General features: G+C 43.0%; 4 protein-coding genes and 1 pseudogene across 5 annotated transcripts; 2 read left to right on the top strand and 3 right to left on the bottom strand.

Annotated features, from left to right (window-relative positions):
• Positions 1–18,803: 18,803 nt before the first annotated feature.
• LOC121539822 lies at positions 18,804–27,169 on the bottom strand (annotated as a pseudogene).
• Positions 27,170–53,808: 26,639 nt separating this feature from the next.
• On the top strand, positions 53,809–108,474 carry LOC121540218 (phospholipid-transporting ATPase IF). 2 transcript variants are annotated; one of them, XM_041848904.2, is made up of 30 exons: positions 53,809–54,040; positions 64,836–64,952; positions 65,086–65,175; positions 65,565–65,645; positions 65,809–65,916; positions 67,807–67,935; positions 69,156–69,259; positions 69,484–69,531; positions 69,673–69,737; positions 69,868–69,949; positions 70,087–70,237; positions 78,228–78,425; positions 78,537–78,695; positions 80,535–80,713; positions 81,020–81,088; positions 81,195–81,268; positions 81,472–81,575; positions 82,071–82,252; positions 87,873–88,076; positions 88,605–88,758; positions 89,878–89,980; positions 90,084–90,229; positions 90,337–90,396; positions 90,742–90,869; positions 91,010–91,148; positions 92,026–92,091; positions 92,276–92,379; positions 92,675–92,840; positions 104,622–104,758; positions 107,260–108,474. In XM_041848904.2, exons 1-30 carry the CDS (start codon positions 54,011–54,013, stop codon positions 107,339–107,341), a joined length of 3,459 nt encoding a protein of 1,152 aa, XP_041704838.1. In that variant the 5' UTR covers positions 53,809–54,010; the 3' UTR covers positions 107,342–108,474. The 2 variants fall into 2 exon arrangements, with proteins under 2 accessions (XP_041704838.1, XP_041704839.1); XM_041848905.1 differs by lacking the exon at positions 107,260–108,474 and adding an exon at positions 93,574–93,659 and having other exon boundaries at positions 104,622–104,752.
• A 1,971-nt stretch (positions 108,475–110,445) lies between these two features.
• On the bottom strand, positions 110,446–132,241 carry LOC121540219 (methylcrotonoyl-CoA carboxylase subunit alpha, mitochondrial). Its single transcript, XM_041848906.2, has 19 exons — positions 132,104–132,241; positions 131,393–131,436; positions 131,087–131,226; positions 130,904–130,999; positions 130,657–130,778; positions 128,616–128,763; positions 128,398–128,519; positions 128,194–128,305; positions 124,464–124,545; positions 124,154–124,281; positions 122,203–122,386; positions 121,982–122,091; positions 121,661–121,877; positions 115,941–116,027; positions 112,734–112,783; positions 112,494–112,631; positions 112,159–112,263; positions 111,707–111,778; positions 110,446–111,547 (listed from the first exon to the last, which is right to left on the bottom strand). The coding sequence occupies exons 1-19, from the start codon at positions 132,154–132,156 to the stop codon at positions 111,431–111,433; spliced, it is 2,127 nt and encodes a 708-aa protein (XP_041704840.1). The 5' UTR covers positions 132,157–132,241; the 3' UTR covers positions 110,446–111,430.
• Positions 132,242–132,526: 285 nt separating this feature from the next.
• Positions 132,527–136,320, bottom strand: LOC121540220 (lysosome-associated membrane glycoprotein 3-like). The gene is made up of 6 exons (XM_041848907.2): positions 136,158–136,320; positions 134,702–134,922; positions 134,280–134,405; positions 133,946–134,000; positions 133,643–133,816; positions 132,527–133,430 (listed from the first exon to the last, which is right to left on the bottom strand). The coding sequence occupies exons 1-6, from the start codon at positions 136,225–136,227 to the stop codon at positions 133,288–133,290; spliced, it is 789 nt and encodes a 262-aa protein (XP_041704841.2). The 5' UTR covers positions 136,228–136,320; the 3' UTR covers positions 132,527–133,287.
• Positions 136,321–137,697: 1,377 nt separating this feature from the next.
• On the top strand, positions 137,698–141,091 carry LOC121540221 (kininogen-1). The gene is made up of 7 exons (XM_041848908.2): positions 137,698–138,044; positions 138,203–138,319; positions 138,423–138,498; positions 138,809–138,981; positions 139,601–139,708; positions 139,923–140,021; positions 140,173–141,091. Exons 1-7 carry the CDS (start codon positions 137,832–137,834, stop codon positions 140,515–140,517), a joined length of 1,131 nt encoding a protein of 376 aa, XP_041704842.1. The 5' UTR covers positions 137,698–137,831; the 3' UTR covers positions 140,518–141,091.
• The last annotated feature ends 3,088 nt before the right edge of the window (positions 141,092–144,179 follow it).

Raw genomic sequence — 144,179 nt, 5'->3', positions numbered from 1 at the left:
TGGTGCTAGTTGTAACGTTATCCCTGCAAACCTCATAAAAGCCAGTCACCTAGAGCCCTGCAGTCAGGTATTGGTGATGTATAACAAGAGTACTCTGACGCCACTGGGGAAGTGCACACTTAAAGTGATCAATCCACGCAATAAGAAACCTACCGAGTTGAGTTCATCGTAGTCAACAAGAATGTGCACAGGCCTATTCTAGGCAGTAAGGCTAGTATTTGCATTGTATAATGCTCTGTCCCTCTGTAGGGTCTCCTCTCCCTCTCGGTCTATCTTTCTGTGTGACTGCATGCACTGCTACAGGGCCCTGCACATTTATGACTTTAGCTCTCTGTCTGGACAGTTCTGCAGCTCTTCCAATCTATACGCATTTCTCTAAACTGAGATCAGTCTCTCTGAGTAAGCGCTCTCTTAAGTGTGGGCAGGTTTTTCTCTCATTGTAAGAGCCATGTACAAATTGAATTCCTCTTTCCATCTTATATATATACACTGCTCAAAAAAATAAAGGGAACACTTAAACAACACAATGTAACTCCAAGTCAATCACACTTCTGTGAAATCAAACTGTCCACTTAGGAAGCAACAATGATTGACAATAAATGTCACATGCTGTTGTGCAAATGGAATAGACAACAGGTGGAAATTATAGGCAATTAGCAAAACACCCCCAATAAAGAAGTGATTCTGCAGGTGGTGACCACAGACCACTTCTCAGTTCCTATGCTTCCTGGCTGATGTTTTGGTCACTTTTGAATGCTGGCGGTGCTTTCACTCTAGTGGTAGCATGAGACGGAGTCTACAACCCACACAAGTGGCTCAGGTAGTGCAGCTCATCCAGGATGGCACATCAATGTGAGCTGCGGCAAGAAGGTTTGCTGTGTCTGTCAGCGTAGTGTCCAGAGCATGGAGGCGCTACCAGGAGACAGGCCAGAGAACACCAAGATCGGCAAATTCGCCACTGGCGCCCTGTGCTCTTCACAGATGAAAGCAGGTTCACACTGAGCACATGTGAGAGACGTGACAGAGTCTGGAGACGGCGTGGAGAACGTTCTGCTGCCTGCAACATCCTCCAGCATGACCGGTTTGGCAGTGGGTCAGTCATGGTGTGGGGTGGCATTTCTTTGGGGGGCTGCACAGCCCTCCATGTGCTCGCCAGAGGTAGCCTGACTGCCATTAGGTACCGAGATGAGATCCTCAGACCCCTTGTGAGACCATATGCTGGTGCGGTTGGCCCTGGGTTCCTCCTAATGCAAGACAATGTTAGACCTCATGTGGCTGGAGTGTGTCAGCAGTTCCTGCAAGAGGAAGGCATTGATGCTATGGACTGGCCCGCCCGTTCCCCAGACCTGAATCCAATTGAGCACATCTGGGACATCATGTCTCGCTCCATCCACCAACGCCACGTTGCACCACAGACTGTCCAGGAGTTGGCGGATGCTTTAGTCCAGGTCTGGGAGGAGATCCCTCAGGAGACCATCCGCCACCTCATCAGGAGCATGCCCAGGCATTGTAGGGAGGTCATACAGGCACGTGGAGGCCACACACACTACTGAGCCTCATTTTGACTTGTTTTTAGGACATTACATCAAAGTTGGATCAGCCTGTAGTGTGGTTTTCCACTTTAATTTTGAGGGTGACTCCAAATCCAGACCTCCATGCGTTGATAAATTTGATTTCCATTGATGATTTTTGTGTGATTTTGTTGTCAGCACATTCAACTATGTAAAGAAAAAAGTATTTAATAAGATTATTTAATTCATTCAGATCTAGGATGTGTTGTTTAAGTGTTCCCTTTATTTTTTTGACACACACAGTGGGGAGAACAAGTATTTGATACACTGCCGATTTTGCAGGTTTTCCTACTTACAAAGCATGTAAAGGTCTGTAATTTTTATCATAGGTACACTTCAACTGTGAGAGACGGAATCTAAAACAAAAATCCATAAAATCACATTGTATGATTTTTAAGTAACTAATTTGCATTTTATTGCATGACATAAGTATTTGATACATCAGAAAAGCAGAACTTAATATTTGGTACAGAAACCTTTGTTTGCAATTACAGAGATCATATGCTTCCTGTAGGTCTTGACCAGGTTTGCACACACTGCAGCAGGGATTTTGGCCCACTCCTCCATACAGACCTTCTCCAGATCCTTCAGGTTTCGGGGCTGTCGCTGGGCAAAACCGACTTTCAGCTCCCTCCAAAGATTTGCTATTGGGCTCAGGTCTGGAGACTGGCTAGGCCACTCCAGGACCTTGAGATGCTTCTTACGGAGCCACTCCTTAGTTGCCCTGGCTGTGTGTTTCGGGTCGTTGTCATGCTGGAAGACCTAGCCACGACCCATCTTCAATGCTCTTACTGAGGGAAGGGGGTTGTTGGCCAAGATCTCACGATACATGGCCCCATCCATCCTCCCCTCAATACGGTGCAGTCGTCCTGTCCCCTTTGCAGAAAAGCATCCCCAAAGAATTATGTTTCCACAACAGTTGTTGCCTTCTCACCAAGCTGCTTGCCTATTGTCCTGTAGCCCATCCTAGCCTTGTGCAGGTCTACAATTTTATCCCTGATGTTCTTACACATCTCTCTGGTCTTGGCCATTGTGGAGAGGTTGGAGTCTGTTTGATTGAGTGTGTGGACAGGTGTCTTTTATACAGGTAACGAGTTCAAAGAGGTACAGTTAATACAGGTAATGAGTGGAGAACAGGAGGGCTTCTTAACGAAAAACTAACAGGTCTGTGAGAGCCGGAATTCTTACTGGTTGGTAGGTGATCAAATACTTATGTCATGCAATAAAATGCAAATTAATTACTTAAAAATCATACAATGTGATTTTCTGGATTTTTGTTTTAGATTCCGTCTCTCACAGTTGAAGTGTACCTATGATAAAAATTACAGACCTCCACATGCTTTTTAAGTAGGAAAACCTGCAAAATCGGCAGTGTATCAAATACTTGTTCTCCCCACTGTAGATTCAATGGTTGTAAAGATGGGGAGAGGTCTGTTCGTAATAAAGAGATGCTATGCTTTTTTGACACCACACTCCACAAAGCAAGTCCTGCAGGTTCTAGCTTTATCTTACCTTGATTATTGTCCAGTCTTATGGTCAAGTGCTGCAAAGAAAGACCTAGTTAAGCTGCAGCTGGCCCAGAACAGAACGGCACTTCTTGCTCTTCATTGTAATCAGAGGGCTAATACTATGCATGCCAGTCTCTCTTGGCTAAGAGTTTAGGAAAGACTGACTGCGTCACTTCTTGTTTTTATAAGAAGCATTAATGTATTGGAAATTCCTAATTGTTTGCATAGTCAACTTTCACACAGCACGAGGGGTCTTTTCACAGTCCCCAGGTCCAGACCAAATTCAAGGACACGTACAGAGCCATGAGTGCATGGAACTCCCTTCCATCATACATATCCACGGGAAAGTATAATTACATCAACTTTTCAATGCGCTGGTAGTGCATTCAGATTTCTATCACCTGAAGCATGCTTAGAATCAAATAAACACATGCACGAGCTCAGCAAGTATACAAGCGTCTTTTTCTTTAGGAAGATATATTTTGAGCACAACAGCGTTTGGGTTTCGTCCCACTTTGATCTATGGTGCTTAAATAAATTCAGTAGTTCTAAACCTGCGACTGCCTCCTGCCTACTCCTCTCTACACCAGTGACAGAATGAACGACCCAAGAAAACAGAAAGCAGCAGGACCTCCCGACCTCTCCGGCACACACACCACGACTCGTGCCTGGAGCGCCTCGGGACTGCCATGGACGAGGTGCTCCGGGCCGTACGCCAACTGCAAGCTACACTACCACCTTCCCAGCTCCCTGCAGTCATTCCAGCCACCCCACCACCATCTACATCACCCGGTCCGATCAGCAACGTCCACCTGCTCCTCCCGAAGCAGTTTGACGGCACTCCTGCTCACTGTAGGGGGTTTCTCCTGAAGTGTGACCTCCACATTGCCCGTCATGCCGGGACAGCCTCTGAGAGGTACAAGGTGGCCTTGGTGATCTCGGTGCTGACAGGCCGGGATCTGGAGTGGGAGCACGCCGTCTGGGAGAGGGACGGTCCAGATGGCAGTCCCATGAGCTCTTCACCCAACTCCTCCGTGCCGTCTTCGACCACCCAATAGAGGGCCGAGAGGGAGGTGAGCACCTCCTCCATCTACGCCAGGGGTCCAGGACAGCGTCGGAGTACGCTCTGGATTTCCGGACTATGGCTGCGTCCACTGGCTGGAACGACCAGGCCTTGTTGACGGTTTTCCGCAGCGGCTACAGGCGGACGTCCAGACCGAGCTGGCCTGTCGTGATGAGGACCTCACGCTGGACCAGCTCATTGTCATGGCCATCCGCCTGGATAATCTCCTGCGTGCCCGTCGTCGCCCATCTCAGTGGTTCGGGTCTCTCCCAGGAACCTCCAGCGAGACTGAGCCCATGGAGGTGGGCACGACGCACCTTCCCCCTGTGTGTCACGTTCCTCCCGTTGCTCCCCTCCGGCGCTCTGATTCGCCGGTCTACTGAGCCACCGGTCTGAGTGCACCACCTTGGCAACACCGGAATGGAAACCCAACGCACCCTAATCACCTCCAGCGCACCTGCACCTCATCTCATCACCACCCCTATTTAGCCCTGGACTGTTCCTTATGATGTTGTGTGTGATTGGTTTGCTTCGTGTCGTGTACTCCATCTTTGTTATTTCTCTTTGTCATTGTTTAAGTAAACCTTGACCTTGTTAATTCCTGCGTCCTGCCTCTTTGTATACTCAGTACTCGTCACACTGCGGAACGTTTATGCTGCCGTCAACAGGGTCTCTGCTTCTACTGCGGGGAGTCGGACCACCTCTGCTACACCTGTCCCAGAAGGAGAACCAGGCGAGGAAGCGAGAGGCGAGGAGCGCTCCTGCACCTTCCCAGGAAGGCGTGGACGTGCCTTGCTCCTCTCTGTCCACCCAGCCCGTCCTCCTCCCTGTCACCTTCCCTGACTATCCTGGTCCCCCACTGAGTCCTGCCCTAGTGGACTCAGGTGCTGCATGCAATTTCCTAGACCGGTCAGTGGCCTTGTCATTACGCATTCTTATAGTCCCTTCACAACCCCCTATCCCAGTCCATGCCCTAGACAACCGTCCCTTAGGAACAGGACTGGTGCGCCAGACCACGATTCCCATTTTCCTCAAACTACCATGAACACATCACTTTCCTCATCTTAGACTCTCCTGCACTCCCCGTAGTTTTAGCTTTCCCCTGGCTAGAATTGCATAACCCCAGTATATCGTAGACAGAGAGGAGGTTGTTGGGTTGGTCGCAGGAGTGTCAGGGAAGGTGTCTTTCTGTGTCAATCTGTGCCACCTCCATGTAAAGTCCGGTCCAGGCCACTCACGGTCCTATCCTGGAGGAATACCGGGAACTACAGGTGGCCTTTTAGAAGACTCGTGCCACGTGCCTGCCACCTCATCGCCCATGGGACTGCACTATCGACCTACTGCCTGGTTCTACCCTCTCCTACCGGCCGGGATCAAAGAACGTTAAGGCCGATGCTTTGTCCCGGGTGCATGAAACAGAGGATCGGAGGGAGAAAGTGACACCTATTATTCCCCTGTCCCGCATTGTGGCTCCTGTCGTGTGGAATGTGGACGTTGACACCCGTCGAGCCCTGCGACAGGAGCCCTCACCTGCCCACTGTCCCGAGGGACGTATCTATGTGCCCTCTGATGTGCGGGACCGTCTCCTCGCCTGGGCACACACAGCACCTGTGTCGGGGCACCCGGGTATAGCCCGTACTATCGACTGTCTCTCCGCCAAGTACTGGTGGCCCACCTTGGCCCGGGACATCCGGGTTTATGTCTCTTCCTGCTCCACCTGCGCACAGAGCAGCCTTCGCTTTGGCTCTCCCTCCTGTCCAGCTCAGGCTTTCGGCGTCGCCGGCCTTCTAGCTGCTGCTGAACCTACTGCTGGCAAACGCCCTTCACTCATCAACCCCGGACTTGTCCCGTCATCATTACACACACCTGGTTCCAATCCCCACTCTATCACTGTAAATATATACACCCTCTGCCATTTGTCTTTGTCGGTCATTGTAAATGTTACTTGTTTTCCTGAGAGGTATCTCTCCTACTATTTCCTGAGTGCTTTATATTTTGCACTTTGGGTATGCCCTTTTGCTTTTTTGTTTAGGAAGATATATTTTGAGCACAACAGCGTTTGGGTTTTGTCCCGCTTTGTTCTATGATGCTTAAATAAATTCAGCAGTTCTAAACCTGTGACTGCCTCCTGCCTACTCCTCTCTACACCAGTGACAGTGGCTATATTGTCTCACATTCCTACCACCAAAAGAACAACCGCACGGACAACCAGTAAAGTACGTTAAAGTATAATTTTATTCAACATTCTGGCTTGTAGAGGTCTTGAGAGGAAACTTTCCTGATTCAAACGCTAATTTCTGCCCAACGAAGAATTCAATGCAATTCAATGTTGGGTTTTCAGGCAAGTTTAAGCACGTGTTCTGACAGAGCTGACTAAAACATCTTGAAAGGGAATTAATCAGTGTTTCAAATCTGTTCAGGCCCAGAAATGTGTTTCCTGAAATAACAACATACTGCTAAAAAAGTGAAGAGGACATGCCTTCCATGACCATGCTCTGAAGACATTTTACATTTTAGCAGACGCTCTTATCCAGAGCAACTTACAGTTAGTGAATACATATATATATTTTTTTTATACTGGCCCCCCGTGGGAATCGAACCCACAACCCTGGCGTTGCAAACGCCATGTTCTATCAACTGAGCTACATCCCTGCCGGCCATTCCCTCCCCTACCCTGGACGACGCTGGGCCAATTGCGCGCCGCCCATTAGTCTCCCGGTCGCAGCCGGCTGCGACAGAGCCTGGATTCGAACCAGGATCTCTAGTGGCACAGTTAGCACTGCGATGCAGTGCCTTAGACCACTGTGCCACTCAGGAGTAAAGAAGAGAGATGGGTGTTTCGGTAGTGAGAGAACCAAAACCAGTGACCAGTGGTCGTTCTGCCCTTGAGCAAGGCAGTTAACCCCCAATAACAACTGCTCCCCGGGCGCCGATGCCGTGGATGTTGATTAAAGCAGCCCCCCGCACCTCTCTGATTCAGAGGGGTTGGGTTAAATGCGGAAGACACATTTTGGTTGAATGACTAGGTATCCCTTTTCCCCTTTTCCCCAATGTGCTCTTCTTGTGGAATAATGAATGCAACATAGTGGTTACACATCTCATTTCCAGATTCAGATCAGTGAAATATACATAGTAATGTGAAACGTGGATAGCCATTTGCTATGCAACTACACTGAAATCATAGAAATCTGATATACTGACAATAGGGTGTACAACTCACTGGTTGTGGATGAATACTATATGTTTTCCAGCTTTGTAATGAAGTGGTGCTCTTTGTCTCTTCTATTTTCCCTCATTTATTCAATGTTCTTTCCTTTGTTTTGCAGGATGAGGCATCCAAAGCAGGGGAGAAGAACAAAAAGTCAGAAAGCAAGAAGACAAAGTAAAAGTGATATCCTCTAAATGATAGTCAGTGGCAATGCTCTATGTAATATTGTTGAAAGGGTTACAGAAAGGAACAGACATTTCTGACATTTTCCTCTATGGTGCCATAAACAGAAAATGGGACTTTATTTCTTGTAATCATCTGTCAATGGAAACTATGTAATCTTAGTGTCAAAACATTAATCACCATAATGGAAAATGAGTGTGTGTGAGCCATTTATATTCATAAAAAGGGCTGCATACATCATTAGGAAAATGCATTAACTACTTGTAAATCAGATTTTCCTTCTCAGAACATTGCTGTAATTTTTGGGAATGTCTGACACATTTTTATTTTATTTACTATTATATACAAAATGTCTTAATTTCCTAAAAGTCTCTCTTTCTGTATCCCTCCCCCCTCCCTCCTCTCACCAATGTGAGATTATGTTTTGATATTTGAGGACCTCTGTAGTTGACTCCCCACAACCTCTGTCAACAGAACTGCTGATGAATCAGCCACATACTGTTAAAAAGACACGTCATCTGGGTTTCACAGACAATAAAATCACATTTCCAAATGCCCTGTACATTATGCTGAAACGTAGACAGTTATGCTTTAGTCCCCTTAATGTCCATTACCATGCTAACTGTATGAGGGATTCAATCTTCTTTTGTATCTCAATGTGTCAGTCCAGGTTTATTAGTAGAGATTTGTTATGTTTTCAGTCAGATTTTAAACCTGAAAACTAGGGGTGGTTCAGGCAGTTTGGAGGCATAAAAACATGTTTTGAAATCCTCTGTTACAATGGTTTCTCTGTTAGGTGTTGGGCAGGCTTGCCAACACTCTTTTGATACTGAGTATGTTTCTTTTTCAACATAGTCCTAAGTGAATTATCATTCCACACCACTTATTCATCATTTACATGTCAGATTACACCAATACTTTATGCAATGTTTCTCAATTAATGCTGCTCTTTCTTGCTCATTCTTGCTGTCAAAACGGTTTTAAAATATATATACTGAACAAAAATAGAAATGCAACATGCAACAATTTCAAAGATTTTACTGAGTTACAGTTCATATAAGGAAATCAGTCAATTGAAAAAATGCATTATGCCCTAATCTATGGATTTCACATGACTGGGAATACAGAAATGCATTTGTTGGTCACAGATACCTTTTTTAAAATGGTAGGGGCGTGGATCGGAAAACCAGTTAGTATCTGGTGTGGCCACCATTTGCCTCATGCAGTGCTACACATCTCCTTCGAATAGAGTTGATCAGGCTGTTGATTGTGGCCTGTGGAATGTTGTCCCACTCCTCTTCAATGGATGTGTGAAGTTGCTGGATATTGGCGGGAACTTGAACACGCTGTCATACACATCGACCCAGAGCATCCCAAACATGCTCAATGGGTGACATGTCTGGTGACTATACAGGCTATGGAAGAACTGGGACATTTTCAGCTTCCAGGAATTGTGTACCGATCATTGCGACATGGGGCTGTGCTTTATCATGCTGAAACATGAGGTGATTGCGGCAGATGAATGGCACAACAATGGTCCTCAGGATCTCGTAATCTCTGTGCATTCAAATTGTCATCGATAAAATGCAATTGTGTTCGTTGTCCGTATCTTATGCCTACCCATACCATTCACAACATTGACATCAGCAAACCGGTCACTCACATGATGCTATACACGCTGTTTGCAATCTGCACGGTACAGTTGAAACCGGGATTCATCCATGAAGAGCACACTTCTCCAGCGTGCCAGTGGTCATCAAAGGTAAGCATTTGCCCACTGAAGTCGGTTACGACACCGAACTGCAGTCAGGTCAAGACCCCGGTGAGGACGACAAGCATTAAGATGAGCTTCCCTGAGACGATTTCTGACCGTTTGTGCAGAAATTCTTCGGTTGTGCAATCCCACAGTTTCATCAGCTGTCCAGGTGGCTGGTCTCAGACGATCCCACTGGTGAAGAAGCCAGATGTGGAGGCCCTGGGCTAGCGTGGTTAGACATGGTATGCAGTTGTGAGGCCGGTTGGACGTATTGCCAAATACTCTAAAACCACGTTGGCGGCGGCTTATGGTAGAGAAATTAACATTCAATTATCTGGCAACAGGTCTGATGGGACATTCCTGCAATCAGCATGCCAATTGCACTTTTCCTCAAAACTTGAGACATCTGTGGCATTGTGTTGTGTGACAAAACTGCAACTTTTTATGTTTCCTTTTATTGTCCCCAGCACAAGGTGCATCTGTGTAATGGTAATGCTGTTTAATCAGCTTCTTGATATGCCTCACCTGTCAGGGGGATGGATTATCTTGGCAAAGGAGAAATGCTCACTAACAGGGATGTTAACAAATTTGTGCAAAACATTTGAGAGATAAAAGTGTTTTGTGCGTATGGAAAATTGCTGGGAACTTTTATTTCATCTCATGAAACATGGGACCAACACTTTACATGTTGCGTTTACATTTTTTAGTTCAGTGTATATATAATAAAAAAATTATTATAAAAAAAAAACACTTTGCATGTTGCATTTATGTTTTTGTTTTGTAAGCTGTCTCTCACACACACACAAACACCCCTCTCTCCCTCTGCATGGGCCCTCAGATCCTCAAGAAGTTCTAAAGCTGTACCATTGAGAGCATCTTGACTGGCTGCATAACCGCCTGGTATGGCAACTGCACCGCCCTCGACCACAAAGCTCTAAAGAGGGTGGTGCTCCCTGCCATCCAGGACCTCCCTGCCATCTAAGGAAAGGCCAGCAATTTGCCAAAGACTCCAGACACCCAAGACACGGACTGTTCTCTGTGCTACTGTCATGCAAGTGGAACCGGAGCATCAGGTCTCGGACAAACAGGCTCCGAGACAGCTGCTATCTCCAAGCAATTAGACTGCTGAATAGCTAACCAATGGCTACCCAGACAATCTGTATGGACTATCTGCAGTGACTCTACCTGCACTGGCTGAATATACAGTGCATTCGGAAAGTATTCAGACTCCTTGACTTTTCAAAATTGTGTTAGGTTACAGCCTTATTCTAAAATTGATTTAAAAAAGAAAAATCCTCATCAATCTACACACAATAACCTATAATGACAAAGCAAAAATGTGATTTTAGAAAAATTTGCAAATGTTTTAAAAATAAAAATTTACATTTACATAAGCATTCAGACCCTTTGCTATGAGACTAAGCTAAGGTGCCTCCTGTTTCCATTGATCACCGTTGAGATGTTTCTACAACTTGATTGGAGGTAAATTCAATTGGATGGACATTATTTGGCAAGGCACACACCTGTCTATATAAGGTCCCGAAGTTGACAGTGCATGTCAGAGCAAAAACCAAGCCATGAGGTCAAAGGAATTGTCCGTAGATCTCCGAGACAGGAGTGTGTCGAGGCACAGATCTGGGAAAGGGTACCAAAAAATGTCTGCAGCATTGAAGGTCCCCAAGAACACAGTGGCCTCCATCATTCTTAAATGGAAGAAGTTTGGAACCACCAAGACTCTTCCTAGAGCTGGCCGCCCGGCCAAACTGAGCAATCGGGGGAGAAGGGCCTTGGTCAAGAACCCTATGGTCACTCTGACAGAGTTCCAGAGTTCCTCTGTGGAGATGGGAGAACCTTCCAGAAGGACAACCATCTCTGCAGCACTCCACTAATCAGGCCTTTATGGTACAGTGGCCAGACGGAAGCCACTCCTCAGTAAAAGGCACATGACAGCCCGCTTGGAGTTAGCCAAAAGGCACCTAAAGACTCTCAGACCATGAGAAAAAAGATTCTCTGGTCTGATGAAACCAAGATTGAACTCTTTGGCCTGAATGCCAAGCTTCATGTCTGGAGCAAACCTGGTACCATCCCTACGGTGAAGCATGGTGTTGGCAGCATCATGCTGTGTGGATGTTTTTCAGCGGCAGGGACTGGGAGACTAGTTAAGATGGACGGAAAGATGAACGGAGCAAAGTACAGAGAGATCCTTGATGAAAACCTGCTCCAAAGCGTTCAGGACCTCAGACTGGTGCGAAGGTTCACCTTCAACTCTGTCAGGAGGCCTACCTTCAAACTCAGTGCCTCTTTGCTTGACATCATGGGAAAATCTAAAGAAATCAGCCAAGACCTCAGAAAATAAATTGTAGACCTCCACAAGTCTGGTTCATCCTTGGGAGCAATTTCCAAATGCCTGAAGGTACCACGTTCATCTGTACAAACAATACTACGCAAGTATAAACACCATGGGACCACGCAGCCATCATACCGCTCAGGAAGGAGACGCGTTCTGTCTCCTAGAGATGAACGTACTTTGGTGCGAAAAGTGCAAATCAATCCAAGAACAACAGCAAAGGACCTTGTGAAGATGCTGGAGGGAAAAGGTACAAAATTATCTATATCTACAGTAAAACAAATCCTATATCGACATAACCTGAAAGGCCGCTCAGCAAGGAAGAAGCCACTGCTCCAAAACCGCCATAAAAAAGCCAGACTACGGTTTGCAACTGCACATGGGGACAAAGATCTTAGTTTTTGGAGAAATGTCCTCTGGTCTGATGAAACAAAAATAGAACTGTTTGGCCATAATGACCATTGTTATGTTTGGAGGAAAAAGGGGATGCTTGCAAGCCGAAGAACACCATCCCAACCATGAAGCACGGGGTGGCAGCATCATGCTGTGGGGGTGCTTTGCTGCAGGAGGGACTGGTGCACTTCACAAAATAGATGGCATCATGAGGAAGTAAAATGATGTGGATATATTGAAGCATCATCTCAAGACATCAGTCAGGAAGTTAAAGCTTGGTCGCAAATGGGTCTTCCAACTGGACAATGACTCCAAGCATACTTCCAAAGTTGTGGCAAAATGGCTTAAGGACAACAAAGTCAAGGCATTGGAGTGGCCATCACAAAGCCCTCACCTCAATCCTATTGAAAATTTGTGGGCAGAACTGAAAAAGCGTGTGCGAACAAGGAGACCTACAAACCTGACTCAGTTACACCAGCTCTGTGTCACACCCTGGCTCTGGGGACTCTATATGTTGAGCCAGGTTGTGTAGTTTCTATGTGTTTTGTTCTATGTTTTTCAGTCTAGTTCTTTTATTTCTATGTTGGCCAGAGTGGTTCCCAATCAGAGGCAACGAGTGTCAGCTGTTGCTGGTTGTCTCTGATTGGGAGCCATATTTAAACAGTCTGTTTTCCCTTAGTGTTTGTGGGATCTTGTTCCTTTTGGTTTGTTAGTACTGTTGGACTTCACGTATCGTTTGTTGTTTTGTTTATTGTGTGTACACTTAATTAAATAAGATGTACGAATCTCACGCTGCGCCTTGGTCCACTCACTCTAACGAACGTGACAGAAGATCCCACCATACCAGGACCAAGTAGCGTGTCCAGGAGCAGGCAGCCTGGACGTGGGAGCAGATAATGGACGGGCAGGGGTCCTGGACCTGGGAGGAAATCCAGGCCGGGATGGATCGCCGTCCATGGAAGGAGACGGTAGAGGCGCGACGGAGAGAGGAGCAACGGCGTCAACAGGGTCGTCGTCGGACGGACGAGAGGCAACCCCAAAACATTTTTAGGGGGGGGCACACGGCATGGGCGACGGGGCAGCAGGAGGCAGCTACAGGGCGTATTAGGAGGTTAGGTGAGGAGGCCACCAGGTTAAGGGGGCTATTGGTGCAGAGGGAGCAGGAGTTAGTGGTGCAGAGGGTGGAGCTACTGGAGGCGATAAGGGAGAAAGTGAGAGTAGAGGCACGGCGAGAGGATCTGTGTAGGCAGCTGAGGGAGCGGAGGGTTATGACGAAACCCAGTCCCGCTCCTCACACCAAGCAAGTGGTGTGCGTCACCAGTCCGGCCGGCCCCTGCCTGCTCCCCGCACTAAGTTGATGGTGCGCGTCGCCAGCCCGGCCCGGCCTGTTCCTGCCCCTCGCACCAAGCCTACGGTGCGCGTCGCCAGCCCGGCCCGGCCTGTTCCTGCTCCCCGCACCAAGCCTACGGTGCGCGTCGCCAGCCCGGCCCGGCCTGTTCCTGCCACTCGCACCAAGCCTACGGTGCGCGTCGCCAGCCCGGCCCGGCCTGTTCCTGCCACTCGCATCAAGCCTACGGTGCGCGTCGCCAGCCCGGCCCGGCCTGTTCCTGCCACTCGCGCCAAGCCTACGGTGCGCGTCGCCAGCCCGGCCCGGCCTGTTCCTGCCACTCGCGCCAAGCCTACGGTGCGCGTCGCCAGCCCGGCCCGGCCTGTTCCTGCCACTCGCGCCAAGCCTACGGTGCGCGTCGCCAGCCCGGCCCGGCCTGTTCCTGCCACTCGCGCCAAGCCTACGGTGCGCGTCGCCAGCCCGGCCCGGCCTGTTCCTGCCACTCGCGCCAAGCCTACGGTGCGCGTCGCCAGCCCGGCCCCTACTGTTCCTGCCACTCGCACCAAGCCTACGGTGCGCGTCGCCAGCCCGGCCCGCTCCTGCTCCACGCACAAGCCAGGGTGCGGCGCGGCGCCCGTTCGGCTCACGCACCAAGCCAGGGGTGCGCGCCGTCAGCCCGGTCCGGCCCGTTTCTGCTCCACGCACCAAGCCAGGGGTGTGCGTCGTCAGTCCGGCACAACCCGTGCCTGGGTCACCGGTGCCTGGTCAGGTACCGGTCAGCTGCTCCACACCGGAGCTGAAGCAATCCGCTCCTACGATGTCCAGTCCAGCTCCAGCCAGCGGGGCCAGACCGGACCAAGGGCGCTACGGGGGGATTATTGGAAGGTGGTGGGCAAGCCCGGAGCCGGAACCGCCTCCGAGGAGGAATGCCCACCCAGCCCTCCCCTGTTTGGTTTATGTGGAGGCGCGGTCGCAGTCCGCGCCTTTGGGGGGGGGGGTACTGTCACACCCTGGCTCTGGGGACTCTATATGTTGAGCCAGGGTGTGTAGTTTCTATGTGTTTTGTTCTATGTTTTTCAGTCTAGTTCTTGTATTTCTATGTTGGCCAGAGTGGTTCCCAATCAGAGGCAACGAGTGTCAGCTGTTGCTGGTTGTCTCTGATTGGGAGCCATATTTAAACAGTCTGTTTTCCCTTAGTGTTTGTGGGATCTTGTTCCTTTTGGTTTGTTAGTACTGTTGGACTTCACGTATCGTTTGTTGTTTTGTTTATTGTGTGTACACTTAATTAAATAAGATGTACGAATCTCACGCTGCACCTTGGTCCACTCACTCTAACGAACGTGACACTCTGTCAGGAGGAATGGGCCAAAATTCACCCAACTTATTGTGGGAAGCCTGTGGAAGGCTACCCGAAACGTTTCACCCAAGTTAAACAATTTAAAGGCAATGCTACCAAATAAATAAACTTCTGACCCACTGGGAAGGTGATGAAAGAAATAAAAGCAGAAATAAATCATTATCTCTACTATTATTCTGACATTTCACATTCTTAAAATAAAGTTGTGATCCTAACTGACCTAAGACAGACCCTTTTTATTAGCATTAAATGTCAGGAATTGTGAAAAACTGAGTTTAAATGTATTTGGCTAAGGTGTATGTAAACTTCCGACTTCAACTGTACACTATCAAGCATTTCACACATTTTATTTAGATACTGACTGTTAGCACTTGGTGGCCTAGAGCACCACCCCAAAAGAAAAGGCTTTAGATGTGCCAGGTGAACCTGTAACCACAACACTTCAATAACACTTGACATACAGTGCATTTGGAAAGTATTCAGACCCCTTTACTTTTTCCACATTTTCGTACATTACAGCCTTATTCTAAAATTGATTCAATTGTTTTTTCCCCTCATCAATCTACACACGATACCCCATAATGACAAAGCAAAAACAGGTTTTTAGACATTTTTGCAAATTTATTAAAAATAAAAAGTATTCAGACCCTTTACTCAGTACTTTGTCAAAGCACCTTTGGCAGCGATTACAGCCTTGAGTATTCTTGGGTATGACGCTACAAGCTTGCCACACCTGTATCCTCTCAAGCGCTGTCAGGTTGGATGGGGAGCGTTGCTGCACAGCTATTGTCAGGTCTCTCCAGAGATGTTTGATCGGGTTCAAGTCCGGGCTCTGGCTGGGCCACTCAAGGACATTCAGAGACTTGTCCCAAAGCCACTCCTGCGTTGTGTTGGCTGTGTGCTTAGGGTCGTTGTCCTGTTGGAATGTGAACCTTCGCCCCAGTCTGAGGTCCTGAGCGCTCTGGAGAAGATTTTCATCAATGATCTCTCTGTACTTTGCTCCATTCATCTTTCCCTCGATCCTGACTAGCCTCCCAGTCCCTGCCGCTGAAACACATCCCCACAGCATGATGCTGCCAACACCATGCTTCACCGTAGGGATGGTGCCAAGTTTCCTCCAGACGTGACACTTGGCATTCAGGTCAAACTGTTCAATCTTGGTTTCATCAGACCAGAGCATCTTGTTTCCCATGGTCTTTAGGTGCCTTTTGGCAAACTCCAAGCGGGCTGTCATGTGCCTTTTACTGAGGAGTGGCTTCCGTCAGGCCACTCTACCATAAAGGCCTGCTTGGTGGAGTGCTGCAGAGATGGTTGTCCTTCTGGAAGGTTCTCCCATCTCCACAGAGGAAATCTGGAGCTCTGTCAGAGTGACCATCGGATTCTTGGTCACCTCCCTGACCAAGGCCCTTCTCCCCCGATTGCTCAGTTTGGCCGGGCAGCCAGCTCTAGGAAGAGTCTTAGTGGTTCCAAACTTCTTCCATTTAAGAATGATGGAGCTCTGAGACAGGATTGTGTCGAGGCACATATCTGGGGAAGGGTACCAAAACATTTCTGCAGCATTGTGTTCTTGGGGACCTTCAATGCTGCAGAAATGTTTTGGTACCCTTCCCCAGATCTGTGCCTTGACACAATCCTGTCTCAGAGCTCTACGGACAATTCCTTTGAACTCATGGCTTGGGTTTTGCTCTGACATGCAACTGTAGGACCTTATATATGTGCCTTTCCAAGTCATGTCCAATCAATTGAATTTACCACATGTGGAATCCAATCAAGTTCTAGAAACATCTCAAGGATGATCAATGGAAACAGGATGCACCTGAGCTCAATTTCGAGTCTCATAGTAAAAGGTCTGAATACTTATGTAAATAAGGTATCTGTTTATTTATTTTTTTATACATTTGCAAACATTTCTAAAAACCTGTTTTCGCTTTGTCATTATGGGGTATTGTGTGTAGATTGATGAGGATTTTTTTTTATTTAATCAATTTTATAATAAGGCTGTAACGTAACAAAATGTGGAAAAAGGGAAGTGGTCTGAATACTTTCCGAATGCATTGTAAGATCTTCTCTAAGCATTACAGGGCTATGGCTCCATCGAGGCTCTGTCGTAGCCGGCCGCGACCGGGAGACCCATGGGGCGGCGCACAATTGGCCCAGCGTCGTACAGGGTAGGGGAGGGAATGGCTGGCAGGGATGTAGCTCAGTTGGTAGAGCATGGTGTTTGCAACGCCAGGGTTGTGGGTTCGATTCCCACGGGGGGCCAGTATGAAAAAAACGTATGTATGCACTCACTAACTGTAAGTCGCTCTGGATAAGAGCGTCTGCTAAATGACTAAAAAAAAAAATTATAATAATATGGCTCTGAACATATAAAGCAACACCTCCCCCATAAGCATTCCTGTTTCTTCTATAGATGTTATATCCTTGTAATCCTATTGCTGTATCATCAAATGAATTATCTAAGTGAGTCTCAGAATGTCATCTATGCACTTAAATAGCGGATGGTGGATGTTTTTCCCATAATTCATTTTCATGCCAGCCAGGTAGGCTATACTCCTGTTGTAAAGATAAGCAATATGCTTAATATTAGGAAAGTTGATAAATAAATATAGTAGGCCTAGCCTATAGAAAGCTGAGGGATACTCTGTTTTCTAATGCAATTGCATAGCCTATAGAAATGTTGCGCAACATGAGCTCATGGGTTCTCATGAAGTGTTTGATTTGATTTTCGATAACATTTGTATTGATGTCAGAGTGATTAGACGGACAATAGAGTGCTGAGTACCAGGCAGTTAGCAAGTTTGGTAGGCTACTAATGACCATCAGCAGCATCAGAGCTTGGAGAAGCCTAGTTATGCGGCTAAACGGTCACGTGGAATTTAACTGCGGTCACAACTCGTGACCGCCTGTGTGGCGGTAAGACAGTCACAGTAACAGCCCTAGCTGTTGGCACTGCAAACCATTTGTGTGCAGTGCTGCACATTCCGCACCAATGTGTGCACGTTCTGGCACGAAGCCCAGCGCGCCATCAATTGTGCCACAAAAGCATGCTCCTGTGACAGAGTTGATATCCGCGCTTATAAACCCAGGGCCGTTACACAACTCCCTCCTTTCAAAGAGCGAGTCCTCGCGCTAGCCTACGAGAGACGATATTGGATGCTGTTTCATCTCATGGCAGCATTGTCTGGGCTGGGATTTGGGTCTAGTGTGTAGTGAATGGTAAATGGTAAATGCTTCCACTCCCCTACTTATACTTAAGATTTTCAGTGGCATTCTGCCACTACTCTATAGTACTGTACATGACCTCTAGTTTGCGATTGAATGGTTCCCATCGTGCTGCACTCTAAAACAATAACAGAGAAGCAGTCATAAAGGCAGATAAACACACTGTGATCTGGAGGATCTGAAGGGGTTATTCATAAATAACTTGTTGTGACTAAGGGCTTTACATATTAATAACAACAATAATGACTACAAAGTGTAAAGTTGGACACCATCTTCAATTGGTTATTTGCCCAACTGAATGAACAGTTTTTTATTTAAAGAGATAATTACATCAAAACCAAACAACGAGAGTATTTTCCCCAGCTCTTTCTGATGCGCCTTTGAAGTACATACTACAGACCAGAGGAACAATAGAGTGCCAGCATCTTCAAATCTGAGCGTAAACTATGATGACAATCCTGACACCTGTTTCAAAGTCCTAATTTGCACAAAATTAGGGGAAACAGAACAACAAACAGTTTATCTGAGAGTAGAAAATCTAATACTCTCTGAGCTGGTCTCATCCCAATTTCCCATAAATAACATTTGTTTCAGATACGGAGAGGGGAAAGTTTCCATTCAACTTTCAGATTAGTGTCTATGTATATGCCTCTTTAATACTGCTTTTCTCAAAAGCTTCCAACAACAAGGAACTCTAAAACAATTCCCCATCAAGCTTGATATTAGAAACAAACATTTAAACTTTCCCATGAAACTCAAACAGCTTCCAAGGCCTTGTTAAACATTCAGACTGAAGTCACTGAACTTATACTTTAGTGTGGACTTGTGCCAAACTTGGACACATTACTAATAGGGAGAGAGAGTCTCACCACAGAGGAGGTGTATCCCTCCTGGCAGAGTTGTTGATGTGTTTGAAACAGTCTGGACCCAGCAGAATCTCTCCATACCGGTGAGACACAACCACCAGCACGTTCCTTCCGCACATCCAGGATCTGAGGTGGGACAACAGAGTGGTGTTGGCACAGTGGGAATGGCAGTGGCACATGATATACAGTGCATTCTGAAAGTATTCAGACCCCTTGACTTTTTCCACATTTTGTTAAGTTAGAGCCTTATTCTAAAATTGATTAAATTGTTTTTTCCCTTCATCAATCTACATACAATACCACATAATGACAAAGCTAAAACAGGTTTTTAGAAGAAAAACGTTTTTTTTGCAAACATTTCTAAAAAACTGTTTTCACTTTGTCATTATGGGGTATTGTGTGTAGATTGATGAGGAAAATATTTTATTTAATCCATTTTAGAATATGGCTGTAACATAACAAAATGTGAAAAAAGTGAAGGGGTCTGAATACTTTACGAATGCACTGTATATGTGTGGATGTTGATGATTGTGTGTGCTTGTGCTCTGTTAGGGCAATATAGGTTTGACATAGACCCAACGAGGACTGGAAAAAAATCACATAATCAAATGACAGATATTAATCACATATAATGGTTGTTTGGGGAATGATTAGAAAACTGATGTTAAGCAATAAACAGAAGAATACAGACATGTTTTCCTCTCCCATGATAAAGATATCAGCATACAGAGAGAATCGTTGTGCAAAACCACTTGTGGTCGGAGTAGGATTGTTCCCATGGCGAAATATAGATAGACTTAATAACTGACATCATCTTCCCTTGACAGATGATTTATGTCAACTCTCTAAGTGGTCCAACAACAGTGTGCTTGGCGATTTAGATAAGCAACATTGTGGTCACTGGTCCATGTACCCAAGCACCTCCTCATCTGTCATACCAAAGACGATGTGATGATTAGCAAGATGATTGACAGGTCACATGTGACAGGGGATGACTAGTGAACACCCCCTGGATGTCTGGTTTCAGCTCTGCAGCTGACACAAGATGCATCGCAAAGAATAAGCCTTTATCCAGGAGAATATCTGCCTCAGCCCCTCCGCTGTCAATCAAGAACCCTCCACGCAGCATGGGAGACAGTGCCAATGCCATCTGCCTATTTACTGTATTAAAAAACGTGTCCCTTTATTCTCCGCTCCTCACTTCACATCCGTACCCCCGAGTTGAAGAAACACTAAATTCTAAATGAGGAAATGGAGAAGGGGGCTGAGAGGAAAAGAGATTAGAAAAGAACAGATTAAGAATGAGCCCTCGAAGTAAATTGCCTGTCACTGTTGAGAGGCGTGAGTAGAACATTAATCAGAATATTACCCAAAAGCACCTGGGTATGAGGGGGAGCATTAGACGGAAGGCACTTCTCTTCACTCGTTGGGTCAAATTCAGGATGATGACATATGACCAGATCTTGACCATCCCTCATTGACACACACATCATATCCCTTGTAGGAGGGAAGCACATTTGATATTCAATATTGCATACACACCTCACTAAGTAGACCTCCATTGAACAGACTCAGTGCGACCTATATTCCAAAATCAGATTGTCCAGAGCATAGATAAAGCAAAGTCCTGTGGGATTCAGCACAGTACAACTTCCTCTCAAGATGTCTCCTCCCACTCAGACATGGTCCATTGCTTTTGTTTTTGGCAAAGGGCTACAATCAAAGGCAGATTCATCTGAGAAATGTGTAAACAAGGCTCTGGACTCCAGCAGAGAAATCCAAAGAGGCATTTCACAGTGGTGCACTCCCACTGTCAAATTCTGACATTTGGCATTCATGCCTGCTGATGATGTGCGTGAATACGAATGCATGGAACAGAGGGAATGAAAACGATTAGGAAATTATTTAATTGTTGGAGCCTCAGTCTGTACCCACTGGTATTGACTGGGGCAGGACTGAATGCTTGCTTGAATGCAACATTAAGTTTGGATTACAGCATCTTATTTTGTTTCCACTGACACCAATTACAGCACAGATTGGTCTTCAAACAGTGACAGGTTAAAGTTAGTAGACGTGTATAGGTGAGTGTGTATATGTTTGTGTGTGTGTGTATGCCATGGTGCCAACACACAAGCCACTGTGTGAGTTCTCTCTGTCTATTCTGAAGGCCCTTTTGCTTGAAGCATGTTTATAATAGCATATTTCTGGTTTGTATAGGACGAATGTCTCTCAAGGGTTTTCCTGGACTTTGGATTCTTCAAACCATTTCACACTCTTTTGCTGGATTTGATTTTACCTGTTTGCCTATCAATGTTTGTTTGGTCATAGTTTGTGGAGAGAATGTACGCTTTTGACTGTCATTGGCCAATGCCCAGTTGAATATGGAGAATAGAAGGATGTAGGCTAGGGATAATGATGATTTTGAGGATGACAATGGTAATATGTTGTTGATGATGATGAAGCTGATGTTGATTATGTTTTTTTGTTTTTGTCAGCACTTGTTGATATGTTGTTGACCAGATGATCTAAGAATACACAGAGCACATTACTTATTAGGCAGATTTGGCTTGCTATATATTTGTGCTGCTGCTAATGTTGATCACTAGTAGGCCTACTGTATATATTAGTATTAACAGCTGCCTTGACTTGATGTACTAGCTCAGTGTATTCACTAGAACTGTGTGTCATTGTGATCCATGTGGATTTTATGTTCATTTATGTTTTTATGCTCCTTTGCTGCAAAACTAAACTTCTTTGTTCCTCGCCTCAAGTCATTGTTTTGGAGTGAAAGTTTACATAAAGTCACCTTGCAGGTTTTAATTTGTTTCTGGTGGAAGGGTTGCTAAGGAACAGACAGGAGCCCCCTTCTATATCCCAGTCAGTTTAAAGGGCATCTCATCATCACTGCACCCTGGGAATAAGCATGCTTGGAGATAACAAGGACACATTAAGAATGCAGTATCCAAGTGAAATATTAAATAGGAGATAATGTATATTACCTTGGACTTGACATAATATTCAAGTATAAATATATATATATATATATATATATATAAATATAAATAATTGAGGGTCAGTGAACCTCAAGACCACAGAGGGTTAGGTTGAAAACTTAAAATGGGTCCCTGAGCGTGCGGGATAGCATGAGGCAACCGTGTGAATACTGAATAGAGCACCAAAGGGAATGAAGCAAAGTGGACACAGAGTAAAGCACATGTAGTAAGTGAAGCGATTGTCCTCCCGCTGCCGTCTCTCCATCATCCTCACGGTCTTGCAGGAAACTCTGCTTGTCCTCACAGTATATCCTACAATAGAGACAATAAAGGGAGACTGGTTGTAGGTGGTTGACTTTTAGTTTGAGAATGTCAGTACTGTAAACTGCATGTCTCCTCGAAGGAAAGATTTTTTAATGCTCTAAATGTCACCATATCCTGCCAGGTTAATGGCTACCTATAGAGCATATCAAGCATCTCATAAAGGCTCTTGATCTAATTAATTAAACCTAGCAGAGCCCCGTTCTGCCTACTTACAGCAAGCACACGCGCACACAAACGCACGCACGCACGCACACAAACATCTGCTAGCATGCACGCAAGCACACAAGGACACACACACACCTGTCATACCCCTAATTTTCTTCTATGAAAGGCTGTTATTTTCAGCCCTGTTTGTACTTTACCTCTAAGAGCTGTAATGAACTCTGTTGATAGAAATTACATGCCTGTCTTTCTTTTTATATTAGCCTTAATCTCAGTTACCCTGAAGTAAAATGATTGCGAAAGTTTGTCACTTCCTCTTTTACACGCAGAATCTGTCCACGAGAGATTATATTATCATCAAATAACAATATAATATAATAATATGCCATTTAGCAGACGCTTTTATCCAAAGCGACTTACAGTCATGCGTGCATACATTTTTGTGTATGGGTGGTCCCGGGGATCGAACCCACTACCTTGGCGTTACAAGCGCCGTGCTCTACCAGCTGAGCTACAGAGGAACAAGTGATCAACCGTGTGATTAGATTGATTTACAGCAACTGTGAATATTACAACCTGTTATGTACTGCATATGATCTACCTGTATGTATAAATGTTGTGAGTGGCGCAAGCAATCTTCTTGTTTTCATACAGCTAGTCAATAACCATTTTAACCTGAAACACAAGAATAGATGGCATTAAAAAAAATGACCTGTTGAAATCGGTTAGATTGCCTCCTTTCCTTCAATCATACTCTCAACATTAGACGAATGATGGGCACATCTATCCCGTGGAGGCGGCTTGTTTTTAACAGAGTACGAGTTCCGCAGTAAACTCAAAAGTTCCCCACTCATCTTAGAACTCTTGTGTGGATGAGGGTAATCATTTTCAACACACCTGCTTGATTACTCTTCAAACGGATGGCGTATCTAACAGAATGACAAATATGCTGTAGGTGTCTTTCTGAAAGACTCTGACAGGTGCTGTTGACTCATACTCACAACAATATATTAAGTAACTTTATTTCAAAAGTTTATAAAAACAGTTTTTGTACAAGAATAGCCTACTTGTATATTGGGTGAGTAATTGTAATACTGAAAATGTACAGTATGTAAAAGAGAACCGTACAGTGGTTTAATAGTTAACTTATGATATAATGTGTACTGTAATCACATTTACACAGTTCATGTACTCTGCAGGAAATGACATAATTATATCTGTCTAAATTGCTTATGATGGCAGGTGAGATATGTTTAAAGCAGCTCTTTCTGTTTTTAACCTGAGAGCATTGAGCAGCAAAGCACAGCCTGAGGATGTTTAGTTTTCCATATTGGAGGCACATTAGCATTGAAACTACATCCTCCCCACATGAACTTCAACTGACAGCTACTTCTGTCTCCCAACAAGGTTGCATTGTCTTACATGATCTTTTGAATATTCTAAGGCTTGTAATCTACTTGGCTAACTGTGAGATGTGACAGAATATGAATATTTTATAGTCAGCGAGAGGAGGGAGACAGGATGAGGGCCTACACAGTACCACAGTGACTAGTTGTGGCTGGAAGGTGCTGCGTCTATCTATGATCGTCCCCCCGTGTTTTTAATAGGAGGTAGTTCCTCATATACAAAGATTTACAAACACAAACAAGAGGCACAAGTAATAACCAATTGTCACTGGATTAACATGTGGGCAGCAAGCACAACTCAGTTTATACACAACATTTAAACTGTTACTTCATTCAGATATGAGTATTCCACTTGTTTTTGTCATTCTCTCTATTCAACAATACAGTAGTTAGTGCCATACCACTTGAGTGATTCTCGAAGAGGTGTACATTCTCTGTGTTCAGCTTTAGAACCCAGTTATCTGGTATTTCTTCATCATCATCCACTTCTGTTGTCATATTTCTCACCTTTGGTTGGTCCACTGTGAGAAAAGTAGAAAGACAGGCTGTGAAATGAATTCAAGCTGTGTATTTGTATGTCTTTGTGTCTCTGTGTTAAGACTTTGCCAGTTGTATGAGTTTGAGTGTCCTTGAATGCCCTTTCTGACTCTTCCGTTGAAAAGAACGTCAATTTGGCTGCAATGATCTCCAAAATTGTACGCATTAGCTCATCACACCGTTGACATAGCAACAGACGTTAACAGCTTATCGAATCCTATTGTGACGCATGGGGGTACACAAATTGGCAGGCGGACAGTATCTGGCATGACAGTCCCAATTTACATGGACACCTACTGCGCAGGTCCCATCATCAGCTTATTACCATTGCATGACCTTAAAATTAACAAATGTTAAAACAAGACAGATAAAGCCAAATAAGAAGGGTGGAATAGAACAAGGGTTACTTTGAATGTTAATATACTGAAACGTTTTGTAAAAATTGTGTACTATACTGAAAGGTACATTCATGCATAACCAAATTATGTTGTTGAACGTTATGGTGCTATAATGATTATGGAGTCTACATCGACGTCTACAGTACGTAGATAGGCCTTTTCATCAAATAATCCCAAATCACTTTTAATCTACATAATGATGCTTTCCACAAGTACAATTATTGCATGTAGAATAGTACGAGTTCATTAAAAAAGGGAAAACATTGCACTGAGAAGAAATCCAAAATGAAGGATCAGAGGGCATTAGCACCAACCATTGCCCAAAACTATTTCTCATTATGGAAGAGGACACAAGCTGCAATTTGAATACACATTTCCATTTTCGACTTGCGTTTATACTTTAATGAATGTGCTCCAAACTGACAAATTTCCTTTAAAGCAAGGATGCTCTATGACCTATACCCAGCGTCTCATTTTCACAACATTCACATTCTCTGCTTTTAACCCATTTCAGTTGATCATTACAATTGTATAGAGAGAAAACACATAATTGCAATGATAGGACTGCATCCATATTGATGGATTCAATAGTCATTCATTTAAATAGTACTCCATGAAAGAAATATGCTAAATTAGCTTACAAAAGCGTACAGGCTTTACAAACAGTGAATAGAGTTTTAATAAAGAAGATCCTGTCTTTATGTTCAAACAGGTGAATAAATGGCATTAAGACTCACCATACATAGAAAACCATTTTCAATGACACTAAAATTACCAAATATACTTCTCTTTCCTCAGAGTCTCTTTGTATCTTTGACAAAGGTTTCGCCACAGGCTCACAGCACAGATACTGATCTTCATTCAGTTAAATGACAGAAACAGGAAAGAGGGCTTTTCATACCACCCACCAAGTCTTGTGTTCATCTTATCACGATGATGCATTGGACCTCAAAGAACTGAATGAAAGATCCCAATAAATCTGACTGTCATTTCCATGAAAGGAAGGAGATTGAAATCAGACCTACTCAATAGATTTTCTGTCTGAGCTCATGGACATGCATTGACATCTACCTGTACAAGGAAGGCAATGGGTGCACAATTTTGTAATCAGATTTCTGTAGCTGGGAAGGATTTATTGATAAGCAAATACTGCCCTCTAGTGAGAAAATAAAATATCACATCAATCAGACACTGATTTTCACCTGTGTCTGTGCTTTGGGATTTCTCCAGGAGGAACTCCCGGATCTTCTCCACCCAGAGGTAGAGGATGCTCTCCCCAGTATTCTCCCTGTTAGGAGACACCACTGGTTAGATAGATGTCAGTGGAGGCATATCTCCTCAGAGACATTGGTGAGACAGGGAATCGACTGTAGTCAGCAATACCCTGAGCTAACATGGCTTCACCATCAGGTAATCAATCTTTAGGTTAGCCTTATGACGGCATCCCCTCCATCTTACATTTATGTCATTTAGCAGAAGTTGTTATCCAGAGCGACTTACAGTTAGTACATTAATCTTAAGACAGCTAGGTGAGAGAACCATATACCACAATCATAGTAAGTACATTTTTTCTCAATAAAGTAGCTATGAGCAAAGTCAGAGCTAGTAAGGGGGGTCAAGTGCGAGTGTATATAGAAGTATATACAGAAGATAGCCCTATTTGGTAAAATACCAAGTCCATATTATGGCAAGAACAGCTCTCAAATAAGCAAAGACATGAAGGTCAGTCAATACTGAAAATGTCAAGAACGTTTCTTCAAGTGCAGTCGGAAAAACCATCCTGTACTTAAGTACATTTAAAACCAGATACAAGCAATATCCTTCATCTTGAAAATATTTATACTAATACATACTAATGATTTACTTAAATCACTCAGTCATCTTATAAATTATAACCAAAAACCAAATTACTTAACTCAACCAAATTTAGAATGACAATTCTTAGTGATTCACTTGATCCTTATCAATCAAAATTAAAACCCTCAACTTTATCACCCATTACCACTATCAGAATATACACTTATATTAACATACAGCATAATTATATTATGACTTTCCTCATCCTGATAATAATTACAGATCATTATATCAATGCATTTTTAGTACTATTAATTTAGCAGTGTATATGCCTACTACCCAAATTAGCAAATTTAGATAAATCAAATGTTTTATTAACACAGCTAAGCAACCCCTTTTCTCTCCCGGCACTTAAATCTTCTGGCGTCTCTTCATTGTGTTCTTCAGACATCTACACAGTTCAAAATGAATTGCCCATGACAATGTCACAACTTCAATGTCTCATCCGAGTCACCAGCAACTCTACAACCTCATTGTCTTGTCCATTTGCCAACCATTATGCCCACAACATTAGAAATGTTGTATCTGAACATATATTTCTCCATTCTCACTCAATGGTGGACTCCTTTTCCACTCCCTCGATATAAAACATGAGATAATCCTTTGATAGCTCCGATTGGCTGTTGTACACCAGTTGCATGTAGAAGTGGTGCTTTACAGAAACATCTTCAACGCCTCTGATATTCATCTTCAGCCGGTTCATAGGTTTTTTATTTTTATTTAGGTTCACACCACTCTAGGCCAAATTATCCCTACTATGCATCAAGACACCATCTGTATTTACCTCACTAGAAGACAAAACATAACAGTTTAATTGATTTCATTTCTAATCCAATAAATCCATATAAGCATTGACTATATGACAAATTATTATGTTTTAACAATCATTCTTAATACCTATTTCTAATATACTCCCCAATTTCTATTAACATCGCTCTGTGTAGTGTGTCCTTCTTGCATCTTACCACTAGGGAAGTTGAGATTCACTGCTGCAAAAACACACAGACAAAAACACAAAAACAATGCTCCACAGTGGCAGTGCCATCTTCCTCCTCTGAGTTAGATTACTAGGAATCTGTCTCTGCTACTTTCCCTTCCATCGAGGTAGCCAGCAGCACCTAGTACTAACCTCTCCACCTAGATTCTGTCCAGCTCTTATTTCTTTAATCCTCTACTGCCACAAAGCATCCAAATCAGAAAATACCCAGGTTCTCCTGTTAGTTCTGGCAAAGAAGCCTTCACCTTTTGGAAGAAAGTCTTCAGAACATTGTTAGTTGATACAGTATGCTACTTTACCCCGTCTACTTATCAGTCAGTATAAGCCTTGAGATTAGGAAGTGCACATCTTGCAGCTTGTAATAGTCCACTCTTTCCATAGACATGCCGCCTCTACATTCTGCCTTATACCACAAATACATTTTCACCTAAAACATGTAATCTAACCCATAACACATTAATTACTACTGCTCATTTTCTTAATATAATTTGCTTATTTACCAAAATTCCTCTTGCCATCCCTTTTGAACACATGACCCACATCGTGATTCATGCTTTCACAAACAAAACAACCAAAATAAAAATGACATTAAAATGACAACTTTTGATAATACCTTAACTTAATTGTATCCCCTAAAGTAATTCAAGTAATATGAACATTGACTAGCGACAGTTATCCCTCATTCAAGGATAGCTCTCTCACTCCTTTCTTTTCATGGTCCGAATCTTATATATATTTGGGATTATTGCCAAATTATAAAGTTCTTCATAATTATCAGTATTATAAATTACCCTCAACTCGATAAAATAAACTACCTTAAATTCCTCATCCCATGCCTCTAGGATTTCCAGTGTGGGTGATCAATTCACACTAGAAAGTCAGGACAGAGTTCAGAGGTCATTGAAATCCTTCAACGAAGTGTTCCATTCTGTAGTAGACTAATCATTACCAACAGTGAAAACATTTCATAAATGTAACGTATCCCAAGTGTACAGAAAAGTCCTCATGACATTTCTTCTCAAAAGAAATCACGTGTTTTACCCAAAACTCACTCAAAAAAACTTCATACAATTCACTGTCACACCCTGGCTCTGGGACTCTATATGTTGAGCCAGGGTGTGTTCATTCTATGTGTTGTATTTCTATGTTGGGAGTTCTAGTCTGTTTATTTCTATGTTGGCCTGAGTGACTCCCAATCAGAGGCAACGAGTGTCAGCTGTGGCTGGTTGTCTCTGATTGGGAGCCATATTTAAACTGTCTGTTTTTCCCTTTGTGTTTGTGGGTTTTTGTTCCTGTTGGTTTGTTCCGTTTTGGTTGTGCTAAACCTAGGACTTCACGTGTCGTGTTCGTTTGTTGTTTTGTTATTGTTATCACTGAAGATAATAAATATGTTCGCTCAACACGCTGCGCCTTGGTCCTCCTCTCTTAACGACGATCGTGACATTCACTGTGTGCCCCTTTAAGACTTATCACTTTCGACCTGTTAAAAAACCCCTAAAATCAAAATAACAACCCTTTATAAACCTTGTAATAGGTGGGTTGTGAGTGGTTATATGAAAAACCCTATTGGAAAACAACCAAGAAAAATAGCCAGGCCTTAGTTAATTTGGTAGCTCCCTTTTATGACCTAATACTGCCAAATTTTACTAAACTGCTCCCCCTAGCCCTGGGCAACATTCCAATGACAGATAAGGAAAATCCCCTTTCTCCTGGAAGAGAAAGTATACATTTAGTTAACATTCACGTACAATCAGTAATCCAAAGACAGTAATTACACACAAAACACGATGCCTATATACACCTTCCTATCTCATCAATAATCGTTTGTATCAATCTAATTCCTCATAACTACTCCATAAAAAGATTATATAAAATCTCTCAAAAGATGAAAACCACTCAAATTTCTTTGAGTTTACAATTAGTATTTTTAATTGATTACTCTTCAGACTTCATCCTCTGTAATTATCACAATGATTATTGAACCCCTAAATCTGCTCCATGTGATCCCATATCAAATTATCCTAGTATCGTTACTTGATCAACAACATAGGAAATATCTGTTTCCCCTTATATTGTTCCTATCACCCCTCTAAATGTCATATTTCATTCATTTGCCAATATAATCACTTACTCCGCGTAAGTAAACTGTGATATTTAATCCCTGTCATCTATTTTAAAAAACTTTCTTTGAGACGTTGTCTCCTACTTTCCATCAATCCTGGAGAAAAAAAACTCCCACTCAAAACACATCAGATAATATCACGTTTCATTAAGTTCAACACACCTTCTACTATAAACCTAGAACCCCTGTTTGGTAATGTAATCATCTCCACTTGTTGCATTGATGTTTTAAAATAACAACCTATTGTTTAATAACTTCATAACTTACAAAAACATGTTGTCACGGTTTCGGCCGAGGCTGCTCCTCCTCCTTGTTTGGGCAGGCTTCGGCGGTCGTCGTCCCCGGAGTACTAGCTGCCACCGTTGTATGTTTTCGATGTTTGTTTGGTTTTGTCTTATTGGTACACCTGTTTCCGTTTAGTGTTTATTATGTGTCCTATAAGTTCTCGTTGTTTTAGTCATGTGTTGTGTGTAATTGTTCTCCGGTCAGCGGATGCTGAGTTTCCTCCATTGTTTTGGCGAGAGTTTCCGCACTTGTGTGCGCGCTATTTTTGGTACTTTGTGTTTTACGCAGTGTGTGCGTAATTTCACTTGCCTCCGGGCTCTTTTTGAGGCCCGTTTGTTTTCGTGTCGTTACTAAAGTCTGTTGGACGAAGCCTCTGTGTCCTGCGCCTGATTCCTGCACCACATCCACATTCAGCACTGACAAATGTTTACTACTCCATCAGCCTAATAGTAAAAACAACCTCCCAATGTTCTAATGTACCAGAAACGGATTATTGTTTTTAGACTTAAATAACTGTCTGCATAACTCACTGTTTTCTTAAACAAACTATATAATTTAATAATCATAATTAAAAATGATAAAATAACGTTCCATATTCAACTATCTAGATATGTGTTTCCCATCCCCCTCTGTGTCCTTTATATCCCGATATATAGCCCAACCATCACCAAAAAAAACAAAAAAAAACATTAACACTCAATTGCTGTAGTGGCTTCATGTTTGGTTCAGTTTATCTATTACAATATTGTATCAGTACTATTTCTGTAGTAACCTCAACTAAAGTTGCTATATTCCTCAGTCAATGTTATCTTTCATACTCTGCTTCCTTCCAACACTGCTTAATTATCCCTGGTGTTTGTTTAATATTCCTATTATTCTCTAAGTTCCCTTGCTTCACTTCCCATGAATATAAGACATTCGCTTCTCTATGCATCCCCTGTTATCAACTAAGATCATAGCCACAGCTCTTATCAAACCACCAATCCGCCATTATCAGAATACATCAGATCTAGGTAACTGTCCTTTCTAAGTAGGCTACAAGTAATACCAAACACTTGCTGTAGTTGATCAGCATATATTTAATTTATATCCATAGTATCAATATCCAATTTATGGATTGACATTACGCCACCATGCTCAATCGTTTAATCTAGCAAACCCCTAGGCGACGCAAAAAAATGACTTCCACGAAATCGTCTCGCTATTCCTGTTAAATAAGTGAGACTTTCCATTTGAACCACGCACACTTCAAACCTTCCCTTCTACATCACCAAACCAAATACTCTGTAGTATCCGTTCAAGCAACACATACCAACAGTTGAATTATCCCCAGAAACCCAGATTTTACTCTATTTCATTGAAATGACAAATAGATCCCACAAATAGCGCAGTTACAATGGTTTGTCGTCTTACCATCTGATACAAAATGAAGTTCCTTCACTTCACCACCTTAGCTCCGCAATGATAATTAGTTTAATAGAAACCCTAAATTGGCTTTGTACTATATTATAAATTACGTCTATAACCACATTACTTATGGGCAGTTTATTCCTTAAACCTTTCTGCTCTTTCTTAATAATAATAATAATAATCTTATGAACACTTTCTGCTCTTTGTTCATAAGATAGCCCATGTTGTCTCATTGAATTACTTAACTTCGTTAGCGGACTTTTTCTCCTTATTACTTATATTTCCTTGCCATCGTGCGCTCATTAAATCGCATGCTTTATACGCCTCTTTTATATAATGTAAATCCCATTTCGTGTTGCTTACGACGATATTGTCAATGACATATTTTTGCGCTATCTGTAACTTATCCCGTAAAAAAAAAAGACCTTACTTATTATCTGTCCATGCGGATAAATCACCAAGATATGGTCCCCCATTGAAAAATCCTAATTTACATAACATCTATTACTTTTACAAGAGACTTATTCTAAATGCGGATTTGCCTGTAATAATTTCGTCATTTCCTGTCTCTCTCCAAGTTAAAGGAAGCTCTGCTTTACTCTTAATGGTGACTGTTTTTCCAGATATCGGTCTACTAAGATGGCCATTCATTACTGCTATTAGTTCATGCAATATAAGTAATTAAATACTTAAATCAAATCCTCATTCTGTATTAAAATGTTGTTTGCCTATTTTGACTTTTAGGTGCTATGATTCAATATGTTACATTGCATTGGCTCCCTCTCCTGGCCGTTTTGAGTACTTCACAAAATACACATTTCCTCATAGGGCTTCTATAACACGGCTGAGGCCTTGAACCTCTTCACATCCATCTCTCTACTCTGCTTTCCCAAGGACTCGAACCTACGAACAATGTCTATTCTTTCATCACAGTACTCGATCTAGGACTTGAACCTATTTTATCTAGGACTTGAACCTACTTTGTCTACCTTATAGTCTAGTCATGTTGAGGACTTGAACCTCACAACTTTTCACCTCTTTAGTATTGTCTTCTACTAAGGACTGTAACCTTCAACCAAGGATTTTATCCTTCAACCGTAGGCCTCGAACCTACACCAAAATACCTTATAGGGCCTTTATAACCTTCTACCAAAGACTTGAACCTCTTCATATCTATATTCTGTCGACACAGGACTTGAACCTATGAACAATGTTTATTCTATTTCATAATGTCGTACACTCTATAATCTCGTCATGTTGAGGACTCGAACCTCTAACCTCTGTCGTACAAATTCAAATACCCTACGCCCAATCCTGTCTTGTCTTTTGTCTTTGTACTCATTACTGTTAACACACCCTGTTTCGAATCATAGCACCATGTCATTGTCTAATCTCATATTCCTCCTTACATCTCACTAAATAACTCAATACAACTCATCACCCCCCTCCAAAATATTGAATTTTAAAAGTTTGTTACAGCTCAGCTTCACCACAGATAAGCAGAATTTGACATAATCAAAAAAAGATGAAAGTCTGCTTCCCTGTTAGTACAGCTGTAAACTGCATCAAGTTCGTGACGCCAATCTGTTATGATGAGTTTCTAGGGTATCAAGTAATTCATGATGCAATAAGTTATTTAACACTTAGCTGGGGAGTTCATATAAGTATTTAATAGGTACAATGGTTCGTTATGTATGGATTTTTTTTTATTATGCACTCACTAACTGTAAGTCGCTCTGGATAAGAGCGTCTGCTAAATGACTAAAATGTAAATGTTATAACAAAAGACATGGCTTTTCCTCTTGCCATTCCCGAACTACTGAGCAAAGACATAATGGAATGCAGACTCTGTGGCACCAAGTCACTTATCTACTAACTCTAACCTGATCCACCCAACACTATGGAAACATCATAACAATGACCCAACACACCTCCAGGCTGTGTAAGGGCTATTTGACCAAGAAGGAGAGTGATGGAGTGCTGCATCAGATGACCTGGCCTCCACAATCCCCCGACGTCAAAGCCAATTGAGATGTTTTGGGATCAGTCGGACGGCAGAGTGAAAAGCAGCCAACAAGTGCTCAGCATATATGGGAACTCCTTCAAGACTGTGGGAAAAGCATTCCATTTGAAGCTGGTTGAGAGAATGCCAAGAATGTGCAAAGCTATCACCAAGGCACAGGGTGACTATTTGAAGAATCTTGTTTAACAATTTTTTGGTTACTACATGATTTCATACAGTGAGGGAAAAAAGTATTTGATCCCCTGCTGATTTTGTACGTTTGCCCACTGACAAAGACATGATCAGTCTATATTTCTAATTGTAGGTTTATTTGAACAGTGCGAGACAGAATAACAACAAAAAAATCCAGAAAAACGCATGTCAAAAATGTTATAAATTGATTTGCATTTTAATGAGGGAAATAAGTATTTGACCCCCCTGCAAAACATGACTTAGTACTTGGTGGCAAAACCCTTGTTGTTAATCAGAGGTCAGACGTTTCTTGTAGTTGGCCACCAGGTTTGCACACATCTCAGGAGGGATTTTGTCCCACTCCTCTTTGCAGATCTTCTCCAAGTCATTAAGGTTTCGAGCCTGACGTTTGGCAACTCAAACCTTCAGCTCCCTCCACAGATTTTCTATGGGATTAAGGTCTGTAGACTGGCTAGGCCACTCCAGGACCTTAATGTGCTTCTTCTTGAGCCACTCCTTTGTTGCCTTGGCCGTGTGTTTTGGGTCATTGTCATGCTGGAATACCCATCCACAACCCATTTTCAATGCCCTGGCTGAGGGAACAAGATTTGACGGTACATGGCCCCGTCCATCGTCCCTTTAGCAGAAAAACACCCCCAAAGCATAATGTTTTCACCTCCATGTTTGACAGTGGGGATGGTGTTCTTGGGGTCATAGGCAGCATTCCTCCTCCTCTAAACACGGCGAGTTGAGTTGATGCCAAAGAGCTCGACTTTGGTCTCATCTGACCACAACACTTTCACCCAGTTCTCCTCTGAATCATTCAGATGTTCATTGGCAAACTTCAGAAGGGCCTGTATATGTGCTTTCTTGAGCAGGGGGACCTTGCGGGCGCTGCAGGATTTCAGTCCTTCACGGCGTAGTGTGTTACCAATTGTTTTCTTAGTGACTATGATCCCAGCTGCCTTGAGATCATTGACAAGATCCTCCCGTGTAGTTCTGGGCTGATTCCTCACCGTTCTCATGATCATTGCAACTCTACGAGGTGAGATCTTACATGGAGCCCCAGGCCGAGGGAGATTGACAGTTCTTTTGTGTTTCTTCCATTTGCGAATTATCGCACCAACTGTTGTCACCTTCTCACCAATCTGCTTGGCGATGGTCTTGTAGCCCATTCCAGCCTTGTGTAGGTCTACAATCTTGTCCCTGACATCCTTGGAGATCTCTTTGGTTTTGGCCATGGTGGAGAGTTTGGAATCTGATTGATTGATTGCTTCTGTGGACAGGTGTCTTTTATACAGGTAACAAGCTGAGATTAGGAGCACTCCCTTTAAGAGTGTGCTCCTAATCTCAGCTCGTTACCTGTGTAAAAGACACCTGGAAGCCAGAAATCTTTCTGATTGAGATGGGGTCAAATACTTATTTCCCTCATTAAAATGCAAATCAATTTATAACATTTTTGACATGCGTTTTTCTGGATTTTTTTGTTGTTATTCTGTCTCTCACCATTAAAATTAAAATTATAGACTTATCATTTCTTTGTCAATGGGCAAACGTACAAAATCAGCAGGGGATCAAATACTTTTTTCCCTCACTGTAGCTAACATTGGCAGTAGAAGGGCCTTACTGAAGAGCTCAGTGACTTTCAAAGTGGCACCGTCATAGGATGCCACTGTAATGTAAACACTTGGAGTCAGGAAGCAGGTGCAGAAGATGAGTTTAATGATGAGAGAAGGCAGATAAACAACAGAAGAAGCGTACTGAACGTGACCAAAACCAATACTGCCTAATGACAGGCTACTGAGGGCTAAATAAAGGGAGAGTAATCAAGGTGATGATGTGTGCGTAATGATGGGGAGCAGGTGTGGATAATGATCGTGCCAGGACCGGTGGTTAGTAGACCGGCGACATCGAGCGCTGGAGAGGGGCAGTGGGAGTAGGCGTGACAGCCACCTTTCCAACAAGTCAGTTTGTCAAATTTCTGCCCTGCTAGAGCTGCCCTTGTCAACTGTAAGTGCTGTTATTGTGAAGTGGAAACGTCTAGGAGCAACAACGGCTCAGCCTCAAAGTCGTAGGCCACACAAGATCACAGAACGGGACAGTTGAGTGCTGAAGCGCATAGCGGGTAAAAATCGTCTGTCCTTGGTTGCAACACTCACTACCGAGATCCAAACTGCCCCAGGAAGCAACGTCAGCACAAGAACTGTTCATCGGGAGCTTCATGAAATGGGTTTCCATGGCCGAGCTGTCACGATCGTCTGAAGGAGGAGACCAATGCGCAGCGTTGCGAGTGAACATGATGACTTTATTAACTTAAAGCAACCACGAAGAAAACAACAAATGACGATCCGTGAAGTTCTATACTGAATACTACTAACAGCAACAAAGAAACAATAACCCACAACACAAAGTGAACTCACACAGTATAAATATGGCTCCCAATCAGAGATAACGAGCCGACAGCTGACACTCGTTACCTCCGATTGGGAGTCATACGACTAATCAAGAACAATTAACCAAACATAGAAAATGCACAACCAGAAATCCCCAACATAGAAATACACCCAAACAATGAAACTAAACAACCCTGGCTCAAATATCAAGGTCCGTGGAGCCAGAGTGTCACATTACCCCCTAAAGGTGCGACCTCCGGGCGCTCCAGCATACCAGTCTCGGGGAGGGTCTGGGTGGGCGTCTGTCCCTGGTGGCGGCTCTGGCCCAGGTCGTGGTCCCCACCCCACCTTAGTCACTATCCGCTTCCGTATTCCCTTCCTCATGACCACCCCCCAACTAAACCCCACTGGATTAAGGGGCGGCACCGGACTACGGGGCAGTACCGGACTAAGGGGCAGTACCTGACTAGATGGCGGATCCTGGCTGGCTGGCTCTGGCGGATCCTGGCGGGACGGCTCTGGCGGATCCTGGCCGGGACGGCTCTGGCGGATCCTGGCGGGACGGCTCTGGCGGATCCAGGCTGGACGGCTCTGGCGGATCCTGGCTGGACGGCTCTGGCGGATCCTGGCTGGACGGCTCTGGCGGATCCTGGCTGGACGGCTCTGGCGGATCCTGGCTGGACGGCTCTGGCGGATCCTTGCTGGACGGCTCTGGCGGATCCTGGCTGGACGGCTCTGGCGGATCCTGGCTAGACGGTTCTGGCGGATCCTGGCTGGACAGCTCTGGCGGATCCTGGCTGGACGGCTCTGGCGGATCCTGGCAGGCTGACGGATCCGGCTGCTCATGGCTGGCTGACGGATCTGGCTGCTCATAGCTGGCTGACGGATCTGGCTGCTCATGGCTGGCTGACGGGTCTGGCTGCTCATGGCTGGCGGAAGGCTCTGGCTGATCCTGTCTGGCGGAAGGCTCTGGCTGATCCGGTCTGACGGAAGGCTCTGGCTGCTCCTGTCTGGCGGAAGGCTCTGGCTGCTCCTGTCTGGCGGAAGGCTCTGGCTGCTCCTGTCTGGCGGAAGGCTCTGGCTGATCCTGTCTGGCGGAAGGCTCTGGCTGATCCTGTCTGGCGGAAGGCTCTGGCTGATCCTGTCTGGCGGAGAGCTCTAGCGGCTCCCGGGTCTGGCGGACGGCTCTGAAGGCTCATGGCAGACGGGCGGCTTTGCAGGCTCAGTACAGACGGGCAGTTCAGACGGCGTTGGGCAGACGGACAGTTCAGACGGCGTTGGGCAGACGGGCAGTTCAGACGGCGTTGGGCAGACGGGCAGTTCAGACGGCGTTGGGCAGCCGGGCAGTTCAGGCGCCGTTGGGCAGACGGGCAGTTCAGACGGCGTTGGGCAGACGGGCAGTTCAGACGGCGTTGGGCAGACGGGCAGTTCAGGCGCCCGTTGGGCAGACGGCCAGTTCAGGCCGGGCTGGCGACGCACATCGTGGACCTGGTGCGTGGAGTAGGAACAGGCCGGACCGTACCGGAACACCCACCACTGGCCTTAACTGGGGATCAAGAACGGACCGGACCAGACTGGGAACACACTTCAGTCTCTCATGCCGTGCCACAACAACTTCCCTCCCTCTACTCGCCAATGGCTCCCGTAATCCGATAGCCTTCTCTCCTTTTCTCCCTGTGGCAGCCTCCTGCTGCCCAGGCGCCAAGCCATGTGCCCCCCAAAAAAAATTTTTTGGGGAGTAACCACGGGCTTCCAGCCTCGACTCCGCGCTTCCTCTTCATACCACCTCCTCTCGGCTGCAGCTGCCTCCAGCTCTTCACGAGGGCGGTGATATTCCTCCTCAGACCACCTCCTCTCGGCTGCAGCTGCCTCCAGCTCTTCACGAGGGCGATGATGTTCCTCCGGTTGTGCCCAAGGACCCTTTCCAGCCCGAATCTCCTCCCATGTCCAAAAGTCCTTAGGAGGCATCCATAACTCCTGTGTCCAGACCCCTTGCTCCTGGACGCGCTGCTTGGTCCTTTTTTGGTGGGTTATTCTGTCACGATCGTCTGAAGGAGGAGACCAATGCGCAGCGTTGCGAGTGAACATGATGACTTTATTAACTTAAAGCAACCACGAAGAAAACAACAAATGACGATCCGTGAAGTTCTATACTGAATACTACTAACAGCAACAAAGAAACAATAACCCACAACACAAAGTGAACTCACACAGTATAAATATGGCTCCCAATCAGAGATAACGAGCCGACAGCTGACACTCGTTACCTCCGATTGGGAGTCATACGACTAATCAAGAACAATTAACCAAACATAGAAAATGCACAACCAGAAATCCCCAACATAGAAATACACCCAAACAATGAAACTAAACAACCCTGGCTCAAATATCAAGGTCCGTGGAGCCAGAGTGTCACACGAGCAGCCAAACACAAGCCTAAGAAAATACCCACGCGCAATGCCAAGCATCGGCTGGAGTAGTGTAAAGCTCGCCGCCATCGTAGTTTACTATTTATATTTTTGACAACTTTTACATTCACTACATTCCTAAAGAAAATAATGTACTTTTTATTCCATACATTTTACGTATGTAGTGACATAAAAGAAAAGAAAAATAAATAAAAATAACTACAACTGAGAGGGCTAAGCCCCCTTTTGCTCCCTCGTGGAACTGGGCCAGTCAAAATACAGAATAATAATCAAGCATTTTGTCAACATTGATGACAGTTTGGAAACTGGAGGTAGGCTGTCTACCTACTATGTTGACTTCGGTTTGCAGAATAACAAAGTCACTCACAAATATCTTTGATTCAGATGTTTTTAGCAACTTTTGGGGTAGCTAGCTAGTTAGCTAGCTTTAGCTTGGTACCTAGCTAGCTCCAATGCTACCAGCCTGAAAACAATGACCAGAAACTGCAATAATTTTCGATATTCTTAGCAATGATTTAGCAATTATTAGCTAGGCAGCCACTTGCTGTTCTACTATTGAAATCACACTTCAGTTCATGAAAATAACTAGCTAAATAGATAACGAACTAAACAAGCTTCCCAGCTACCTAGCCCTGTTGCCCCAAGATAATGTTATAAGCATTGGTAGCGTGGATTGACCAGACCCACCATCTTCAATCAAATACAAAACTGACTTATAAATTAGGGGTACTTTAGATATTGACACCTAGCTAGATAGTTGTGGTGCTTTCAAGACAACTGGGAACTCTGGGAACAAATCATGACGTCAGTGATCTTAAGGTCAGAAAGTTCTAAATGATTTTTCCCAGTCGGAGCTAGTTTTTTTTCTTCAGAGTTCCCCAGTTGTCTTGAACAAACTGTAGTCTGAAGTCGGAGATTTCCGAGATCCGAGCTCCCAGTTGTTTTTAACACGGCATTAGCGTTCACATGCTAGTCGGAGCTAGGAAACTTGGAAATGTTCGACTTGCTAATTCGTTGAACTCTGCACGTATATAACTACAACCAGTTAGCAAGTTGTACATTTCTGAGTTTCCTAGTTCCGACTAGCACGTGAACGCGGCATAACTATTGCTAATGAAACAGATTAGGTCGTTTTGCTATGTTTTGGGGGGAGAAAATGGTTTGCATCCAACAGCTAGCTAGTTTTTTTTCTTTTTCTGACCAGCCTTGTCCCAGAGCTTGGGGAAGTATTAGTGCTATCCTCGATCCTTGGGACATCCCTAACCATAACCCTTACCTAACCCTAACCATTTTTATTTCAACTTCAATAGGATATGGACGTCCCAAGGATCCCGGATAGCATGGACCCTTGGGGAGGTGTGTGTCTCCATTGTGCGGCAGCTGCAGCTGCGAGACAACTTTACCAGCATCATTGCATATGTATCAGTGAATCACTGTGACATATGAAATATGAGTGATCATGTAATCAATGTGTAATAACGGCATAAAAAATTACTGAATGTGTTAAATTATTATGTGACGTGCAGTCATATCCAAGTCCTGATTGGTCAACAAGCGTTATCTATCTTTTTTTGACACGCAAAGACCCAAACAGGGTTACACACATGCAGCAGCTACTCTTCCTGGCGTCCACAAAGGACACACAAAACCATAGAGATAGATAGAGGACTCATCTTTGTATCTGTGCCATTATAGCGTCTGTGACAGCATGGGCAGCACCATTGAGGCAATCTCCATGTGTGACCCGTTTTAAGAAGCTAGGCATATGTCGCACGTCACTACTTCACAGGAGAGGCATTTGAACATGTTTTTTTCCTTCTGTAAATACAAATGAAATGGTTAAATTACAAGCATAGTTTGTTTAGCCAGGGAAAAATACAGGAACCTTACCGCTAGCCATGATTTGATTTGACTGAGATAATGGATGGGCTGGACATGCCGAGAGATGAGTTCGGATTGGTCTGCCATGTAGCATGTGTCTGTCTATAACATGAGCTGCTCCGTATGTGTGGATAATCCTTTCTACAGCTGCTTTTTTTTATATGAAGAACTGAAAAAGTTTTGCTGGACTACTTTCTGGAGGATGATCATGCCATGCTGACTCTCTCTGATTCCGAAAATGAATCAGACAATGAGGAAATCCCAGATTTAGGTAAAAACATGTTAATTGAACCAGACATTGTAGTCTTCTGATGACAGTGGTGGGGAAGAAACAGTGTTGTTGTTATGTAAAAAGTTAAATCAGTGGAATGCCGGGTGGAAGCAGAGAGATGATTGCCAAATGCGGAGAGAGTTCAAAAGAGAACACAGAAGGCTGTTGTATGAAACACCTGTCTCTGGATTACATCTTCAAACTAAGGGCAACCATGGCATCTATGACATAGAGGGAGAAGCGTTCATCTATGTATACGGTTAAAGTCAAGCAACATTTTCAGATATTATATATTTCTAATTTTGCAAGTTAAAGTGTACTGTTAGCTAGCTAGCTAACGTTACATGTATGATCTGTGTAGTAATATTATTTGTATCTCAGAAAGCCATTTGCGTTGCTAGCTATCTAACATTTAACCTAGTTGTTTAGCTTTAGCTACCTGCAGATTCATGCATGATAGTATTGCAGCGTTGAAAACAACTGGGAACTCTGAAAACTGTGAGGTCAAATCATGACGTCAGTGATCTTCAGGTCGTAAAGTCGGAGCTCTAGCAAGCGGCTCGAGTTCCCGAGTTGGAATTCCGAGTTGGATGACCATTCAAATAGATTTTTCCCAGTCTGAGCTTGTTTTTTTCCCGAGTTCCCAGTTGTTTTGAATGCGGCATTAGAGTTGGGTTTATGGTTAATTGTTTAGCTATCTAGCTAGTTACATGTCTAAACAAAATACTCCACTATGCAAGTAACTAATTAACTGTACCGTTTACACCTTCTGTATCCTGTGCATGTGACAAGTAAACCTTGATTTTATTTGATATAGTGTGTGTTTACCTGTGGTGTCTAAGCAATTTATGACTTTGCTAATGTTTGCAAATAGAATCTTAGAGGATGTTGATTCAGCTTAGGGAAGCATCTGGAGAGCAGTTCTATAGGGGCACCCTAAAACAGAGGAAGTCTGTTGTGTGGAGTCATGGGATTGGTCTGTAGGGGAAACCACCCATATCATGTTAAAGATTATAAATACTTGGTTGGGACAAAGGAGGACAGAACAACATATTATATTGGGTCCGTTGTTCTCCAGATGCCTGCAGATGTCTGTAAATTTACGCTGAAATCTTTTGAAATAATAAACCTTTATAATCAAAGTACAGTGTAAGCGGACTCCTTGTTCTCACAGCATAATTAGCATCATTATTTAGAAACCACAGAATGGCGACGAGGTAGTTGGGACGTGCTGCGTTTCTCCAGTGTTCCATTCATGAGCTACGAAGTGACTCCCGCTCAAGACGCCGGCTCATAAGGTGAGATTTCTCACAATTTTGTGCGCTGGTCGGTTCATTTGCTTATGTGGGTGTGTGCGCTGGGGGGATGTACCCTTTGAAAGACTTATATGTGCATTTTGCTGTTATTTGCTGTGGGATGAGAGTCCGTTCTACATTTCTAAATGTGTTTGCGTTGAAAGCAACGCAAACAGGGGGGAGTGTCTATAACTATTTGAAGAATAGAATGAAGGAATAAGGCCAAGGAAAATGTATACAAATTAGGACATCGCGAATCTATGATAAGCCCTCCAACGAGGCGATCATTAAGGATGGGCCGAAAATCCTAAAAGCACATTAGGTGGGTTTAGGTCAGTCCCGGGGACTGGAGGTTGTGGTATATACATTCTATTGCAAGTTACCGCTCAACTTATAGTTGACGAAGTATATGTTTGATGTAACCGCTCATTGAATATCCGCGAACTCGTGGTAGCAGAAATTTAGGAACAATGGAAAAAAATGGCGCGATGGAGGTAGAATACTGCCTTAGGGGTCCGTAGGAATGGAAAAAAGCCTCTTAAACTGTGTATGTGTGTGTGTGTGTGGGAGAGAGAAAAAAATCAAATAAAAATAAAGACGTCTCTGTTGTGTTTAAACTGTGTGTCGACTCATGTTAGGATAAAGATTTATGTTAGAGATATATACATATATGTTTTGGTTGAGGACAGGGGTTTTTGTTTTTATAAGGAAATATGTAAGTTAAGGTTAAAAATCTTATGAGTCTCAGTGGGTGAGAACGTTAATAATTGTTAACTATATATGAGCCCCCTGGAAGGACGTTAAGGTGAAAAATCTTATGACTCTCTATAAAAAGAGAACGTTTACTAACTATTAGAATATCATGAGCCTACAGGGAGGAGTTTTTAAGAGTGTATAGAGATGTTTTGTAATGGATAAGAAAATAACTATAAATCTGCAGATTAGGATAAGTGAAGTTAAGAAACTTCAAAGTAGGATTTGTGTTCTATGTTTTGTGTTGGTTTGTGAGCTCTGTTAAGTGTTACTGTTTGTCTGTTGGGGGAAAGAACGGAGGTAAAGTTGGTCTGTCTACTTTCTGTTGTTTAGCTGGGAGAGAGCTGCTTGGGAGCTCCTTCCACTCTGAAATCGCATTGGTGAATGAACTACGCATGCGTGGGATTTTATGAGTTTAGAGGAGTTACGTAGAGCAAATATGTCACTCCCCTGCCTGCACTGAGCTGCTGGGAGACGCAGACTCAGAGCAGACAGAGAAGAAGGGGGAGATTTAGACACTAATAGAGTAGTCTGTTTGTTAAATCGGCTGTTGTTTAACGATGAAACTATTTGATTGAGACCTATTGAATTGATAAACTAGAGATATGTTGACGGATTAAAAATAAATAAAATAAAATGTTATTGAGCTATCTATAAATATTCCTGAGTTAAGTTGTTTGCTTATTTCTTAGCGCGAATGTGAACAGAGGAATATTGAATGGTTGAAATAACTCAGTGAGTGCATAAAATACTAAATTATTGTCTGTTCTTTGTTCTTCTGTCATATGAGAGATGAGAAGGAGGAGACAGAGAGAGAGAGGAGGTGCTGACGAGTGCATAACGCGACAGAGTGTGCTGTAACGGATCAAGTCAAATTAAGGCCAGTACTGTTCTATTTACAAAACTTACCTTCCCATACAGGATATTTTGTGTGCCTAGCATATTTCATGTTGTGACAATTTGACAGGGACTTGGCAACAGACTGATCAATTGATGTAATTGCATATTGGAGTTTTTGTGCATAAGTTGGTTTGATTAGAGTTGTGTTGGAAATCGGGTACTGACATTATTCTGTAAAATTAAGGTCATTGGGTGCTTATTAAGCAATTGGTTTGTGAGTGCTGTAGTGTTGCTGGATTACAGGTCTTTCTTTTTTGGATTGCTCTGAAGTTGACTACTTTCATTTACTTTCCTGATCGGATGTGGTAAGATTGCCACTAATCAATAATTTGGTAAACTATAAAATATATATATTTCACAATAAAGGAATATAAAAGAGTTGTTACAATGGGGAAAAAGGACATAAAAACTATGAAAGTAATTACTCCAGTTGATGTAGTACAAAATAGTAATCCTCTAGTTAATGGTATTGCAAGGTTATCTGGAAAATGGAATAAACGTTGGCCTGACATTGAACAACCATGGCCAGTGGAAGGGACTCTTAACCCTGACGTCATCAACATAATGAAAGTGCTTCTGTCAATTTATAAGGCAGATCAAAAGAAAGGGAAAAAAAGGGAACAACGTAAAGAAAAGAGACAAAGAGAGCTGGGGGTTCTTAAGCTGTTTGAAAATGAAGGACATTAACTGATGAAAGATACAAACGATAAAAGAAACAAAGGTATAGAGAAAATGGTAAAAGAAGTGAAGGTGACAGAAAAACTAATGACAGAAGTCAGTACACCTTTCTCACATACGGATTCAGCAAAAAGACCCCCACCTTATGAGAAAGAAGTAGAGTTTAAGGACGTCTATCCTCAGCTTCCAGTGATCATTCAGGAGGGTGATTATTGCATCAGAGATGAAGATGAACGAATAATAGAGAGAGGACAAGCAGAAACGACCATAAAGATGAATCCAAACTCCAAAAGTAAGAAGAAAACGATATATCTGGAAACTAAGGGTGGAGTGAGGTTCAGGAGGATGGAACTTGAAGATGATGATGATGATGATGATCAGAGTGATTCAGAAGAGATCATGGGTGGATATGAGGTTGGCCAGAGCGGAAAGAAGGGGTGATGGATGTTTGAAGAAGAAGAATACAAGATATTCTAGTTCTGATGAAAGCGAAGATGAAGACAGCGATAAAGATTTGGAGATTAAAGGTGCTTCATATTCAAGAGGATTTTATCCTACAATGACTAGCACAGAAGAAATAGAAAGAGATATAGACCGATGCGTATCATGCCTGGATAAAGCGAATAATTTAGAAGAAGTAAGACAACTGGAAGAACAACTCAAGAAGCTGAAGATACAGAAGAAAAAAATGCTGAGAAAAGGATCCCAAGAATTGGAGAAGAAGTATACATTGAGGCCAAGGAAAGAGGGCACCAGTAAGAAGATGATGCCAGATGATATTTCGAGGACAGAACCTAGAATATAAGCCTTTGCAAAATACCGATATGTCAGATATACTTGAGAAGCTGCCTACTCTTCAAGATGGAGCATATCCTTGGATTTCAAAATTGGAAGAAATTACGGTGGGAACACAGTCAGCCATTGGAGACATTAAGATACTTTTGGCTAATCTCCTTGGGATTCCAGATATGGAAGAAATATTTCAGAGAGCTGGACTCAATAGATATGTGGGGACTGCAGTGAATGACCCTGAATTGTTGGCTGCAAGTAGAAATCGGCTGTGGAGAGCACTGAAAGATACGTTTCCAACAAATGTGCATCCTGACAACATTCTGATTGACCCACTAGGACAACAAGAAAATCAGAGAGCCTATGTGTCAAGAGTTCATCAAGTGTGGAGAAATATTACCGGAAATGATCCAGATGTGAGTCAAATTGAGCAGTCAATTTTGAGAGCTAAACTGCAGATGGGACTGCCCTCACCAGTAAGGAGCAAACTGGCAGAGGTGGTTGGACTTGGAAGCATGACAAAAGGCGTCTATACAGATCATATAGCCCATCAAGTGGATCTGTACAGGAAAAAGGAACACAACCAGAAAGAACAGGACCAAGAAACTCTCAGAAAACTCAATCAAATACAACTGGTGGAGAATAAGAAGGAGAAGAAACAAGCTTTGGTTATGAAGAATCAGTGTGCACCAAATCAACAATCACTGCTACAGCTTCAACCGGACCAGTTCCAACCGCAATTGTACCAGCCACCAATAGCGGTACCAGTTGTTTCATATCCACAGCCAGTTTCTGGACAGACACAGAATTGGAGAGGAAGAGGACGAGAAGGCTTAGGAAGAGGAGGAAGATTTAAGCCATACTTCCAACAATCTTCAGAAGTGTGTTATGATTGTGGACAGGTTGGTCACTTTGCCCGTGAGTGCAATGGGCCAGGAGGAAACACAAGAGGGAATTTCAGAGGAAGATACAGGGGCAAGTCAAGATCATCTGGAGGACAGGTGAACCCCTATAGGGGCCCGGAGCAAGGATTATAGGGGTGCCCAGAAGATCCGAAAGGGGGGTGTCAGTTGGTAGCACCAGTTAGGGGAAAAAGATCCAACAATTGAGGTGAAAATAAACAACCAACCATTGGAAGTGATGGTGGATAGCGGAACGGCTTTTATCTGTGTAAAGCCTGAAGAGGTTACACATCTCACTATGTCCAATCAACTAATTAGGACAGGGATTTGAGGGAGTGAAACAGCTGATTCCTCTTACGGAACCAATTGAGCTCTGCTATAAAAATCAGAAAATTACAATACCCATACTGGTATCAGAACATACACCTATTGCATTGTTGGGAAGAGATGCATTCTGTAAGTTGAACTGTACAATAAAATGTACACCAGACGGCTGTCTGGTAGAAGTGCCAAAGGAAAAGGTTTACCAATTGTTGATGATGACAGAGATGGATTCGTCTTCAGTATTCTGGATTGGAAATCTCAGCGAAGATTTTTTGAAGCAGGCTAAGATATGGAAGAAATTTAAGGGGAAAATATGCCAGATGCGAGGCTTCCGGAATATACATTTCATTGTACGCTCAAGTATTTAAAGAATGCTGCCCAATCGAACTCAGGGGAATGGTTGAGTCATCAACCAAAGAAAGTTCAACTCAGCTCATGTTGCATAGTTTTAGGACCACAAGGAGCAGCTATGAAGATAAACACAGATGATTATCTGGATAAAGAATTTGAGATTGAGAAGAGTGTGCCACATGTGACCTTGTTGGTTTCTGAAGGCTATGAGCAGAAGCAAATAGGAGAAATGATGACAGAAGCAGAGAAAGCTGTTTTTGTACTGATGAAAGAGAATTTGGGGGATTTGGAGGAGTGAAGATCAGCGATTTCTCAAAATAATGATTTTGGCTCAAGGACAAGGAGAGTCATAAACTGTACGGATGACACATTAATCTATTTGCAGTGTGAAGATGGATTAAAAATCTATGAAAGAGGAGATGTTGCAAAAAGTTCAAGAATGTTTGTGATCTCAAAGTAGTACCGATATTGGACTTGTGAAATCAGCCCAACCTGTGAAAGTTGAACTTCGACCAGGAGGCAGACCTCCTTGGAAGAATCAGTATCCATTGAAAGATGAAGCAATCCAAGGGATTGAACCACAAATTGAAGGACTTTCAAAAGCAGGTGTTTTGAAGACAAGAAAAATTCCTTAGAGTAGCAATCCATTGTTGTCTTTGGGAGAAACCATGAGGGGTTGATAGTAGCGCCTCTAGACCTAATAGGTCTGATGATTTAGGAAGCTAGGGGTTAGCTCATGTTGCAAGGGGGGAGGTTAGGAGAAAGATCACAAAGGAGTAGGATTTTTGGGAACCATATTTGCTTGAACAGATTGACTATGTCATAGGCAGGTGCATAATCTGTCTGAAAAATTATGTTTGCAGGGGGTGACTGTTATTCTTGGTTACATTCCTACACCAAGAGGTGCATAAGATGTCAGACTAAGCTAAAAGATGCTCAATAGTTTGCCAAGTTTTTGGGAAAATAAGTCATAAACAGGTGGGGATTATCCGATCACATATCCTAAAATTAGTGGGAAAGGAATTTGTGGATAAATCAGTGAAATGGTTTTTGAAAAATTAGGAGAAAAAGTCAGACTAAAAAGTTATGAAAACTAGGGTTGAAGGAACTCTAGGACAGTCAGCTCAGCTTCAATGCTAGTGAGAGAGAGAGAGAACAGTGGTGAAGGGAAATTTAGAGTTAAGTGGAGAGATAATTATGACGAAGAAGTGTTGTTATCAGGATAAGAAGTAGAAGCTGTTTCCCCTAGTCAAAGGAAGTATATTTTGTACAACGATATGAAGTGGAAGAGGGTTATGAGTGATTGCTCACTTATTTTGCGTAATGTTACATGGAAAGATCAGGGAGAATATATGTGTACTTATTTAGTGCAAGCATTAAAATTTGTTCCGGTTAAGAATTATTGGTTAAAAGGCTATGTAACTCGTAAGGTGACGCTTATGATGGAAGATTTGAAGTCTGTTGAAGCTTCCACAGTCACCAAAGGAGTTCAGGAGAAGTATATTACAGTAGCCACTCCAACAGTAAATAATACACAGAGGATATCTGTAACTTTCCCACTGGAAATAGTTAAGAGTGTTAATACATCAACTAAAGCAACTATTTTAATAGTAACTTTGAAAGAGATTAATGGTACGACGGCAATAACAAATTTAGGAAATATGACACAGACACCAACAACAACTTTTCTGAAACTAAAGGATGTAGTAAGAGTGACTCAGGAGTTTATGATAAGGATGGAGAGTGCTGTCAATGGTAGTAAGGATAGTGTTGAAATAGGAGAGCAGATGGTAGTAGAGAATGATGTAGATTCATCTGAAATAGTGCAGAATACTATCATGGAGGTACAGGATGAGTTCTTTGATTTTAATGGAAGACAAGAAGATATATCTGATCAATACCACTCGTTAGGGAAGAGAGAAACTAAATGGAAGGCATATGGATTTGATTCTTCTGTTTTGCAAATTAAAGATGGATGGGCAGGTAGGAATCTTTGGTTCCAGCAGTTAACTCATTCTGTAAGATCAGTGAGGAATCTTGAGGGTCCATGTCTGTTGAGAATTCCAGCACCAGGCACATGGGGTTCAATCTTAGAGATGGTGGCTCAACCTCTATCAAGTACGTGTCAATCTTATGCTTTATCATGGCTGTTGTATCAGCAACAATCGTTAACAGATACAATAATGTCGTTGTCGAAGCATTTGTTTAGGCCTAGGTTTAAGTGTTCTTGGTTAAATGAATTACCCTATGTGAATTTGTTAGATGGGAAGGAAAATCAGTTAACAGCGCTTCATGAAGCATTGGAGGTGAAACCAGTGAGGGCTAAAAGCTGTTTTTGTTCTAATAAAACATATGATGGAAAGGGTATGTTTATGGGAATATCAGATTGTGATGATTATATGATGACTTTGGGTAAGCATGAACATAAGGTTAGTAATGAGAAATATAATGTAACTCTTTATGTTCCAGTTAGTAAGAAGAGCAGGACTTTGATGGTGAAAGATCAGCTTTTGCCTGGTAATGTGACTATAGGGAATTTTAGAGATATTTGGTGGGTTTGTGGTGATAAAGCGTATATATTCTTACCCTATGGATGGACAGGATGTTGTTACATGTCGACGTTGAAGCTTCCATATGAGGTTTTTACCATTAAAAGAGGGGAAGTGTCACGCCCTGGCTCTGGGGACTCATATGTTGAGCCAGGGTGTGGATTTTCTATGTTTTGTTTTCTATGTTTTTGTTTCTAGATCGTGTTGATCTATGTTGGCCAGGGTGATTCCCAATCAGAGACAGCTGTAGCTCGTTGTCTCTGATTGGGAACCATACTTAGGCAGCCTGTTGGCACCAGTTTATTTGTGGGATCTTGTTCCGTAAGGTTTGTTTTGTATTAACCTAGGACTTCACGTATCGTTTGGTTTGTTGTTTTTGTTCGTGTAAGTACAATTAAAGAATGTATGCTTATCACGCTGCGCCTTGGTCCGTGTCTTCAGTCGACGATCGTGACAGAAGATCCCACCATAAGAGGACCAAGAAGCGTGCCCAGGAGGAGAAGATGGCGATGTCGCAGGTGGGCAAATGGTGGTCTTGGGAGGAGATCTTTGCGGGCAGAGGGCCATGGGCAAAGGTAAATGCCCAGGCAGGAGAGGAGAAACGGCGCCAACCGCGCCGACGACGGACACGCGAGAGGCAACCCCAAGAAAAATGTTGGGGGGGGCACACGGCGTGGATGACGGGGCAGCAGGAGGCAGCTACAGGGCAAATCAGCCCGGTCCGGCCCGCTCCTGCTCCCCGCACCAAGCCAGTGGTGCGCGTCGTCAGCCCGGTCCGGCCCATTCCTGCTCCCCGCACCAAGCCAGTGGTGCGCGTCGTCAGCCCGGTCCGGCCCGTTCCTGCTCCCCGCACCAAGCCAGTGGTGCGCGTCGTCAGCCCGGTCCGGCCCGTTCCTGCTCCCCGCACCAAGCCAGTGGTGCGTGTGTCCAGTCCGGCACGGCCCGTGCCTGCTCCACTCCAGAGCCAGAGCAATCCGCTCCACCGGTGTCCAGTCCAGCTCCGGCCAGCGGGGCCAGACCAGATCAGGGGCGCAACGGGGGGGTGGAGAGAGAGTGGTGGTCACGCCCGGAGCCGGATCCGCCTCCGAGGTGGAATGCCCACCCGGCCCCTACCCTCTTGTGTTTGTGTGGCGCGGTCGCAGTCCACGCCTTTGGGGGGGGGGTACTGTCACGCCCTGGCTCTGGGGACTCTTATATGTTGAGCCAGGGTGTGGATTTTCTATGTTTTGTTATCTATGTTTTTGTTTCTAGATCGTGTTGATCTATGTTGGCCAGGGTGGTTCCCAATCAGAGACAGCTGTAGCTCGTTGTCTCTGATTGGGAACCATACTTAGGCAGCCTGTTGGCACCAGTTTATTTGTGGGATCTTGTTCCGTAAGGTTTGTTTTGTATTAACCTAGGACTTCACGTATCGTTTGGTTTGTTGTTTTTGTTCGTGTAAGTACAATTAAAGAATGTACGCTTATCACGCTGTGCCTTGGTCCGTGTCTTCAGTCGACGATCGTGACAGGAAGCACCGGACACAGATACATCTGAGTCTAGGTTTGGAAATAGGGTGAAAAGGCACAAATTTCATAGTCTGGAAGCCTACCATTGGAGGATAAGTCTAGGAGAGAAGTGGGGACTTTTTTCCATGGTATGGTGTAACATTTTTGGGGGATCACATTGATAATATTACCTATACTTTGCAGGGTTTTGCAAATGAAACGATAAGAGGGTTTAACCTTCTGTCGAATACTCAAAGAAGTCACAGACTGACGCTGTTGAAACATGACATGGCTCTTGACTATATTTTAGCAAAACAAGGTGGCTTATGTTTGGCTATGAATTTGACGGGGGATGATTGTTATACTTTGATCCCAGATAGTTCCGATAATATCACTAGTGTTATAGATGCATTGAAGAATATAAGGGACGCGTTTGGTAGATCTGAAGGAGCTGGATGGTCAGCGAAGGCTTGGTTGCAAGATCAGTTAGGCCCAGTGGGAGCAGTGATAGTTCAGATTTTAGTAGCAGCTCTGATAGCGCTGTGTGTGATGTTTTGCTTTTGTACTTTGTTATTGACTTTTGCGAAGGCTATGATATTGAGATGGGTTGGAGTTGTGATGCCTGGAGAAAACACTCAGATGCTGTTGTTAACTGTTACTGATCTAGATGAAGATGAACAAGTGGGACTGGATGGAGTATTGATGGATAGATATCCATTTTGAATATCCGATAATTTTTCACAGGTTTTAAATATTAGTGTGATTTTAGTATTTTGTGATGAATCAAAGGGGGGAAATGGAATGTGATTCATTTTATATATAATTTTATATATCATTTTTAGTTGATATTGATGTTTTAATTTGAATGTGTTGTTTTGCAAAAGATACTGTTTGGTCTTTTCTTTTCTTCCAGAAGCATATAGGGGAATGTGTAGAGGGGATTCAAATACTCAAACATAGACAATATGAATGGACTGGAGGAAGTGGAACAAGGAAGGTGTGGAAATGTTCAGATTCCATCATCGACGTTGCATTGGAAGTCGACACTGCTGAGGAGATGAAGTGTAGTGGGCTACATTCCAGTGTCTGCAATGATATATAGACATATTTGCATGTGTAATACATAATTTGTGTCAAATTCTTTCTGTATAAATTTTTGAAGAATTATATTTGCTGTTGTTGGGTACATGTGGGGATCTCAGATGTTTTTGTTTATTTCGTGGATGCTTAGGGATATTGGGTCTAGGCAGGGATAGAGAGAATCCACAGGAGGGTCCGATGGGTCGACCAGCCTGAATGTGGACATTTTTGATTGTGTTTTGTTTGCTGAGGCTTTCATGTGTATTGAAATTGCATCATAGTTTAAAATGCATTGATAAAGATTTATGAATTGATCTGGAGTACTTAGATGGTTGCCTGGGGCAGAGGGGCCGTGAGATAATTTTACTGTCTTGATTGATTGATGGATATTTGGAAAGAAAGCTGCCAGACAGGTTTTTCGCTCTCACACTCCATAAAGATTTGTTCATATTTCATAGAAATGTATTTACACTCCATAGAAAAATGTGTTTTTGGTTTATTGTTAAAGATACTCAATAAGAGAAATTGTTATTTGTCATAATCCTATTCTTATTATTTTCGAGACATAATTAGTCTCGAAGGGGGGAAATATGTGGTGTCTAAGCAATTTATGACTTTGCTAACATTTGCAAATGGTATCTTAGAGGATGTTGATTCAGCTTAGGGAAGCATCTGGAGACCAGTTCTATAGGGGCACCCTAAAACAGAGGAAGTCTGTTGTGTGGAGTCATGGGATTGGTCTGTAGGGGAAACCATCCATATCATGTTAAAGATTATAAATACTTGGTTGGGACAAAGGAGGACAGAACACCATATTATATTGGGTCCGTTGTTCTCCAGATGCCTGCAGATGTCTGTAAATTTACGCTGAAATCTTTTGAAATAATAAACCTTTATAATCAAAGTACAGTGTAAGCGGACTCCTTGTTCTCACAGCATAATTAGCATCATTATTTAGATACCACATACCAGAGACGGTAATGTGAAGAACAACATGACCTGCACCAAAGTCAGATTAGGATTAGGCCAAGGACTAGATAAAGTGTATTTTTACTACTACTTTTTGCTACTACTTTCACCACTTTTCATCTTGAAATCATTGGTTGTTTACTACACTGTGAATCCTTAAAGAGATTAGTGGGGCTAACATGCTGACCACACCGCTAGCGTTACATCTGCGAGCGTTGCAATATAAATGTACACATACATGTTATTCAATCATTTCATCCACACTGCTCGCGCGCGTCTGCATTGCTAGGCACTAAAATAGAACTTGGTTCTATTTGTGACACTTGACACGCTGCAAGTCCCGCCTCTCCCATCTCCTCATTGGTCTTTAGGAGCATATACCCACGTGGGTGACTGAAAGATGAACTGAGGTCCACACTCCAGTCCAGTTGGTGGTGGTAATGCACCTTAAAGTTGGTTGCCAACCGCCATATAAAGTCAAAAGAAGAAGAAGAAGCCTGAAGGAGGAGAGATTACTAGAAACGAACTCGGTTTACCGTTTTATCTGTGGATTAATTGTCAGAGTTGAGGACCTTGTGCATTTCAGGTAAAATAACAACCCAATGTTTATATCCCAGGACAAATTAGCTAGCAACAGCAAGCTAAATTGTCAAACATGTTGAATGCTTTTCGACCTGTCCTCAAATTAATATAGTTGGTTCAGTGTTCGTTTTGATATTTCAACCTGCATGTCCTGGTCGCGTCTGGTGTGGGTGGACAAAATCAACATGCGCGTGATGGCGCATGCGGACACACGCCCGGTCTAGTCAGCATGTAAGGCTTAAGAGGGTGTGAACAATGCTGAATGGGTGTAGAGAAAGAAGAGCTCGCCAGTAGGTGTACCAAAACATTCACGGGCCATTTTCTCAAAAGTGGGGTTTATGAACTTTAAAAGCAGGATGACTTTCCCATTGATATACCATTTTCTAGCTCTACTTTAATCCAATGTAAAAAACACAATTTCAAATTTTGCTACATTGGACCCAATCCAGGTGGTGGGTCACATTTTGAAGTACACAATGTTCTTCTTCACAATTGGCTGATCACTCCTGATGAACCGGTTGGATATGACTCCAACAGGGTCACCAGGAGGGATCAGCCAAAGAAGTTGGAAGTCCCACCCAGTTGACTACATTAAAATGGTGGAAGCGTCAATGGCGCTGCCCATGCTAATACAGCCTTTTGTCCACTAGAGGCCTCTATCATTCTCTATGGACGAGAGACTTCGTAGCTGTCACATTACTAGGGAAATAATTACTTCCACGTAATGGTAGAGATCATCTTTGATCACATAATCACACAGCCTGGATGTTTTGTGTAACAGACACAAGAAGACCTGCCTGTAAAAGGAAATATTTATGGTTTGGGAAGATTTTATTGGAATAGCTAGCTAGCCACCTTGCTGGCTACTTTGGATGACATTTTGCAAGGATGCTACTACGGTGGATACGGCAACAGCTGGTAAGCAAAGTCTCCTTGCTAACTAACTAACTAGCTAGCAATATCCGATAGCAAGTGTACTTTGCTATTGAGAAAGGCGTTGATGCACATGAAACAATATGATTTAGATAGCTAGTTGAGTTAAGAATCCGACCAACTGGCTGCCTGTGTAAGGTAAGTTCGCAGCTGTCACTGAGCTAGCTAGCTTGTTTGTTTACCAAACATTAGCATGGCTAGCAGCTAGCTACTGCATAAATCCAACCAGGGCTCACTTATCAATTATAACGTTACTCAAACTTATCTTATATAGTAAGTTGGCTGTTCTGTTATACACGATGAGCTAAGCTGTTGGCCAGTAATACAGTTATACTAAAAACTAACTAACTAACTAGCCAGCTAGCTATAATTGGCTACATTTGAGTAATTTAGCAGACGTTCTTATCGAGAGTTAGTTAGCTACTTACAATTAGTGTATTCATCTTAAAGTGGAACTGACAGCGTTTTAACAACATGAACTCTTATTAAAATCTGTTAATGTACACCCCCAGCCCAGGAAGAATGACACTTTTTTGTGTGCATTTTCTGACAAGCGAGCACTTAGATATGGTCATTCATAAATTCATAGAATGTTTGGGAATGACAGAGTAAGGTATTTGTGACAATTAATAGACACCAGTGGAAGCTGGTGACATGAAAAGATTAGGAGGATGGGAGACCCACGGTATAGGTGCGGACCACACAGAGACGACAAAGCGTGTTTTTTTTTATTTTTATTTTTTACCTAAAGCATTAAAAAATATATTTATATTACAAGAATGGGGAATGAGAGGGCTACTTACAGTGTTGGGAAGGGATCACAGCAGTGCCATGATAGGTTTGGGCAGCAAGTTCCTCAATGAAGTTAAACTCAGACATCTCAGAATTCATAAAGTCATACACAGACTGCGCATCTCGCCCACTTGACACATTAAAGTAGCCCAAGAAACGTTCCTGAGTAAAGCCCTGATCATCCACAGACTGACAACTGCGAGCAGACTGGTGGCACCATAGGTCCCAGAGTGGTGGGGCAATTTTTCCCCCCTGGGGCCCAGAGTTTTTCCTTATCTAATAACCTAACCAGGAAAACTCCGGACCCTATAGGGTATGACAATGATTAATCAGTTGTAAAAAGGTTTTATACAGGCTATGATGGGACCAGTTTTTCTAATCAGGTCACATGGTTTAAAAAAACTCATGAAAAAACTCCTGGCCCTGGGGAAGATGAAAACCCTGTAAAAATGCAGCAACCATATACTTGTTCATATTAATTACAGTGTATTCGGAAAGTATTCAGACCCCCTGACTTTTTCCACATTTTGTTACGTTTTCCCTCATCCATCTACACACAATACCCCGTAATGACAAAGAGAAAACAGGTTTGTAGAAATGTGTGCAAATTTATCAAAAATAAAAAGCAGAAATACCTTATTTACATAAGTATTCAGGCCCTTTGCTATGAGACTTGAAATTGAGCTCAGGTGCATCCTATTTCCATTCATCATCCTTGATGTTTCTACAACTTGATTGGAGTCCACCTGTGGTAAATTCAATTGATTGGACATGATTTGGAAAGGCACACACCTGTCTATACACGGTCCCACAGTTGACAGTGCATGTCGGAGCAAAAACCAAGCCATGAGGTCGAAAGAATTGTCCGTAGAGCTCCGAGACAGGATTGTGTCGAGGCACAGATCTGGGGAAGGTTACCAAAACATATCTGCAGCATTGAAGGTCCCCAAGAACACAGTGGCCTCCATCATTCTTAAATGGAAGAAGTTTGGAACCACCAATACTCTTTCTAGAGCTGGTCGCCCAGCCAAACTGAGCAATCGGGGGAGAAGGGCCTTGGTCAGGGAGGTGACCAAGAACCCGATAGTCACTCTGACAGAGCTCCAGAATTCAGGCCTTTATGGTAGAGTGGCCAGACGGAAGCCACTCCTCAGTAAAAGGTACATGACAGCCCGCTTGGAGTTTGCCAAAAGGCACCTAAAGGACTCTCAGACCATGAGAAACAAGATTTTCTGGTCTGATGAAACCAAGATTGAACTCTTTGGCCTGAATGCCAAGTGTCACGTCTGGAGGAAACCTTGGCACCATCCCTACGGTGAAGCATGGTGGTGGCAGCATCATGCTGTGGGGATGTTTTTCAGCGGCAGGGACTGGGAGACTAGTCAGGATCGAGGGAAAGATGAACGGAGCAAAGTACAGAGGGATCCTTGACAAAAACCTGCTCAGGACCACAGACTGGGGCGAAGGTTCACCTTCCAACAGGACAACGACAGTAAGCACACAGCCAAGACAACGCAGGAGTGGCTTCGGAACAAGTTCCTGAATGTCATTGAGTGGCCCAGCCAGAGGCCAGACTTCAACCCGACCAAACATCTCTGGAGAGACCTGAAAATAGCTGTGCAACGACACTCCCCATCCAACTTGACAGAGCTTGATAGGATCTGCAGAGAAGAATGGGAGAAACTCCCCAAATACAGGTGTGCCAAGCTTGTAGCGTCATACCCAAGAAGACTTGAGGCTGTAACCGCTGCCAAAGGTGCTTCAACAAAGTACTGAGGAAAGGTTCTGAATACTTATGTAAATGTGATATTTTATTATTTTTTATAAATTAGCAAAAAAATCTAAACCTGTTTTCGCTTCGTCATTATGGGGTATTGTGTGTAGATTGAGGGGAAAAAAACTATTTAATCAATTTTAGAATAAGGTTTGAATACTTTCCGAATGCACTGTATATTTAGGCTAGACTAACGGGGGTTTCATCTACACAGACACAGACAACCGATGGACAATAGAACTCACAGGGCTGAACTTGCTTTATGCAGGCCTATGCAACTGTAGGTCTAATAAAACATTTACTCAATAGTGATGACAGACTGTTGATTGATTTAATTTCAGTTAATAGTTTTGGATTGAAAAGGTATAGGCAGCCCAAATTTGAATATAAACCAAATTTTTTCACATTCACATTTTCTCCTGACAAACAAATGGACTATAAATACATAACGTTACCAATTTGTTTACCCTGGCCAAATGGACAGGGCGCATAGGCTGTATGCAGCTGCTATTATTAGTAGCCTACAGTTGATCAGAGTGAAAAATCGTCTCGTTTTCATCCCATACAGCATGTCAGATCTCTAATGTTTAGGTGTAGCCTAGGCTGCTGCAACATTTATGTAAAGAGTTTTTGCTTGTCTGTCCGAAGTGATTGTGTTATCACCTTTGCTAAATAAATACCGGAGGAAAGTGGAAAGCCTACTTGAGCGTGCGTGGAAAATGTGGTGCGTCAACCTCTTTTTAATCTAACTTTTTAATGGAAGTAATCAAATCATTCTGAAATGATTTCGACATCGTAGAGAAGAGAGTAGGAACTTCCATATGCTCACAATGTAAAGCATCGTAATGTGCAATTACCTCTGCAAGCTCCTTGTTGTTGCCCTTTTTAGCTGAACTTTCCCTCATCTTGCCCCTAAGTAAAAGCTAACTCTTTCCGATAAGAAGCTTGTGACCCTTACCTTCTCGTTGTGTTGCGCAGTTTTAACATGCAGACCTTCGTCCATTACATACATGATCGATGCTGCTGTTTCCAAGAAGTTTGAATCTGATGTGGGCAATGAAAGGGGTTCTTCAACAAAAATCCACTACTTTGTTGTTAGCATTAGCGAGCCATTCTGGCTGAGAAAACTGCACTCTGGTAGCTAGCTAACGTTAGCTAGCTACTTGCTACTAAAGAGGAAGGCAAATTGAAATAAATTGCACTAACTCCACACAAAAATAAAGTTCTAAAACCAAGAAAAACAATATATAATCTACCTCCGTCTCCTGTAGTTGAAAGAAACTATTTTGAATTGAATAATATCCTAAAAATGCTCAACTATCACTTTTCACTCTCAATCTCTATTTATTGTCACCAACTCACCAAGCTTCTCAACACACAGAACCCCCATAATGCTCTGTGGCACAACCCCAATACACCACCCTAGGTTTGTTCTCTGATCCTAATCCTATGATTGGATGGACAACATGTCAGTTCATATTGCAAAAGCTTTGATTGGTTGGATGACGTCCTCTGGTACTGGTCATAATTACCATGTAGGTCTATGGAAGGGGGTAAGGCCTATTAGCCTCCTGGGTTTTGTATTGAAATCAATGTAGCCATAGGAGGACGGGAAATAGCTGTCCTCCGGCTAAACCATGGTTCTAGCCTAGAGCGCTGCTTTCAGAACTACTAGCTAAAAAGTATACAAAAGTACTGGAGAATCTCTTATATTGCCTAGTTAGACCATTAATTAGGCAAGACAAACATATTTTCATGATTTCACTAATATCATAAAAATCTATAAATAATAGCACCTTTTTGTGCTCATTAAGTATTACCAGGGGTGTAATCAAATCATTACTCCAAACAGTTGCAAAATGTTCTGTTGTGCAACAGAAACAAGTGTTTCTATTGGACAGGTGCCAGCAAACCAGGAAGGACCTACCTGAATCTGTCCAATAGAAACGCTAGTTTTGCTTGCAAAACAGAACGTTTTGCTTCTCTTTGGAGTAATGATTACACCCCTGATTTAAAGGGTAGGTTGCATAAACATAACCACATGTAACATATGGATCAAAAGTCCCAATGCAAAGTTACACCTTTTCTATTTTTCAAGTTATTACATAAAAACGATCATAATGCCTAAGTCATGTCGGAAAATGTTTTTTTCCGGGATGTGATGTAATATGGAGGACCCGGCAAGCCAGCCTATTCCCTATAATGTAAACTTAAACAGAAATAACTTTAAATGTAGAACTTCAACTAAACCACATTTTTTGCACTCATGACTGGTTTCAATAAAAGTTTCAGGCAACTTATAAGCAAATACTTTATGAATTTGTTTTAAATCAGCTTGCAAGGTTGCTAGCCAACTAGCCTGCTAACATTAGCCTGCTAACGTTAGCCCTACCAGCCTGCTAAAGTTATGTTAGCACTGCGTGAGTCAGCCAGTTGCTATCAACACCTACCTTACAGCTACATTAAAGTAAACCAACGTTTTGGAAATACATAACGCCATCTAACAGTTCTAAAATAATGTTACTAGTATATAAAATAATTTTACTGGTATATGCAGTTATTTTAGCCTGCTAGCTAGCCTAGCCAGTAGTGCTGAGCGATTAGTGCTTTTTGAGGTCGGTTCGGTTTTGGTTAGATACTTTTTTTAAATCAAGGTTTTCGGTTTCGATAAAAAAATGTAAATATGAAATAATGACGTTACAATGATTTTAGAGCTTTTTCATGGACATTCCAAAGCCAAAAATAGTGTACATTCAATTGCCAAAACATTGAAAATATTCCAATGTCTCTGTCAGGTCCACATTGGGTAGACAATAGAAAATTACTATGAAATAGTACAATATTTCAGTTGTGTATATTACTTAGTTTATATTTGATGACTATTATTTTTCATTCCTTAACGTAATAATCTCTTATCTGTTCAGGCAGTAACAGTCAGCCAGTCAGGCCATCTAACGTTATGTGGTCCCCATACTGTACTGTCTTTAGTCATCCTATTTAGCTAGCCTGCCGTATGCTGCATACAGTGAGGGGAAAAGAGTATTTGATCCCCTGCTGATTTTGTAAGTTTGCCCACTGACAAAGAAATGATCAGTCTATAATTTTAATGGTAGGTTTATTTGAACAGTGAGAGACAGAATAACAACAACAAAAAATCCAGAAAAACGCATGTCGAAAATGTTATCAATTGATTTGCATTTTAATGAGGGAAATAAGTATTTGACCCCCTCTCAATCAGAAAGATTTCTGGCTCCCAGGTGTCTTTTATACAGGTAACGAGCTGAGATTAGGAGCACACTCTTAAAGGGAGTGCTCCTAATCTCAGTTTGTTACCTGTATAAAAGACACCTGTCCACAGAAGCAATCAATCAGATTCCAAACTCTCCACCATGGCCAAGACCAAAGAGCTCTCCAAGGACGTCAGGGACAAGATTGTAGACCTACACAAGGCTGGAATGGGCTACAAGACCATCGCCAAGCAGCTTGGTGAGAAGGTGACAACAGTTGGTGCGATTATTCGCAAATGGAAGAAACACAAAAGAACTGTCAATCTCCCTCGGCCTGGGGCTCCATGCAAGATCTCACCTCGTGGAGTTGCAATGATCATGAGAACGGTGAGGAATCAGCCCAGAACTACACGGGAGGATCTTGTCAATGATCTCAAGGCAGCTGGGACCATAGTCACCAAGAAAACAATTGGTAACACACTACGCCGTGAAGGACTGAAATCCTGCAGCGCCCGCAAGGTCCCCCTGCTCAAGAAAGCACATATACAGGGCCGTCTGAAGTTTGCCAATGAACATCTGAATGATTCAGAGGAGAACTGGGTTAAAGTGTTGTGGTCAGATAAGACCAAAATCGAGCTCTTTGGCATCAACTCAACTCGCCGCGTTTGGAGGAGGAAGAATACTGCCTATTACCCCAAGAACACCATCCCCACCGTCAAACATGGAGGTGGAAACATTATGCTTTGGGGGTGTTTTTCTGCTAAGGGGACAGGACAACTTCACTGCATCAAAGGTACGATGGACGGGGCCATGTACCATAAAATCTTGGGTGAGAACCTCCTTCCCTCAGCCAGGGCATTGAAAATGGGTCATGGATGGGTATTCCAGCATGACAATGACCCAAAACACACGGCCAAGGCAACAAAGGAGTGGCTCAAGAAGAAGCACATTAAGGTCCTGGAGTGGCCTAGCCAGTCTCCAGACCTTAATCCCATAGAAAATCTGTGGAGGGAGCTGAAGGTTCGAGTTGCCAAACGTCAGCCTCGAAACCTTAATGACTTGGAGAAGATCTGCAAAGAGGAGTGGAACAAAATCCCTCCTGAGATGTGTGCAAACCTGGTGGCCAACTACAACAAACGTCTGACCTCTGTGATTGCCAACAAAGGTTTTGCCACCAAGTACTAAGTCATGTTTTGCAGAGGGGTCAAATACTTATTTCCCTCATTAAAATGCATATAAATTTATAACATTTTTGACATGCGTTTTTCTGGATTTTTTTGTTGTCATTCTGTCTCTCACTGTTCAAATAAACCTACTATTAAAATTATAGACTGATCATGTCTTTGTCAGTGGGCAAACGTACAAAATCAGCAGGGGATCAAATACTTTTTTCCCTCACTGTATAAAGATAACTTTATTCCATTACTCAACAATATAAAAGCAGATCTAATTAAATAGAACTATCTTCCCATGAATCTTACATGTAGAATAAACCTCTTCAGAATGGCATGGCTCCCAAAGTTTTTGTATTCATTTTCGGTAATACCAATTACCCCAGCGAATACATTCTTTAAAAAAACTCTGTCATAAGACTTAATATGGGCAAATAAAATTCATAGAGTAAGAAGGAAAGTTTCACATCTTCCTGAATCTGAGGGTAGTTTTAACCTTCCAGACTTTGAATTGTATCAACTCGCTACCCGAGGCTTTTACTTGGGACATATAGTTAAATGCACTAAAGAGGAACAATGGGTACATATTGAAGATATGCATGCTCATCCCCAGAATATTTTTACGTGTATATTTTCAATGGATAAAGCTAAGAACATTAACAACTTCATAGTTAAAAACACTTTAACAATATGGAAGAAAATTAAATCTATTCTACAAGAATCAATATCACTCCCTAAAAACACAACCCTATGGAACAATCCTTGGATAGCTTTTCAGAATTCACAGATAAATTGGTCCACATGGAAAACTAAAGGCATAGAAACCGTAAATGACCTGGTAACAGGAAATAAATGTATTTCCATGACATAATTAAAAAGCAATATTTTCAAATACGTGCAACTTAAAAGTTACATATCACAACATTTCGATTTGAAATATTTTCGACATCAGAGCACCCTTGAGGGAGTCTTATTTAAGTCAGAAAATGATTTTAATATGATAGGTAAGATATACAAAACCTTGCAGAGAGCCTATCCAACTGACATCAATTTGAACCAAGACTTCAAAAGAACTAATGTTGGCACAAGATGGATGGCATGTTGGAGCATAACTAACGAAATTACAGTTAACGAAAATGTACGCTTAATCCAGTATAAACTAATGCTACTGTTTATTATCTATCCTGTTATCTAGTCCCTTTACCCCTACCTACAGTATATGTACCGTACATAGCTACTTCAATTACCTTGTACCCCTGCACATTGACCCGGTACTGGTAATCCTGTATATAGCCATGTTACTTTTACTCAATATTGTTATTCACTGTGTATTTATTCCTTGTGTCACTATTTTATTTATTTATTTATTTGATATCTTATCTTAACTCTGCATTGTTGGAAAAGGACCCATAAGTAAGCATTTCACTGTTAGGCTACACCTGTTGCTTAAGAAGCATGTGACAAATGCAATTTGAATTGATTTTATTTGAAATTAGCCTATTCAAGTCAATGACACTTCTCTCGTGGGCTGGTCAATAACTTCCTTATTGTAGGGAACTGAATAAAAATTCTAAAATTCAAATCCTAGAATGCTATAGGCTATCCGTATCTTAAAATACATTTCTGTACGCAATTTTCAAAAGAGTCAATTAATCTGGGCCACATGATGGGGAATAATAATGACGACAGTGTGTGTGTGTGTGTCCATTGCTCATGAGTAGTGAGAATGAGTGGGCCACGTCACTGAGGCCAGACATCAACACATGCATTCAATTACTGTCACAGCCCGCCCTCCTCAATGGGCTTTTGTGTTTGCACAACACTCTCACACACCGCTCTCCCATGGGCTTTTGTGTTTGCACAACACTCTCACACACCGCTCTCCCCATCTTGGCCATGTTTACTGCACCCAGGCAAAATCTCTCATCTAATGATCTGCCTGTTCTGCTAACCCCCGAGCACATTCAAAAGCACAGTCTTAGTCCTCCTTGGTGATCAAACATCATCGGTGGTCACTAGTTTGAATCATAGGCTATATGTACTGTATGTGCTGCTGTGGGGAATGTCAGAGTGGATGAGCCGAAAATGTTACAAAGAGTACAGTTATATTTTCAACAGGCAGGCATTTTGACAGAGTTCTTGGGAAATTCTTGTGTAACCAGTATCAGTGTCAATATGGCTGTCTGGGCCAGGGAATGAGTGAATCATCAACACAGCTAATTCATTGATAGACATCTGCATACAGTAACTCCTTGTTCTGAGAATTATTTTCTATTGTTTGGTTTGGCCTTCTACCTTTCTGACAAACTACTACATACTTGGACGAAATTGCTTTTGTCACCTGGTCTGATGTGCCCCTCCTACGCCAATAACTGTCAAGTTATTTCATGCTCTAACAAAGCCTACAACTCCCATGTCCTGAGGGAAATCCAGAGCCCAGCTACATGGAGTGAGGAGCTGTAATAAATCAAAACAGGGTAAATCCATTTGAATTCAATCACTTTTTGACAGCACTCATTCTCACTACTCATGAGCAATGGACACACACACACTGTCGTCATTATTAATCCCCATCATGTGGCCCAGATTAATTGACTCTTTTGAAAATTGCGTACAGAAATGTATTTTAAGATACGGATAGCCTATCACTACTCATTTAGACTAGGATTAGAATTCTAGAATTTGTCTTCAGTTCCCTGCAATAAGGAAGTTATTGACCAGCCCACGAGAGAAGTGTCAAACCTGGTGGCCAACTACAAGAAACGTCTGACCTCTGATTGCCAACAAGGGTTTTGCCACCAAGTACGAAGTCATGTTTTGCAGAGGGGTCAAATACTTATTTCCCTCATTTAAAATGCTAATCAATTTATAACATTTTTGACATGCATTTTTCTGGATTTTTTTGTTGTTATTCTGTCTCTCACTGTTCAAATAAACCTACCATTAAAATTATAGACTGATCATGTATTTTGTTAGTGGGCAAACGTACAAAATCAGCTTTTTTCCCTCACTGTACGGTACATATACTGAAGGTAGGGTTAAAGGGACTAGATAACAGGATAGATAGACAGTAGCAGCAGCGGATGTAGTGAGTGTTTGTGGCATCAGTGTGTGTGTGTGTGGATGTATGTAGTGTGTGTTGGGATGTGAGTGTGTGGGTAGAGTCCAGTGTGTGTGCAAGAGAGTTAGTGCAAAAAAGGGTCAATGCAGGTAGTCCAGGTAGCCATTTGATTAGCTATTTAGCAGTCTTCTTTAGTTGTCTTAAAAGCTGTTCAGGGTCCTGTTGGTTCCAGACTTGGTGCACAGGTACCGCTTGCTGTGCGGTAGCAGAGCGGTAGCATGGCTTGGGTGGCTGGAGTCTTTGACAATTTCTTGGGCCTCCCTCTGACACCGCCTGGTGTAGAGGTCTTGGATGGCAGGGAGCTCGGCCCCAGTGATGTACTGGTCCGTACTCACCACACCCTGTAGCGCCTTGTGGTCGGGTACCTTGCAGTTGATGCAGCCAGTCAAGATGCTCTCAATGATTTAGCTGTAGAATTATGCTAATTCAGTCAAATATATTTTGTTCAGTACAGTGCTTGGTCACTGGCTACAGACTATAATCAGGCTATAATCTAGCCTGTGTGTTTCTGACAGATAATCAGAGTGCAAAGTAGTGTTTGTATTCAAGATGTCTTAAATATAGACTTATAGACACAGTGCTCTTCAAAAAGCATTGGGCTGTCATTTTCCTGCCAGGCAGTCTCTAGGTAAAAGTTGTCCATATTGGTTCTGAGTGAGTGGTTGAAGTTTGACCTCCTCTCTCTCTCCTCCAGGGCTTTGACCCTCCCCATCAAAGTGACACCAGAACGGTTTACATCGCAAACCGTTTCCCTCAACATGGCCATTATGTCCCTCAGCGGTTTGCAGACAACAGAATCATATCATCCAAGGTAAGGCAGAGGTGTTGAATCCCTAGCTTTTGAGTCAAAAGCATCAACAAATGTTCAAGTTACTCAACCACTTTATTTCAGTGTCAAACAACTCACACTCTGACGTTCCTGTTCTCCCCTCCCCCGTCTTTAGTACACCGTTTGGAATTTTGTTCCCAAGAATCTGTTTGAACAGTTCAGAAGAATAGCCAATTTTTATTTTCTCATCATATTCCTGGTCCAGGTAAGGGCTTGCCTCAACACCCAGTCTACCAATTTCTAACTGTTGCTGGCCAATGCGTGACATGACTCAGTTCTATTCAGTGGGCAGTGACCAATAATTGCTGTGTGCTCTTGAGCATACTGTGCCTGGAGGTCCCTAGCAGCTAACCTTCAGTATGCATCAGGCTACACAGAGGCCACACTTTTTGGTTTCTTCAGATATTCTGAAGATTCTGTGGCTGCTACTGTGTCCAATCCTACATTTGTTACTTCGTTATACTTATTCATGATGCATTTTCTGCAATAAAGATGGCATCAGCTTATGAATGGCCAGTGTGTTTTCAGGTTATATGAGGAAACCACATTATTGCCAGCTGTTGTCTCCTTTGACATTATCTCTTTATTTTCCAGCTAATGATAGATACCCCCACTTCCCCTGTCACCAGTGGACTTCCTCTGTTCTTTGTCATCACAGTAACTGCCATCAAACAGGTGAGAGTATTAACATATTTTAATTCCTCTTTTTTTCTTCAACATCAACTGTAGATCGAGCCAATTAAATATGGCTGCTTATCATACACACTTTGTCTAGATGTCAGAATGTCTAGATGGTTTAATCTCATCCCTTCTTTCCTTCCCTCCCCCCACCACTCAGGGCTATGAGGACTGGCTGAGGCACAAGGCGGACAACGAGGTGAACGGGGCGCCTGTGTTTGTGGTACGCAGTGGCAGCCTTGTGCAGACACGCTCAAAGAACATCCGAGTGAGTCACAACACTGTCATAATGAGTCCTGCCTTGTACAGCACACCGTCCTAACACTTGGCAAACCATACACCCACACACAGATGTCACACAAATGGTTATATTTCATGTACCTTCCACCTTTGGCTGGTGCTTTGTACTACTGTGTTAAAGATTTGTCAGTAAACCAATTGGCCAGGCCAGGAATGTGAAACCAAGGTACCACCCACAGACAAGTCTCAGTCGCTATGTTCTTTGCCTAAATGTTGGTTATCTACTCACCAGGTAGTTATTGAATAAGAGGATTTGTTCCCAATTAACAAATGTTAGCCAGATGTAGCTAGCCAACTATACACATCGGTCCCTAATTCAAATGTTTAATATGCAAGTGCATCGGCCCGCGGATCCCAAACCGATCCAAATGTAGCATGCATCGGTCAGAAAATCAATTAAAACTTTACGAATCACCGGTTCACACATTATTTGTTTTCTACCTCATATTTTGTGACAACTGATGTGTCCTCTCTCCTTCAGTGTTGAACTGCATGTAACTGTGTTGACAGTAATTGATCTACAAGTCATGTAAAAAAATGTAAAATAAAATGTGCATGTCGAACAACCCCAGGCAATATCAGTGGCCTAGTCAAACTGTGCCCAGCTTTACGTGCTTACCAACGCGAGGTACATCTGCCTTCCGTGATATTAGGCTTTATTAATTGAGTGACAACCTTTGTAATTTTCTAGGTTATTGTTATCAATGCACTGTTGAAAATTGTGTTTTACCAGAATAAAAGTAAGCTACCGGAGACACAACTCATCTGGGTATACCTGCTGAACGGTGCTTACAAACATCAGCAATAGTTTTTGCTTTATACAATCAATGTATATGGTCATTTTTAGATATACAGGGTAAAGTTGATAATTTCATAATGAGGACACCAGTCACTTTTGCGAGGCACACTGCATGGCCGAAGCAAGAGGAGAAGATCACTCCATAAAAACCTCCAAATGGTCAAGACCATTCAATTTTGAGATGGGGGGTGTAATCCAAAATTGTGCTATATATTCATTGGCTATGTCATAGCTATTTTGTAAACGGTAAATATTCATACATTACTAGCTAAAACACTTAATCTGCAAAAATGACAAGTTAATTAGTGGGTGATGGTGGTTTCAGAACCAAAGTGGGGGTACAAAGAACATAGGCTACATTGCCTCCCGTAATCTGATAGTGGTAGTGGGGTGGTAGATGCCTAGTCTATCTTCAGCTCAGGTGCCTACATAGTGCATACAACATAGACGTACATAATTTATACACACACACACACACACACACAGAGAGAAGTCGGCTCAGACAGATCCAGCTCATGAGTTCCATCAGCAGCAGATTTTAATTTAGAATGGAAAATGAATGTGTTTATGCAACAAATGTAAGTGAATCGAATCGTATCTCATCGAACCGAATCGCATCGCATCGATTCGTTCTCTAATCAAACTGAATCACACTGAATTGTTTCAAACTAAAACGTATCGTTCCTGTATCGTATCAGAGCCCATGTATTCAGATATGTATTGAATCGTCTTGAAAGGGAAAGATTAGCACTCATCTTTCATTTACTTTGATAATACATTTTGAAGGTAAAATAAATCATACATTAAACTGCCAGAAGATTCCAGAAGTGTATTCAAGTGCTGTTTTAGTTTGTTGTTTAACAGTTCTGCAGATGGAATGCATCAGTTTTCACATAGCAAAAACTGGGCTATTTTTAAAACAGTGCATGGTGGCATTCACTATTGAACTACACTGTCCTTGTCTTCAGAAAATATTGGATTCTGAGGTCGTGGATATCATGGGGGAGGTTTGCTCCTCATTCATCTGTTGTGACGTGTCTTTCTGTGCTGTCTGCTCAGGTGGGGGACATAGTCCGGGTGGCCAAAGATGAGACATTCCCAGTGGACCTGGTCCTCTTATCATCGGACCGAGCTGAGGGAACGTGTCACATCACCACCACCAGCCTGGACGGAGAGACTAATCTAAAGGTTGAGCTTTTAATCTTCCGTCCCCGCTCTCACTTTCTTTCTCTCTGAGCCCTAAAAGGATTAGCGTTCCCCTCTCACAGAGGGAGGAAAAACTGCTCTTTTCATGGCCCGTCTCCATCCTTTCATTTCCATGACCTACTACTTATGCAGTCTGTCGAGAGATCGTGTTTTTGCCAGAGGCAATATCTAATTATCTGCTTCTAATCAAAATGCTTCTGCCATATAACAGTTTACTTATTTATCTATTTTTTCTTTAAAAAAATTGGTCATATCATTAAAGTACCAGAGAGCCCACTCTGGAAATGTGACGTGTTTGAAGAGTATATTGTCACAAACAGAAGATATATATTTTTTGGGACAACTGCAATGTATTCTTTCTTGTGCAATCTCAGGAGTGCAGCCTCTCTGTCAGCTTTCTGTGCCAGCTACTTGTCTTTTATGGCTGTTTGTGTTGCAGTAATGACATTAGAATCCAATGGGGGATGGACTAGCTTTCTCACTGAGGGGGTTAGAGCAACGAAAGGTTGCACATGGGTAAAGGCGTCGGCATGCTTCGGTTCGGCTGGTGCCTAGCCGAACTCGGCTAGGTGAACCGAACGAGTGTGCTCGCATACTCCCTTAAAAGACCTTCGCTTGAAAAACAAGAAAAAATAGTCAATAGTACTGTTAGTCCATCTTGACACGCTGTAGTGAGACCCTGCCACAAAATAGTCTGAATTAATCTAAGATAACTCAATAAATCTGTCATTAATTTTGATATTTTTGCAGAGGACATCATAGTCGTGCAATTTCTACATCTAACACAATATTTTTTGGTACAGAATTTCTCAAGTGCAAAAATTTGCATGAAAACGATTCGATAACAAACACTTAATTGAAGAATCCCTACTGTTGACCAATCACCGACAAAGGGCCGTAGACTTCGGTACCGACTTCGGCTTGCCTCGAAAAAAAAATTGTGTGTACGAACAACCGAAAACATCACAGAATGTCGTCATAATATATGTTTCGGCTGGGAAGCATGCGGACGGATGCCTTTAGCCACCAGATTGGATTTTGTCCCTCAAGCATTCATGGAATGATTCAGTTCAATTATAAATGGAAACCTAACAAGCCTCGTGGCTCACTGTCTCATTGTAAATGTTTTATTTATATTCTATAAAATTGCTATCTTCGTCCCTCTCCATGAACATATCCCTACTCTCTCTGTGGTCTTGTAGACTCATTACTCTGTGCCAGAGACATTGTTGTCTCAGTCGGTGTCCAGGCTAGAGGCCCTACATGCTGTGGTGGAGTGTCAGCAGCCAGATGCAGATCTGTATAGGTACGGTACAGTCACAGCTACAGTCCAGAACATAACACCATGCTCTTACTGGCCAGTCAGAATGCTGCGCTCTCCTTTCACTGTCCCCATAACTGAACAGGACCATTTATTATTTTTCAAATTTCTACAGGCCAGAATGGAGGTATTTTTAGGGATTGTTGGTGTTGCAGTTTGTCTGTTACTCTGTAACTCTTCCCACTCAGAAGAAATGTCTCTTCTTTCAGGTTTGTTGGGCGAATAACGGTAACACAACAAGAAGAAGAGATTGTAAGGTGAGATTGCAAAATTTGCCAATTCTAGTTTATTGGATTTTTATCTGAGTTGCATGGATGGAATGGCACATTGTTTCCATTTGCTGGTGAAATAAAAGTTATTATGTTGTATCATTCTTAAATTTGTCCCTGCTTCATTAGACCCCTTGGACCTGAAAACCTGCTGCTTCGAGGAGCAAGATTGAAAAATACCAAAGAAATTTTTGGTAAATGGCTTCTTGCTCTCACTGTTGTCATCATATTGTTTTCTGTCCTCAGTTATGCTCTGTTGTCCCTAGTTGCCCAGTTGGTTGTTGTCTATTCAGGGTTCAGTAAAGATCCACTCTTGATTTGCAGGTGTGGCAGTTTACACTGGGATGGAGTCCAAGATGGCCCTGAACTACAAGTGCAAATCCCAGAAGCGCTCTGCAGTGGAGAAGTGAGCATTAGGACATTCTGCACCTCTACAGCAACACTGAACACTTCTGAGTTTCCTCTTCTCAGATTTCAGGTTCAGCTTTACAGTATGTACTGTACATCTCAGACAGTGTGTATCTTTGGGTGTGTTTCTTTCAGGTCCATGAACACCTTTCTACTCATCTACCTGGGCATCCTGCTGTTTGAGGCCATCCTCAGCACCATCCTGAAGTACGCCTGGCAGGCTGAGAAGAAGTGGGACGAGCCCTTCTACAACCAGCAGACAGAGCAGGAGAGAAACAGTAGCCAGGTCAGTCACTGTCTGAGACACTTTATTCACATTGGTAAATCACTCTCTTAAACAGATTATCTTAGATTTCATAGGATTCTTGGATACTTTATTTGCAAAATGTTTGTTGTTTTTGGGGATAATGCAGTGAAGGTGGGAAGATGTTTTCACTAGGGCGTTGACGGTCATGGAATTTTGGATGATGGTAATTGGCCAGCCAAATGACTATGGTCACTGTAATAACCGTTCGAATAGCAAAGATATAATAATAATGATAATTTAAGACACACATTTTCTCCTCCGCTCCTGACTGCATGTGCTGCTATAGAAATATAATGAATAGAACGGGTGTCCCCATTCAAGTAATTTATGGCATAATAGGGGGACTGGTGCCATTGCGAGGAGCAAAGCAGGAAGTAGAAGCAGGAATTAAAAGCAGAACCTGTACCCATAAATATGTGCTGTGATTTGTTGATAAAAAAAAAAAAGTGATGTAATTGTTTTATCAAGGCATATCAAAGTAATTCGCTTATAAATCAACTTCTTTTAGACCAAATTGGAGGACTGCGGTATCAGGTTACATATCCACAGTCATTGGAGGCTCGGGAGTCCCCACTTTATGCTCATTCACTGATCGGAATGTCAGATCGGAACGGTACATCACAGGCACACAAACCAAATAGCGCTGCAAAGCTGAGAGTCTACTGCAGCGATAGGAAGTAGTCCCATCGTTCTACAACAAACACACATCGATTTACACTGAGTACACAAAACATTAAGAACACCTGCTCTTTCCATGGCATAGACTGACCCGGTGAATCCAGGTGAAAGCTATGATCCCTTATTGATGTCACTTGTTAAATCCACTTCAATCAGTGTAGATGAAGGGGAGGAGAAAGGTTAAAGAAGGATTTTTAAGCCTTGAGACAATTGAGACATGGATTATATATGTGTGCCATTCAGAGGGTGAATGGGCAAGACAAAATATTTAAGTTCCTTTGAACGGGGTATAGTAGTAGGTGCCAGGCACACCGGTTTGTGTCAAGAACTGCAATGCTGCTGGGTTTTTTACGCTCAACATTTTCCTGTGTGTATCAAGAATGGTCCACCACCCAAAGGACATCCAGCCAACTTGACACAACTGTGGGAATCATTGGAGTCAACATGGGCCAGCATTCCTCTGGAACACTTTCGACACCTTTTAGAGTACATACCCCGACGAAATGAGGCTGTTCTGAGGGCAAAAAGGGGGATTTGAGCAGTGCACCAGGAAATGAGTTGGAGTTTCCCTGAACAGTAGTTATATAAACAATTAATACAATAATAAGGCAGCTGAAATCTTATAGCATGTAAATTGTAAAGTTGATTGTGAGTACAGTGCATTCGGAAAGTATTCAGACCTCTTGACTTTTCCACATTTTGTTACGTTACAGCCTAATTCTAAAATGGATGAAATGGTTTTTTCCCCCTCATCAATCTACACACAATACCCCATAATGACAAAGCAAATTTATTCAAAATAAAAAATTGAAATATTACATTTACATAAGTATTCAGAGCCTTTACTCAGTACTTTGTTGAAGCACCTTTGGCAGCGATTACAGCCTCGAGTCTTCTCGGGTATGAACCTACAAGCCAGTCTGAGGTCCTGAGCGCTCTGTGAGAAAGATTTTTTAGTGGACTATAAGATAAAACTGAGTTAATCACGAACATATAGTTAAAATTCTCTGTTGTTATGCAATAACTTAATTGGGTCATTTCACTGTGTGTGTGTGTGAAGTGGGGATCTGACCTAGGGTCAAATTGCTCTCTCTTACCTAATCCATGGCTGTCTTACCTTATCAGAGACTGAAACCAGACTGTTGCCTAATGCATCTCTCCTCAGTGAACCTGTCATGTCCAACAATCAATCTCCAGGTCAAGCTCGGGAGAGCTGGAGTTGAACAGAGTTTAAACTAAACATGAGTGTTTTTGCAAGATAAGGGATTGATTGATTGTAGCCGCCATCATAGACAAAGGAAGTGGGCAGAGCGATAGAGAGCGGGAAACTGAAGAAGGAGGGGTTTTGAGCTAGAAGGGAAGAGAATGGGACTATATAGATGGGGAGCAGAGTGAGAGAAGGGGGGCTACTCTGCAGACCAGCCTGACTTTGTTGAATTGTAATAAAGTCAATCTTGATTCTACAAAAACTCTGGAAGAACTTAGATTTTTAATAAAGGATAGTGATTATTTTCCACATCATCTGGAGCAGGTTTTCATCAAGGATCTTTCCCTAGATCATCTTTCCCTAGATCCTGACTAGTCTCCCAGTCCCTGCCACTGAAAAACATCCCCAAAGCATGATGCTGCCACAACCACGCTTCACCGTAGGGATGGTGCCAGGTTTCCTCCAGATGTGATGCTTGGCATTCAGGCCAAAGAGTTCAATCTTGGTTTCATCAGACCAGAGAATCTTGTTTCTCATGGTCTGAGAGTCCTTTAAGTGCCTTTTGGCAAACTCCAAGCGGGCCTTTTACTGAGAAGTGGCTTCCGTCTGGCCACTCTACCATAAAGACCTGATTGGTGGAGTGCTGCAGAGATGGTTGTCCTTCTGGAAGGTTCTCCCATCTCCACAGAGGAACTCTGGAGCTCTGTCAGAGTGACCATTGGTCACCTCCCTGACCAAGGCTCTTCTCCTCCAATTGCTCAGTTTGGCCGGGCGGCCAGCTCTAGGAAGAGTCTTGGTGGTTCCAAACTTCTTCCATTTAAGAATGATGGATGCTGCTGTGTTCTTGGGGACCTTCAATGCTGCAGACATTTTCGGGTACCCTTCCCCAGATCTGTGCCTTAACACAATCCTGTCTCGGAGCTCTACGGACAATTCCTTCGACCTCATGGCTTGGTTTTTGCTCTGACATGCACTGTCAACTGTGGGACCTTATATAGACAGGTATGTGCCTTTCCAAATCATGTCCAATCAGTTGAATTTACCACAGGTGGACTCCAATCAAGTTGTAGAAACATCTCAAGGATGGGCAATGGAAACAGGATGCATCTGAGCTCAATTTGGAATATCATAGCAAAGGATATGAATACTTATGTAAATAAGGTATTTCTGTTTTTTATTTTTAATACAAAAAAAAATCTAAAAACCTTACTTCGCTTTGTCATTATGGGGTATTGTGTGTAGATTAATGAGGAAAAACATTAATTTAATCAATTTTAGAATAAGGCTGTAACGTAACAAAATATGGAAAAGGTCAGAGGTCTGAATACTTTCTGAATGCACAGCATATGTAGATTTATATTTTTAAAGTTCATAGCATATGACATTTGAAGATAAAATCTACAATGTACAATTTTTCATACTATTTACTTTAGCAGTGCATACTAGTGCAAAAAGTGCATACAAATCATAGATAAATAAAAAATACAAAAAATATTAGCTTTCTAACAGTATAAGGTATTACTAGGTACTGTTCGTGGCCCTCCACTTAACATTAGAGTTCAACATTAACATAATTCTATACAACTCTATTGTATCTTTATTTTATTTATTTTTAAAGATCAGCTTTAATATTGCAGATTGTCACTTCCATCAATGTAATTGTCTGCATCACTTCCAATCCCCCATATCTTTTTTTCTCGCAAATATACAGTTGAAGTCGGAAGTTTACATACACCTTAGCCAAATACATTTAAACTCACATTTTCACAATTCCTGACATTTAATCCTAGTAAAAATTCCCTGTCTTACGTCAGTTAGGATCACAACTTTATTTTAAGAATGTAATATGTCAGAATAATAGTAGAGAGAATGATATATTTCAGCTTTTATTTCTTTCATCACATTTCCATTGGGTCAGAAGTTTACATATACTCAATTTGTATTTGGTAGCATTGCCTTTACATTTTTTTACTTGGGTCAAACGTTTCGGGTAACCTTCCACAAGCTTCCCACAATAAGTTGGGTGAATTTTGGCCCATTCCTCCTGACATAGCTGGTGTAACTGAGTCAGGTTTGTAGGCCTCCTTGCTCGCACACGCTTTTTCAGTTCTGCCCACAAATTGTATATAGGATTGAGGTCAGGGCTTTGTGATTGCCACTCCAATACCTTGACTTTGTTGTCCTTAAGCCATTTTGCCACAACTTTGGAAGTATGCTTGGGGTTATTGGCCATTTGGAAGACCCATTTGCGACCAAGCTTTAACTTCCTGACTGATGTCTTGAGATGTTGCTTCAATATATCCACATAATTTTCCTTCTTCATGATGCCATCTATTTTGTGAAGTGCACCAGTCCCTCCTGCAGCAAAGCACCCCCACAGCATGATGCTGCTACCCCGTGCTTCACGGTTGGGATGGTGTTATTCGGCTTGCAAGCATCCGCCTTTTTCCTCCAAACATAACGATGGTCATTATGGCCAAACAGTTCTATTTTTGTTTCATCAGACCAGAGGACATTTATACAAAAAATACGATCTTTGTCCCATGTGCAGTTGCAAACTGTAGTCTGGCTTTTTCATGGCGTTTCAGGTTATGTCGATATAGAACTCGTTTTACTGTTGATATAGATACTTTTGTACCTGTTTCCTCCAGCATCTTCACAAGGTCCTTTGCTGTTGTTCTGGGATTGATTTGCACTTTTCGCATCAAAGTACGTTCATCTCTAGGAGACAGAACGTGTCTCCTTCCTGAGCGGTATGACAGCTGCGTGGTCCCATGGTGTTTATACTTGCGTACTATTGTTTGTACAGATGAACGTGGTAACTTCAGGCGTTTGGAAATTGCTCCCAAGGATGAACCAGACTTGTGGAGGTCTACAATTCTTTTTCTGAGGTCTTGGCTGATTTCTTTTGATTTTCCCATGATGTCAAGCAAAGAGGCACTGAGTTTGAAGGTAGGCCTTGAAATACATCCACAGGTACACCTCCAATTGACTCAAATGATGTCAATTAGCCTATCAGAAGCTTCTAAAGCCATGACATCATGGCTAGGCCACTCCAGGACCTTAATGTGCTTCTTCTTGAGCCACTCCATTGTTGCTTTGGCTGTGTGTTTTGGGTCATTGTCATGCTGGAATACCCATCCACGACCCATTTTCAATGCCCTGGCTGAGGGAAGGAGGTTCTCACCCAAGATTTGACAGTACATGGCCCTGTCCATCGTCCCTTTGATGCAGTGAAGTTGTCCTGTCCCCTTAGCAGAAAAACACCCCCAAAGCATAATGTTTCCACCTGCATGTTTGACGGTGGGGATGGTGTTCTTGGGGTCATAGGCAGCATTCCTCCTCCTCCAAACACGGCGAGTTGAGTTGATGCCAAAGAGCTCGATTTTGGTCTCATCTGACCACAACACTTTCACCCAGTTCTCCTCTGAATCATTCAGATGTTCATTGGCAAACTTCAGACGGGCCTGTATATGTGCTTTCTTGAGCAGGGGGACCTTGCGGGCACTGCAGGATTTCAGTCCTTCATGGCGTAGTGTGTTACCAATTTTTTTCTTGGTGACTATGGTCCCAGCTGCCTTGAGATCATTGACAAGATCCTCCCGTGTAGTTCTGGGCTGATTCCTCACCGTTCTCATGATCATTGCAACTCCACGAGGTGAGATCTTGCATGGAGCCCCAGGCCGAGGGAGATTGACAGTTCTTTTGTGTTTCTTCCATTTGCGAATAATCGCACCAACTGTTGTCACCTTCTCACCAAGCTGCTTGGCGATGGTCTTTTAGCCCATTCCAGCCTTATGTTGTTCTACAATCTTGTCCCTGACATCCTTGGAGAGCTCTTTGGTCTTGGCCATGGTGGAGAGTTTGGAATCTGATTGATTGCTTCTGTGGACAGGTGTCTTTTATACAGGTAGCAAGATGAGATTAGGAGCACTCCCTTTAAGAGTGTGCTCCTAATCTCAGCTTGTTACCTGTATAAAAGACACCTGGGAGCCAGAAATCTTTCTGATTGAGAGGGGGTCAAATACTTATTTCCCTCATTAAAATTCAAAAAAAATTATAACATTTTTGACATGCGTTTTTCTGGATTTTGTTGTTATTCTGTCTCTCACTGTTCAAATAAACCTACCATTAAAATTATAGACTGATCATTTCTTTGTCATTGGGCAAACTTACAAAATCAGCAGGGGATCAAATACTTTTTTCCCTCTCTGTACTTAGCATTCGAGAGCTGACTGATCTCATAAGTTTTTGTAGTGCAAAAATAAATGAAGGATCCAGCTATGGTGGTAATTTGTGTTATGTCTGACTACAGAAGTATTGCTTGTCCATGTGCTAGCTAACAGCAACAAGCCCAGACGAGCTAGCTAAACGTGGTGTAAGCATCCAGCAGTGATCAGCTGGTGGTTGCGTAGTAATGGCGTCACCAGCCCGAACTTTAATCGCTGTCCGGGGTTTCCCTCGACCCAGCTCGAATTTGAGAATTCCATTCGAGCCAGCTCGAATTTGGCCCTAATTTTAAGTGCCAGAGGAAACAGGGTTTAACTGGCCTCCAATACTCCACCCGCTAAAACCTCCCCCATCCCAAGTTGGGTTGTCATCCCAGTGACTGTCTGACCACCCCTATACACATGGATCCTAGGGCCTTTGAGAGCTAGGGGCCCATCCTTTAAAAAAGAGCACCTGGTGCCACCTACAGTACAGAACCAGATTCGCAGCCAACAGCATTTCTAATGCCTTCACCTCAGTTGTAATGCATCTAGTTATTTAAAAAAGATATATATTACAAAATCTTGCATATCTTAATTCATTCCCACAATTGACTAATAAGTGCGTAATAATATAAGCACTTCTACGAAGGATCGTTACCTATAACAAGGACTGGCAGTAGAAAATCTAAAATATTTGTCAATAGATGTGGGATGCATACACTGATTCACCCTACCCCTTCCACACAAACACTTCTGCCCCTCTCTCCCCTTCCACCCATAGATCAACTCCACCCACACACACAACCACAAGCTCAGATGTTCAACAGTTGTTTCATCCCGAGCCCAACTCAAGAGAAGACTTGATGTGTGAATGGATATACAGTTTGGCTGATTGAGAAGGCATGCCAAATTGGAATGGGAAGATTTGATTAACCAATATCTAGTCCTAGCAGGGCAACAATAATATGCCTCTTCTCAGATTGTCCATTCTCCCGCCCCATGGGTTACTGCAGCCAGTGTTGCCAGCACTGCCACTACCTGGGTGGGGGTACTCCACCGGAATTCCCACCGGCTAGGTATGAGGTCGTCAAGGTTCTCATAAGCAGCTTTGAGAAAATCCTTGTATATTATGCTCACCCATCCAGGAGCTTTGGCTTTTGGACGAACCCTGCAAGACATGCTCAGATTCTTGAGGGGGCGGTGCTGCTTTAGTGGGTCTTTGACCGCGTTCACATTTCTGTCTTGGCTGCGTAGGCTACTTGCAGTAGGCCTATAAAACGGATAAGGACTTCTCCTTGGTGGGTGGGTCGCTCAGGTGGGTGTCGAGGATATAAGGTTGGCACCATTCCATCGTGATAGAAGAAAAAAAATGTATATATATATTTGTATTTTACTTTAAAATGTATATCCCATATCTGCGCAAAAGTGAAGACTCTCGCTCTGTCACAACTCCTGCTCACAGACACACATGGGCTCTGGCATTTGCAACCATTTTCCTTACTCACTCACTTTTCTCATCAAACTTTCCCAATCACACAAAACACACGGGCACCCCATCTTCCAACACACCCGCACTCCCCCCACATATACACCCATACATACCCACATACTGTGCCTTCTATGTCTTCTGTTTGTAGTGTTTTTATTTCTACCTTGTTGATTCCTGCCTAATTCCTGGCTTTAAGTACTTTTGTGTTCCAGTTTCTTGTATTTGGAGATGTTTTATTTTATAATACTATAAATACTATAAATTAAAAATAGAATACAAATTATTTTACTACAGTCCCTAACTTTAATAGTATAGGTTATTTGTAGTTTATTTCTTTATTAATTGTTGTATTTTATTATTTCCCAACCACTTCCTTGTTGACAGATCCTGAAGTTCATCTCTGATTTCCTGGCGTTTCTGGTCCTATACAATTTTATCATCCCCATCTCACTCTACGTCACTGTGGAGATGCAGAAATTCCTGGGCTCGTTTTTCATTGGCTGGGACATGGATCTCTATCACGAGGAGAGCGACCAGATGGCTCAGGTCAACACGTCCGACCTCAACGAGGAGCTGGGACAGGTCCGGACATAAAGCACTTCACTATTGGTCTCTGTTAATGGCGCCACCATGCTCAGCGTCATAGCAGAGTTTGTGTGTGTGTTATGAACAGCCTCTGTGTGTGTGTTATAGGTGGAATACGTGTTTACGGATAAAACCGGCACCCTGACGGAGAACGAGATGCTGTTCCGTGAATGTTCAATCAATGGTATCAAATACCAGGAAATCAATGGAAAGCTTTTACCCGAGGGAATGACGGATGACTCGCCTGACGGATCTGTGCCTCCTCTGGTAAACACCATTAAAACCTCACGTGCCCAAGTGACTTGCGATACAGTATTTATTCATTTGTTGTCTGTGCATTCATTAAATATACAATTGAAGTCGGAAGTTTACATACACCTTAGCCAAATACATTTAAACTCAGTTTTTCACAATTCCTGACATTTAATCCTAGTAAAAATTCCCTTTCTTAGGTCAGTTAGGATCACCACTATTTTAAGAATGTGAAATGTCAGAATAATAGTAGAGAGAATGATTTATTTCAGCTTTTATTTCTTTCACCACATTCCCAGTGGGTCAGAAGTTTACATACACTCAATTAGTATTTGGTAGCATTGCCTTTAAATTGTTTAACTCGGGTCAAACGTTTCGGGTAGCCTTCCACAAGCTTCCCACAATAAGTTGGGTGAATTTTGGCCCATTCCTCTTGACAGAGCTGGTGTAACTGAGTCAGATTTGTAGTCCTCATTGCTCGCACACGCTTTTTCAGTTCTGCTCACAAATGTTCTATAGGAATGAGGTCAGGGCTTTGTGATGGCCACTCCAATACTTTGACTTTGTTGTCCTTAAGCCATTTTGCCACAACTTTGGAAGTATACTTGGGGTCATTGTCCGTTTGGAAGACCCATTTGCAACCAAGCTTTAACTTCCTGACTGATGTCTTGAGATATTGCTTCAATATATCCACATAATCTTCCTTCCTCCATCTATTTTGTGAAGTGCACCAGTCCCTCCTGCAGCAAAGCACCCCCACAGCATGATGCTGCCACCCCCGTGCTTCACGGTTGGGATGGTGTTCTTTGGCTTGCAAGCATCCCCCTTTTTCCTCCAAACATAACAATGGTCATTATGGCCAAACAGTTATATTTTTGTTTCATCAGACCAGAGGACATTTCTCCAAAAAGTACGATCTTTGTCCCCATGTGCAGTTGCAAACCGTAGTCTGGCTTTTTTATGGCGGTTTTGGAGCAGTGGCTTCTTCCTTGCTGAGCGGCCTTTCAGGTTATGTCGATATAGGACTCATTTTACTGTGGATATAGATACTCTTGTACCTGTTTCCTCCAGCATCATCACAAGGTCCTTTGCTGTTTTCTGGGATTTATTTGCACTTTTCGCACCAAAGTACGTTCATCTCTGGGAGACAGAACGTGTCTTCTTCCTGAGCGGTATGACAGCTACGTGGTCCCATGGTGTTTATACTTGCGTACTATTGTTTGTACAGATGAACGCGGTACCTTCAGGCGTTTGGAAATTGCTCCCAAGGATGAACCAGACTTGTGGAGATCTGCAATTAATTTTCTGAGGTCTTGGCTGATTTCTTTTGATTTTCCCATGATGTCAAGCAAAGAGGCACTGAGTTTGAAGGTAGGCCTTGAAATACATCCACAGGTACACCTCCAATTGACACAAATTATGTCAATTAGCCTATCAGAAGCTTCTAAAGCCATGACATCATTTTCTGGAATTTTCCAAGCTGTTTAAAGTCACAGTCAACTTAGTGGATGTAAACTTCTGACCCACTGGAATTGTGATACAGTGAATTATAAGTGAAATAATCTGTCTGTAAACAATTGTTGGAAAAATAAGTAGATGTCCTAACCGACTTGCCAAAACTATAGTTTATTAACAAGTAATTTGTGGAGTGGTTGAAAAACGAGTTTTAATGACTCCAACCTAAGTGTATGTAAACTTCCGACTTCAACTGTACATGGTTAGCTCTGCATTTCAAACCATGTGTTAAACAATTATTCATTGACTGTCCTCATGGGTTTGGACCCTCGCAATGGTTTGATAACTCTAGGTACTGTTCTCATGTCTGTCTCTCTCGGTCTGTCTGCCACCTCTCAGAGTCGGGAGGAGTTGCTGTTCCTGAAGGCAGTGTCGCTGTGTCACACAGTGCAGATCAGCTACGAGCAGCCAGGCGACGGCCCGGCGAACCCATTCTCCCACGCTAACGGCTTCTCCTCCCAGATGGAGTACTATGCCTCCTCGCCGGACGAGAAAGCACTGGTGGAAGCCACTAAAAGGTACCCAGGAGGATAGCTGTCATGTCTCACTGTTCAACCCATTTGTACTGTTGTTGGTAAATCAAATTCATATATATAGCTATATGACCAGTGCTGGTCTCACAGGTCTTTTTGGACATACAAGCACTCAGACAAATTAACATTTATTGAGACAAATAGTTTTAGAGGTTCACCACATTCCAGACCACAGTCTGCATATTACAGTTATGGTCATGGGTTATGTATGGGCAACAGTCTGCATGTTACAGTATTTATGGTCAGCAATGTCACATGAAACAATTTAATTGTTTTTGATTTGATTTGCAGGATGGGGATTACCTTTATTGGTAGCCATGGAGAAATTATGGAAATAAAAACATTTGGAAAGTCAGAAAAGTAAGTATAATTTTCTATGGTTAAAAAGTCAGACATTTTATGTAGATGATGAACCTGTACTGTGCATAGAAAGTGATGTACTACCAATTATTCCCTTGTCCCACAGGTATAAACTACTCCATGTACTAGAGTTTGATGCAAACCGAAGGAGAATGAGTGTCATATTACAGACACCCTCAGGTACAGGGATTTCTCTCCATATTAGACGAATGGCTCGTTCATAAACATATTTGGATTTCATTACATTATGTAACCCACCTTTGATTTGGTCCTGCAACATTATTCAGTTCATTTCCCTAACTGTTACTGCTACCCTGTATTTCATATCTGGCCCATACTCACTATGACAATTCATTTGCAATATATTTTATCTATTGCTATAGGGGGAAAAGTACTATTTACAAAGGGAGCTGAGTCCGCCATTCTTCCCTTTACTACAAGTGGAGAAATTAACAAAACAAGAGTACATGTAGATGAATTTGCCTTGGTGAGTATACCACATCACATCATATTAGACAACGCACTATTTCCAGCCCTTATGTACAGCAGATTTTTTGCTACGCTGAATGCTATCTTTTATTATCTGTGCTGAAGAGTCCACCAGTGCAGCTGGGTCGCCTCCTGTCTGAATTGAACACATGCGTACTTGTATGCTCACACACACACGGACACACTCAAACACCCCATTTTCATTCCACAAGATTGGAGGTAAACTAAACACTATATTTAAATGGCACTTTTATTTCTAAGCAAGGGGTCTCATGGCCGATTGCCTCTTTTTTTACTGCAGAGTAATGATTACTTGTGGGTCTTTCCCCCCAGACTCCCCAAGCAAAGCAATACATCTTGCAACTTAACAGTCACTTTATCCAGACATCAGGATCTACAGAGAGATTTGTTTTTGATTTGTGACTGGCAGGCGTGTGGTTATTTGATATAAAGCCAGTCTCTGACAGCTACTCGGTTTCTTCCCCCTCTCCAGAAGGGCCTGCGAACGTTGGTGGTGGCCTGCAGACATTTCAGTGTAATGGAGTATGAGGAGGTGGACCGGCGGCTCCACAAGGCCCGCACGGCCCTGCAGCAGAGAGAGGAGAGGCTGGCCGAGGTCTTCAGCTTCATAGAAAAGGACCTGGAGCTGCTGGGAGCCACCGGGGTGGAAGACAAGTATGTCAACAACACTGTTTGGTGTCTGTCTGGTCAAGGGTTAGCTCATTATGAGCTCCAAGCAATGATATCAGAAAGGGTGGGCTATTTGAGCACTCGATCAGTAGAGTTTAACACACATACATGTATGTATGTGTATATATACACTACCAGACAAAAGTTTGGACACACCTAATCATTCAAGGGTTTTTCTTTATTTGTACTATTTTTTACATTGTAGAATAATAGTGAAGACATCAAAACTATTAAATAACACATGGAATCATGTAGTAAACAAAAAAGTGTTAAACAAATCAAAATATATTTTATATTTGAGATTCTTCAAATAGCCACCCTTTACCTTGATGACAGCTTTGCACACTCTTGGCATTCTCTCAACCAGCTTCATGAGGTAGTCACCTGGAATGCATTTCAATTAACAGGTGTGCCTTGTTAATTTACATTTACATTTTAGTCATTTAGCAGACGCTCTTATCCAGAGCGACTTACAGTTAGTGAGTGCATACATTATTATTATTATTATTTTTTTTATACTGGCCCCCCGTGGGAAACGAACCCACAATCCTGGCGTTGCAAACGCCATGCTCTACCAACTGAGCTACATCCCTGCGTTTGAGCCAATCAGTTGTGTTGTGACAAGGTAGGGGTGGTATACAGAAGATAGCCCTATTTGGTATCCCCTGACATCAACCCAATTGAGATGGTTTGGGATGAGTCGGAAGGCAGAGTCAAGGAAAAGCAGCCAACAAGTGCTCAGCATATGTGGAGACTGTTGGAAAAGCATTCCAGGTGAAGCTGGTTGAGAGAATGCCAAGAGTGTGCAAAGCTGTCATCAAGGTAAAGGGTGGCTATTTGAAGAATCTCAAATATAAAATATATTTTGATTTGTTTAACACGTTTTTGGTTACTACATGATTCCATATGTGTTATTTCATAATTTTGATGTCTTTACTTTATTCTACAATGTAGAAAATAGTAAAAATAAAGAAAAACCCATGAATGAGTAGATGTGTCCAGACTTTTGACTGGTACTGTATGTGGACAACCCTTCAAATCAGTGTATTCGGCTATTTCTGCCACACCCGTTGCTGACACGTGTATAAAATCGAGCATACAGCCATGCAATATCCATAGACAAACATTGGCAGTAATTGTGTTAAGTGCTGTTATTGTGAAGTGGAAACGTCTGGGAGCAACAACGGCTCAGCTGCGAAGTGGTAGGCCACACAAGCTCACAGAACGGGACCGGCGAGTGCTGAAGCGAGTAGCGCATAAAAATCGTCTGTCCTCGGTTGCAGTACTCACAAACTGCCTTTGGAAGCAATGTCAGCACAATAACTGTTCGTCGGGAGCTTCATGAAATGTGTTTCCATGGCCGAGCAGCCGCACCCAAACCTAAGATTACAATGCGCAATGGCAAGCGTCGATTGGAGTGGTATAAAGCTCGCCGCCATTGGACTCTGAAACAGTTGAAACGCGTTCTCTGGAATGATGAATCACGCTTCACCATCTGGCAGTCCGACGGACAAATCTGAATTTAGTGGATGCCAGAAGAACGCTACCTGCCCCAATGCATAGTGCCAACTGTGAAGTTTAATTGAGGAGGAATAATGGTCTGGGGCTGTTTTTCATGGTTCGGCCGAGGCCCCTTAGTTCCAGTGAAGGGAAATCTTAACGCTACAGCATACAATGACATTCTAGACGATTCTGTGCTTCCAACGTTTTGGCAACAGTTTGGGGAAGGCCCTTTCCTACTTCAGCATGACAATGCCCCCATGCACAAAGCGAGGTCCATACAGAAATGGTTAGTCAAGATTGGTGTAGAAATTGACTGGCCTGCACAGAACCCTGACCTCAAACCCATTGAAGACCTTTGGGATGAATTGGAATACCGACTGCAAGCCAGGCCTAATCGCCCAACATCAGTGCCCGACCTCACTAATGCTCTTGTGGCTGAATTGAAGTAAGTTCTCGCAGCAATGTTCCAACATCTGGTCGAAAGCCTTCCCAGAAGAGTGGAGGCTGTAATAGCAGCATAGGGGGGACCAACCCCATATTGATGCCCATGATTTTGGAATGAGATGTTCGACGAGCAGGTTTCCACATACTTTTGGTCATGTAGTGTACCTGCAGCACTCCAGGATCAGGATTGCTTACCTCTGTGGTAGGTGTGAAGACACCAAAAAAAAAATGTTGGTGGGAATGGGCTTACATAGTTTTACGTGGCTTAGTGCAACCAGCAGGCGTCAGCTACTGTGACAATTTAAGAATGTAACAGGCTGTTACTGCAATTTCAGCTGTTTCAAAAACATTGCTCTGGTATTACCATTTATACTGTAGGAGTGTTGAGCTTAATGAGACAATTATTTTTAGAGCCTGAACGATATATCAGTTCACCAATATTATCTGCTGATATTGGCTTTTTACCGCTATATCGGTATCGGCCAATAATTCCACCGATATTCAATAAATAGGATGAAGAAAAGCTACATGTCATACTTATCTGAATGAACACTTCTCATGATGTCATTCATTTCACAATGTAAGAAATCAACATTTGAAGCATATTTCTTTGACAATTGCTGATTTTAATGGCAATTTATGAGAATACAGTGTGTAAAAATTACGCTGTATATCGGCAGATACAGTGAGCTCCAAAGGTATTGGGACAGTGGCACAAACAGCAAATGCATCCAACAAATGTGTAGAGTCACAAGCTTGATGTAGTCGTTGCGTGCTATGAATATGGGACCAAATACTTAACTTTTTACTACTTTAATACACAAGTGAATTTGTCTCAATACTTTTGGTCCCCTGAAATGGGGGGACCATGTACAAAAAGTGCATAATTTCTAAACTGTTCACCCGATATGGATGACAATACCCTAAAATTAAAGCTGACAGTCTGCACTTCACCTCATAGTCATTGTATCATTTCAAATCCAAAGTGCTGGAGTACGGAGCCAAAACAAAACAAAAATGGTCACTGTCCCAATACTTTTGGAGCTCACTGTATATCGGCATTGGTACATTTTGATCCCCCAAGAATCTGTATCGTACCCAAAAAAAACATTGGTCAGGCTCTTTCTGTTTACAGTAAGTAAGCACTCCTGCTCGGAGTGGGGCAACTGTCGAGTGAGTGTCATGCACGACCTCTGGATGTGATAATTTTTCAGGTTTACACCAGTATTGTCTCTTGAGAATTGATACCTCTCTAAAATGTCCCTTTGCTTTCGTCAATGTGAAAACGGTCTTGAGGTTCAGCCATTGTTAAGATGGCACAAGTGGCAGATCGCTTCCTCCTCTGTTCCTTGTCAACAGATGTTTTACCTTGACAGCACATTGTGACTCACCAGCGCCGTGCAGCAGCCTCCATGTGTAGGGGGCCAGGGGCTGGGCTCAACCTTCCTGGGCCTAATGCGCTTAGCCACTCAAACATGACTCATGCCTTTCTACATGCTGCCCTGCCTAGTGTCATACGTCAGTCACCTAGTGTGCTGCTGCTTAGCAGAAAGGCATTGCAAGCATGCTGCTGGAAGGAAGAGGGTGCTCTGAATTTAGGGATATAGGCTCTTTTAATAGTGGTTAGAGGGGCTTCAAGGCAAGCCTTTACGAAGACTCAGGATCCAATATTCTTGCTCGTTTTTTGCAATTGTGTTGAGGGGGCTGTTGCAATGAAATGTAATGGGGCGTATCCATGCTCCATTAAAACAATTATGTAACAAGGGCTCACTTGCCATTAGCTGCCTCTGGGTTAGTTTTGCATGCATCTTAAAATGACTATCCACGTCTATGCTGATTACTACATGTATTACATAGAATGCCTCAGACTTGTCCACTGTAGCTCCATGTCAGTCACACATACTGAACAGAGTGACCGTGGAGACACTGAAGCAGAGGCAGTCTGGATTTGGTCATTGGTCAGTGAGTGGCAATCCAGGAGAGACTTTCTGTTGTCGTTGGCATTTTGTGTGTGTGTGCGCACGCTTGCTCTGCAGTGAGATACAGACAGCCCACACCACCATTCTCTCTCTCGCTCTCTCTTTCTCCTTCCTCCGGTAGACACGGTGCGCATAGAACTCCTCGCTTAGAGGATGCTGCTCTGCTCACCCCAAAAAATATTTGAAGGAACAAGCCTCTACATTATTGAGGATATGATCAATCTTAAGCACTCTCTCTTTAGACTCCTAATCAATCTGGCTTTACCACTTAACTTTAACATTTCTATCTCAACATCATCTCTGTATTCATACTGCAGTGCTGCTAGTGTACAACATGCTTAGAGTGAAGGTGGACAGATGTAAGATTACATCTGGCTGTTTCAATAATTATTGGAAGCACATCAAACTATGTCTGTGTATATCATCATTGTATCAATGTCATTTTGACTGGCTGAATTGCACATTTTTTGTATTTATTGTTTTCTTTTTCTTTTTTTTCTTTTTTTTTCTTGGGGGTAGATCAGCATTAATATTGCAGATAGATTGTAACTTCCATCAATGTAATTGTCTGCATCACTTCCAATCCCCCATATGTTTCCCCGCATATATATATATATATATATACATACACACCATCCATATTGAATATTCAACCCTGAATACAGGATGTTCTTGTTTGTTTACTTACACTTATTAACACATTCTTCTTACTTACTCTTGGATGTATAATAGGCGATGTTTGGCATTTTCAAACAACTAGATGCTTCACCACTTGAATACAACAGCCTTGGTTGTAAGCAGGCAGCTTTAATGGGATATCATAGAGCAGAGGTTTCATTAGTTAACCCCCTAAGGGCCTCAGGTTCTCGTTCCGACCATCTCCTTAATGTAATTATGTTCACATGGTTAGTTGATTGACTAATGGCCTGGTCTGACTATGACATCTAATTGATGCCCTCGTTACCTCTATTGATTGTGATATCATATCAACATCCATAGCAAATTAAATGGTCAATTAAACAGAATTAAGTGATTGGTTTGAGTCATGATGAGCCACACCCTACATAGTTACTTCAGGAGTAACTGATCCTCTGTAGCTCAATTGGTAGAGCATGGCGCTTGTAACGCCAGGGTAGTGGGTTCGATCCCCGGGACCACCCATACGTAAAAATGTATGCACACATGACTGTAAGTCGCTTTGGATAAAAGCGTCTGCTAAATGGCATTATTATTATTATTATTATTATTATTATTATTATTATTATTATTATTATTATTATTATAGGAGGATGATCTCAACACACTCCTATGGAATATGGATGTGTGCCAATTAGCTGCAGCAGCATTAAAGGGTCAATCTGCAGTTGCTACATCCAACTGTGGATTGGCCCTTTTAAAGCTAATCAGATAGGTTAAAAGTGCAATCAATCATTTGTTTCCATTCTGGGTTAGCGGGATAAAACATTTGAAGCTGAAAGAAACAGACTCACACACACATAAAAAAAACATGATTCCCTTTTCTGCAATCATTGTGCAGTACACTCATACAGAGCCTGCCCCTCAGTCATACCGGGGCGATTCTGTTTCCCGGAAATTAACCCACCTTTGGGGCTACCTTTTAGTTCTTTATATGGCATGGAGGCTAACGTGCTGTGACTGGTGTGTGTCTGTGTCCCCAGGCTGCAGGAGAAGGTCCAGGAGACCATTGAGGCGCTTCGCCTGGCCGGGATCAAGGTGTGGGTGCTGACCGGGGACAAGCACGAGACGGCGGTCAGCGTCAGCCTGTCCTGCGGCCACTTCCACCGCACCATGAACATCCTGGAGCTGGTGCAGCAGAAGTCTGACAACGAGTGTGCCGAGCAGCTCCGACAACTGGCCAGGAGGTAGGACACAGTCACTCACATCTACCACCATGTCTCCCCATGCCATTCACGTCAGTCACTCACCATGTCTGTGGTCCATGTTGTGTCCTGGGTTAACTAGTCTACAAGCCCTCATCAGCATGTTAATGTATTCAGGGTAATATACAAGTCTGGGTGCAATAAAGAACTATAGGAGGCAGAGTTTAACGTCATATTTATATGCACTGTAGACGTGTGTGTGTGTGTGTGTGTGTGTGGTTTTACTATCCTTGTGGGGACCAGAAGGATAATAAAACAAGGAAAATTCAGACAAGTGGGGACATTTTGCCGGTCCCCACAAGGAAAAAGGCTTTTTTGGGGTTAGAGAAATAGGATTTTGAATGGGAATCAATCAATTGTTTGGTCCCCACAAGGATAGTAAAACAAGTGTGTGTGTGTGTGTGTGTGTGTCCTGAGGACCTCCATGCTAGGGCTGTATAGTTATACCTGCTCTCCTGTGTGTGTGTGTGTGTGTGTGTGTGTGTGTGTGTGTGTTGTGTGTGTGTGTAGGATCAGAGAGGACCATGTGATCCAGCATGGCCTGGTGGTGGATGGGGCCAGCGTGTCTCTGGCACTTCGGGGGCACGAGAAGCTCTTCATGGAGGTGTGCAAGAACTGCTCTGCCGTGCTGTGCTGCCGCATGGCGCCCCTGCAGAAGGCCAAGGCAAGTCCCCTTGCCGTCACTACCTGCCTTTTAGGGCTCTCCTTTATGAATGCAGTCAGTGAACAGCACCACTCTCATTTCTCTCATGCCCTCTCAAGTATTTAGAACAAATGTATTGTTAATGTAAAGATAATTGCCTGCATAAATTAGTAATAATAATACATTAGTAGATTTTATAGTAATACATAATACCTGCTAGCAGAATGAATGTGATTGAAGTAGATTATTTATGATTACAACAGTGCGCTCCGAAAACACAGATCACAACGTGCACCTTTTGATAACATGATACCCTCGCCGGTCCGTGTTTCCTAGACTCCCATTTACAACGGGGCGATAGCAGAGTTTATTTTTGTCTTCTCATTTGTGGTAAAAACCAACTAAGAGTGGTCTTCCCTTGCTAGCAGTAGCTAGCTGGCATTAGCCTGGCTAAAAATACAGCAAAACAGCTACCCTTTTTAGCTTCCCACATCTCAATGTGAAATAATGAGATTTATAATTAAATAATATGCCCTGGCAAATATTCTTATACTTGCTAGTGTAACCTACAACATTATCCCGATTTGATATGCTGCTTCAATGTATTCGCTCCCTTCAGCTAAAAATAGAATGTCATCCTATATCACGGAGAAAAGGCACATGGCTACCAGCTGTTTTTACCGTTTTACTTCTCAACAAAATACCTTTTGGGGGGATTCTAATGTTTGGTTTGTTTAAAGTCCCAGTGCAGTCAAAAACGTGATTTGTCGACACAGCGACATAGGCAGAACTATGTTTTTCAAGGAACCGTTCATTTTGTGATGCAAAACGACATTCAAGTACTCTGTTGCGCTGTGTTTGCGAAAGGTCTCTAGACTACTTTACAACTCACTTACAACAGTGTACTTACATGACACTTGCTGAAATTGTCTGGAAAACTTCCTTAAGATGGCTAGCTATTTAAGTTTTATCTTTTGGTTTCGCAGAGTTTTGTATTAGTGGTCATGGCTGTGGAGAGTAGAGTATCTGGCTAGTGCTGTGGTTTTATCTGCAGTAGCTGGTGTTACAGTAAAGGCTAATTGCGATGGACATGCTCCTGGTCTCATTTGGGCTGCTTAATGAGAATTCTGTGCTTGGCAGGTGGTGAGATTGCTGAAAACGTCTCCAGAGAAACCCATCACTTTAGCCATTGGGGATGGAGCCAATGATGTCAGCATGATTCAAGAGGCCCATGTTGGCATAGGTAAGTCCTCCACCCCATCAAATTACAATAACCCATTACTCAATAGTGTATTTTCCCTGTAGTTTCAAAGTGGGTAATAACAGACCTTTTAATTTTTTTTCAGGTATCATGGGCAAGGAGGGAAGACAAGCAGTACGAAACAGTGACTATGCAATAGCAAGGTTTAGATTCCTTTCCAAATTACTGCTCGTCCATGGCCACTCCTACTACATTAGAATAGCATCCCTTGTACAGTACTTTTTTTACAAGGTGAGTTCTATGTTTAAGGATGCTTTGCGGTGCTCTATAAAATGAAAACCAATACAGGAGCTAGATGTGATTGTCTCGGGTCTAAATCCCTTTTTGTCTTCTCTTAGAATGTGTGCTTTATTACGCCCCAGTTTTTATACCAGTTCTTCTGTCTGTTTTCACAACAAGTAAGTGTCTTTCAATGTCTCATTAGTTCAATTTGTTCATTTTTTTGTGGTCCCTTATTACTGTTGCTTTGTGAGTGTTGTATCAGTGTACTGTGTTCTGTGTGATATACATGCCTGTTGTTCTGAATGTACCACGTGTAGCTATATCTCCCCCTGAGGGATCATCAACTCAAACTGTCCATCTCTGTGGATCATCAATATACAGTAGGAGTTAGCCAAATGTAGGCCCTAGTTGACGGAGGGGAAAAAACATATTGGCAGGTGTGAGTGTGTGCTGTGTTGTACATGGCCCAGGGTTATGTGGCAACCTTGGCCTACCTCGTTGTTGCCTCCCTGTTTCCCCAGACTCTATATGACAGCGTTTACCTGACGCTCTACAACATCTGTTTCACCTCCCTGCCCATACTGGTGTACAGCCTGTTTGAGCAACAGGTCCATCCGCACGTGCTGCAGAGTAAGCCAGTGCTCTACAGGTAGGATGTGGTGTTCTATTTTGCATATTTTTTCCATAAAGAATGAGGCTTTACCTCCATTAGATGCATTTGCATGAAAACACAACAAGCATTTGCTAACGGACAGAACCATGTTGCTTTGTATCCTTTCACACCAACAGAGACATCAGCAGGAACTCCCTCCTCTCCTTCAAGACCTTTTTGTACTGGACGCTGCTGGGCTTCTGCCACGCCTTTGTCTTCTTCTTTGGTTCCTACATCCTGATGGGGGAGGACACGTCTCTCATGGGGAATGGACAGGTGAGGTGGCTGGGCCGGGCCACATGTACTGTACTATCTGTTGTACCTCTGGGAGTGGTCCTGCCGGGGGATGAAGGGGTAAGGAGATCCACACTCCCCACCTGGCTTTGGCCCCACGGGGAACTTGACTTTGAACCTGATTTTGAATGTTCTGTGCAGATCTCTGGGAATATTGATTGGGTGTTTTACCAAGGTGCACAGTAATTTGAAATATTGCTCTTTCAGTTTAAGTTAGGCAGTGTGATGGCAGTAAGTTCCAGACTGTTCCAGGAGGCTGTGCTGTGTTGTGATTTTTCTATTTGGGCAGCAGCCCCCTCTCCCTCTATTCTGTCTCTATTATTTTTGTCTGTGTCAGTCTTTCTACTAGATTGGTGTTGTTGAAAAAGCACTCACCATGTTGCTCTTTTTCGCTTCTTTCTTTTGTTCAGTTTTCTTCTTCTTCTCCCTCTTTTCATGCTCTGCATGTCATCAGATTTTGAGAGCTAACAGACAACTGGTAAAAGTTGACTGAATTACAGTTGATGCATGCCCCTGTCATCGTTACCACCCTAACATCTGTTGCTGTCATTGGTCCATTCTCTATGAACATCCTGCTTGGTTATGCTTATGATGATGTGCCATGTTTCTCAAGGGGTGAGTGATGACGGCTAGTTGGAGACACTCACTGCTTTCAGAGTCAGTAACTTCCTTCCAGTGTCTCCACAAGTTTGTCATCAATTTAGCTTACAAGGCTTAGGCCTAGTCTTCTGGAAAGCTGTGACTACTAATACATGACTCGGTCTACATCACTATTAAAGCAGTATTCCTATGATAGATGTTAAGCCATTGTATTGTCTCTGTGAAAATTCTTAAATGTTTTATTTAATGTTTCTTGTAGATGTTTGGAAACTGGACCTTTGGCACTTTGGTATTCACAGTAATGGTCATCACTGTTACATTGAAGGTAAATAATGTCATTTGAGTTTTTGCAATTCTTCAATTCATAAATAATTCTTAAAGCAATCCTGCATGAAATCTATCACTTTTTGATATTGTTGTCACAGTCACCTCACTCCCCTCTGCTCTCCTATGGCCTTTCACATGCTGTTCTGACCAAACTACATGTTGTTTTTTCTCTCTGTCGACAGCTGGCCTTGGAGACCCACTTCTGGACGTGGATGAATCACTTTGTTACCTGGGGCTCCATCGCTTTCTACTTCATCTTCTCCCTGTTTTATGGGGGAATCATCTGGTGAGCTGAGGTGCCATCTCTTTCCCACACAACCTGTGTATCTCAAATACACATTGCATTTCGTTATATAGTATGTGGTAAGATCAACAAGTGTAATTGTACTGCATGTGGCATACAGTCTACTTAGAATTACACCTCAGTGATGCTAGCCACTTTAAAATGATCTAAATGTTTTATCCCAGACAGTCGAAAAGCTTGAAGTTCTATTCCAGGCTCTACTCACAGGGTTAGTTAAGCCTGAACAGATGTTGGCTGGCTAACAGTGTGATTCTCTGTGACCTTTGCCCCCCTCCAGGCCTTTCCTCCACACCCAGGACATGTACTTTGTCTTTGTCCAGCTGCTCTCCAGCGGCTCCGCCTGGTTCGCCATCATCATCATCATCATCGCCTGCCTTTTCCCCGACATCATCAAGAAGGTGTTCTATAGGCACCTCCAGCCCACCAGTACCCAGAAGTCTCAGGTAGGACACCCAGGGACAGGGGAGAGGAGGGGGAAGGGGTGGGCTGCGGGTTGCCGTAATAAACTATACACTGACAGGAAACGCATGACACCACAGCATGGCTTCTCACCTCACAGACAACACAAGAACAACAATTCACTGTGCAACTGACAAAGGCATGCTCCAAACAAAGCGGGTGCATCTCTGTTCCAGATCTTAATCTACTGTAGCGTGTCTGTGTGTGTCTGATAGGTGGGAGAGCTAGACAGTAGATGCCATATGGTAGGAGCATATTGCTGAACAAACAGTTTTTTGAAAACAGCCTCTTCAAACAGCCTCTTGAACAGTTCCATTTTTGTGGTCGCAATTGCCTCTTTTCTTAAAAGGTTGATATTAACACCCCCTCTTTTTTTGTTTGTTTACTTACACTTATTGGCCTTTTTTTGCATCATAGTTGTCAAGTCAGCAATTCTAGCATCCCCAGTCCGTGATGGAGAAAGTTGAGTGTGAAAGTGCTGCTCAGTGGTTCTTAGAAGATAAAAGCTCTCTCTTTCTCAGGATTGAGTCTCATTTCCTGTCTCTGTGATAGAGATGACTTTCTTCCTTTCTCAGGCTGGTGTTTATCCATGCGTGCACGTGCGTGTGACTGTACGAGTGTGTTATGATCATCCACTGTGTCTACTGTGTATGTCGTCTTCCCTCCTACCTGACCTTCTCTGTGTTCCGCCCTTCCTTCCTTTCATCTGCTCTGTAGATGTACTCCAACCGAGTCGCCATAGGTGATGACTTCATCGCTCTGCAGCCTCTCTCCAGAGCCAAGAATCAGCTGGGCAAAATTAGGTAGAGTAGGCGGGGCCCTGCTGCCTATAAGTCTTGTCTGAATGCAGAGGACAAACTAACTAACCAGCATTCTAGGAGATAAGGGTAAAAAAGAGAGGGAAAGATAAGTCTAAGGCATTTTGTTATGCACCCCTGCAAAGAGTCTATCAACTGCATGTCACTTTAGTTTAGCCTGTAAAAGTCAAGTGCACTCTGCATTGGGCAGAGCAGCCCCTCACTGCAGCATTGTGCAGCAGCCCTGATATAAAGCTCCGGTCATAACGGCATGTGGAGCACAGCTTGAGGCTGTTTAATGTATGCTGCTAATACAGTAACTCTGATGCCCAAAATAATAGTTAGCAAAAGCTGCTAGCTGGTGAATGCTATTTTCATAGTAGTTTATTCACTGTATCTCCGGATCATATTCTGGACAGCATGCTCTTAAACAATAGTATTATTTTCTTAAGATATGCACAATGAGCAGAGAAAATGACAACCACTCCATCCAAAAGCAAGGGATCAATTTCCTAATTGGATTGACATGTTTGCAGAATAATTGCTAAACCAAATTCTAAATTAATTCCTGAATCATCCAGTTACAATTGATCAATTTACATAATTGAGAGTACACTGAAATGACTAAACTGGCTCATTGGTTCTTTGGAACATCTTTGTGCCCAGTCTCCTAGTTAAAATGTTAGTGCACACTAATTGTTTTGGACACGAATTGATCGGTGCTGCAATCCTCTATTACCTCCTATGTATGTGGGAGTCGTTTTTGTGCTCATTTGTCTTGTTCTCTCCTGTTTCCTTCCGTCTTGTTCTCTCCTGTTTCCTTCTGTCCAGGAGACTTAATGGGTTGTTTTGTGCTTCCAGATGGAAGAGGATAAGAGTTCAGTCAGCTCAGAATATGACTCTGCTGAAGGCAGGAGCCGAGGGGAGGACAATTGGCAACTGCTAGCTGCTTCTCCTCCCCCCGCCCAAGGCCCAGCCCTATGCTCCCCTAGGTAGTATTTGTATTTATTATGGATCCCCATTAGCTGCTGCCAAGGTAGTAACCCTACTGCTTCCCAGGCCCAGCCAGGCCAGGCTTCTCAGTGTGTGTGTGTGGGTCCTCCCCTGGACTGCCATCGCCCACCCTGTCCACCCATCCCCATATTGCTCTGTTTTTTATCTGTTTTTTAAATCATATTTTACTGCTTGCATGAGTTACTTGATGTGGAATAGATTTCTATGTAGTAGAAAGTTCCCGTAATGTCCCCTGTAGCTCAGTTAGTAGAGCATGGCGCTTGCAACGCCAGGGTTGTGGGTTCGTTTCCCACGGGGGGCCAGTATGAAAATATATGCACTAACTGTAAGTCGCTCTGGATAAGAGCGTCTGCTAAATGACTAAAATGTAAATGTAAAATGTACTTTGCCCCTCCCATAGTCTGTTCTGGACTTTGGGACTGTGAAGAGACCTCTGGTGGCATGTCTTGTGGTGTATGCATGGGTGTCTCAGCTGTGTGCTAGTAGTTTAAAACAGACAACTCGCTGCATTCAACATGTCAATACCTCTCACACATACAAGTAGTGATGAAATCAATCTCTCCTCTACTTTGAGCCAGGAGAGATTGGCATGCATATTATTAATGTTAGCTCTTCGTGTACATTTAAGTCCCTCTTTGTGGCACCTGACCACACGACTGGACAGTAGTCCAGGTGCGACAAAACTAGGGCCTGTAGGACCTGCCATGTTAATAGCGATGTTAAGAAAGCAGAGTAGCGCTTTATTATGGACAGACCTCTCCCCATCTTAGCTACTGTTGCATCAATATGTTTTGACAATGACAGTTTACAATCTAGGGTTCCTCCAAACAATTTAGTCTCCTCAAATTGTTCAATTTCCACATTATTCATTACATGATTTAGTTGAGGTTTAGTGAATGATTTGTCCCAGATATAATGCTTTTAATTTTTGAAATATTCAGCATTGTGCCTTGTGATAACAACACCCAACCTTACTTAATCATGACTCGTGTCATTTTTCACCTGTCTGTCTGTGTATGTAAGCAATTATGTGTATGCATGTTTTATTAGCCTAAATGCCTTTAAACGAGCAAAAGACTGAGTCATTATATCAAACAAACAATGTTTTTCTACATATTTTTCATTTTAATATATCATAATCCTACCAGTATATGTCAAATTGATTGTGCTATTATTTTTAATTTGGCTTGTTTTTTAAAAATGGCTTTATGTACGCATTTTTCTTTTGGGGGGGGTCCCCATCATTTAACTTCATATACCTCATCCCTGACTTAAGTTAATAAAATCAAGGTTACTCATTAATAACAAAAATTATGATTGTTAATAGATCAAATGTATCTAATTTGTTACCAATATCACCTTAGTCAAATTCATCATATTTATTCCAGATTTTCTTGATGTTCTTGGGTTCTAAATGTTCTTGGGGTCTTGATGTCTTCTATCTTGTTGATGGGTCTAGTTGGCTGACCGTTGTGCAGTTGGGTGTGACGCGTGCGAGTTTCCCGTTTGTGCCGACGCATTATCCTAGACGTTAAATTACAGGACTGGTAAATCACGTAGGAAATTATCACCTACAGTGGGGGAAAAAAGTATTTAGTCAGCCACCAATTGTGCAAGTTCTCCCACTTAAAAAGATGAGAGAGGCCTGTAATTTTCATCATAGGTACACGTCAACTATGACAGACAAATTGAGAAAAAATAATCCAGAAAATCACATTGTAGGATTTTTTTATGAATTTATTTGCAAATTATGGTGGAAAATAAGTATTTGGTCACCTACAAACAAGCAAGATTTCTGGCTCTCACAGACCTGTAACTTCTTCTTTAAGAGGCTCCTCTGTCCTCCACTCGTTACCTGTATTAATGGCACCTGTTTGAACTTGTTATCAGTATAAAAGACACCTGTCCACAACCTCAAACAGTCACATTCCAAACTCCACTATGGCTAAGACCAAAGAGCTGTCAAAGGACACCAGAAACAAAATTGTAGACCTGCACCAGGCTGGGAAGACTGAATCTGCAATAGGTAAGCAGCTTGGTTTGAAGAAATCAACTGTGGGAGCAATTATTAGGAAATGGAAGACATACAAGACCACTGATAATCTCCCTCGATCTGGGGCTCCACGCAAGATCTCACCCCGTGGGGTCAAAATGATCACAAGAACGGTGAGCAAAAATCCCAGAACCACACGGGGGGACCTAGTGAATGACCTGCAGAGAGCTGGGACCAAAGTAACAAAACCTACCATCAGTAACACACTACGCCGCCAGGGACTCAAATCCTGCAGTGCCAGACGTGTCCCCCTGCTTAAGTCAGTACATGTCCAGGCCCGTCTGAAGTTTGCTAGAGTGCATTTGGATGATCCAGAAGAGGATTGGGAGAATGTCATATGGTCAGATGAAACCAAAATAGAACTTTTTGGTAAAAACTCAACTCGTTGTGTTTGGAGGACAAAGAATGCTGAGTTGCATCCAAAGAACACCATACCTACTGTGAAGCATGGGGGTGGAAACATAATGCTTTGGGGCTGTTTTTCTGCAAAGGGACCAGGACGACTGATCCGTGTAAAGGAAAGAATGAATGGGGCCATGTATCGTGAGAATTTGAGTGAAAACCTCCTTCCATCAGCAAGGGCATTGAAGATGAAACGTGGCTGGGTCTTTCAGCATGACAATGATCCCAAACACACCGCCCGGGCAACGAAGGAGTGGCTTCGTAAGAAGCATTTCAAGGTCCTGGAGTGGCCTAGCCAGTCTCCAGATCTCAACCCCATAGAAAATCTTTGGAGGGAGTTGAAAGTCCGTGTTGCCCAGCGACAGCCCCAAAACATCACTGCTCTAGAGGAGATCTGCATAGAGGAATGGGCCAAAATACCAGCAACAGTGTGTGAAAACCTTGTGAAGACTTACAGAAAACGTTTGACCTGTTTCATTGCCAACAAAGGGTATATAACAAAGTATTGAGAAACTTTTGTTATTAACCAAATACATATTTTCCACCATAATTTGCAAATAAATTCATAAAAAATCCTACAATGTGATTTTCTGGATTTTTTTTTCTCATTTTGTCTGTCATAGTTGACGTGTACCTATGATGAAAATTACAGGCCTCTCATCTTTTTAAGTGGGAGAACTTGCACAATTGGTGGCTGACTAAATACTTTTTTTTCCCCTCTGTACAGTGTCACTTTTAAATACTAACTTTTTTCATAATCTGTTAACTCATACCCAAATAATGTTGATGACTCATCCTATACTCGTATTTGTGGCCAAAGCATACATTTTAGAAAAACTCATTTGAAAACTTCACAGCAAACTTGTATCTCAAACAGACTGTTTTCGAAAATTCTTGCTATTTCCTCATAGAGGATGATGTTATGTTTTTGTCTTATTGGCTTATTGGCTGAGCTGGCCAATCAGCTGTTTACTTGTCATGAATATTTGTATTGACCGGTATACCATCACACCTGTTAATGGGGACGCTCACACCATTCAAACACAGAAAAGCTGCTTTTTAACATACTTAATTATAATTTTTTTAAAGGACGGTTACTTTAACTGTCAATCATCATCACCACCTCCAACCATGTTAGTGGTCCCCTAACTGCAGGTCAAGGTGGAAACAACATGAAGGATGTTTGTGTAATCAGTCTTGATGAGAAGAATATCCATATCACCTGAAACTGGCTTGCCTTGCTCATCAATCAATTTTATTTTATATAGCCCTTCGTACATCAGCTAATATCTCGAAGTGCTGTACAGAAACCCAGCCTAAAACCCCAAACAGCTAGTAATGCAGGTGTAGAAGCACGGTGGCTAGGAAAAACTCCCTAGAAAGGCCAAAACCTAGGAAGAAACCTAGAGAGGAACCAGGCTATGAGGGGTGGCCAGTCCTCTTCTGGCTGTGCCGGGTGGAGATTATAACAGAACCATGCCAAGATGTTCAAAAATGTTCATAAGTGACAAGCATGGTCAAATAATAATCAGGAATATATCTCAGTTGGCTTTTCATAGCCGATCATTAAGAGTTGAAAACAGCAGGTCTGGGACAGGTAGGGGTTCCATAACCGCAGGCAGAACAGTTGAAACTGGAATAGCAGCAAGGCCAGGCGGACTGGGGACAGCAAGGAGTCACCACGGCCGGTAGTCCCGACGTATGGTCCTAGGGCTCAGGTCTCTCAGTTGGCTTTTCATAGCCGATCATTAAGAGTTGAAAACAGCAGGTCTGGGACAGGTAGGGGTTTCGTAACCGCAGGCAGAACAGTTGAAACTGGAATAGCAGCAAGGCCAGGCGGACTGGGGACAGCAAGGTGTCAGCATGCCCGGTAGTCCTGACGTATGGTCCTAGGGCTCAGGTTCTCAGAGAGAAAGAGAGAACGAGAGAATTAGAGAGAGCATACTTAAATTCACACAGGGCACTGGATAAGACAGGAGAAGTACTCCAGGTATAACCAACTAACCCCAGCCCCCTGACACATAAACTACTGCAGCATAAATACTGGAGGCTGAGACAGGAGCGGTCCGGAGACACTGTGGCCCCATCCGAAGAAACCCCGGACAGGGCCAAACAGGAAGGATATAACCCCACCCACTCTGCCAAAGCACAGCCCCCGCACCACTAGAGGGATATCCTCAACCACCAACTTACAATCCTGAGACAAGGCCGAGTATAGCCCACAGAGGTCTCCACCACAGCACAAACCAAGGGGGGCGCCAACCCAGACAGGAAGATCACGTCAGTAACTCAACCCACTCAAGTGACGCACCCCTCCTAGGGACGGCATGAAAGAGCACCAGCAAGCCAGTGACTCAGCCCCTGTAACAGGGTTAGAGGCAGAGAACCCCAGTGGAGAGAGGGGAACCGGCCTGGCAGAGACAGCAAGGGCTGTTCGTTGCTCCAGAGCCTTTCCGTTCACCTTCACACTCCTGGGCCAGACTACACTCAATCATATGACCTACTGAAGAGATAAGTCTTCAGTAAAGACTTAAAGGTTGAGACCGAGTCTGCGTCTCTCACATGGGTAGGCAGACTGTTCCATAAAAATGGAGATCTATAGGAGAAAGCCCTGCCTCCCGCTGTTTGCTTAGAAATTCTAGGGACAATTAGGAGGCCTGCGTCTTGTGACCGTAGCGTACGTATTGGTATGTACGGCAGGACCAACTCGGAAAGATAGGTAGGAGCAAGCCCATGTAACGCTTTATAGGTTAACAGTAAAACCTTGAAATCAGCCCTTGCCTTAACAGGAAGCCAGTGTAGGGAAGCTAGCACTGGAGTAATATGATCAAATTTCTTGGTTCTAGTCAGGATTCTAGCAGCCGTATTTAGCACTAACTGAAGTTTATTTAGTGCTTTATCCGGGTAGCCGGAAAGTAGAGCATTGCAGTAGTCTAACCTAGAAGTAACAAATGCATGGATTAATTTTTCTGCATCATTTTTGGACAGAACATTTCTGATTTTTGCAATGTTACGTAGATGGAAAAAAGCTGTCCTTGAAACAGTCTTGATATGTTCGTCAAAAGAGAGATCAGGGTCAAGAGTAACGCCGAGGTCCTTCACAGTTTTATTTGAGACGACTTTACAACCATCAAGATGAATTGTCAGATTTAACAGAAGATCTCTTTGTTTCTTGGGACCTAGAACAAGCATCTCTGTTTTGTCCGAGTTTAAAAGTAGAAAGTTTTCAGCCATCCACTTCCTTATGTCTGAAACACAGGCTTCTAGCGAGGGCAATTTTGAGGCTTCACCATGTTTCATTGAAATGTACAGCTGTGTGTCATCCGCATAGCAGTGAAAGTTAACATTATGTTTTCGAATAACATCCCCAAGAGGTAAAATATATAGTGAAAACAATAGTGGTCCTAAAACGGAACCTTGAGGAACACCCGAAATGTACAGTTGATTTGTCGGAGGACAGACCATTCACAGAGACAAACTGATATCTTTCCGACAGGTAAGATCTAAACCAGGCCAGAACTTGTCCGTGCAGACCAATTTGGGTTTCCAGTCTCTCCAAAAGAATGTGGTGATCGATGGTGTCAAAGGCAGCACTAAGGTCTAGTAGCACGAGGACAGATGCAGAGCCTCCGTCTGACGCCATTAAAAGGTCATTTACCACCTTCACAAGTGCAGTCTCAGTGCTATGATGGGGTCTAAAACCAGACTGAAGCATTTCGTATACATTGTTTGTCTTCAGAAAGGCAGTGAGTTGCTGCGCAACAGCTTTTTCTAAAATTTTTGAGAGGAATGGAAGATTCGATATAGGCCGATTTTAGTTTTTTATATTTTCCGGGTCAAGGTTTGGCTTTTTCAAGAGAGGCTTTATCACTGCCACTTTTAGTGAGTTTGGTACACATCCGGTGGATAGAGAGCTGTTTATTATGTTCAACATAGGAGGGCCAAGCACAGGAAGCAGCTCCTTCAGCAGTTTAGTAGGAATAGGATCCAGTATGCAGCTTGAAGGTTTAGAGGCCATGATTATTTTCATCATTGTGTCAAGAGATATAGTACTAAAACACTTAAGTGTCTCTCCCGATCCCAGGCCCTCGCAGAGCTGTGCAGATCCAGGACAGCTAAGCCCTGGAGGAATACGCAGATTCAAAGAGGAGTCCGTAATTTGCTTTCTAATGGTCATGATCTTTTCCTCAAAGAAGTTCATGAATTTATTACTGCTGAAGTGAAAGCCATCCTCTCTTGGGGAATGCTGCTTTTTAGTTAGCTTTGCAACAGTATCAAAAAGAAATTTTGGATTGTTCTTATTTTCCTCGATTAAGTTGGAAAAGTAGGATGATCGAGCAGCAGTGAGGGCTCTTCGGTACTGCACGGTACTGTCTTTCCAAGCTAGTCGGAAGACTTCCAGTTTGGTGTGGCGCCATTTCCGTTCCAATTTCCTGGAAGCTTGCTTCAAAGCTCGGGTATTTTCTGTATACCAGGGAGCTAGTTTCTTATGACAAATGTTTTTCGTTTTTAGGGGTGCAACTGCATCTAGGGTATTGCGCAAGGTTAAATTGAGTTCCTCAGTTAAGTGGTTAACTGATTTTTGTCCTCTGACGTCCTTGGGTAGGCAGAAGGAGTCTGGAAGGGCATCAAGGAATTTTTGTGTTGTCTGAGAATTTATAGCACGACTTTTGATGCTCCTTGGTTGGGGTCTGAGCAGATTATTTGTTGCGATTGCAAACGTAATAAAATGGTGGTCCGATAGTCCAGGATTTTGTGGAAAAACATTAAGATCTACAACATTTATTCCATGGGACAAAACTAGGTCCAGAGTATGACTGTGGCAGTGAGTAGGTCCAGAGACATGTTGGACAAAACCCACTGAGTCGATGATGGCTCCGAAAGACTTTTGGAGTGGGTCTGTGGACTTCTCCATGTGAATATTAAAATCACCAAAAATTAGAATATGATCTGCTATGACTACAAGGTCTGATAGGAATTCAGGAAACTCAGAGAGGAACGCTGTATATGGCCCAGGAGGCCTGTAAACAGTAGCTATAAAAAGTGATTGAGTAGGCTGCATAGATTTCATGACTAGAAGCTCAAAAGACGAAAACGCCATTTTTTTTTTGTAAATTGAAATTTGCTATCGTAAATGTTAGCAACACCTCCGCCTTTGCGGGATGCACGGGGAATATGGTCACTAGTGTAACCAGGAGGTGAGGCCTCATTTAACACAGTAAATTCATCAGGCTTAAGCCATGTTTCAGTCAGGCCAATCACATCAAGATTATGATCAGTGATTAGTTCATTGACTATGACTGCCTTTGAAGTGAGGGATCTAACATTAAGTAACCCTATTTTGAGATGTGAGGTATCACGATCTCTTTCAATAATGGCAGGAATGGAGGAGGTCTTTATCCTAATAAGATTGCTAAGGCGAACACCGCCATGTTTAGTTTTGCCCAACCTAGGTCGAGGCACAGACACAGTCTCAATGGGTATGGCTGAGCTGACTACACTGACTGTGCTATTGGCAGACTCCACTAAGCTGGCAGGTTGGCTAACAGCCTGCTGCCTGGCCTGCACCCTATTTCACTGTGGGGCTAGAGGAGTTAGAGCCCTATCTATGTTGGTAGATAAGATGAGAGCACCCCTCCAGCTAGGATGGAGTCCGTCACTCCTCAGCAGGTCAGGCTTGGTCCTGTTTGTGGGTGAGTCCCAGAAAGAGGGCCAATTATCTACAAATTCTATCTTTTGGGAGGGGCAGAAAACAGTTTTCAACCAGCGATTGAGTGCTGAGACTCTGCTGTAGAGCTCGTCACTCCCCCTAACTGGGAGGGGGCCAGAGACAATTACTCGATGCCGACACATCTTTCTAGCTGATTTACACGCTGAAGCTATGTTGCACTTTGTGACCTCTGACTGTTTCATCCTAACATCGTTGGTGCCGACGTGGATAACAATATCTCTATACTCTCTACACTCGCCAGTTTTAGCTTTAGCCAGCACCATCTTTAGATTAGCCTTAACGTCGGTAGCCCTGCCCCCTGGTAAACAGTGTATGATCGCTGGGTGATTCGTTTTAAGTCTAATACTGCGGGTAATGGAGTCGCCAATGACTAGGGTTTTCAATTTGTCAGAGCTAATGGTGGGAGCCTTCGGCGTCTCAGACCCCGTAACGGGAGGAGTAGAGACAAGAGAAGACTCAGACTCAGACTCCGACTCGCTACATAATGGGGAAAACCGGTTGAAAGTTTCTGTCGGCTGAATGAGCGACACCGGTTGAGCATTCCAACAGTATTTCCCTCCAGAAGCCATGAGAAAGTTGTCCGGCTGCGGGGACTGTGCGGGGGGATTTATACTAACGTTACTATCTGTACTTACTGGTGGCACAGACGCTGTTTCTTCCTTTCCTACACTGAAATTACCCTTGCCTAACGATTGCGTCTGAAGCTGGGCTTGTAGCACAGCTATTCTCGCCGTAAGGCGATCGTTCTCCTGTATATTATGAGTACAGCGACTGCAATTAGAAGACATCATGTTAATGTTACTACTTAGCTTCGGCTGTTGAAGATGTTGACGAACCATGTCCAGATAAAGCGTCCGGAGTGAAAAAGTTGAATGAGGGAATTCACTCATCAGTTTTTGATAGAGTAGAATTTGGAGGACACAGTGTTTAATGTAGGATACAGTAGAATTATACATCCATGGCATAGTAGCCTAATACCTATTTTGTTCTCACTCTTTTTACCACTATTTCTGCTGTAGTTTCTGAGTGGTGGGCAGAGGAGGGAATTGAGCGTTGTAACCCCAAACCAGTGTCGATAGTCTTGGGATGTGTTCAGGTCTGCCTCTTTAGCGGTGCTCTGCGCAGTGAGTGCTTACCCAGGAAAATCAAGAATTGGCTGTACGAGATCAAAGTCGATTATTTCCTCCACTTAATGCTATGCATTTTATATTCACTGAATTTTCTGCCTTTGCCATTCATTTGCAGCCGTAGATTGTCTTTGATTGCGAGTGAATCACTGTTATTTATCATTGTTATGTGGAACTGAGCTGACTGAGATTAACGTGAGAATATGATTTTAAGCACACATCAGACTGGCATGGCAACTGCCTGTAACTCCTGTGTGATTTGATTACATGGCTTCAAGGCTTGGCCAGGCCAGGGACAAGGACAGACTTGCCTTGGAAAATACTGCATCGTTTACCGCTTTTAAATGTATTGATTTTAGTTTTATATTTGATTGATTTTCACCTCCCCAGCTTGGCCATGTACATTTTGCCTGATACCTTGTACATAATCACCCACCCCTTATTGTTTTGAAGAGCTCCAAATCCCCTCCCGGCTCCCTGGACAGTCATTGGGCTGTTTTCTTGTGGATATTGGGGTGACCTGTGTGTTCTGATTCTAATATTCTCTTGTGCTCTGCCACCCCTCTGGCTCCCCTTCCTCTGTTTCTCTCTCTCTCTCTGTATCTATCTTCTCTCTCTGTCTCTATCCTCTCTCTCTGCAGCTTATTGAGACTAACTACCAGGGCATCGGCTGCGTGGACTCCATGAGTTGCTTCTCAGAGGGGGAGAACGGGTGCACCCGGCTGGGCCGGATGGTGGAGCAAGTGATGGGCCGCTGCGACCCTGCCAACTCCAACAGGTGTGACCCCACCCTCTGTAGCCTCTGCTGCTGCAGGCGCATCTCCTACAAGCTGGAGCAGGATGAGCCCACTGCTCCCCAGGAGTAGTGAGAGCCTAGTAGAGAGAGAGAGGTAGACTAGACTACGGTCTTACTGGTAGGACAGGCAGCCCAGTGACGGACAAAGGTTTGTAGGGAGGGAGACTAGTATCTGGATCCTGAATCTTAAATGGCCTTTAAGGGAGACATATTTATCTTGTATGCTATGATCAACTTCATGGCTTCATGGAGTCCTTCGTCTATTTCTCTTCTATATTCAGTGGGACAACATGCTCACCAATGTAGCCATGTGTCTATGTAATCTGTCCTTCCAAGTCTGTACTCGTATGCATTTCTTTTCAAGTCTTCTTTCACCCCTGGGGGCTTTTTGTCACCTATCTTTGTGTCTGATCGACCTCGTCTTCTGTCTGAAGTTTTGTGCTTCTTTTAACTTTTCCAAAGCCTGCCGAGTCAGTGTGTTTGTGTTTCACAGTGTAGGCGAAGCCCAGGTTCAGAGTCCAAGTCTATATTGATCTATGACAGTGTATTTATGCTGAAAGATCTATTCAAGTGTATGCTAACCGAGGTATATTTATTTGAATATTGTTAAAAATGTAGCATTCTCGTTCTGCTTTTTACTTGTACTCTTAGTCTCGGACTTGCCAAAGTTTGTTATACTGCATGTGTGTATCTATGGACAATGACAGCATGATGCCAGTGTAATGCTTTCTCAGCCCCTTCCTTGTCTGCCCACACATCTACTTCACACCCTCACTGTCCCAACACTGTGAGGTGAGATGAGCACTCCGAAAGAAAAGAATCAAAGTTAGACTGAGACTTGTTCCGGCCTTAATGCTAGGATACTGCCACTGCACAGGGGGAGAGAGAGACCCCACCATGGCCCATGCTCGCTGACTGGCAGCCTGGCAGGGAGTACATCAGCCCTACTGTACCGTACCTTGTACTGTTACTGAATGTTTTGACATGCTGCAGTGTTTGGGGTCTGTGTGCCACAGCTGAAACATGGGGACCACACTCCCTGACAGAGAGATGTACTGGAAAACTGTAGTCTCAAAATGAGAATAGTCTTTTTGCTATTTATTTTATACAGTGAAGTACTTGAAGCCTTATAGCTGCTTTTGAGAAGAGAACTGTCTTGTTGCATGGGGCTGCCTTTGGTATTTTGTATGCTGAGTAACCAGACGTTATGTGTTAACGTGTCTCCTGATCTTTTCTATAACGTTACTCCTCCTCCTCCAGCTTTGCTGCACTTTGTCTGAACCTCTCTCGTCGTTGCCGCTCTGTGTCTAAAATCTAGATAAATCAACTTCCCCCATCTACGTTATTCATATGCAGCTGTTATCACCTTGACGTCACTATTCAATCTAATATTCTGCTGCTTGCCTGGTTTTCTGTTCTGATAGATCGCCATAGACAATGGACTAATAGCTTGATATCAAGTGGGAGTACCACTAGACATCACACCAACATACACATTTATCAAGAAATACTTATTTTTTAAGTCCAAAAGCATCATGTACATACAAGATCTTAAAACGGTTGTCTTTGTCTGAAATACTTAATCCATTTAGCACGTATACGGTATTGTTGACACTTGTGATCCAAAGATAATAAAATGGGTATATTGATGAACAATATTATTTAGATTATATTAGATTCTACTGGAGTCTGAATAAAGTCCTTACTATTCCCCCTGGTGGCGATGTTAGTTCATACAGGCTTTGATAGATAGGGAAGGGCCTTGTGCCTTTCCTGAAGGTAAGAGAGTTGAGCCCTCTTTTCAAGGGCTCTTTGATATTAGATATTTTCTTTACTATAAATATGCAAATATATATTCAAGATGTCTTCGATATATTATTATATTATGATACAATTTTTGTATTAGCAGTAGATATTCAGTGTAAATTGGTCACATAATTGTACAGCCAAGAACTGAGCATCATATCATTCAAAGAAACAGTATTTAGTATACCTGGTTATGCATAAGATGTATTATGCATATAGTGACATTACTCAGAGAGAAGGGGGACGTTGACTGTTTGTGTCATCCATGTACTAATCCTGTACTAACCCTCGCTGTACTCACCCTATTCTCTCCTCCTTTTTGAGTTTGACTGTTTGCTTGTGCTACTACCCCTGTAGTTGAAGTTTAGGGCAGGAAACGAGTCAGGCGACAGGGCAGGAAACGAGTCAGGAGACAGGGCAGGAAGCCAGTGGAAGATGAGCAGGATGACAAGGTTTCAGTTCCATGGCAGGGCCTCCTCATATCAATACAGATAAAGTCTTCAACTACTCCTGTGCTATCCCCCTACTGTACCATGCAATGGCAAGATGGCCGTCCCATCCAACAGTAAATAAAGGGTCTTTAGGCAGGACAGAGACAGATGGAAGCACTCCAGAGGCAGGTTTTCAGCTTAGTCATCCTCCCCCACCCCTCACTCCTCTGTCGTTGATGCTTTTAGATCATGGAGCGACTCGGACCCCTTCTATTCCAACGACCGGAGCATCTTGACGCTCGAACCCATGGAGGCCACTCATTGCTAAGGTAGCAGAGAGCAGTAGTGCCGCCCTGCCACACGGAGAGGGACTACTCCCCGAATGGCCCAGGGCTGACCAGCCATGAGGCTTTGCACCACCACTTTGAGAGAGATGCTACATTGGCATCTGTTGTTTCTGTAAATAATAAAAGGGAATAAGACGGTACTAAAGACGAAAGAATTTGTCAGACTTGAGTGAAAGAACATGGTCTACTTCTTTGAGCCTGTAGGTCAGTGCTGCTGCTGCTTCACCTGACTATCTGGAAGGTCTATTTCCTGAGGAAATTAGGTGGGCCTTGTTATAGCCATATCCTCCATTTTTACAACCTGATTTTAAGATATGAAAATGTGAAAGCAGTTGGATGATCAGGTCTCAAGTCTGTTGCTTTTTTTGGAAACTGTCCCTAAAATATGCCTTTTCTGCACAGATTGTTAGCGGTACGTTCGTTCAGACATGTCGACAGGAGAATGTCCATATAATAGCTCCCAATGAAAGATATTAAATAGCTGTCAACATGATGAAATCAAATATGGCTTGCACATCTAGTTCTTGTTTAAAATCCCACACATTGTTTTTATTTTCCTAATCATTGCTAATTGAAATCATGTTTTTGTTGCTGTGTATTTCCCCCTCTGTTACTAACCACTTCTTCATATTTGTTTGTGTATTTATTTCCATCGCCTCACTGACTGAACAGAACTGCATGAGCTCTCTGTATCCTCTATCTTTTGGGGCCTTTGGCCCACAATAATGGAAATGCCAGAGTCGAGTCTAGAGGGTCATTGAGACAACCGTTTTAAACTTGCTATCAATGACTGATTTATGCACATCATCAGCACACACAGATTTATTAGAATATGGCCGAGTTAATATAAAATCGTGGGATTTTATTTGGTTACTATTTGTAGCAGTTACCTCTCATCAGCTCGAAGTGGGAGACACTTTGAAATGTCCAAGTAGTCAGTGGAGGTTTATATTTATTTGCATGGTACCAATATTTGTAAGCATATCTGGCACGATTTATCAAGGTCAGCATTGGTCACTCTGGCATGTCTGATGAAGAACAGTTGAAGTCGGAAGTTTACATACTTAGGTTGAGTCATTAAAGCTTGTTTTTCAACCACTCCACAAATTTCTTGTTAACAAACTATAGTTTTGGGAAGTCGGTTAGGACATCTACTTTGTGCATGACACAAGTAATTTTTCCAACAATTGTTTACAGACAGATTATTTCACTTATTCACTGTATCACAATTCCAGTGGGTCAGAAGTTTACATACACTAAGTTGACTGTGCCTTTAAACAGCTTGGAAAATTCCAGAAAGCTTTAGAAGCTTCTGATAGGCTAATTGACATAATTTGAGTCAATTGGAGGTGTACCTGTGGATGTATTTCAAGACCTACCTTCAAACTCAGTGCCTCTTTGCTTGACATCATGGGAAAATCAAAATAAATCAGCCAAGACCTCAGAAAATAAATTGTAGACCTCCACAAGTCTGGTTCATCCTTGGGAGCAATTTCAAAATGCCCGAAGGTACCACGTTCATCTGTACAAACAATAGTACGCCAAGTATAAACACCATGGGACCACGCAGCCGTCATACCGCTCAGGAAGGAGACGCGTTCTGTCTTCCAGAGATGAACGTACTTTGGTGCGAAACGTGCAAATCAATCCCAGAACAACAGCAAAAGGACCTTGTGAAGATGCTGGAGGAAACGGGTACAAAAGTATCTATATCCACAGTAAAACGAGTCCTATATCGACATAACCTGAAAAGGCCGCTCTTCAAGGAAGAAGCCACTGCTCCAAAACGGTCATATAAAAGCCAGACTATGGTTTGCAACTGCACATGGGGACAAAGATCGTACTTTTTGGAGATGTCCTCTGGTCTGATGAAACAAAAATAGAACTGTTTGGCCATAATGACTATTGTTATGTATGGAGGAAAAAGGGGGACCTTGCAAGCCAAAGAACACCATCCCAACCGTGAAGCAGCATCATGCTGTGGGGGTGCTTTGCTGCAGGAGGGACTGGTGCACTTCACAAAATAGATGGCATCATGAGGAAAGAAAATTGTGGATATATTGAAGCAACATCAAGACATCAGTCAGGAAGTTAAAGCTTGGTCGCAAATGGGTCTTCCAAATGGACAATGACCCCAAACATACTTCCAAAGTTGTGGCAAATTGGCTTAAGGACAACAAATTCAAGGTATTGGAGTGGCCATCACAAAGCCCTGACCTCAATCCTATAGAACATTTGTGGGCATAATTGAAAAAGCGTGTGCGAGCAAGGAGGCCTACAAACCTGACTCAGTTTCACCAGCTCTGTCAGGAGGAATGGGCCAAAATTCACCCAACTTATTGTGGGAATCTTGTGGAAGGCTACATGAAACGTTTGACCCAAGTTAAACAATTTAAAGGCAATGCTACCAAATACTAATTGAGTGTATGTAAACTTCTGACCCACTGGGAATGTGATGAAAGAAATAAAAGCTGAAATAAATCACTCTACTATTATTCTGACATTTCACATTCTTAAAATAAAGTGGTGATCCTAACTGACCTAAAACAGGGAATTTGTACTAGGATTAAATGTTTTTGCCACAAACTTCCGACTTCAACTGTATACTTATTTGCTACTGTTGTCATTTGTCACACTCAGTTTTATATATGTAGCTTCTAGTTCAGATAGTCACATTTGGCCTCAAGTCAGTCTCTTCACCAAGAGCTTCTAATCATGCCACTCATTAGGTCAGTCAGTAAGAGGTGTTTGAATATTTAAATCTATTTCAAGTCTCCATTTTCATTGGCAATAAGGATCCATCTGCACTAGGGACACAGATGTGAAGTCAGCTGTTCATGTTCCGATCTCTTGATCATGTTAATAGAAAAAAAGTTGTTACTGTTATTTTACTCTCCTGTCAGTGAAACTGTTTCATTGCTGATGTTTAAAGCAAATTCTATTTAAGGAATAAATATGTTTTTAAAAAGCATGTGTAACCTTTGTCCTTTCCAGCAGACTGTGTATGCAACTAATGTACACACACTACTGTGACCATTAGATAAGCACCAGCATAGTAGTATACCTCTATAAAACCACAAAATGAGACATTTAGAGAAATAACTTTATCTATCTGAAATTATCTTTTAGAAAAACGTAATTTGACAACCCTCTGCTAATTACAAATCATGACGTGAATAATACAGATGCACTCCTGAATGGATGACGGCACACATTCATAATAACTCACCACAAAGTTGTCAGGAGTGTGCTTTGGGGGATTCAACACTTTATAATGCTGACATATTACAACACCTATAAAAACACAGATGTGCTCCACCTTTCTCTCAAATTGGTTATTTGATGGTCAATCTATTTTGTAGGTCACATGATGTGAGAGATGACCGTATTTAATGAATTCAGATGGCAGGCCATCTCTTCCCTGGTATTAGCTGTTGGACTGTAACGTAACCAGATTCTGGTCATTAATCACAACAAGGTAGGCCTGTGAGGGGAGGCTGTTAGCAGCAAATAGCCCTTATTTGAATTTGACAGCCTGGAGTGAATCTGAATCATGAGATGTAGTCTGAGTGCCAGACCTGTTTGTGTCATCATGCCAACTCCTTGTCATTAAACCATAAAACATTTTTAGCTTGACAATGAGGTGACGAGCACAAACAGATCTGGGACCATGCTATAGTGAAGCTAGAAAAAAACTGAAGCTTGAAGAAAAGGCATCAGGAAAGGAAGAACCCCCACCAAAAAGCTAGCGGTTTAGTGGTTATAGTAGAACCATGAGCCAAGCATAGAGAAACCGACTACAAGAGCACTTTGCAGAGGACAGTACAAAAGCCAGACTTCTACTTTTATACAGCCATCAGAAAATGAAGATTAAAACATTCTGGCATCTCATACTGTATGTACAGTGTGAAACACATGGACCTGTAGTGTGTTCCCATAGGATGGTACAGCAGTTTGCTACTCCTACAGAAAATGTCAACCCTTCCGGTTGAATTCAAAATGCCACTTTCCTATAATTTCTACAGTAACTCTTACAGTCAAAGTTCACACGGATATTCACACAGATGAGATTATTCCTCCTCAGCGGCTTCCTCAAACTCCACCAGGGCTGCGTGTCGGTTGGCCTGGGAGCCCTCCTTGAAAAACACCTTCTTGATAACTCCAGCCTTGGGTGCTCGGATGGTGTGCTGCAGAGAGAGCGAGAACACAGTCTGAGGACCCATAGTTCATTTACAACACAATGTAAGTGGGTGGCTGCAGGGTTTGAAAAGTCAACGTGGATGAGCTAGTGTGTGTGTAGTGTTGGGAGTGGACTCCTCACAGTGTAGGAAATGACATAAGCTCACCTCCATTTTCATGGCATTCATCACCATCAATGCGTCTCCCATTTGCACAGTGTCTCCTGCCTTCACCAGCACCTGGAGGAAGAGAGGAGATAATATAAAGGATCTTACCTATAGATTCTAAATGGCCCTGTTAATGTTAGGACAGGAGTCTCAATGTCTGAGTGGCCACATTCTGTTTTTCCATTGCAACTGACAATTATCAATTGGCACGTCTGAATGATGCACACCATGTCATCAACAGGAGGTATAGATTAAATAATGTGCCGACTTTAGCCGCTAAGTGAGCTAATATCCCATGAATCAGCATGCCTGAGTGCTAACTGACCATCTGGCAGGAAATCATATCCCAGAGCAACATATTAAAGATCATCAGCTTTTCTAGACAGAAATGATGGTTGTGAGAGAAAGAGACAGACAACCAGGAGATAAAGGGATGATCCGTAATTTATTACCTTCTCAATGGTCCCGGTCATGGGTGCCACAGCTCCTCCCTGTGCTCCTGTGCTCACACCAGCCAGGAACTTGGGCACTGGAACGCTCACCTCTGCGCTGCCCTCCTGATGGGGAGAAGAGAGTGGGTTAGAGGACCTGAGAAGGAAAATGGCGGTGTTCTAGAGCAGGGTTTCTCAAACTCGGTCCTGGGGTCCCCCCTGGGTGCACGTTTTGGTTTTTGCCCTAGCACTACACAGCTGATTCAAATAATAAAAACTTGATGATGAGTTGGTTATTTGAATCAGCTGTGTAGTGCTAGGGCAAAAACCAAAACGTGCACCGGGGGGAGACTCACCATAGAGAAGAGGTGTACTGTGTTATCGAGGATGACCAGTTTGGGCCGGGACTTCACCCCGTTGACAGAGCAGTGCAGGAATGATGCCTGCCCCTCTGTCTCCACCTCCCCTGACACCTGGAACACTTCACCTTCATTCTGAGGAAGCAGACAAAACCCATCAGTTGCAGCAAATCATGTGACACAGACAGAATTTAGAAGTATATATGGCAATTTTTACAACACACACAGAACATGTACCTCCATAGAGTAAGTCCCATCTGGATTGTATGTAACTGTTACTTCCACTTCTGCAGATAAAAAAATGTGTTAAAGTTCTGTGTGAAGTCTTTCCTCTGCCACTTGATTCATGGACTCAGATTTGCCTTTATAAAAAATGCATATGATGGGTCCTATTCCAAAGTATTTTTTTTGTATGACATAAAATATGAATAACTTATTCTCAGTGGAAACGACTTATAAATTCGTTGTGACAAGTAAACAAAAAGCAGATTAAAAGTACTTCTCTGTATTCAAGACTTTCTCAGCAACAGTGAAACATGAGGATGAGTGACTAACGATGCCATATGGACTGCTGAAAGTTCAATAATAGTGAGGAGATGGGCTTGCTTATAGACTGGGAGGAATCAGACACACTAATGAATCAATGTCATTACCACTAATTATTTAAACAGTCATTAGAACAAGGTCTAGGAGGACAGGCTTGGGCTCATCAACGTGAAGACTGACTAAGGGTGACAGTGGTCACCAACTGGTCGATTGCGATCAACTGGTCGATCTCCAAGGCATTCCTAGTCGATCGGCAAACATTTCTGTACAAAACCCAACGATAAAGCCTTGCGTTGGCAGTAGGTTCACCCGATTCAGCTGCCCTGCGCGCCGGGTAAGCGAAGTGTTCCCATTTTGAACCATTTTTATGTCTGAAGGTACCAAATCAAGTGCACTATAGGCCTACCGCTGGCCAATCGGATGACTGAGATTACCATGTCTGCAGTAACGTAGCAGGCGTAAAAGCAAGCTACAGCAAAGTTGATAGCCTACTGTGACATTTCAAAACTTTTAAAACCATCACTAGGGAGAGACTGTCAACGAATACAGCAAAGAGCTGCTGTTTATATGAGTGACTACATGTTTAAGTTTTTACTCAGCACTGTCAACACTTTTTATTCAAGACTTTTATGAAACAATAAAATGTGCGTTCTTCCTACTTCCACTCGCACTATAACCAGCACTGCAGCTGTAATGAAAGTGTATTGATAGGCTTGTCTTATTAGCGGCTTGGGTCTTTTTTAATATTGAGGAAAATTTTACTTTCTATGTTCATAGGAGTAACAACATGAATGTGTGTATGGGGCAGAAATAATGCGGTGCAACTTGAGTTTCACTATCAGCTTGAAGACGGTGTCCCCTTTTGGTAAGCGGAGGAAAGGGGGAAAGGAGGGACATTGAGAGGCGGACCTTCAGTCTGCTGCTCTCTCCCTTCGCTGAGACTGACCATCAGATGTAAGCACCATCAGCCCAGTAAAATAAAAATGACAAGCAAATAATTTAAATGTATACTCACTCAGCTGTGCCTCAAGTAATACAACAACTGATCTATTACCGGTGTGATCATATTGCCTACCTCAAATTTTGAAACATGCACCTGTGGAATGGTCGTTAATCCGGTAGCTTAGTGGTTAAGAGCGTTGTGCCAGTAACCGAAAGGTCGCTGGTTCTAATCCCCGAGCCGACTAGGTGAAAAATCTGTCGATGTGCCCTTGAGCAAGGCACTTAACCCTAATTGCTCCTGTAAGTCGCTCTGGATAAGAGCGTCTGCTAAATGACAAAAATGTAAGACACTACAGCTTACAGACGGTAGGCAATTAAGGTCACAGTTATGAAAACTTAGAACACTAAAGAGGCCTTTCTACTTACTCTGAAAAACACCAAAAGAAAGATGCCAAGGATGCCCTGCTCATCTGCGTGAACGTGCCTTAGGCATGCTGCAAGGAGGAATGAGGAGTGGAGATGTGGCCAGGGCAATAAATTGCAATGTCCGTACTGTGAGAAGCCTAAGACAGCGCTACAGGGAGACAGGACGGACAGCTGATCGTCCTCACAGTGGCAGACCACGTGTAACAACACCTGCACAGGATTGGTACATCCGAACATCACACCTGCGGGACAGGTACAGGATGGCAACAACTGCCCGAGTTACACCAGGAACGCACAATCCCTCCATCAGTGCTCAGACTGTCCGCAATAGGCTGAGAGAGGCTGGACTGAGGGCTTGTAGGCCTGTTGTAAGGCAGGTCCTCACCAGACATCACCGGCAACAACGTCGCCTATGGGCACAAACCCACTGTCGCTGGACCAGACAGGACTGGCAAAAAGTGCTCTTCACTGACGAGTCGTGGTTTTGTCTCACCAAGGGTAATGGTCGGATTCGCGTTTATCGTCGAAGGAATGAGCGTTACACCGAGGCCTGTACTCTGGAGCGGGATCGATTTGGAGGTGGAGGGTCCGTCATGGTCTGGGGGCGGTGTGTCACAGCATCATCGGACTGAGCTTGTTTTCATTGCAGGCAATCCCAACGCTGTGCGTTACAGGGAAGACATCCTCCTCCCTCATGTGGTACCCTTCCTGTAGACTCATCCTGACATGACCCTTCAGCATGACAATGCCACCAGCCATACTGCTTGTTCTGTGCGTGATTTCCTGCAAGACAGGAATGTCAGTGTTCTGCCATAGCCAGCGAAGAGCCCGGATCTCAATCCCATTGAGCACATCTGGGACCTGTTGGATCGGAGCGTGAGGGCTAGGGCCATTCCCCCCAGAAATGTCAGGGAACTTGCAGGTGCCTTGGTGGAAGAGTGGGGTAACATCTCACAGCAAGACCTGGCACATCTGGTGCAGTCCATGAGGAGGAGATGTACTGCAGTACTTAATGCAGCTGGTGGCCACACCAGATACTGACTGTTACTTTTGATTTTGACCCCCCTTTGTTCAGGGACACATTCTTCCATTTCTGTTAGTCACGTCTGTGGAACTTGTTCAGTTTATGTCTCAGTTGTTGAATCATGTTATGTTCATACAAATATTTACACATGTTAAGTTTGCTTTAAATAAATGCAGTTGACAGTGAGAGGATATTTCATTTTTTGCTGAGTTTCTGTTTGGGCGTCTTGGGGTCAATTTTCAGTCTACAAAGTATTTATAATTATGTTCCAGCCCCGCGACCATCCGCTCAAGAAAAAAGAAGAAAAAAAAACGCCCAGTGGCTGAATTTAGTTGATGATCCCTGGCCTACTGCACAAACCTCATTGCTACAGTACTGTTTTTAATAGGTTAATGTTACATAGGCTTACGTTTGTATGGAATGATCCAAAGAATCTGAGCGGTAGATCTGGGATTGCATTTTAACTCAGAATGTGATCTTAACTCAGAAAAGGCTGGTGTACTCACTAGTTTCACCCAGCTGGAGGGTCATATTCCTACTGTATAGGATGTTCACCCTCCGGCCGTTACTGGAGGCAAAAGGAGAGAAGGGATCTGCGATGGGAGAAAAGAACAGACAATTTAGGATCTACCGACAACAGTACTCTCTCAGACAGTTGTTGTATAAATCAAATCAGAGTTTATTAGTCAAATGCACAGGGTCACAGATGTAATTGCAGGGTACAGTGAAATTCTTAAGCTCCGAGCTCCAACAATGCAGGTCAAAGAGACGTGAGTGAAACAATAATACCAAGCAAAATAATAGAATAGAAAAATATCACAAAATGGCATATATATACAGTACCAGTCAAAAGTTTGGACACACCTACTCATTCAAAAGCTTTTTCTTTATTTTTACTATTTCCTACATTGTAGAATAATAGTGAAGACATCAACACTATGAAATAACACATATGGAATCATCTAGTAACCAATTTGTTTTTTAAACATATCAAAATATATTTTCAATTTTACATTCTTCAAAGTAGCCACCCTTTGCCTTGATGACAGCTTTGCACACTCTTGGCATTCTCTCAACCAGCTTCATGAGGAATGCTTTTCCAACAGTCTTGAAGGAGTTCCCACATATGCTGAGCACTTGTTGGCTGCTTTTCCTTCACTCTGCAGTCCAACTCACCCCAAACCATCTCAATTGGGTTGAGGTCGGGTGATTGTGGAGGCCAGGTCATCTGATGCAGCACTCCATCACTCTCCTTGGTAAAATAGCCCATACACAGACTGGGAGGTGTGTTTTGGGTCATTGTCCTGTTGAAAAACAAATGATAGTCCCACTAAGCGCAAACCAGATGGGATGACGTATCGCTGCAGAATACTGTGGTAGCCATGCATGTTAAGTGTGCCTTGAATTCTAAATAAATCACCGACATTGTCACCAGCAAAGCACCCCCACACCATCACACCTCCTCCTCCATGCTTCACGGTGGGAACCACACATGCGGAGATCATCTGTTCACCTACTCTGCGTCTCACAAAGACATGCCGGTTGGAACCAAAAATCTCAAATTTGGACTCCTCAGACCAAAGGACAGATTTCCACCAGTCTAATGTCCAGTGCTCGTGTTTCGTGGCCCAAGCAAGTCTCTTCTTCTTATTGGTGTCCTTTAGTAGTGGTTTCTTTGCAGTAATTCGACCATGAAGGCCTGATTCACGCAGTCTCCTGTGAGCAGTTGATGTTGAGATGGGTCTGTTATTTGAACTCTGTGAAGCATTTATTTGGGCTGCAATTTCTGAGGCTTGTAACTCTAATGAACTTATCCTCTGCAGCAGAGATAACTCTGGGTCTTCCTTTCCTGTGGCGGTCCTCATGAGAGCCAGTTTCATCATAGCGCTTGATGGTTTTTGCGACTCCACTTGAAGAAACTTTCAAAGTTCTTGACATTTTCCGGATTGACTGACCTTCACGTCTTAAAAAGTATTGATGGACTGTCGTTTCTCTTTGTTTATTTGAGCGGTTCTTGCCATAATATGGACTTGGTCTTTTACCAAATAGGGCTATCTTCTGTATACAACCCCTACCTTGTCACAACACAACTGTTTGACTCAAACACATTAAGAAATTCCACAAATTAACTTTTAACAAGGCACACCTGTTAATTGAAATGCATTCCAGGTGACTACCTCATTAAGCTGGTTGAGAGAATGCCAAGAGTGTGCAAAGCTGTCATCAAGGCAAAGGGTGGCTACTTTGAAGAATCTCAAATATAAAATATATTTTGATTTGTTTAACACTTTTCTGGTTACTACATGATTCCTTATGTGTTATTTCATAGTTTTGATGTCTTCACTATTATTCTACAATGTAGAAAATAGTAAAGAAAATAAAGAAAAATCCTGGAATGAGTAGGTGTGTCCAAACCTTTGACTGGTAATGTGTGTGTGTGTGTGTGTGTGTGTATGTATATAAACTCAGCAAAAAAAGAAAACAACCTCTCACTGTCAACTGCGTTTATTTTCAAACTTAACATGTGTAAATATTTATATGAACATAACAAGATTCAACAACAGACATAAACTGAACAAGTTCCACAGACATGTGACAACAGAAATGGAAGAATGTGTCCCTGAACAAAGGGGGGGTCAAAATCAAAAGTAACAGTCAGTATCTGGTGTGGCCACCAGCTGCATTAAATACTGCAGTGCATCTCCTCCTCATGGACTGCACCAGATATGCCAGTTCTTGCTGTGAGATGTTACCCCACTCTTCCACCAAGGCACCTGCAAGTTCCCTGACATTTCTGGGGGGAATGGCCCTAGACCTCATCCTCCGATCCAGCAGGTCCCAGACGTGCTCAATGGGATTGAGATCCGGGCTCTTCGCTGGCCATGCAGAACACTGACATTCCTGTCTTGCAGGAAATCACGCACAGAATGAGCAGTATGGCTGGTGGCATTGTCATGCTGAAGGGTCATGTCAGGATGAGCCTGCAGGAAGGGTACCACATGAGGGAGGAGGATGTCTTCCCTGTAACACACAGCGTTGGGATTGCCTGCAATGACAACAAGCTCAGTCCGATGATGCTGTGACACACCGCCCCCAGACCATGATGGACCCTCCACCTCCAAATCGATCCCGCTCCAGAGTACAGGCCTCGGTGTAACGCTCATTCCTTCAACGATAAACGCGAATCCGACCATCACCCTTGGTGAGACAAAACCGCGACTCGTCAGTGAAGAGCACTTTTTGCCAGTCCTATCTGGTCCAGCGACGGTGGGTTTGTGCCCATAGGCGACGTTGTTGCCGGTGATGTCTGGTGACATTTTTTGCTGAGTTATATATATATATATATATTCTCAGGAAAAAAAGCAACGTCCCTTTTTCAGGACCCTGTCTTTCAAAGATATTTTGTAAAAATCCAAATAACTTCACAGATCTTCATTGTAAAGTGTTTAAACACTGTTTCCCATGCTTGTTCAATGAACCATAAACAATTCATGAACATGCACCTGTGGAACGGTCGTTAAGACACTAACAGCTTACAGACGGTAGGCAATTAAGGTCTCAGTTATGACAACGTAGGACACTAAAGAGGCCTTTCTACTGACTCTGAAAAACACCAAAAGAAAGATGCCAATGATGCCCTGCTCATCTGCGTGAACGTGCCTTACGCATGCTGCAAGGAGGCATGAGGAGTGGAGATGTGGCCAGGGCAATAAATTGCAAGCCGTACTGTGAAATCTAACAATTACAATCTACTGTCCGCAATAGGCTGAGAGAGGCTGGACTGAGGGCTTGTAGGCCTGTTGTAAGGCACGTCCTAAACAGACATCACCGGCAACAATGTCGCCTATGGGCACAAACTCACCGTCGCTGGACCAGACAGGACTGGCAAAAAGTGCTCTTCAATGACGAGTCGCAATTTTGTCTCACCAAGGGTGATGGTTGGATTCGCGTTTATTGTCAAAGGAATGAGCGTTACACCGAGGCCTGTTCTCTGGAGCGGGATCGAATTGGAGGTGGAGGGTCCGTCATGGTCTGGGGTGGTGTGTCACAGCATCATCAGACTGAGCTTGTTGTCATTGCAGGCAATCCCAACGCTGTGCGTTACAGGGAAGACATCCTCCTTCCTCATGTGGTACCCTTCCTGCAGGCTCATCCTGACATGACCATCCAGCATGACAATGCCACTAGCCATACTGCTCATTCTGTGCATGATTTCCTGCAAGACAGGAATGTCAGTGTTCTGCATGGCCAGCGAAGAGCCCGGATCTCAATCCCATTGAGCACGTCTGAGACCTGTTGGATCGGAGGGTGATGTCTAGGGCCATTCCCCGCAGAAATGTCTGGGAACTTGCAGGTGCCTTGGTGGAAGAGTGGGGTAACATCTCACAGCAAGAACTGGCAAATCTGGTGCAGTCCATGAGGAGGAGATGCAGTGCAGTACTTAATACAGCTGGTGGCCACACCAGATAATGACTGTTACTTTTGATGTTGACCCCCCCTTTGTTCAGGGACACATTCTTCCATTTCTGTTATCACATGTCTGTGGAACTTGTTCAGTTTTCAGTTGTTCAGTAGACATCCTGGTTCGAATCCAGGCTCTGTCGTAGCCGGCCGCGACCGGGAGACCCATGGGGCGGCGCACAATTGGCCCAGCGTCGTCCAGGGTAGGGGAGGGAATGGCCGGCAGGGATGTAGCTCAGTTGGTAGAGCATGGCGTTTGCAATGCCAGGATTGTGGGTTTGATTCCCACGGGGGGCCAGTATGAAAAAATAAAATAATAAAATGTATGCACTCACTAACTGTAAGTCGCTCTGGATAAGAGCGTCTGCTAAATGACTAAAATGTAAGTTTGTCTCAGTTGTTGAATCTTGTTATGTTCATACAAATATTTACACATGTTAAGTTTGCTGAAAATAAACGCAGTTGACAGTGAGAGGACGTTTCTTTTTTTGCTGAGTTTATATATAAATACAACTATATATACAAAGGTATGTGGACACCCCTTCAAATTAGTGGATTCAGCTATTTCAGCCACACCCATTGCTGACAGGTATATACAAATTGAGCACACAGCCATGCAAACTCCAAAGACAAACATTGGCAGTAGAATGGCCTTACTGAAGAGCTCAGTGACTTTCGTGGCACCGTCATAGGATGCCAACAAGTCAGTTCGTCAAATTTCAGCCCTGCTAGAGCTGCCCTGGTCAACTGTATGTACTGTTATTGTGTAGTGGAAACATCTAGGAGCAACAACTGCACAGCCGCGAAGTGGTAGGCCACACAAGCTCACAGAATGGGACCGGCAAGTGAAGAAGCGCGTAGCGCGTAAAAATCGTCTGTCCTCGGTTGCAACACTCACTACCGAGTTCCAAACTGCCTCTAGAAGCAACGTCAGCGCAAGAACTGTTCGTCGGTAGCATCATGAAATGGGTTTCCCTGGCCAAGCAGCCGCACACAAGCCTAAGATCACCATACGCAATGCCAAGCGTCAGCTGGAGTGGTGTAAAGCTTGCCGACATTGGACTCGGGAGCAGTGGAAACGCGTTCTCTGAATCACGCTTCACCATCTGGCAATCCGAAGGACGAATTTGGGTTTGGCGGATGCCATGAGAATGCTACCTGCCCCAATGCATAGTGCCAACTGTAAAGTTTGGTGGAGGAGGAATAATGGTCTGGGGCTGTTTTACATGGTTCGGGCTAGGCCCCTTAGTTCCAGTGAAGGGAAACCTTAATGCTACAGCATACAATGACATTCTAGACAATTCTGTGCTTCCAACTTTGTGGCAACAGTTTGGGGAAAGCCCTTTCCTGTTTCAACATGACAATGCCCCCGTGCAGAAAGCGGGGTCCATACAGAAATGGTTTGTCGATCGGTTTGGAAGAACTTGACTGACCTGCACAGAGCCTTGACCTCAACCCCATTGAATACCTTTGGGATTAATTGGAACGCCGACTGCGAGCCAGGCCTAATCGCCCCAATATTAGTGCCCGACCTCACTAATGCTCATGGCAGAATAGAAGCAAGTCCCCGCAGCAATGTTCCAACATCTAATGGAAAGCTTTCCCAGAAGAGTGGAGGCTGTTATAGCAGCAAAGGAGGGACCAACTTCATATTAATGCCCATGATTTTGAAAGGAGATGTTCGACGAGCAGGTGTCCACATACTTTTGGTCATGTAGTGTAGTTCTCAGTGACCTGTAGAGACAGGCCTGTTGTTGTTCCTCACCATTGGACTGGTCTTTGAAGGTCTGGGTGCTGGCCCTCTCTCTGAGCAGCAGGCCCAGGGCAGCCTGACATAGTGTGGCCCTGGAGGGAGGAATGGGCTTAGGGAACAGCTGCTCATAGTGCTGGGGGATGAAGCTGGTGGTCACATTCCCCGCCTCAAACTCTGGGTGCCCAGACAGACTCAGCAGGAAGTCAATGTTGGTGTTGAGGCCTACGATCTGCCGGGATCAGAGGTCAAAGATCAATCAACAGTCTCTTACAGAATTGAAATAAGCAATGGGATGTGTCCAGTATGTGTACAGTATGTGTACAATGCTCTTACGTTGTACTGGCGTAGGCAGTATCTGAGCTTCTTCAGAGCAGCAGATCGGTCCTCTCCCCACACCACCAGTTTAGCGATCATGGGGTCGTAGTGGGCTGACACTTCATCTCCTGAGAACACAGACAGGTACATCATCACTATGTGGTTATATCAAGAGTTCTGTCTGACAGTCCAGTGTAAAATAGGTGTTAGTAGTTACAGGTGAGCTGGATGTACTGTACCTTCCCTGACGCCCGTCTCGATGCGTGTGTTTTCGTCTGCCAGGGGTGTAGACAGATGAAGGAGGGGTCCTGCCCCAGGGAGGAAGTCGTTGTTGGGGTCCTCAGCATATATCCTGGCCTCAAACGAATGTCCCATCAGTTCTATTTCATCCTGCAGGAGGGGCAGCCTTTCGCCTGCAGCCACCTGAGAGCCAAGTAAGAAGAGTACACAAACGTCCATTTTTATAGTTTACTCTGTTTGTCATCTCTCTCCTGTTGCGGCTGCTTCCCACACACACACACACACACACACACACACACACAAAGCCTCACCCCCTGTCACTCAAGCAACACAGTTCCTCCTCCTTGCTGTTAGATTCACTATACATTTGCATGCTGTTCTGTTAGGTCAAATGCAGTCAACAGATTGTTCCAAAGAAGAACGATGCTGCTTTCCACTTTGCTTCTTAATATACACTGAGTGTACAAAACATTAAGAACAACTGGTCTTTTCATGACATAGACTGACCAGTTATAATAATAATAATAATAATATAATATGCCATTTAGCAGACGCTTTTATCCAAAGCGACTTACAGTCATGTGTGCATACATTTTTACGTATGGATGGTCCCGGCGATCGAACCCACTACCCTGGCGTTACAAGCGCCATGCTCTACCAATTGAGCTACAGAGGACCACAAAAAAGCTATGATCCCTTATTGATGTCACTTGTTAAGACAGGTTAAAGAAGGATTTTTAAGACTTGTGCCAGTATCCCTGTGGAACGCTTTCAACACCTTGTAGAGTCCATGCCCCGGCGAATTGAGGCTGTTCTGAGGACACAATATTAGTTTGGATTGTATGAACATTTGGTAATGGCTGGGGTGAATTCTCATTGATGGTTAGCTTATCACTGCTGTGTGATAGCATCACTCCTCTGTAATCTAACTTGTGGTAATCTTGTGGCGAGCTATCTTTAGCACTGTGCTGTGTAACCTCAAAGAGAAAGCCCATGTTATTCATTATCTACTGTACCTCTGAATGCTAACAGTGTTGGCCGGGCCACATCGCGCTCCCTCAATGTGTTCTTAATGTTTTCTACACTCAGTGTAAATCATTTTATTTCTATGATCCCAACAGTTCACCCAAGTGTTTTGATCTATATCGCATGTCAAGTCACAATATTCTGTCCCAAAAAAAACTTGCTATTAGATTTCATGCCCTTATCGTGCAGCCCTATGTCAGGGTGGTGCTTTTACAAATTGTTCATTTAATCTTTATGGAGATTAAAATCCTGCCATCTCTGGGATAATGTGGGATTATGAGGCCTTCTAGAGGAGCTCATAAATACACTCAACATACTGAGTGTACAAAATATTAGGAACACCTTCCTAATATTGAGTTGCACCCCCTTTTGCCCTCAGAACAGTCTCAATTCGTCGGGGCATGGACTCTACAAGGTGTTGAAGGCGTTCCACAGGGATGCTGGCTCATGTTGACTCCAATGCTTCCCTCAATTGTGTCAAATTGGCTGGATGACCTTTGGGTGGTGGACAATTCTTGATACACATGGGAAACTGTTGAGCATGAAAAACCCAGCAGCGTTGAAGTACTTGACACAAACCAGTGCGCCTGGCACCTACTACCATACTCTGTTCAAAGGCACTTAAATATTTTGTCTTGCCCATTCACCCTCTGAATGGCACACATACACAGTCCATGTCTCACTTGTCTCAAGGCTTAAAAATCCTTCTTTAACCTGTCTCCTCCCCATCATCTACACTGATTGAAGTGCATTTAACAAGTGACATCAATAAGGGATCATAGCTTTCACCTGGATTCACCTGGTCAGTCTGTCATGGAAACAGCAGGTGTTCTTAATGTTTTGTACACTTAGTGTATTACAACATATTGATGTCTCCAACCGACTTTCTAAAGGCATCCCGCTTTCCCCCTCTCTCCATCTTACCCTGAGCTGCCACTCCACCAGGTCAGTACCAGTGATCATCTCAGACACAGGGTGCTCCACCTGCAGACGTGTGTTCATCTCCATGAAGTAGAAGTTGTGCTGTGCATCCATGATGAACTCCACAGTGCCTGCATAGAGTCAGGGACATAAATGTGGTTGTCACACCGGTGCACAGGGTAGTGCAAAGGATGGGAAAGCATCCATTTAAAACGTTACAACAACAGATAATGATTTCACACCCTCTAGTAAGTGAGCGTTCAAAGCAACAACAAAGAAATTCAACAATGTTTGAGGTCCATTCTCTGCTCACCTGCTCCCACATAGTTGACGGCTTTGGCTGCTCTCACCGCAGCCTCTCCCAGTTTCCGCCTCACCTCCTCGCTTATACCAGGCTACAAGCACACGTGCAAACACAAAAACAATCATTAACACACACACACAGTACAAACCACAGTGCAGTCAAGTCTCCTAACAAGCAAACAGCCATTCACACAGGACACCAAGACATGTTAATTGAGTCTTGAGCAAAAATCTAATTTTATTGGTCACGTGTACATATTTTGCTGACATTATCGCAGGTTTAATGAAATGCTTATGTTTTTAGCTCCAACAGTGCAGTAATACCTAACAAAGGACATCCAGCCAACTTGACAACTGTGGGAAGCATTGGAGTCAACATGGGCCAGCATCCCTGTGGAACGCTATCAACACCTTGCAGAGTCCATGCCCTGATTAATTGAGGCTGTTCTGAGGGCAATATTTGGAAGTTGTTCCTAATGTTTTGTACACTCAGTGTTAAGTTGTATGACGGTGTGTATAGACATTATGGACAGTATATGAATAGAACATGTGTGTAAAGCAGTAGATAGTGCATTCGGAAAGTATTCAGACCCCTTGACTTTTTCCACATTTTGCTACGTTACTCTAAAATTGATTAAATAAAAACGTTCCCTCATCAATCTACACACAATACCCCATAATGACAAAGCGAAAACAGGTTTTTAGAAATGTATTAAAAATAAAAAACAGAAATACTATATTTACATACGTATTCAGACCCTTTGCTATGAGACTCGAAATTGAGCTCAGGTGCATCCTGTTTCCATTGATCATCCTTGAGATGTTTCTACAACTTGATTGGAGTCCACATGTGGTAAATTCAATTGATTGGACATGATTTGGAAAGGCACACACCTGTCTATATAAAACAAACCAAGCCATGAGGTCAAAGGAATTGTCTGTAGAGCTCCGAGAGAGGATTGTGTCGAGGCACAGACCTGGGGAAGGGTACCAAAACATTTCTGCAGCATTGAAGGTCCCCAAGAACACAGTGGCCTCCATCATTCTTAAATGGAAGATGTTTGGAACCACCAAGACTCTTCCTAGAGCTGGCCGCCTGGCCAAACTGAGCAATCGCGTGAGAAGGGTCTTAGTCAGGGAGGTGACCAAGAACCCGACGGTCACTCTGACAGAGATCCAGAGTTCCTCTGTGGAGATGGGAGAACCTTCCAGAAGGACAACCATCTCTGCAGCACTCCACCAATCAGACCTTTATGGTAGACTGGCCAGATGGAAACCACTCGTCAGTAAAAGGCACATGACAGCCCGCTTGGAGTTTGCAAAAAGGCACCTAAAGTATTCTCAGAAACAAGATTCTTTGGTCTGATGAAACCAAGATTGAACTCTTTGTCCTGAATGCCAAGCGTCATGTCTGAGGAAACCTGGCACCATCTCTACGGTGAAGCATGGTGGTGGCAGCATCATGCTGTGGGGATGTTTTTCAGCGGCAGGGACTGGGAGACTAGTCAGGATCGAGGGGAAGATGAACGGAGCAAGGTACAGAAAGATCCTTGATGAAAACCTGCTCCAGAGTGCTCAGGACCTCAGACTGGGGCGAAGGTTCACCTTCCAACAGGATAACAACCCTAAGCACACAGACAAGACAACGCAGGAGTGGCTTCAGGACAAGTCTCTGAATGTCCTTGAGTGGCCCAGCCAGAGCCCAGACTTGAACCCGATCGAACATCTCAAGAGAGACCTGAAAATAGCTGTGCAACAACGCTCCCCATCCAACCTGACAGAGCTTGAGAGGATCTGCAGAGGGAGAAACTCCCCAAATACAGGCGTGCCAAACCTGTTTTTAGATTGATGAGGAAAAAAACAATTTAATCAATTTTAGAGTAAGGCTGTAACGTAACAAAATGTGGAAAAAGTAGAGGGGTCTGAATACTTTCTGAATGCACTGTATATGGGATGAGCCTTGACTAGAATACAGTGAGGCAAAAAAGTATTTGATCCGCTGCTGATTTTGTACATTTGCCCACTGACAAAGAAATGATCAGTCTATAATTTTAATGGTAGGTTTATTTGAACAGTGAGAGACAGAATAACAACAAAATGCAGAAAAACACATGTCAAAAATGTTATAAATTTATTTGCATTTTAATGAGGGAAATAAGTATTTGACCCCCTCTCAATCAGAAAGATTTCTGGCTGCCAGGTATCTTTTATACAGGTAACGAGCTGAGATTAGGAGCACACTCTTAAAGGGAGTGCTCCTAATCTCAGCTTGTTACCTGTATAAAAGACACCTTGTCCACAGAAGCAATCAATCAGATTCCAAACTCTCCACCATGGCCAAGACCAACGAGCTCTCCAAGGATGTCAGGGGCAAGATTGTAGACCTACACAAGGCTGGAATGGGCTACAAGACCATCGCCAAGCAGCTTGGTGAGAAGGTGACAACAGTTGGTGCGATTATTCGCAAATGGAAGAAACACAAAAGAACTGTCAATCTCCCTCGGCCTGGGGCTCCATGCAAGATCTCACCTCGTGGAGTTGCAATGATCATGAGAACGGTGAGGAATCAGCCCAGAACTACACGGGAGGATCTTGTCAATGATCTCAAGGCAGCTGGGACCATAGTCACCAAGAAAACAATTGGTAACACACTACACCGTGAAGGACTGAAATCCTGCAGTGCCCGCAAGGTCCCCCTGCTCAAGAAAGCACATATACAGGCCCGTCTGAAGTTTGCCAATGAACATCTGAATGATTCAGAGGAGAACTGGGTGAAAGTGTTGTGGTCAGATGAGACCAAAATCGAGCTCTTTGGCATCAACTCAACTCGCCATGTTTGGAGGAGGAGGAATGCTGCCTATGACCCCAAGAACACCATCCCCACCGTCAAACATGGAGGTGGAAACATTATGCTTTAGGGGTGTTTTTTTGCTAAGGGGATAGGACAACTTCAGCGCATCAAAGGGACAATGGATGGGGCCATGTACCATCAAATCTTGGGTGAGAACCTCCTTCCCTCAGCCAGGGCATTGAAAAATGGTCGTGGATGGGTATTCCAGTATGACAATGACCCAAAACACACGGCCAAAGCAACAAAGGAGTGGCTCAAGAAGAAGCACATTAAGGTCCTGGAGTGGCCTAGCCAGTCTCCAGAACTTAATCCCATAGAAAATCTGTGGAGGGACCTGAAGGTTCGAGTTGCCAAACGTCAGGCTCGAAACCTTAATGACTTGGAGAAGATCTGCAAAGAGGAGTGGGACAAAATCCCTCCTGAGATGTGTGCAAACCTGGAGGCCAACTACAAGAAACGTCTGACCTCTGATTGCCAACAAGGGTTTTGCCACCAAAAGTCATGTTTTGCAGAGGGGTCAAATACTTATTTCCCTCATTAAAATGCAAAGATATGTATAACATTGTTGACATGCGTTTTTCTGGATTTTGTTGTTGTTATTCTGTCTCTCACTGTTCAAATAAACCTACCATTAAAATTATAGACTGATCCTGTCCTTGTCAGTGGGCAAACGTACAAAATCAGCAGGGGATCAAATACTTTTTTCCCCTCACTGTATACATATGCAGAGGGTAAAACAGTATGTAACATTATTAAAGTGACCAGTGTTCAATGACTATGTAACATAGGGCAGCAGTCTCTAAGGTGCAGAATTGAGTACCGGGTGGTAGCCGGCTAGTAACAGTGACTAAAGTTCAGGGCAGGGTACAGGCCGGGACCCTGCACTTACCCCTGGTGCTTCCTCAATGATCTTCTGGTGCCTTCTCTGTACGCTGCAGTCCCGCTCAAACAGGTAGACAGCATTTCCATGCTGGTCCCCAAAGACCTGGACCTCCACATGTCTGGTCAGGGAAGGAATCTGGTCACATGACATCTAAACAAGGGCTTTGTCTGAATCTCCAAAACAAATAGATATACAGTGTATTCTACAAACCTGGGGTCCTCTACAAATTTCTCCACTAGCATGACGTCATCGTTGAAGGACTTGCGAGCCTCTCGTCTCGCAGACTCAAGCTGCTCGTGGAAATCTTCAGCGGTGTGTGAAATGCGCATTCCCTAGATAAACCAATCAGAACCATAGCAGCCTTGAGACACAAACAACCACACTATCATTCCATGAAACAATCATTTTGGTTTGTACATATTACTTACTTTACCACCCCCGCCACGCACTGCCTTTATCATCACTGGGTAGCCAATCCTGACAGCCTCAGCTTGGAGCTTCTCATCCGATTGGTCCTCTCCGTGGTAACCCTCAATGATAGGAACACCCGCAGCTGACATAATGTATTTTGATGTACTAGGAAAAAGAAAAGGAGTATATTTCAAATCAAATTTTATTTGACACATGCGCCGAATACAACAGGTGTAGACATTACAGTGAAATGCTTACTTACAAGCCCTTAACCAACAATGCAGTTTTATAAGAAAATAAAAAGTGCTAAGTAAAAAATAGATAAGTAAAAATATAAATAATAAAATAATTAAAAAGAGCAGCAGTAAAATAAAATAACAGTAGGGAGGCTATATACAGGGGGGTACCGGTACAGAGTCAATGTGCGGGGGCACCGGTTAGTCGAGGTAATTGAGGTAATTTGTACATATGGGTAGAGTTAAAGTGACTATGCATGAATAATAAACAGAGTAGCAGCAGCGTAAAAGAGGGGGTTTGGGTGGGGGGGTCAATGCAAATAGTCCGGGTAGCCATGATTAGTCTTATGGCTTGGGGGTAGAAGCTGTTAAGAAGCCTTTTGGACCTAGACTTGGCGCTCCGGCACCGCTTGCCATGTGGTAGCAGAGAGAAGTCTATGACTAGGGTGGCTGGAGTCTTTGATAATTTTTAGGGCCTTCCTCTGGCACCGCCTGGTATAGAGGTCCTGGATGGCAGGAAGCTTGGCCCCAGTGATGTACTGGGCCGTAAACACTACCATACATTTTTTACATTTTAGTTATTTAGCAGACGCTCTTATCCAGAGCGACTTACAGTTAGTTAGTGCATACATTATTTTTTTTCATACCCCCTGTGGGAATCGAACCCACAACCCTGGCGTTGCAAACGCCATGCTCTATCAACTGAGCTACATCCCTGCCGGCCATTCCCTCCCCTACCCTGGACGACGCTGGGCCAATTGCGCGCCGCCCCATGGGTCTCCCGGTCGCGGCCGGCTACAACAGAGCCTGGATTCGAACCAGGATCTCTAGTGGCACTGCGCCACTCGGGAGACCCTTTGTAGTGCCTTGTGGTCGGAGGCTGAGCAGTTGCCATACCAGGCGGTGACGCAACTAGTCAAGATGCTCTCGATGGTGCAGCTGTAGAACTTTGAGGATCTGAGGACCCATGCCAAATCTTTTCAGTCTCCTGAGGGGGAATAGGCTTTGTTGTGCACTCTTCACGACTGTCTTGGTGTGTTTGGACCATGATAGTTTGTTGGTGATGTGGACACCAAGGAACTTGAAGCTCTCAACCTGTTCCACTACAGCCCGTCGATGAGAATGGGGGCGTGCTCAGTCCTCTTTTTTTTCCCTGTAGTCCACAATCATCTCCTTTGTCTTGATCACGTTGAGGGAGAGGTTGTTATCTTGGCACCACACGGCCAGGTCTCTGACCTCCTCCCTATAGGCTGTCTCATCGTTGTCGGTGACCAGGCCTACCACTGTTGTCGTCGGCAAACGTAATGATGGTGTTGGAGTCGTGCCTGGCCATGCAGTCATGGGTGAACAGGGAGTACAGGAGGGGACAGAGCACGCACCCCTGAGGGGCCCCCGTGTTGAGGATCAGTGGCAGATGTGTTGTTACCTACCCTTACCACCTGGGGGCGGCCCGTCAGGAAGTCCAGGATCCAGTTGCAGAGGGAGGTGTTTAGTCCCAGGGTCCTTAGCTTAGTGATGAGCTTTGAGGGCACTATGGTGTTGAACGCTGAGCTGTAGTCAATGAATAGCATTCTCACATAGGTGTTCCTCTTGTCCAGGTGGGAAAGGACAGTGTGGAGTGCAATAGAGATTGCATCATCTGTGGATCTGTTGGGGCGGTATGCAAATTGCAGTGGGTCTAGGGCTTCTGGGATAATGGTGTTGATGTGAGCCATGACCAGCCTTTCTAAGATTTAACTTTTGAATAACCCTTATTCATATCAGACTTACAACATACAAAACTGAAGAGTGACTTGAAAAGAGAGGAGTCATTTAACTATACCTTTTGATACCCATGTCTCTGATGGCAGATGATGGAGGACCAATGAAAATGATACCTTCCTGTTTGCATGCCTCAGCAAACTCTGTGTTCTCTGACAGGAAGCCATATCCTGGATGGACAGCCTATAACAAAAACACAATTACAAACATCAACTTATTCTTCAGTCATAGCCTGTATGGCGACTTTGAGAAAAAGTGGATTGTCATAATAAATGAGAACGAAAAATACAATACTGCACTTGACATACATGTGATCCAGATCTCTTGGCAACCTCCAAGACTTTCTCCATTGACAAATAACTCTGCTGGGATGCAGCTGGCCCAATGTTATAGGCCTCATCTGCCTAAGGAACATGAGAGAAAGCTCATCAATATGGTTGCATCTACAAACATAACACTGAGGGTTCAAAGTTTCGACAGCCTTGACATACCATGGCCACATGCATGGAATGGCGGTCTGCATCACTGTATACTGCCACAGAGCGCACACCCATCTTCTTTGCTGTTCGCATCACACGGCAGGCAATCTCTCCTCTGTTGGCAATTAGTAATTTATCTATCCTGCCTTGCCCTAAAGGAAAAGAGACCTGAGCTATGAGTGATGTAACGCATACCAATTTAGTCAACTAGAATTGGTATGCGTTATGCAGTTCAATCTAGATGGAGAGTAATAACTTGAAAAAGAGACAATATTCACAGAAGTGCTGACTTTAATATTATTGTCCCATGTTACTTACCAACCGAGGCGAAGCGTACTGATCCTTTGGTCCAAATACATTTCCTAAGATGAGACAATCACAGGTCATTGCAGGACACAGACCTTGATGGTTGGACAGGTCATGTAAAGTGAGCACCTACAGTAGTTACAGCTGTTTACATCAATGAATGGCTTTCAAGGGCAGACATGCTAATTGTACCATTTACCACAGTGCAGGTGGGTACATCACAGCTGGCTAATACTCGAATGCATAATGACCATTGCTCAAAGATAATGACTATTAGCTAACTAGCTAGCTGATATAGAGCTAAATGCATTAAATGAACTGCCCATCGCTTTGGAAACAAAACATTTCACCGTGGTTAGCTAGCTAACGTTAGTTGTTATGCTAAGTTAGCTAACGTTACCTTTATTTAACCTTGCACAAAATCGGAGCACATTAAAAAGTAATTAGGCTAACTAGTTATGTTGAAACACACGACACGAGATAGTGGCTTAATTGTTTTGGCTATATAATGTTAACGTTACCTGTTTAACCATTTTAACACTAAGAAGATAACTACAATATTCTGATGCACGTTCGACTGGCTGGCTGTCTAGCGCTAGCTAGTTAGCTAGCCAACTGTCTAGACAAAAACTATTAACGACATCTTCTTAGCAGTTTATTTATTAAGAATAGATAACTTGCAGTAATAGCAAACACAACATATGACACGCATTATCGACTTACTGTTGAAATATTCTTAGACCCTGTAAGGTTTTAACTTTTAGGACAGCAGCCATGTCTGCTGTCTAACAAGCTGTCTAGCAGCCGAATGAGAAAATGATAAGCGTTTGCCTTTATTAAATCGATTATTTTGATTTACCAATTAAGCCTTAGCTAGTTACGATACTGCATTTTACAATACGTATTATCAACTAGAGTTGATCGGTGGAAATGGTATTCTATGAAATTATAAGCCTAAAACATGCTCTTAGTTTGGTGAAAATAACAACAAATATAGAGTGATGTCAAAAATGAAGTTCCATTTGCTAAGACTGTCTCTCTTGTGTACCCGTAAGATGATCAACCAATAGAAAAAGTCGAGACGGAGGCGGGGTTTACACTAGTTACCACAGCCACAAAGTCAAATGTGTCTATATCGTAAAAAATCATGCTTTTTGGTGTTAACTTAAGGTAAGGGTTAGGCAAAAGGTTAGCAGTGTGGTTAAGGTTAGGGTTAGGTTTAAGAAGATACATTGTAGAAATAGGCGAGATTTATGACTTTGTGGCTGTTTTATCTAGTGACAATCGGGTCTATGGCCGGGCCTTGCTATTCGGGATCCTTGCGTATCCCTACTCCAACTCCATTGAAGTTGAAAAGTTTAATAGTGGTTAGGGTTAGGCTTTAAGGTCGGGAAGTACTAAGGAACCCGAATAGCACTAACCCTCAGGAGAGGTCACACAGAGAGGTTCAAGACCGAATTTACAATGTCTTACAGAATTATATGTTTTTGGACAGTGTGTTTTTATAAAAAGGCATTCAAGAAATCTATACTTATATGTGAATTTTAAGATAGTGGATTTCAATTCAGCTGGATAAAGCCACACGGGAATGTATGCACTCTTCAAACAAGATATAATTTCAAAACATTAGGAAGCATCAAAATTCGAATTGCTAAAATAAAGCCACATTATTCGGACCATATTTGCTGATTATGATTGTAAACTTACACAGTGCTTTCATATTAGTATTAAATACATTCACATATTTTTTACTGTAATAATGTTATTTATATTTTCTTTGCAGAAAGAATGTTATATTTGAAAACACAACAAAAAAAGTGTAATATTGAGTAATGAATCAAAATAAAAAATTTGGAAATACAAAACATGGCCATAAAAAGTGTTCATGTTATTTGTATGAAGTCTTCTCAGATCCTGTCATAGCCAGCTTGTCTACGGTGGTCCCGGATGATCAGGAAGGTCAGGACAGCAATCAGAAAGAGTCCCACAGCCGTGGCACCAAGAATAATGGGAATGATCTTCTTGATGAAATCAGCCCTGCACTCAACCTCTGAAATGCCACAAGGGGGACATTAGGAAACAATATTTCATCTGGATCTTAGCAATTTTAATAATTGTTTTTGATGGGCTGAAAGGGCAAAAAATTACGTTTACAATGTTACATTTCAAAGAGCATTAAACCATATATAACCCTACAGTAAAATCATAAACAAAATGGTTTTGTAAATCGTGAACAGAAAGGCCCCAGTTAAAGTGACCTACCCTTTCCAAACTTCCCATTGGTGAGTTTGAAAGCTTGGAACTGAAGAGGCACAATCTTCACTCTAAGATTTTCAGACAGATGAAACTCAGTCTGAGAGTAGCACTTGAGGCTGCGGCCAGCAGCAGTTGGGAACAGCTTCTCATGTTCTATTACCCCAGGATAGTTCTTAATTCCTAATTGTGAAAGAATAAGCTCAGCCTTGTTTTTCTAACAATGAAATCTGTAGAAAAAGATCTATGCATTTGTTTCACATCATGTCTCTATTTTGACTTCCATTTATGAGATCATGATGGTCTACTTACCTTTGCCTGGTGCCAAATTAGCTCTGATCTTTGACACATAGGTCAGGTTTCCTTCCTGTGGGAGGACAAATACTTAACTGTTTATTCAAAGCCAAACATGCAAATCATCATGCAAATGTATTTGAATGAGTATGCTTCTACTGAGAGCCATGTATAATCTATGGCTCTGCTTCTGCTCGTTATGGAAAAGTCTTGTGGTCAACCTGTGAATTCACAGTCATTATCTCAGTATGAGTCAGAAAGATATAGGGCGAAAAAAGTTTTACAGCTAATGTGATCATATGTGTCAGAAATCATGTGTGACATGAGAAAATGGAAGTTTCTGAATGTGTACCTTTTCAAAGGTGAGATTCAGATAGCCTCCCTCTCCTATAATAGCCAGGGAGAGAACTGCCTCTTTTTCACCACATCTACCCGTAGTCTGGGTGGTGGTAGGGTCTACGTTGAAATAGGAAGATTTCTGAAAAAAATAAGAATCAACATACCATTGGATTGGAAAAGGACAAAAACAATAGCAAACAAGTGATGTGGTAGGATTTACAGCTACTTTATAATATAGTATCAATTAATAATATTGTATGGATGACTAAACATTAATCTGTATAATGTTTGTATTTTTTATGCAGCCTCTCCTTGATAAAAATGTCTGTTGTCTGTTTTTCACAGCTTAGGTAGCAACCCACATGAGATCTCACCCCTGCAAAGAAGTGCTGAAATGCACTAAACAAAAAGTGCTGAGAAAGTGACTGTCCCTACCTTCTTCTCAATAACTATGTACTCCACTCCCATGGAGACTTTGATGCATGGCATGCCTGCAGGGTCTTTCAGCACATAGTTTCCGGTGACAGGAACAGTCTCATTGGGCTGAAGGACAGGCCTCTGTGGTAGGTTTGCCTGCTCAGTGGGCTTAAGGTTGTTTAGGCCAGACTCTGTGGTGATGATGGTGGGGTCCAATGCAGCAGTCATGAGGCTGTTTCCTGTAAAGGGGAATGCAGTGAAGTCTAAAGTGAAACAGGTTACAGAAACCACAAGACAAGGCACCATTCACAAGCACACTTACAGATCCCCTTGGTTTCAGTTTCTTATTTTTTACAATAAACCTAAATAAGCCATTCTAACAACTTGTTTGGTATTACTACATGTGTTGAAGTGGTCATGATTATATCTGTAAAATGTCATGAAGTTTTACGAGCAATGTTTTACACTTAGAAAAAAGGGTTCCAAAAAGGTTATTCGGCTGTCCCCATAAGAGAACCCTTTTTGGTTCCAGGTAGAACCCTTCTGGGTTCCATGTAGAACCCTCTATGGAAAGGGATGGAAACCAAAAGGGTTCCACCTGGAACCAAAACGGATTCTTCAAAGGCAGTGGTGTAAAGAACTTAAGTAAAAATACTTGAAAGTACTACTTAAGTAGTTTTTTTGGGGTATCTGTACTTTACTTTACTATTTATATTTTTGACAACTTTAATTTTTACTCCACTATATTCTTAAAGAGAATATTGTACTTTCTATTCCATAAAATGTCCCTGACACCCAAAAGTACTCGTTACATTTTGAATGCTTAGCAGAATCCCTGGTCATCCCTACTGCATCTGATCTGGTGGACTCACTAAACACAAATGCTTTGTTTGTGAATTATGTCTGAGTGTTCCCCTGGCTATCCGTAAATTAAAAAAACAAGAAAATCGTGCCGTCTGGTTTGCTTAATATAAGGAATTTGAAATGATTTATACTTTTACTTTTACTTTTGATACTTAAGTATATTTTAGGAATTACATTGACTTTTGATACTTAAGTATATTTAAAACAAAATACTTTGGACTTTTATTCAAGTAGGATTTTACTGGGTGTCTTTTACTTGTGTCATTTTCTATTAAGGTATCTTTATTTTTACTCAAGTATGACAATTGGGTACTTTTTCCACCACTGTTCAAAGGGTTCTCCTATAAGGACAGCCAAAGAACCCTTTTAGGTTCTGGATAGCACCTTTTTTTCTAAGAGTGCACAGACCACTGTTATAGAATACCACTGTTATCATCTCAGAATCAAAATCAGATTCAAATGGCCTGCATTATTCTGTTTGCAGATTAACGATTACATACTGCATGGTTAACTGCATTGCTGCATTGCCCAGTTTTAATTAGACTACCACTAACACTGAATAGATTAGACATTATTAGACATTATTAGATAAAGGTGCAAGTTAACTCACCCATTATGATCGCAACCCGTAGAAAAAGTATTGTTTCACAATGCATGTTGTTGCTGAGTTTGTCTGTCATCTTGTGTGTTCAGTTAGGTGTTTGTCACCAAATGTGGGGTGTGAGATGTGATGTGGTGTGGTGAATTCATCTCCAGAAGACCAAAACGTCTTGTTCAAGTGATGAGCACCTTCAAGGGGAGGGGCAAAGAGGGTTTTATTTTCGAATTATTTAAATGGCTGATAGACAATATATGATGTAACTAACTGCACATTTTGCTGTTGCAGGTCAGATATGTTCTGTTTTGTGTCTACTCAACTCTTTACCTAAAAACATAGCATAAAAGTAGGTTGGTTCATGTAAAGGTCATATGTTGAATCAGAGTGGACTGGTACCAGAAATCGGTTCTGGTATTTCTGAAAAAACTGCCCATTTCTTTCCTTGAGGCCCCAACACCAACCCATTCTTTTCCCTGAGGCCCCCACGCTGGACAATGTTTTTCCTTGAGGCCCACATTATTAGCCAGATAATGATAATTTTGCGCAAAACCCCCCACAAATTAGACAGGCCTACTAGGTTAAAAATGGACCAGCCCATCTGGCATCTGTGTTGAATTAGCGTTTTTATGACAATTACTTGTTTGCATTAGCCAGGAGTTAAAGATGTTAGCCTCTAAATTGAAAATATGTTTTCCATTGGTTTATCAAAGATTGCATTTGTATTATTATTCGTATTATTATTGCACCAGAGCTGTAGTTGGTTTCTGGGAATGGCTGAGCTGGGGAAATCAAACGGTGCGTAGGCAGGCATTGGAGGCATTCAGGGTCAAAGGTAGAGAGGGACAAAGTATCTCCTAAAATACACAGAACTGCAGCAGTGTCAATGCAGGTCAGGCTTAACTTTTCATTGACAATAATTTGGGGAAAGTGTCTGGTGAGGGGTCATGTTTACCCATCCAAAGTCTTTATTATGGGAGAGAGGTTGTCTTATTCCCCCTCCATTTACATCTAAATAACATGGACCTTTACTATTGCATTACCCTATGACACACACTTAAAACTAAACTAATATTTATGTTTACTTTAGGGATAGACAATTAGTTTTCATTAGACCAAAAGGTTTTGATATAGTCATTGCATGGCATGAAGTGGCTATTACAGGTAATTCATTTGTGATAATGTGTCATTTGACCAGCACATTCACAGCACAGTAAGATAGGTTTAATTCCTTAAAGTATAGAGGAGACAGGAAGATAAACCCTCCTCAGGCATGTGACTCTTACATAGATTACTCTTACACTTGACTCTTACATAGTTAGTTATCAGTCATGCCTGGATCTTTTTAGATGGGTCAAACAAACTGGTATCACAACAAGTGACTGTAGGAGAATAATATATACTTAAACATGTCCATTATTTTTCTTGCATGCCATAAACTCTCTACAACTCAGAAAAGGTATTGATTTTTAAAGAGTGCAGGCATGGTGGTGACAGCTGATAAGTAAACATTTACTCTGTTGTCACTGGGACTGCCTGGATGCCTTTCTGCCAGTCTCATTATATTTCAACAGGTTTGTGTAGGCTAACAGACTACAGTCAATCATTTCAGAGGCAGGAGTCCAGTAGGGAACGAGATCTGGTCTCACATTTTCATCTCTCTGGACCTGGGACATACATGTATTCGTTATGAAGCTTGGAGTGAGACTGTGTGTGCTGGTGGTGTTCTCTCTCCAGCTTTGGGCTCCAGGACAGGGGCAGGAGCTGGAGCCAGAGCAGATCCTGGCGTTCTGTGATGACAAAGATGTGGAGGCAGCTGTGGACTTGGCCCTAGTAAAGTATAATGAGAAGCTTTCTTATGGAAATCAACTAGCACTCTACCAGATTCTGGAGTCCTCAAAGGTAAGTGGCTTAGTGATTGGCTTAGAATATTGTAATTTTATATTCAGTTATTTATCCTGTCCTTTTTGCATACATCTTGAGTTCATTCTGTTATTGAAGAGAGAATACGAACATTCCTACACCGAGTCACAGTCCAGTTTTGCGTTCCTCTCTTGTAGGCTCAGAATGACTCGTGCACTCAGTACTTTGTGGAATTCAATAGCAGGGTCACTGACTGTCCAGCAGGGGGAGACAAAGTCTGGAGAGACTGTGACTACCTCCCCACCGGGAACAAGGTAACTGTACACTTGAATAATTTCACTAGGTGAAAAATGTATTGTTATTAGATGACATCTCTGGGCAATCTCAGTTTTTTCACTTTTTCTGTTTGTTTATCAGGTGCCAAGGCCTTGTAAAGCAACAGTCCACATGTCAGAGACATCTAAAGAGGTCCTGGCAGTTTTCTGTGACCCAGGTAGTTCGTTTTCACTTACATTTACATTTTACAATTTAGTCATTTAGCAGACGCTCTTATCCAGAGCGACTTACAGTTAGTGAGTGCATACATTTTCATACTTCACACCAATTAGACCAAGCCATACAACACAGACAGGTCTATTTCTAGACAACCCAATAAATATTGACCATACAATGACTCATGCTGCAGAATATTTATTTTCAGTGATTCGAATCACCCAAACATTCTGGAAAAAATGTGGCTAAAATCATTTTCAATTGAGCAGCTGAGACAAACTGAGATACTGACAACCCTCTCTGTCTTCCAGTGGAGGCCCCTGTTGTTGCTGAACGCACCACATGTTTGGGGTGTCCTAGGGAGATTGATGTGGATAGTGAGGACCTGAAGGATCCCTTGACATACTCCATCACCAGGTTCAATGCTGATTCTGACTCCAGCCACCACTTCATCCTGAACAGTGTTGGTTTCGCTACTAGACAGGTACATGTAAATCAGTTGCAAAGGCTAGCCAACTACACCCTCTGGTGGAAGGTTGAGCACCAAGACTCTAAACACCTAATTCAATTCATGCCCGATTCACACTATTGGGCCCAACCAAGCCAAACCATGCTGAGCTGAACTAGGCCAGGGCTGGCCTGGTTACGCATCCACCATAGCTGCTGAACCCATGCTGTAAAGGGCCATGTGAAAAGAAAATATCAGAGCCAGGATTGTACGGTTGGGGCCTTATAGTGTGAATCAAGTAACAGAGTAACCAGTTGGGATCAGGGGTATTGGGCCTTACAACAATGACAAACAACACAAAGAGACAGAGATTTAGAAAAAATATCATATTTTGTAAGAAGATAAGTATCTTTGCTCATTACTTCCAATGGAAATATGCCAAATCATCACCTTGGTTCTGGCATTGGGAGGTGTGGTGCGTGTGGCCAAATGTATCTCTATGGTTGTGACCGTTGGACTGCAATGCACTTGTTTGCTTTACGAGTGTCATTCCAGAGTTCGTTGGGGCCTCCCCTCAACGAACTCTGGAATGACACTCGTAACTCAAACTATTGTATTTGAATAACTTCTACTTTCTTTCACATGCTCTTCTCAGGTGGTTTCTGGATTCAGGTATAGACTGATGTTCGATATGAGGAAAAGCAATTGCTCCAAAGCGGACCACAAAGAGCTGAACGATGAATGTCATCCAGATCCTGATGTGGTAAACTACATTGGAGCTCATAGTATTTTTTGAATAGCCTACTGTATTTGATCTAATATATGATTCTGGTGTTGTAATGCTTCTGTATGTAAATGAAATACTTTTTATAATACTTTTGTGGTATCAATGTGGTATCATAACATTTCACTGTAATGTGTTGTATCATGAATGCTTGTCCCTGGCATCGCTATCATCTTGTATGCTATCGCTCTAGGAACTCGCTCACTGCAATTCCACAGTAGATATGGCACCTTGGAGGCATGAGACTGCAGAAGCAAATGTGGAATGTGCACCGGGTCCCCTTGAGACTTTTGTGAGACATTGTGCAAACTATACTACTACAGCATATTAATGATGCACAGAAAATCTGATAAATTAATAGGGTAGTGATGTGTAGCTATACATTTGGGGGATTTGTGCTAAATGAGGGAGGATTTTGACATGAAAAATCTTTCCATTCACAGGAAGTCTTTAGAAGAAGACCTCCTGGATGGTCTCCCTTGAGGAACTTCAACAATTTTGATGAAGTTAAAACAACCCAAGCCTCTACTGCTTCAGCCAAAGAGGAGTCATCAGAGGAGTCTCAGGAGCGCAGCCCGACTGCTGTGACCATGGCTAGAACAGACCCAGAGTCAGCCCTGCTTTCTGTGGCCCCCACTGCTGCTGAGAGCCCCTTCCACTGCCCCTCCAAGCCCTGGAAGCAGTTTGTCCCCCCAACAATCCCGAGCCCTGAACAGGAGGAAAGCACAACACCTTTGCCAGTGGTAGAGGGGGGCTTAAGTGATTTAGAGTTGCTGTGGAAAAAATAAGTGCATGCTCTATAGTGCATTTGTATCATAAGCACACCTGCTGATTTGAAATAAAAAAGAACCATGCTTTTATTATCTCTTTTTGACAATGCAGTTCAATCTTGCTTTTGTATTCCCTCAAATTTGTCAAAGTGCATCTTGACTGTTTAGCCATTTGATACAAAAAAATAAATAACTAAATGTATTAAATTGTGCTGGGTGCTGTTGTTCTGTAAAGCAACACACTATCCACAAATCCAAGTACTTAACTGAGAAGTTTATTTGTACATTGTCACATAACACTCAAATAATTCTAGTCAGTCTGGATACAATGCAAGTATTTAACTGAGGAACAAACTGAAACACGAGTTGGAAGTATTATTAGTTGTTCCTATAGCGCCAAACTGTTTTTATAGCTGCTTAGCAGAATATTATTTTAACCAACTCTCATGCAAGATGGCTGTGTAATAATACAATTATAGTAACGTTGTTGATAGTAATGACAAAATACAGTATATGAAAAATATAATTAAATATGCCTATAAACCTGTCAGAATAAAAGTACTGTATTAAATAAAGAGGTATACAAAGATGACCCTTGAACCTTGTTAAATAACAATTACACCATTTACAGTGAGGGAAAAAAGTATTTGATCCCCTGCTGATTTTGTATGTTTGCCCACTGACAAAGAAATGATCAGTCTATAATTTTAATCGTAGGTTTATTTGAACAGTGAGAGACAGAATAACAACAAAAAAATCCAGAAAAACGCACGTAACAAATGTTATAAATTGATTTGCATTTTAATGAGGGAAATAAGTATTTGACCCCCTCTCAATCAGAAAGATTTCTGGCTCCCAGGTGTCTTTTATACAGGTAACGAGCTGAGAATAGGAGATCAAGGCCAAGACCAAAGAGCTCTCCAAGGATGTCAGGGACAAGATTGTAGACCTACACAAGGCTGGAATGGGCTACAAGACCATTGCTAAGCAGCTTGGTGAAAAGGTGACAACAGTTGGTGCAATTATTTGCAAATGGAAGAAACACAAAAGACCTGTCAATCTCCCTCGGCCTGGGGCGCCCTGCAAGATCTCAACTCGCGGAGTTGCAATGATCATGTGAACGGTGAGGAATCAGCCCAGAACTACACGGGAGGATCTTGTCAATGATCTCAAGGCAGCTGGGACCATAGTCAACAAGAAATAAATTGTTAACACACTACGCCGTGAAGCACTGAAATCCTGCAGCACCCGCAAGGTTCCCCTGCTCAAGAAAGCACATATACAGGCCTTTCTGAAGTTTGCCAATGAACATCTGAATGATTCAGAGGAGAACTGGGTGAAAGTGTTGTGGTCAGATGAGACCAAAATCGAGCTCTTTGGCATCAACTCAACTCGCCGTGTTTGGAGGAGGAGGAATGCTGCCTATGACCCCAAGAACACCATCCCCACCGTCAAACATGGAGGTGGAAACATTATGCTTTGGGGGTGTTTTTATGCTAAGGGGACAGGACAACTTCACTGCATCAAAGGGACGATGGACGGGGCCATGTACCGTCAAATCTTGGGTGAGAACCTCCTTCCCTCAGCCAGGGCATTGAAAATAGGTCATGGATGGTTATTCCATCATGACAATGACCCAAAACACACGGCCAAAGCAACAAAGGAGTGGCTCAAGAAGAAGCACATTAAGATCCTGGAGTGGCCTAGCCAGTCTCCAGACCTTACTCCCATTGAAAATCTGTGGAGGGAGCTGAAGGTTCAAGTTGCCAAACGTCAGCCTCGAAACCTTAATGACTTGGAAAATATCTGCAAAGAGGAGTGGGACAAAATCCCTCCTGAGATGTGTGCAAACCTGGTGGCCAACTACAAGAAACGTCTGACCTCTGATTGCCAACAAGGGTTTTGCCACCAAGTACTACGTCATGTTTTGCAGAGGGGTCAAATACTTATTTCCCTCATTAAAATGCAAATCAATTTATAACATTTTTGACATGCGTTTTTCTGGATTTTTGTTGTTGTTATTCTGTCTCTCACTGTTGAAATAAACCTACCATTAAAATTATAGACTGATCATGTCTTTGTCAGTGGGCAAACGTACAAAATCAGCAGGGGATCAAATACTTTTTACCCTCACTGTAACAGCCTCCACTCTTCTGGGAAGGCTTTCCACGAGATGATGGAACATTGCTGCGGGGACTTGCTTCCATTCAGCCACAAGAGCATTAGTGAGGTCGGCCACTTATGTTGGGTGATTAGGCCTGGCTCGCAGTCAGCGTTACAATTCATCCCAAATGTGTTCGATGGGGTTGAGGTCAGGGCTCTGTGCAAGCCAGTCAAGCTCTTCCACACAGATCTCAACAAACCATTTCTGTATGGACCTCGCTTTGTGCACGGGGGCATTGTCATGCTGAAACAGGAAAGGGCCTTCCCCAGACTGTTGCCACAAAGTTGGAGGCACAGAATCATCTAGAATGTCATTGTATGCTGTAGCGTTAAGATTTCCCTTCACTGGAACTAAGGGACCTAGCTCGAACCATGAAAAACAGCCCCAGACCGTTATTCCTCCTCCACCAAACTTTGCAGTTCGCACTATGCATTAAGGCAGGTAGCGTTCTTCTGGCATCCGCCAAACCCAGATTTGTCCGTCGGACTGCCAGATGGTGAAGCGTGATTCATCACTCCAGAGAACGTGTTTCCACTGCTCCAGTCCAATGTCGGCGAGCTTTACACCACTCCAGCAGACACTTGGCATTGCGCATGGTGATCTTAGGCTTGTGAGCGGCTGCTCGGACATGGAAACCCATTTAATTAAGCTCCCGACCAACAGTTATTGTGCTGACGTTGCTTCCAGAGGCACTTTGGAACTCGGTAGTGAGTGTTGCAACCGAGGACAGACAATTTTTACGTGCTACATGCTTCGTTACTCGGCGGTCCCGTTCTGTGAGCTTGTGTGACCTACCACTTCGCAGCTGAGCCGTTGTTGTTCCTTGACGTTTCCATTTCACAATAATAGCACTTACAGTTGACCGGGGCAGCTCTAGCAGGGCAGAAACTTGACGAACTGACTTGTTGGAAAGGTGGCATCCTATGAAAGTGCCGCGTTGAAAGTCACTGAGCTCTTCAGTAAGGCCATTCTACTGCCAATGTTTGTCTATGGAGATTGCAGGGCTGTGTGCTCGATTTTATACACCTGTCAGCAATGGGTGTGGCTGAAATAGCAGAATCCACTAATTTGAAGGGGTGTTCACATACTTTTGTATATACAGTTGAAGTCGGAAGTTTACATACACTTAGGTTGGAGTCATTAAAACTCGTTTTTCAACCACTCCACTAATTTCTTGTTAACAAACTATAGTTTTGGCAAGTCGGTTAGGACATCTACTTTGTGCATGACACAAATAATTTTTCCAACAATTGTTTACAAACCGATTATTTCACTTATAATTGTCAACGTCTGGGTGAAATGGTGAAACGGAATCAGGCGCAGGACACAGAACTGAGAAATGAATGGATTTACTAAAACAAAAGTAAACCATAACAAACCCTCCACGCAGGGAAGATCAGAACAACAGCTCACCAAACGACGTAAAACAACGGACAATCACGCACAAACCCAGGAGGGAAAACAGAGGTAATTATAGGGAAACAAATAAGCATAATGGGTAACAGGTGTGAATAAT

This window comes from Coregonus clupeaformis, chromosome 26 (assembly GCF_020615455.1).
Source record: "Coregonus clupeaformis isolate EN_2021a chromosome 26, ASM2061545v1, whole genome shotgun sequence".
NCBI classification, from domain to species: Eukaryota; Metazoa; Chordata; class Actinopteri; order Salmoniformes; family Salmonidae; genus Coregonus; species Coregonus clupeaformis.
The sequence above is the reverse complement of the archived record's forward strand: the minus strand, read 5'-3'. Positions and strand labels throughout refer to the sequence as shown.

Excerpts from the sequence above, each read along its gene's own strand:
- LOC121540221 (XM_041848908.2), top strand. The coding sequence starts at position 137,832 with ATGAAGCTTGGAGTGAGACTGTGTGTGCTGGTGGTGTTCTCTCTCCAG. Across the intron at positions 139,709-139,922 it reads GTCATCCAGATCCTGATGTG|GAACTCGCTCACTGCAATTC; the intron begins GTAAACTACATT and ends CTATCGCTCTAG. Across the intron at positions 140,022-140,172 it reads CGGGTCCCCTTGAGACTTTT|GAAGTCTTTAGAAGAAGACC; the intron begins GTGAGACATTGT and ends TTCCATTCACAG.
- LOC121540220 (XM_041848907.2), bottom strand. The coding sequence starts at position 136,227 with ATGACAGACAAACTCAGCAACAACATGCATTGTGAAACAATACTTTTT. Across the intron at positions 134,001-134,279 it reads TGAATCTCACCTTTGAAAAG|GAAGGAAACCTGACCTATGT; the intron begins GTACACATTCAG and ends GTCCTCCCACAG. Across the intron at positions 133,817-133,945 it reads TAATTTGGCACCAGGCAAAG|GAATTAAGAACTATCCTGGG; the intron begins GTAAGTAGACCA and ends TTTCACAATTAG.
- LOC121540218 (XM_041848904.2), top strand. The coding sequence starts at position 54,011 with ATGCTACTACGGTGGATACGGCAACAGCTG. Across the intron at positions 64,953-65,085 it reads ACAGAATCATATCATCCAAG|TACACCGTTTGGAATTTTGT; the intron begins GTAAGGCAGAGG and ends CCCCGTCTTTAG. Across the intron at positions 69,260-69,483 it reads CCAGATGCAGATCTGTATAG|GTTTGTTGGGCGAATAACGG; the intron begins GTACGGTACAGT and ends CTCTTCTTTCAG.
- LOC121540219 (XM_041848906.2), bottom strand. The coding sequence starts at position 132,156 with ATGGCTGCTGTCCTAAAAGTTAAAACCTTACAGGGTCTAAGAATATTT. Across the intron at positions 122,387-124,153 it reads TGGTGGAGTGGCAGCTCAGG|GTGGCTGCAGGCGAAAGGCT; the intron begins GTAAGATGGAGA and ends CTTGGCTCTCAG. Across the intron at positions 112,264-112,493 it reads CAGTACACCTCTTCTCTATG|GAGGGCAGCGCAGAGGTGAG; the intron begins GTGAGTCTCCCC and ends TCTCCCCATCAG.